The sequence below is a fragment of the Microtus oregoni genome, unplaced genomic scaffold (assembly GCF_018167655.1).
Source record: "Microtus oregoni isolate MIOR12 unplaced genomic scaffold, Mior012 000020F_ref0000438, whole genome shotgun sequence".
Taxonomy (NCBI): domain Eukaryota; kingdom Metazoa; phylum Chordata; class Mammalia; order Rodentia; family Cricetidae; genus Microtus; species Microtus oregoni.
Window position 1 is genome coordinate 35,750,767 of NW_024543079.1, and position 144,179 is coordinate 35,894,945.

The 144,179-nt window shown below is 47.2% G+C and overlaps 2 protein-coding genes and 1 non-coding gene across 4 annotated transcripts; 1 reads left to right on the forward strand and 2 right to left on the reverse strand.

Moving 5' to 3' along the window:
• Positions 1-24,573: 24,573 nt before the first annotated feature.
• Adra1d (adrenoceptor alpha 1D) lies at positions 24,574-46,082 on the forward strand. The gene is made up of 2 exons (XM_041670834.1): positions 24,574-26,428; positions 42,332-46,082. The coding sequence occupies exons 1-2, from the start codon at positions 25,336-25,338 to the stop codon at positions 42,925-42,927; spliced, it is 1,689 nt and encodes a 562-aa protein (XP_041526768.1). The 5' UTR covers positions 24,574-25,335; the 3' UTR covers positions 42,928-46,082.
• Positions 46,083-63,172: 17,090 nt separating this feature from the next.
• Positions 63,173-97,816, reverse strand: Smox (spermine oxidase). Of its 2 annotated transcripts, XM_041671035.1 has the most exons (8): positions 97,557-97,816; positions 77,134-77,367; positions 71,928-72,154; positions 68,081-68,254; positions 67,178-67,937; positions 66,136-66,296; positions 64,013-64,102; positions 63,173-63,607 (listed from the first exon to the last, which is right to left on the reverse strand). In XM_041671035.1, exons 2-8 carry the CDS (start codon positions 77,339-77,341, stop codon positions 63,470-63,472), a joined length of 1,758 nt encoding a protein of 585 aa, XP_041526969.1. In that variant the 5' UTR covers positions 77,342-77,367; positions 97,557-97,816; the 3' UTR covers positions 63,173-63,469. The 2 variants fall into 2 exon arrangements, with proteins under 2 accessions (XP_041526969.1, XP_041526968.1); XM_041671034.1 differs by lacking the exon at positions 64,013-64,102.
• On the reverse strand, positions 72,996-73,068 carry Trnak-cuu. The gene has a single exon. It is a non-coding gene; the product is annotated as a tRNA-Lys (tRNA).
• Positions 97,817-144,179: the final 46,363 nt, after the last annotated feature.

A 144,179-nucleotide genomic window follows, 5' to 3' on the forward strand; every position in this document is an offset into this window, starting at 1 on the left:
TGCATATGTGCTTGTGTGTGTCTTTGTGAAGGGTTTCTGTGTGCATTTACATGTTTATATAATATATATATACACACATGTGTGTTTGTGTCTGTGTGTTTGTGTGGGTGAGTTTCTGTATGTTTGTGTCTATGTATATGTCTGTCTGTGTGTGTGTATCTAGGTGTGTATTTGGGTATGTGCGGCCACAATGACTGACCACCACATACCCAAATACACGCCAGAGTGACCATTCAAGTGACCACTAGGACTGACCGTCACAGTATACACTAAACCTGACCATCACAGAGAACACTATAACTGACTTCCACAGAGACCTCTATGACTCACAATCATAGTGGACACTACAATTAGTACCACAATGACCACAACAGTGGATACAAAGGCTGACCATCACAGTGACCACCACAACTGACCACTACGATGACCATGACGGTGACCACTATAGCTGACCACACCAATTATCACCACAGTAACCACTATGACTGACTGTGAAAGTTACCACCACAATGACAATTATGTCTAACCATCTAAGGGGGCACAACAACTGACCACCACAGTGGCCACTTTAACTAACCACCATAGTAACCACTATGTGGTCACTAGTGGTCATAGTAACACTATGGGTGAGCATGAGCACATCAGTGATTACCACAATGAACAATATGACAGAAATTGTCATGGTCCACAGTAAATTACAAATGTTTGGCTGATGACTCAGGCTTATTAGCTAGCTCTTACTTTTAAATTAATCCATGTTTCTTACTTATATTTTGCCACATTCAGGGTTTCTCTGTAGCTTTAGAGCCTGTCCTGGAACTAGCTCTTGTAGCCCAGGCTGGCCTCAAACTCACAGAGATCCGCCTGCCTCTGCCTCCGGAGTGCTGGGATTAAAGGTGTGTGCCACCACTGCCTGGCTATTACCTCATTTTCTATATGTCTTGTTTCCTCAGTGTCTGATCTGACTTGCAGCTCCCAGACTCTTTCTTCTGTATCTCTGCTTGAATTTTTTGCCTAGCTCCGCCCTGCCTTGCCATAGGCCAAAGCAGCTTTATTTATCATACAATGAGAACAGCACACATTCACAGCCTATGAAAGACCAGCCCACAGCAATTGTTAGCTGTGGTTTCCGCTGTGATGGTCAGTCATAGAAGTCACTATTGTGGTCAGTTGTGTTTACTGTGATATCAGTAATAGTGGTCACTATGGTAGTAATTTATATGGTCAGCCATAGTGGTCATTCTAGTGGCCACTGTGGTGGTCAGCTATGGTATCCACTATGGTCAGTCATTGTAGTCACTTTTTAGTGTCCTCTGTGTGGTTACTGTGGTGGCCATTGATGTTGCAACCCATAGTAATCTCTGTCATATTTACCTAATGGTCATCAGTGATCAGTCAGTGATCACTGAGGTTAGCTTTAGTGTCTACTGTGTGATCAGTCATAGTGGTCACTATGATGGTCAGTGGCGGTGTTCACTGTGGTTAGCTATAGTGGTCACCGTCATGGGTCACTTTGAAGGTTACTTGTAATGTTCACTCTGGTGGTCACTTGTAGTGTCATGGTCAGTCATAATGGTCACTGTGGTGACCAGATGTAGTGTCTCCTCTGATATTCAGTCATAGTGGTCACTGCGGTGGTCACTGATGTGGTCAGTCATAGTGGTCACTTTCATGGTTATTGTGATGGTCAGTTGTAATATCTATCATGATGGCCAGTTATAGTGTCCACTGTGGTGGCCAGCCATAATAGTCATTGTTGTGGCTATTGATAAGCTCAGCTATAGAGGGCACTGTCATGGTCACTTTGGTGGCCAGTTGTAGTGTTCACTGTGAAGGTCAGCTCTATTGGCCACTATAGTGGTCACTGATATGGTCATCCATAATGGCCACTCTAGTGGTCACTCTAAAGGTCACTTAGTGTTCCCTCCCCTCAGATGGCTTTAGCTTGTGTCAAATTGACATAAAACTATCCAGCACAACTTGTGTTTGTGTTTGTGTGTGTGTGTGTGTGTGTGTTTCTGTGGTTTTCTTTATGTGTATATTTGTGTTTGTGTGTGTGCTCTTGTGTATTTGTGTGTTTTTGTGGAGTGTGTTTCTGGATGAGAACTCCAGGCTTGATCGGGATCAGTAGTAAGTCAATGCCCATCCCTGGGCCTTTCCACCATCTGTTAGAACAAATAGAACCACAGTGCCTTCACTGCCATGGGGCATGTTAGAATGAAGCAAGATAAATGTAGAAAAAGTCCTTTGGAATTTTAACGCTATGAAGGCTTGCTGTGATTATTATTATTCATGTCTGATTTTGCCGCCTCTGTGGAGCCCCAGCTCGAGTTTGTGCCTACGCGATGCCAAAACAACCAGTCAAATCCATCAAAAAGTCACTCAATTGAATGGGAAAAATGCAGAAAGCACTGTTTTATATTATCAGAAAATAAAGCCAAAGGCAAATCGCTGGCGTTTTTTGAGAACATGCAATGGGTTGTTTCAGGCACTGTTTTGACTTTTCCAAGGGCTTTCACCTCCTGTGAACCATAAAACGGTAACAATGGAAAAAGTCAAGGCCCTCGCTGTTTCCCAGGAGCAAGTGCCACCTCAAGACACCAGACTTAGGAGCAGGAATGCAAAACAGAAACGCTTACAGGATGGTCCATCTCTCCCACTTGATTCTCATTCACAGCTAGTTTAGGCGGGGGTGGGTGGGGCTGTCTTCTGATGGGAAGTCCATCTGTCCAGCAAAGAAGCAACCTTGGGAAGGCTCCGTGTGAGTTAGAGGGAAACTAAGTCAGCAAATGTTACAGGAGCCCCGCCCCCATCACTTGGGGCAGCATCCACAAGATGGGACCAACCTCATGGGGCAGCATTCACAAGGTGGAGCTAGCCACATGGGGAAGCATCCACAAGAAGGAACCAATCACCTGGGGCAGCATCCACAAGAAGGGGCCAACCACATGGGGAAGCATCCACAAGGTGGAGCCATGATTAGAGGGGCTGGCATGAGGGGAGAAAGATTCTGGCAGAACATGCCTGCTTGTAAAACCATACTGTCCCAAGAAGGTTGGTTTCAAGTTGCAGGATGAATCTGGCTCTGAAACGATACTTATGGAGACGTCTAAGAGAGGTAACCCAAGCCTCGGCCTGAATTTAATCCCTTCCCCAACATCTGTGTATTCCTAGTCTGTTACTGGAACAGGCAGCAGGTGGAGAAGGGGAGCAGGAAGGGAGAGGTTGAGGACAGCAACCCAACCATACTGCACCCAGAGAGGAGGGTGGGCTTGAGCTGTCCTTGTAGACAGCAAGATCTTGAGATAGTGTCTAGAAAAGAGATTGTGGAAGCATCTCTATCCCAACATTAATTTTGAAGGCATTTATTAAGGTGATTGTACTAAGCCTGGAAGGGTGAGCGTACAGGAATTACATCTACTTCTATGTACCCACAGGACCACCCTATCATCCTGCCAACATTCCCTTTCCCTGGGATCTCCCGACCAGGCTGCTGGAGCCTTCTATACATGAGTAGGAGTCAGACTAGCAAGGACAGGAAAGGAACACCCACCACAGCAATGCATCCTTATGATTGACAGCAGCGGTGTGTGGCTATCCCATCACCCTCACCCTATAAGAAGGAAACAGATGTGTGCTCTCTACCAAATCCCAAAGTTCCTCAGGGGACTTAACTGCAGTCTTCATAAGGCAAATGCCTCTGCTCCTCGTCTTCCTGTTCTTAAGCTGCGCAGGAACATGCAAATAAACCACTTGTGTTTAAACCTTGGTCTCAAGGTCTACTTTGTAGAGAATGCAAGTTAGGGTAATGCACATATTTTTATTAGCCCTCTGAGATTCATTTTTTATGGTTTGCTAAGAGGCTAAGTAGAAATTATTACCATTTTTCAAATGATGGAATCAAGACACCAAAGGTTGAGCGAGTGAAGATCAGATCACTATTAAGGGTCCACCTGGAGTTGTTGAGTCCTAGAGTGGTACTCTGCGTTGGCTCATTCCCTCTCTAGATAAATCCCACATCCTAATGTCGTGCTATGTTCATACTGGCAACATTCCTATAGGAATGTTCTAATTCCTAATTCTCTAAGATTCTGTGTGTCCAGGCTGTCACCTTTGCATTTGAACGACCTAGTGTTGGGTCATAGGTGCTGAGTGCTGCTTCTAATTCTCCAGTAGCTGGAGAGCTTGCCTATGAAAATGAATACAGACAACCTCTGTTATTAAAAGCGTAAGTAATGAAGTGTCTTAGTTGGGGCCACTATTGCTGTGATGAAACACCATGGCCAAAGCCAGTTAAAGAAGAGAGGATTTCGTTCACTCACAGTTCCATAAACCATTTCATCATCAAAAGCAGTGAGAACAGGAACCGGAGGCAGAGGCCACGGAGGAGTGCAGCTTACTGGATTGCTCCTATGGCTTGCTCAGCCTGATTTCTTTAGAACCCAGGACCACCAGCCTAGGGGTGGCACCACCCACAATGGACTGAACCCTTCCCCATCAACCACTAATTAGTAAACGCTCTACAAGTTGGCCTATGACTGGATCTTATGGGAGTCATTTTCTTTATTGAGGTTCCTTCCTCTCAGAGGACTTTAATTTGTGCCAAGTTGACATAAACTTGCCAGCACATGAAGACAAACTTTAAAAAAAAAACTAAAACTAAACTAGGGCTTTCTAGATCTCCAAACGAAGTCAGAGTCTACAATGTGCAGTGCTTCCACATTTGATCAGGAGCTCTGCTTTGGAGATTCTGATTTAGAGTCTGCCTTTTACATTCTCCCAAACCAATGGGGCGGGCTGGTCTGCTTAAAGACGCTGCAGCAGCATTGACCCTGCTTTCCCAATCAGGGAGTGAGCCAAGCCAACACCAACCCTTTTTATCTTTCAGACGTGATCTCACTGTGTACCCCAGACTGGTCTTGAAATTGAGATCCTCCTGTCTCAGCCTTCCAAGTACCAGGATCGTAAGCCAGCTTCTTTTCCTGTACCCAACGACGAAAGCTTCGTCGAGGTGCTGAGTTACGCACAGTGGTCACTGAAGCACTGCTGGTTATCTCCCATCTTAGGAAAGAATGATGCGCCTTCGGCTCTTGCTTCTGTCCCTTCCTTGTGATGAAGTGTCCTCTCTCCTCAGGAGTCCTTGCTCTCCACGGTAACCTGCCGCACAGCATCAAGGAAACGGCTCTATCTTTGCTTCTCTAGTAACAGTTTTTTCTGTGATTCATGTAAGTCCTTTATCGCTCCCAACGTGTACTTAACTCTGCTATTCTGTTTATGTTTGAATACATCATAATGTATATGCAAAATGAAAGTTTGAATACATCATAATGTATATGCAAAATGAAAGCTCAAGAGGGAAAAACTCAGACAAGGAAAATAATTCAAGCGGTTGTGTTTAGCAGCCCTGCCCCTGAGTCATTTCTCTCCACAGAACAAGACATTGTCACCTGTTTCTTGGACCCTTCCTAGAAGTTCAGGGTGCACAGTATCTATACTTACCAATCTCTCTCTCTCTCTCTCTCTCTCTCTCTCTCTCTCTCTCTCTCTCTCACACACACACACACACACATCCTTGTATCTATCCCTTTAGATGTATGTGTTGGCTAGTTTTATGTCACCTTGACACAAGCTAGAGTCACCTGAAATGAGGGAAACTCAACTGAGAAAGTGTCCCATGAGATCCCAGTGTAGGGCTATGTCCAGCACAGCTTGGTCCTGGACACCTGCTTGAGGTGACACTGAGACAAAGAAGCAAGAGATGCTGAAGAAGTGACAGACTCATGCACAGAAAAGCTGGGATCGGGTGGAGGGCACTAGGCGACCTGGAAACTCGGGGTTTATTGTGTCAGCACAAGCAGGTGACTTAGCTAGTCATGGAGTGGGGTCTCTGTGGCGGAGCAGGATCAGATTGTAGCCGCAGGGTGAGGTCTCCGTAACGAATCAGGCTCAGATTGTAGCTGTGGGGTGAGGTCTCCGTAACAAAGCAGGCTCAGATTGTAGCTGTGGGGTGAGGTCTCCGTAACGAAGCAGGCTCAGGTTGTAGCTGTGGGGTAAGGTCTCTGTAACGAAGCAGGCTCAGGTTGTAGCTGTGGGGTGAGGTCTCCGTAACGAAGCAGGCTCAGGTTGTAGCTGTGGGGTGAGGTCTCTGTAGCAGAGCGGGCTCAGCCTGTAGTCATCATGGAGGGCAAGCTGTCATTTATAGTTGTTGTTTTCCACATACTGTCAAAATCTACACATGGACAGGAAGGAAGCTTTGCCGGTGCCCTGAGCTTGACCCAGGAAAGGCTTTGCCATGGAATGTGAGTGTGAGGCACTGGGGTCCTTGACATAGCTGTGCCCTCGCCAACAATACACACTCCAGATTTATCCACTACCCACAGTGCAGCTGTCATGGGGGACCTCCTGATGCACAAGGCCATAGATCCAATCCATGGCACCATAAAAAAAAAGCAATTAAAACTAAAAATAACAGAAAGAGATGACGTTAGCAAAGCCACGGAGTACAGGCAGACCTCTGAAAATTCTCTCACATAAAAATAATGAGGAAATTGACCAAAGATGTGGCCACTTTTTCACGACTCTGAAATTTAGCCAGAGCTTGTGTATCATATAGCATTTGTTCCAAAGCAGGGGTGAATCTCATCAAGAACTCTGGGTTCTGTGGCATTATTTCCGCCCTCCTCTCATCTGTCCTCTTCAGCCCACAGCAGTCTTTGTGGCCACAGTCTAAGCAGTGGTTCTCAACCTGTGGGTCTCGACCCCTTCAGGGGTCAAGTGATCCTTTCCCAGGGATCACCTGAGACTATTGGAAAACATAGATATTTACATTATGATTCATTAACAGTAGCAAGATTACAGTTATGAAGGAGCAATGAAATAATTTTATGGTTGGGGGTCACCTCAACATGAGGACCTGTATTAAAGGGTCGCAGCACTAGGAAGGCTGAGAGCCGCTGCTCTAAAGGATCTTCAGCTCCTTCCCCCGACAAGGAAAGAAAAAGGCTGAGCACACCTAATCCTCAGGCCTAAGGAACTGCAGTTCTCAAACCTGACTGGTAACTCCAGAGACAATCCTTCAGTAGCTCAACACAGGAAACATTAAAAACAACTATACAGTCAACGTACTCTACCCCCACCCGACCCCTGCCCCTGCCACATTCTCTTTAGTCTCCTGCCTCAGTGGCATTTCTCTTCTCCCCTCTAGGTACTGCCCTAACCCAGACTAGCGTCCTCACTCCCCTCCTCGGGATTCCCACCTGAGTGCCAAAGTGCCCTGATGCCTCCTCCTGGACATCTCAGAGCATCTCAAGTGTGCTGCATCCCAGCTCTAACTCCTGACCCCACATCACTAAGCAGCACCCACTCCGACCCAGTCAGTTATGCAGCTCAGAAACATGTGCTCCATTCATAGCACCTGAATCCCCCTTCACACTGAACTAACTCATCAGGAGCCTCCTCCAGTTGCCTCCAAAACACCTTTCAACCTGCGCACTTGTCAAAGCCGCTACCCACTCCTGCCCAGAGATGTGCAAAGCTCTGCTTGGTCATCCCATCACATCTGGAATAAAGCCTGGACCCTTGACCATGTTTTTTGTCCCCCTCCAAAAGCTCCGGCATCGTTGTCTTTGCTTTGTTTAACTCCTTGTCCCACCCTCTAGCTATAAACCTTAAGAAGCTGCTTCCGCATTACCTTGACCTGTTGGGTTTTTCTTCTGACTCATTATTAGCTAAACCATCTTGCTTACTTATTTACTCGGCTGTCTATAAACACTGGAACCTTCTCAGCTGTGTTCACTCCCCCGTTGCCTTTAACAACGGAACGAGGGCTACATGGATCAGAATCTAGGGGCACCTGCTGGGATTCCCAGGTTCTCAAGTTCCATAACAAAGAACTGGACCAGGGATACATGGACAGTAGTAAAAATGAAGATAATATATTAGAGGCTCTCATTGGAGGACAGACATAGCAAGCGGGCTGCAGGTAGTGGCCCACTGTGGGTAACTTACATAGTGACCGTCTTCTTCCATGTTTGTAGGTGGGGCCTTTCTCCAACTGCTCTGCCACTTACCTATGGTCCCTAGTGGGGGCGGGATCCAGGGGGTTTTTTATTGGTTTCTTTCATATGTTAATCTTTGTGCCTCTCTCTTTTGGTCCTTCTCTGCTCCACATCTTTACACAGGTGAGAAGAGTGAGACCATAGATGCTTCACGGTGTCTTGTTTCATGACTAATAAACTACCTGTGGCCTTGCTGTTCTTAGTCTGACGCAAAGGAACAGGTTAAGACAAGGTATCAACGTGAGCAGCTGCTCCTCTGTGAATGCTGTTTCCTGATGCCTGGGAGACATAGACTGAACAAGCGTCATTTGTGGTTATCATCATCCTTATTATTCCGTGTGTTTCTATGGGTTCACGTGATACATGTGTATGTGCACAAGTGTGCACATGTGCTTGTGTGTAGAGGACAGAGGTCAACCTTGGCAATCTTCCTAGAGCTGTCCACCTTATTTTTCGAGATGAGGTCTGTCACTGGCCTACAAGTACCTAGACAGGCTATGCTGGCCAGCTGGCTTGCAAGCCCCAGAACTCCATCTGTCTCCATCTCCCCAATGCTGGGATTACAAGGATGCTGACTTTTTTACCTGGATTCTGGGGCTCAAACCCAGTGCACGGTGAGCACCTTACAGACTGAACTGTCTCCCTTGCCTTTAGAGGGATTGTTTTTACAAAGACAAAGGGAATTACCTTTTTAGAAAACAAAAATATTTAAAACATAAATACCTCATTTAAATCTCTACTAGCTTTGAACTTAAATATCATGATTGTATAATATTCTCACCAAAATTTCCCCCACGGTCTCTTGCTATATTTTGAATTCAACAGACACGCTTCTGCACGACTCTGACTCCTTCCCAGCTGCACCTCATGCTCAAGCTTGACCCTCATGCTCCCTGCCGTCAGCCTTTGCCTGCCTTCCTTTGCCACCAGGAATGTCCAGACGTTCCTATGCCCTTGTCTTCTGTCCAATGTATGCTTGTCGGCTCTTCATACACATTTTGTGACTCTCACTCAGTGGACATGCCCCTGTTGCAAGAAGGTATTCACTCATCGCTTCACCTAAACTGCCCAGTGGTCTCCACTGTGTTGCCATGGTGCCCGCATGTGCTCCTCATTGCATTAGGTTTATCACACTCTTGTTCCAGCCATCCATCTCCAAACAAGAAAACCCACAAAAATCAAGGCTGCTCCTTACTCAACATTTCATCCCCACTGACCACGATGGCAATCAAGACATGGTTTACACCTATTGTTAAGGTTTGTGGCATGTAAAAAGGAAGAAACAGAAGGCCATGCCAACTCTCAAAGAGTAAATCAATAATACAGCCATTCACTGATGCTTGGCTGGCCCAGATCTGCATCCGCCCAACTCACTCACCTAACTATGCATCTGGAGAAGTTGCTTCCACAGTGCATGAGTCCACTGTGATTATTTTTCTCTCCCATTCATCATGTCTCTTGGTTTCCAGAATTTTTTCATAAAAGAGGCAACTCCTCTGCTGTGTTCACTCCTCCTCTTAAACAGAGAGGATTGATGGGCAGTGACTAGAAATTATGGACTACGGTTGCTCCTGCAGTCGAGAAGGAAATACACTAAACAACACAATGACAGGAACAAAGACCTTGTCGTTATTGCCACCTTCTCACACCTCTGCCTACCTGGGAGGTCTGTGGCACTGCAACATGGTGTTTCTTAATACAAAGTCACGAGGCAGCTCTGGTGTCAGAGGAGGCAAAGCTCAAAGCCAGCGGCTTCCTGTGCAGGTGGGATGACACTCTTACTGCACAGCAAGGAGTCTACAGGGTGTAATTTTACACTGGATCCCAGTTATCAAAGCCATGCCACATCCTCCCTGTACCTTAGAATAGGCCCAAATGTGCTCCAACAAGGGACCAGGTAAAGCTAGAAGGAGATTCAGTACCAAGGGGGATTTGGTAAAATAGACTGTGATCTTAAATCAGAGCTGGTTGGAAGTGGGGTGGATTAAGCCAGTATCAATGGCTCAGCCCTGCATTGCAGCCCACACTCAGAAAGAGGTTTCTGGTCACCCTCCTTGCCCTGCTCTCACCACTCACCTGCCTGTGGCCCAACCTTTCATTTAAGTACAGCCTCAACCTCACTCAACCCATGGCCTGAACCCTCAATCTGGGTCACAAGCAGTCTTGTCCTTGTTTGTACTTCTCGTTTCCTTGTGTAGAGTAGGAACTTTCTAGAGTAGGACATCAATATCTCATCATGAGGCCAGCTAGAAAGATAAAGATTAGAGGACCTGGGAAAAGTGAAGAATCATTCACCCCTATCCTCTTGGAGAGGACTTATATTTCCTGCTGAATTCAGATTTCTGTCTTCCCCATTTTTATTAGCACTTTGTTTTGTTTTGTTTCTCTGTATAACATCCCTGACTGGCCTGGAACCAGCTCTGTAGACCAGGCTGGCCTCGAACTCACAGAGATCTTCCTGTCTCTGTCTTCCAAGTGCTGGGATTAAAGGTGTGCCCCACTACCACCCAGCCCATTATCAGCATTTTTTAATTGCACAAAATAGTGAGTTTCATGATGACATTTCATACATGTGCATGCATGTTATGGTAGTTTGAATGTAATTGACTCCGATAATCTCATAGGGACTGGCACTAATAGGAAGTGTGACTTTATTGGAGTAGGTGTGCCCTTGTTAAGGGAAGTGTGTCACTGTAGAGGTGGGCTTTGAGTTCTCATATTTGTGCAAGATTTACTCAGTGTGATACTCAAACTACTTCCTGATGCCTGCAAGATGTAGGACTCTCAGCACCATGTCTGCCTGCATGCCACCATGCCCCACCATGATGCTAATGGACTGAACCTCTGAACTATAAACTAGCCACCCCCACAGCACTAGGAGCCCTAACTAAGACACATGTCTATAGTATACTGATCATCTTTAATCCTCCATTTCTGTATCCTGCTCACTCTCCCTCTGTTCATCTTCTTCTCCCTCCAAGCCCTCATTCTACTTTCATGTACTATTACTTTACTCCCAGCACTTGGGAGGAAGAGGCAGGCAGATCTCTGTGAGTTCAAGGCCAGCCTGATCTACAGAGACAATTCCAGGACAGCCAGGGCTGCTGCACAGAAAAACCATTGTCTCGAAAAACAAACAAACAAACAAGCAAACAAACAAACAAATAAAACTTACGTTCTGGAATAAAAGCACTATTTTTTAAAGGAAAGATCTGAATTGGTACATGAATGGCAAATAAGCTCCCTAAAAGCAGCTCCTCATGAGAAAATACAATCTCGTACTTGAGTGCTGAATTTGCATCCTTTCCACCCTCCTAGTCCCCTCCTACTCCTCCCTTCCCCTTCCACTCCCTCTCAAATTTTTGGCCGCTTCTTTAATTATTGTTTACACATAGACATATATTCTGCCCAGTCTATTCAGTGCTGCTTGTGTGAGTATGTGTTTAGGACCCATCACTTGAGACTGAATAACCTATCAGGAGCTCTTCCCTGTAGAAGACTGAGTATCCCTCTCTCTGCAGACATGAATTGCCTATAGCTCTTGATCTAGTGATGGGGCCTTGAGATATTTTGCCCATTCATGTTGGTACATTAACCAGTGTTATTATGGGGTAGATCTTGTTTAGGTGGCCATATTGTGAGATTCCACAGGTGCAGCATCCCCATCATACATAGAAGACACAATTTGATGCAGAGAGTGGCTCTTACCATCTCTTTGCCCCCTCTTCCTTGATGTTGCCTGAGGTCTGAGGTATAGGATTCTGCTGTAGATGTCAGCTGTGGCTGAATACCACACAGTCAGTTTCTCGCTGTATTTCAACAAGTTATGATTTTCTGTAATGATCTCTATCTGGCTTTTTTTCATGCAGAATGAGAACTACCCTTATCTGTGGATATAAGGATAAGCATTTAGAATGCAGTAAGACATTATACTGGTCTAGGGAAGTGGAGTACTAGGCTAGCCTCAGGATCCATGACCTCACCAGCCAAGGATACTTGGGTAGTGTTACAGTACCAGTCATGAATTATGTTGAGCAGGTCTTAAGTCAAAATTTTAAATGATAAAAAACCACTGGAAGTCAGTATGACATATTCTTCAGATGTTAAGCAAGCACCACTTATGACCCAATCATTCTGGTCCTAGATATTTTATTTACCCAATGAAAAGATACACATGAGAGCATATGTTCATACTTATGTATAAATTCTTTGTAATGATAAAAGAATTACACATGTGTATGTATTGTAGTCTGTACACACACACACACAATACGCTCCACAACAAAAGACTAATTATCAATGCATGAAACAACCCTGATGCTGAATAGAGCTGTAAATTAAAGGAATACATACCACACAATCTCATTTGCACAAAATTTCTTTTAAAAATACAAATTTGTTCATAGTAACAAAAAGAAGATGGATAAAAGATTATAAAGGAGATGGGGGAGATTTGGAGAGTAATATATATGTTGGTTATTCTAAGTATGGTGATGACTTCATGAGTATATACATAAAAAATTGTGCTTGATAAATTGAAACTAATCAAACTGCTCAATTTAAATTAGTAACTTAATTGTGTAAGAATTATTTTTTCAATAAACTGGTTTTTGGGAAGATAAATCCATTTTACCACAAAGAGAATAGCTGAGCCATTCTGCTGGGGCAAAGCAGAGGTGACCTTCATGGCCTCGCCTACTTTCCTTAGATGGTATCTTGAGCCCCTCCAAAATGGGTCCAACCTTCTGCAACATGGTTTTCTCATCTGATAAGTTTACATTCAAGAACCATGTGACTGAGTTACAAAATAATCACACAAAAAATTAAGGTGATGATTGGTTACCTACTCTCGCAGCAGTAGGTGGAGCTTGTTAGGGGCACAGAATACTGACTGTTCAGCACGTATTCTCCTTTTCCTCTATTATTGCACAGAAAGGGTAGGCACAGACACCCACCCAGCTGTGCCTCTCTCCCACAGACTCCCCAGCTCCTTGATCTTCCCTACACCAGAAAGCCCCAGCCACACAACAGGCCAATCTTTACATCTCTTGAACCCCATATGAAAGCTTCTAGATCTTAGAACGCAATGTAATGTCCCCGGTTTCTCTTCTCAGATGACTGAGCAGTCATATTTGTTTGTCCTTGGGCACTCTTCCCCATCTCTTTCAACAGTTATTGCAAACTTCCATCAATATTTTCAAATATCCCCACCCCACCACCTCCTTCAAGCAGTGAAGATTTCCTTTACCCAGAATCCACAAACACCATCTTCCTTTCTGTTCCTTCACGTCTGACTTTTGGTGTTCTGTGCTACCCTCCCAGCAGAACGACCGCCATCTTCATAAAAACAGCTGTGTCTAGCCGGGCGGTGGTGGCGCACGCCTTTAATCCCAGCACTCGGGAGGCAGAGGCAGGCGGATCTCTGTGAGTTCGAGGCCAGCCTGGTCTACAAGAGCTAGTTCCAGGACAGGAACCAAAAGCTACGGAGAAACCCTGTCTCGAAAAATCAAAAAAAAAAAAAAAAAAAAAAAAAAACCAGCTGTGTCTGCTCACAGAGGAAAGATCATCACACTGCACTTGCTGACTGGTCATGTTCTTCAGAGGAGGAGGAGGCAGGAAGGGCATTAGTCCCTCAGCTGACTGTCTAACCACTCCCCTCCCAGCCAGCTGTATGCAGTTCTGCCCTGAAAGCACACGGTCTGGGGGTCTTGGGGAGGAGCTAGAGCATAAAGGCTGGAGAAGCCCAAATAAGGGGCCTCCATCTGCACAGTGGAGGGGAAATCCACCATCCGCACTGGGTCCAGACCTAGTGTGGCTGTTTTAGGATCACCCACATGTCTGTCAGTAATCCACCACCCACGATCGGTAAGTAAGCCTAATAAACTCATCAATGCCCCAAGGTAGACTTTGGTGGAATGGAATTTTGGTTTATCACTGGAACCTTATGAGAAGGGATAGACATTGCTTAGCCCTTTCCCAGGGAGAAAATTCTCACAACTTTGAATTCTTGTTTCTGCTACTTATTGAGAAACTGGCTCCATTTGCTGGCATGCTGCTCCTGAACTTCCAGATTAAATCTCCTGCCGCTCTCTTTCCTTGGACTTATAACACTCAACTGTTATGAAATAGAATATTTGTTTAACTATGTAAGATGTGTTGGATTTGTTTATGCTGCATTTGTTTAATTTGCTTGCCTGCCCAAGGCACCTTATTGGTCTAATAATAGCTGAATGGTCAATAACTAGGCAGAAGAGGGACAGGCGGGGCTGGCAGGCAGAGAAAAAAAGGAAGCTAGCCAGCCAGCCAGCTGGGACCCAGCCAGCCAGACATAGAGGAAGCAGAAAAGCAGGATGGATAATACATAGATGAGATAAATGAGGCTCTGGGTACCACACAGATTAATATAAATGGGTTAATTTAAGTTCTTAAAAAAGCTAGCTAGATCTGGGTGGTGGTGGCACACGCCTTTAATCCCAGCACTCCTGAAGCAGAGGCAGGCAGATCTCTGTAAGTTCGAGGCCAGCCTGGTCTACAAGAGCTAGTTCCAGAACAGGCTCCAAAGCCACAGAGAAACCCTGTCTCAAAAAAAAAAAAAAAAAAAAAACAACAACAACAACAAAAAGCTAGCTAAAGACAAGCCTAAGTTTAGACTGAGTATCCATAATAAATAAGGCTTTGTGTCATAATTTGGGAGCTAGTGGTCCAAGAAACATTGCTATGCTTAGTGCCCAATGCAGGACACATATTTCAACATAGGGCCTGAAAGAGCTGGGGGGAAAAAAGAAAGGAATAAAGGGGAAAAAACGACATGACATCTTTACTAAGAAGTAGCCTGGTGCTCCCAGCGTACAGAAGTGCAGCTCTCCCGTATGGCCAGCACTTGAGCAGCCAACTCATGTAAAGGAGAAACAATAAGCTAAGTTAAAATGCCTGCCACATTGTGGACAACAACTTCCTAGAGCTGGGGTGATTTAAACGCAGCCCCCAGTTAATCACAGCTCTCAACCAAGTCCACAGGGCATAAAGCTCGGCTCTCACAACCCAAGGGGGGGGGGCAGTTGCCAGCGAAAAGCCACGCAATGAGTTTAAGGTTTAACTCACACAGTTAGAAAGTAGGTACTATAGGTATAGTGCTATACTGTGCTATAGGTACACGGTAAAGCATGTTCAGACTGAAAAAAACTCTAAACAGGTTACAGTGTGTTTTAAAAATGTGGGTAAGTGCTTAAGAAAGAAAAGAAAATGGGTATAAATAGTCATAGGAAAAATAGTTTTAAAAAATAAAATCTTTAAAGAGAGAGTAAAATAATATAAAGGCAAAAAGTCACATAAAGATGAGAAATACACATGGATCCTGCATTGTGTTGTATTTTGAATTTTTTAATGCTGATGAATGGACAACAGCTGCTGAGAGACACTGGATTGTAAAAAGGACTGCTGAATTAAACCAGTCTAGATACTTTAAGGATGTCTTAACTTTAAAATGGAATTCAGAAAATGTATTGCATTGTGGGGAAGGTTATTCTTTTTGTTTCCACAGGAAACAGAAGACTGTAAATGCCTTCAAGTTAATAAAGATCAGGTTTGATCAGGGGAGACCTCCTGAAAATCTCGGCCATAGACATAAAGAGATAAACCAGGAAAAACTGCAAAACAGGTGATGTATATGCTGATCCCTCTGCATGGGAACAGCTCTGAGATTGAACAACAAATGTTATTAGTTTTCCCAGGACTTGACCATTCTCTCAATTTTCTCAGGATCTCCTGGAGATGTCATCATCCCCAGACAACAAGAAGCAATCTAGAGAACACAATACCCACAGTCCCAAAAGGTGGAATGGGTAGTTTTTGGTCATTCATTAGGTTATGGATGTTTGCCATCATATAGGAGGGATATAGGAATATAGGATAAAAAAGATGTATTAACCTCAAATATTTTACAATGGTATGGATTTTGATATATTGATACTGTCTGTGTGTATGTTTGCAGGCCAGAAGAGGGCACCAGACCTCATTACAGATGGTTCTGAGCCACCATGTGGTTGCTGGGAATTGAACTCAGGACCTTTGGAAGAGCAGGCAATGCTCTTAACCACTGAGCCATCTCTCCAGCCAATTTTAAATTAATTTTGTTATATTATATATATATGTTTTTACTCTGGTTTGGGGTATTGGGCTTATGCATTACAAATTTTAATGTACATTAAAAATGTAATGTATAATTTAAAAATGCAGGTTAGTAGTTAGTCATCAATAATAATTAAACTTATCATATTAGGCATTTTTTCAAGGTTAAACAGATATATTTTAGATAGATAGGTGATCTTCAAATGCTTCAGAAACCTACTAAATATAGCATTTAAGATGTTTAATAACCTAAGGCTTTTCATGACAGCAAGGCACATCTGCTCTTGGCAGCACTAATCTACTTCATAAGGGGATGATAGGCATCAATTAACATTCATATGGAGTTTGATTTCTATGTAGAAAAGCTAGTCATTTTGGACAGAAACTATTCTTGCCTCAACTGCTGACAATATACCATCCAAACTGGACAGGCAGAACACAAAGGAAGGAGACTGCTGAACTTTCCCAAGGAAAGGTGGGACAGTCCTTCAAAATTCCTGCTTCACAGATGAAGCTGTCTCCTCCTTCATAAGTAGGAATGGAGTTGGCCTGGCCTGCCTGGTCTCCCCAGTCACTTCCTCTAAGTGGATTAGCCGGTTTCACTTGTGTGGGGAAATCTCCATTAGCATCTGCTGCTCCTTTTAGGAGAACTTGTCAGGCTAGTGAAGCTCATCCCTGAACTTCCCCTCACCACAGAATTTATCGTGAGGTGAAGGATATGCTCCTCCGTTCTCCCAACCCCACCTCACAATGGGGAGAGAGATCAGAACCACCCTGTATGTCACATTTATTAGGACTTATGAAGAATCCATGATGTAATGAGGAACACTTTGAAGCATGGAACCAGCAGACCAAGATAATCAGGGTAGGGATTCCCACTGGCATGGGGTAGACCCCATAAGGAGGAATTTCTCCATGAAGATTAAAACAAGCGGAGCTGATCACTCAATGCCTTCTAAACCTCTAACACATTTACAAAGAGAAAGGGCAGAACTGTCACTGTCACCAGAGCATTCCCAAATGATATTTCCAATTCTAAATCTTTTTTTTTTTTTTTTTGCAAGCCATGCTGGCTATATGTGCATGAATCCTATTCCAAAAAGAATGGCTTCTTGTAATGTCACAAAAGCATCCCTTAGCCTAGGCAGAACGTACACTGGTGATCAAAGCCTTCAATATCACTACTTTTTTTCCACAATGTGACCCTCTGGCATTGCACAGCTAATGCCCAAATCTACTCTGCCTGCAGCTCCTGCATCATGGATGGGCTAGATTGTTACCAAATTCATTCTCTATTCCTGGGCACTAAGCTAAACCACTTTTCTTCCTCATATGTATGTGGCTACATGGAACTGAAGGGCTTAAACCAATGTGCTCGGCTCCAAAGACATTTATATCATTTTCCATACTCTGTCTTTGGACATCAGTGCAGACAATCTATAAGAGACCTCCAGGGTTCCAGAGAATTCTGTGTCTCTAGCAAATAATAGAGTCACATATAGAGCAAATAACAGAAGCAGTGGATCCTAAGGTCTCAATCAGGTAAGAGATTGGCCAAGCACTGCTCAGCTGGGCTCAGTCCCAGACTTTGACTACATGAGAGTCCTGTTGCACAAAGGCCCTGAAATTGAGGGGTTACCTATTCCAGATTGTTTCCCCTGTCCTTTCAGACTCAACTGAATCTTTCAACTTTCTCTCCTTAAGAAAGTAAAAGGAAATAAAAGAATGTCTCTTAAGAGCAGAGGAAAAAACACACACACCTGCAAAGCAGCCCCCAAGGGTCCCCAGAACAGTGGACTGCCTGCCAGGCTTTGAGCATCAAGCTACTACCTCCTCTACCGTTTCTACTGTAATGGAGATATAGCCACTTATTTCCAACTCCATTGAATTTAGTCCAATGTTATCATAAACAACAAAATTACAACTGGAGTCGAGTGTCCTCCAGCTCCTGTTGATGTAACTGGAAATGAAGAACGAACTCAGTATCTTCTTTCCTACAGAAACAATAGTTTTCTTCCAACCCACCATCTGAGGGGCAGCCAGCCCAAAGCACTACAGTCTGCTATCCTCAAGGGGGGGAGAAGGTGGCATTAAACCCTTACCTCTTCATCTAGGACCCCTACTTTCCAAAGTATGCATCTTGGGAAATATGGAGCAATTAAGAGGATCATAAAGGGTGTATCAGTCAAGGTTATGGGTCCGGCCAGGTTAGAATTAGGTCATGGTAGAACCAGGGATGGAGATCAATTTGCAGCTGAAAAATAGAATGGAGATCCATATTCTTCACAGAAGCCCAGTCTCCATAAGCGGCAGCTTTAGCAAGTACCCTAGTGACATGTATACAGTTGCATCCTTTCCGAATCCATGCTCAACTCCCCACGGCTATCCCAGGGTGGAGAGGTGGTGGGAAAAAGTCCACTGGAACTGAACCGTCTTTGAAGATTGCACTGAAAATTTTCGAGACTCAGCTATCAAACCCAGAGAAAACTTTTGTTCATAATAAAGGCAAAACTCCTCCTAAATCTCCTGGGGGCACTTTCCGTTATTAGCGTGCAAGCTCCAGGACAGCAGGGAATTGACTCTTGTCACGGGTTCTCTAAAGGAACAGGAGTGTGTGTGTGTGTGTGTGTGTGTGTGTGTGTGTCTGGTGTTTATTAGATTGACTTACAGGATGTGGTCCAGATAGTCCAACAATGGTTGTCTAGAGAAGCAAAAATCTAGCAAATATACTCTCCACAGGGCTGGACAGTCCCAGTCTGGTGCTCAAGGCCTAGAGGAGTCTAGAGAAGAGCTAGAATTCTGTCTTTGTGGAAGCAACGGCACAGCAACATGGTAGATGAATTTGCTGGTGAAGGGGAGAGCAAGCAGGCAAGAAGCAGAGTTTCCGTTTTCCATGTGCTTTTATCTGGGCTGTCACCAAGAAGGTACCACCCACATCCCAGATAGGTCTTTCCAATTCAAATAATCTAACAAGAAAATCCCTCACAGGGGTGAGTGTACAGGGGCTTATGTTTTAGTTGATTCCAGATGCAGTCGACAACCAAGATGAGCCATGACCAATGTGTTCATCTTTGTATCCCCTGTCCCAGAACAGATCTTAGCATGTTACTGCTGTTTAGTTAGATAACTTGTCTTGAACAAATGAATGAATGAATTAACGGTGCTCAGAGCTGGTAACACTTCAGTGAGGGTTGACCAGATGGTGCCAAAAAATGAGATAGATCTGCCTCAATGCCTTCTCTATGCACACTTGCCATCTGGCATCATTACTCTGGCACAGAACCAACCATCACCACAGTAGAGGCACGGGACCATAAATCCTCATACTCTGTGTAACTTCCTATAGAGCTCCTTCATGTCTGCTCACTGGGGGGCTAGAATCCAGAGCTTGTCATCCTAACTACAGGAGAGGAACTGGTCCATAATACCTCATCCTCCACATGACCTCTTTTAGAATTCCTTCAAGTCTTTTCACTGCGACTGGAGTCCAGAGCTTGTCACTCTAGACTGTAATGCCTCAGTGAATCAAGCCGTTCTCCTTTTGTTTTCTCTCATTCTAAAGGTATCTAGCCATGGAGGAAAGGATGACTATGGATTCAGACAAGCAGGCTGAGCCTACGCTGGGCTATGGTATGCTGCATGGAGTAACAGATCCAGTTCTGCCAAGTCTTGAACAAACAGGGCAACAGCCTTGACCTGAGTTACCCCATCTTGAGTCTACACGACTGGAAGTGACTCTAGGTCTTGTTTATACAAGGAAGCGAAAGCCACCTGCCAACATACTGGGAGGCACAAGCTGGCAATGTATTGAAGCTAATAAAAAATGGATGTGGGAGTGTCATATATCAATCTGTTGATTTCATTGGTTAAGCAATAAAGAAACTGCTTTGGCCTCATAGGTTAAAACATAGGTGGGTGGAGTAAACAGAACGGAAGGCTGGGAGAAAGAAGCTGAGTCAGAGAGTCGCCATGATTCTCCCACTCCAGGCAGATGCAGGTTAAGATCATTCCTGGTAAGCCAGCTCGTGGGCTACATAGATTATAAGAAATGGGCTAGTCCAGGTGCTAGAGTTAGCCGAGAAAAGGCTAGCTATAATGGGCCAAGCGGTATTTAAAAGAATACAGTTTCCGTGTAATTATTTCGGGTATAAAGCTAGCCGGGTGGCGGGAAGCAGCCCCGCCGCTCCTTATTACTACAAAAAATGATACCTGAAAATATTAAATCATATCAGAAACCCCAGACACACGAGCTTATTGATCACACCAGATGTAGCTCCCTCACCTGGGTCTATGAGAGAAGTCACACCCTAAGACAAATGAAGCAAGAACACTGACCAGTCACCCTGTCACTCAGCATAAGCCTCATGAAGAAAACTATACAGTGCAGGACTCTTGCCTTCAGCTTCAGCTCCAGGGAAATTTCTCCTGCCAGTGACATTCAAATGGCCCGCACTGGACCTGAATCGTGCACCTCTGGGTCTGCACTTGTAATGCTTCTTTTCTGAGTTCCTGCAGACTTTTCCTTACAACTATATTGACTCACTGCCTCCAACTTCAGAACAGTTTCTCTGAACTCGGAGATCTCTTTAACCCTTTCATAGATGTTCTGTGGCATGATTGTCTAAAATGTGATCTGAGAATTAATATTAGAAATTAAGACCGGACTAAAAGAACCAGTGACTGGGAGCTGGCGAAATAGTTCAGTGGGTAATCTGAGTTGGGACTCTAGTACGTTCATAAAATCAGGTGCAGTGAAACCGAGACACAGAGCAGCAGAGACAGGTGGATTTTGGAGCTTGCCAGCTAGTCTAGATAATCAGCAGGCTCCAGGTTCAGGGAGAAACCGTCTCAGAAGTGGAGGCTGGCGAAACGGACTGCAGTTAAGAGCTGCTCTGTTCAGAGGACCTGGTTCGAGTTCCAGCACCCACATTAACTCCAGTTCCGGGGATCCAGTGCCCTCTTCTGGCCTCTGTGGGTACTGAAGACATAGCAAAATATCCATATATGTAAAAATAAAATAAAATCAATAAAACAAATTTATAAAAGTAAATAAAATTGAGATGCTATTAATAAAGACACCCCAGCGCTAACCTCTGACTTCCTTATGCATATGCCCATATGTGCACATACACACATACACCAGAGAGAGACAGAGAGAGAGAACCATTGACGGCAATGGCTACTTGGCAAATCGCAATCAAGCTAACATATCTTGTGATTTTATTATTCAAGTCCTGACATATAGAAAGACATAAACATGTCTGTTTGTGTCTCTGGCATTACATGCACTTAGTCTTCCATCTTAAAAGTAGGCATCATTTTGCTTAATACAAAATTAAGAAACCTGTATGTTCTCCAGGGATCACAGAACCAGCATTTTGCCCACAGGGCTCCTGGAGATCATGAAGGTGCTTTGAGGACCAGTGGGGGGAAGTCTGTATATATATATATATATATATATAAATCACACTTTGCCTTCCAAGGGCTCAATTCTAACAGGTAGAGTTTAATGAATGGTTGGCAGGATGGGAGAAGAGTAAAGTTCACATCACACCACAATTGAGGCCATCATTGCTCCTGCCCACTCTCATTCCACCACCTGAAATAAGGAATAAACTAGGTGCTAAGGTCACACACATGGCACTTTCAGAAAATCTTCCAGCATTTCCGTGGCTTCACTTCCACAGGCCAAGTCAAAGGAAGGAAGAAATGAATGAATTTATTTTTAAGATTTGTGCCTGCATTAGTGTATGCCCACCAGCTATATGCCTCCAAAAGTTTATGTGTACCGTGTGTGTACAGTTGCCTGAGGAGTCCAGAGAAGTCATCAGATTCCCTGGAAGTGGCGTTATAGGTGATCAGGTGCCACTCGGCGTGGGTGCTGGGAACTGAACCTGGGTTCTCTGGAGGAGCAGAAATCAGAGCACTAGGGGTGACAGGAAAGTGGGACTACAGGAAATAGAAGCCACTCTTAGGTGGAGGATAAGGATGGCTTGAGTCATTGCTGGGAGGGGGGATAGAGAGCCTAAGGTGGTTTGAAAGAAAATGGCCCCACAAGAAGTGGCACTATTAGGAGGTGTAGCTTTGTTGGAGTAGGTGTGACCTTGTTGGAGTATTGTGTCACTGTAGGGGTGGTTTTGAGTGTCTTATCCTCAAGCTACTCCCAGTGTGGCACAGTTGCTCCTGCTGCTTGCAGGTCAAGATGCAGAACTCTCAGCTCCGTCTCCAGCACCTTGTCTGCCTGCATGCTGTCATGAAGATAACAGACTAAGCCTCTGGAACTGTAAGCCAGCCCCAATTAAATGTTTTCTTTTACAAGAGTTGCCATAGTCGTAGTCTCCTCGCAGCAATAGAAACGCTAACAGTCGCTGGCCTTTGTCTGGTAAGCAGTGAGCAGCTTCGCTCTTGGTCTGCAGGAAGAACTCCAGAGGTTCTAGGGCAGGAAGGAGGTCACAGCAGTCTTCACTTCGGGCCATGCCACTCACATCCACATCTCTGCTTGGATTACTCATGGGCATTTCAAATTAAGCGTTCCAAACTAAACTCACCATCGCCAACCCTAAAATCCTCAGCTTGCTGGGTCCCTTACGGATACAGAAATATCATCCATGCAGCTCCTATAACTAGAAACACAAATTCCTCCCCTAGCTTACTCCCTACTACAAATCCAGCTGGCTCTACAGATGGCTTTTTGTTTACTTGAGTTTGTCGATATACCCCTCCTCTACATAATTTTTACCTGAGATCAGGCCCTGATCATTCCTCTCTCCAGTTTCCACCATATTAATGCCTCCTGCAGGTCTAAAGTGGTAGCCGCTCTAAATATGATCTTTCTGCTTTGGGTTAAGTCCCTAGTACACTTGGTCCTGTGACACTGGGCTCTTATTCCTTCTTTTTGCAGGGGTGATGATAGTGGGACTCCAAGTATGTAGTTTGGGAGTATGATGAGGGGCTTGTTTTGGTTTGTTGTTGTTTGGGGTTTTTTAAAGATTTATTATGAATAGTGTTCTGCCTTCATGTATGCCTGCACAACAGAAGAGGGCATCAGAGCCCATTGTAGATGGTTCTGAGCCGCCACGTGGTTGCTGGGGAATTGAACTCAAGACCTCTGGAAAAGCAACCAGTGTTTTTAAAAAGGGGATGCTTCCCTGAGATTGGGCGACATGGGCGCTGAGGTTTACCTGGGTTATAAGCAAATGGCAGAGAGTTTTGTACCCAAAATAAATGTCACATAAAATTTGTGTTTGTCTTGCACATGAGTAGACACTCTCCAGAGGAACTTGCTCTCCCAAAACGGCGTTCCTTCCCCAAACCCCCTGGTTGAGGAAGTCAGACTGAGATGCGTACCACATAGATTTCTGATTGTCCCAATCTAATCATCTTTAGAGGCTTACGGCAGGGAGCATTAACATGCTTGGTGGAGGGGCTGCAGAGATGGCTCAGCAGTTAAGAGCACTGGCTGCTCTTCCAAAGGTCCGGAGTTCAATTCCCAGCAACCATATGGTGGCTCATAACTCATCTGTAATGAGATTTGGCGCCCTCTTCTGGCTTGCGGGCATACATGGAGGCAGAATGTTGTATACATAATAAATAAATCTTTTTTAAAAAAAAAAAATGCTTGGCGGAGGATGTAATTCGATGCTAACGTACTTGCCTAACATGTGCAAGGTCTTCAGTCCTCCAGAAACATGCGTGCATGAGTGCACGTGCGCGCCTGCACAGCTACCCGTCCCCACATTCCCACAAAATGTTCCTGTGTCTCTCCCTCCTGGCCGTTAGTCAATGGAAGTCTCCTCGTCCCCTCCCCTCTCCTTTCCCTGTGTCCCTGATTCCTAACAGCGCCACATCCCCTCTGCCCTCTGTTCTGCACGTTCAGATCTTGCTCTGCTATCCTCCACTCATCTGAGAAGTGCAAGCACCGTTTAAGCAGCCCTAACACAGGTTCCAGTAAGAGATTTTTTCTCTCATTTTACGCGTGAGGAAAGTGAAGAAAAGCGGCTCAAGGAGGTCCAATGGCCAACAAGGGCGGAGCCTGGAGAGTGGAGGCAGACTACTCTGCTCCCTCCCCTTGTCCACCCTAGGCAACCTTTCCCACCCTCCAGCACTTGACCTTCTCTGCCCGCAGGGACGTCTGAGTTCTTTGAGTAGCTACAGGGAGATTTGCTCCTACCTCTGTTGCAGAGTAAAATAACAGGGCCAAAGTTGGTATTATTCAGAGTGTGGGCAAGGTCCTGGAGCTAAAGCCATACCATCAGGTCCCACGCCAGTCACACCCAACTTCAGCCCAAGCGCAAGCTTTCTACGGGTGTCTCAACGCAACCATCGCACCACAGCGGCTGTTGAGACCCTGGGCTTGCCTGCCGCCCCAGAGAAAAAAGGAGGGGCATCAGACACATCCAGGCGGTGTGGCAGCAGTTAACCATCCAGCCCTGAACTCACTGATCCCAGGCTCTTGCTGCTCTCTGGCGGCAGGAACCGGGAGCCCGAGACTCGGGAATCGCACCTTGTTTGCTGCGCTAGGGCAAGGGCAAGCAGAGAGTGACCGCAAGTCTAGAGAGAGGAAGGGAAACAGCGAAGAAGCAGCTGGAGCAAAGAGGACTGGGGTCCGGGAGAGCCGAGGAAAGGAGGACAAGGGGACAGTTAGGGCAGAGGGCGGTAGTGGGCACCGGCGGGGACCCCAGGAGCCACTGGCCGCGCAGAGCCCCTTCTCCAGCCTGCAACCTTCGCGCGCACGGGCCACCCCCTCCTCCCTCCGGGCCGCCCCTCCTCCGTCCCGCCCCCGCGCAGAGTCCCAAGCGCTGCAGAGGCCGCCGCCTGCACTGCCGCTCCCGGAGCTGCTGCTCGCCTGGACACGCTTGGAGAAGGATTCAGGTCGACCGCCCCAGCCCTTCCCTCCCTGTGACTCCGCAACCACCGCTAGACCAGTTCACTCGCTTCACCGTTCTCGCTGGGACCTTCACGGCCCCGTGACCTCCCCTCCGCTCCCCTGAACCACCGCTCCCCTGCGGCCCCCTCCGCTGCGGAAACTTGGGCAGGACCGACGGGACCCGCGCGCGGGCTGACTCCGGCGCTGCGGCGATGCCCGCGGGCCCTTTCCCCGCCACTTGCTCGCCCAGTGCCGGGGTTCGGGCCCCGACGGCTGCGCCGTGAGATGACTTTCCGAGACCTCCTGAGCGTCACTTTCGAAGGACCCCGCTCGAACAGTAGCACTGGGGGCTCCGGCGCGGGCGGTGGAGCTGGCACGGCTGGACCCGAGGGCCCGGCGGTGGGCGGCGTGCCAGGGACCACTGGCGGCGGCGCTGTGGTGGGAACCGGCAGCGGCGAGGACAACCAAAGCTCCACGGGAGAACCGGGGGCTGCGGCCAGCGGTGAGGTGAATGGCTCAGCGGCCGTCGGGGGACTGGTGGTGAGTGCACAGGGCGTGGGAGTGGGAGTCTTCCTAGCAGCCTTCATCCTCACCGCTGTGGCGGGCAACCTGCTCGTCATCCTCTCGGTGGCCTGCAACCGCCACCTGCAGACGGTCACCAATTATTTCATCGTGAACCTAGCGGTGGCTGACCTACTGTTGAGTGCAGCTGTGCTGCCCTTCTCTGCCACTATGGAGGTTCTCGGCTTCTGGGCCTTCGGCCGGACCTTCTGCGACGTTTGGGCCGCGGTGGACGTGCTGTGCTGCACCGCTTCTATCCTTAGCCTCTGCACCATCTCTGTGGACCGGTACGTAGGCGTCCGCCACTCGCTCAAGTACCCAGCCATTATGACAGAGCGCAAGGCCGCTGCCATCCTGGCTCTGCTCTGGGCGGTGGCCCTGGTGGTGTCTGTGGGACCACTGCTGGGCTGGAAGGAGCCAGTGCCCCCAGATGAGCGTTTCTGCGGCATCACCGAGGAAGTGGGCTATGCTGTCTTCTCATCCGTGTGCTCCTTCTATCTGCCCATGGCGGTGATCGTGGTCATGTACTGCCGCGTGTACGTGGTCGCGCGCAGCACCACGCGCAGCCTCGAAGCAGGCATAAAGCGGGAGCCTGGCAAGGCCTCCGAGGTGGTACTGAGGATCCACTGTCGCGGTGCAACTGCTAGCACCAAAGGAGCCCCAGGGACGCAGAGTAGCAAGGGCCACACCTTGCGCAGCTCGCTCTCTGTAAGGTTGCTCAAGTTTTCCCGCGAGAAGAAGGCTGCCAAGACGCTGGCCATCGTCGTAGGTGTCTTCGTCCTGTGCTGGTTCCCCTTCTTCTTCGTCCTGCCACTGGGTGAGTGATTCCCCTCACATTAGACCTTTCTTCCCTTCTGGCAAGTCCCTTCCTGGAAGGCTTAGATGACCCACAACCTGACAATGGACGCTTAAGAACTTCCGGTCTCTTACTGTTATGGAGGGAGAGCAAGGGGCTCTTGGTTCTTCTGGGTTTCCTTTAACAGGTTGCTCATTTTTACCCTTTGTAGCCATTACAAACCCTGGCCTTGCTTTAGTTCCTTGGAAATCTGGGCAAACCTCTCCCTGTAACATGCGGTCAGCAGTTCATGTGACCCTCAGTTTATGTGATGGGTATGCGATATCCATCTCTGGAAACAGACATAGGGGGCGAGCCCCCATGCACTCACTCATTCACCGGCAGCAGACCCAGGCCAATCACCTTGTATATCTCAACAGACACCGGAGACCCTGCTTTCTCCAATAGGCATCCATCCAGTGGCCCCACTGTGGAAACCCTGTGGACTTTCCCTTCTGAAATCTCCTCTTGTGAGTGGGTTGGAGGAGGGGACCAGGGAAGGTGGAAAGGACAGGATGAGAAAACTGTCAAGAGGACAGTTACTATTGTTTATAATCATTTACAGGGTAAACTAGTTCCCCGTACAAGGGCCCTGCAGTCCTGAGGGAGGCACAACAGTTCTCAGGGGACTCCTCCCACCCCTTGAGCCTGAAAGCCCTGGAGCTGGCCCAGGGCCTGGACCAGCAGAGAGGAGAAAGGGGCAGCATTTTTACAGCTGCCACGGTGACTTTTATTTATCATAGTTGAGTGTGTCACTCTCCTACAAGTCCCTTGGTGTTTTCACACTACTTGGAAATACACCTGCCTTCCACAGCCTACAGAAGGTAGCCTTCAGATTTATTATTGTCTGAACCGAAACAGGTCGCTGTCAGTATTTACAGGAGGAGCCCAGGCATGAACTGCAGGATGCCAACAAATGCCCTTCCCATCTGAAAGGGGCTCTTCAGGGAAGGGTTTCCTGCCACTTAGTTAGTTCCTTGCCTGCACCAATTTCTGATCTTCTCACTTGATCTTCCCTCCGTCTGGATGGCCCCCAAACCTCTTAGCTAACTCCCAACCTGTGGGTTTCTACTTAAATGCCCCATTGGCTGAGTGTTTCCCTCTGTCACTGGCTCTCTAGCTTTTCCTTTCAACTGTATCATCACTGAATCCATAGCACCCAGAATGGTGCCTGGCATATGAGGAGCAATACTGTTCTCCATTGAGAACACAGGCGCTGGTGTCAGGCAGCTTGAGTTCAAATCCCAGCTCTGCCTCTAACTAGTTATGTGGCCTCAGGCCTCCGTTTCTTCATCTTTAAATGACAGTGGTGATGATGGTGATAATGCTGACTTTGACAAATTTTGGGAGAGCCAAGCCAATGAATTGCTGTATATGAATGTGATTGAGGTGTATGTGACACTCTCTCTCTCTCTCTCTCTCTCTCTCTCTCTCTCTCTCTCTCTTTCTGTGTGTGTGTGTGTGTGAGGGGGGGGGGAGGGAGAGATCAGGATAAGGAATAAAACCTCCACTTAAGGTCTGCTTTGCGGTTGGATTGAGGAATGTGAAAACAACAAAGTTAAAGAAGGGGACAGAGAGCCAGGATAAAGATAGTGTGCCCCCCCCCCCGACACACACACCACACACACACCCTCTCCAAGGCCCAGCCCCATGGCCCTGCTCTGGCCTCGCTTTATGGAACCTGTTCAAGGGCACCTCACTCTCCTATCTCTGTGTGTCTAGCTCACACCAGTCCCCACAGGGAATGCTCAGCCTGGGTAGGAAACGCCACCTCCATTTTTACATTTTCCTTTACTTTTAAACTATTTTGTTAGAGAATAATGCACAAATGAATAGAAACTAATGTAATATTATAATACTGTTGCATATTACACATAATTTAATACTCCAATAAACACTCATGGGCCTTTGATCACCCACACTGAGCATATGCTGAGTTTACCATATCTACATTATATATATCCTTCCTCTTGCTGCATGCACAGAATAGATCACAGTTGATTTCACTGCCCCGCTTCCTCCCTCGCCTCCCCAGAGGTAATGCCAGCATTTATTACTCCTATGTATTTATTGATACCCTTACCACAGACATCTGCATTCATTTCAAAGCACAACACTGTGTGTCTTCAGAGTTTATATCAATGGCATTCACTATGCATATCATTCTCCAGTCTGCGTTTTTTCCATCCCTCGCTATGTCCTTGAGATTCATGCAGTGTGGGACCATTATTAGTGCATTTGAGACTGCTGCATGGTGTGTGATCCACTCTTCTGCTGAATATTAGTTTTTTCTCGTTCTTTTTTATGGTTAAAATCAACACATCAGAACAGTAGAACTGCTTTTTGAGGTCCAGATCACACATCTTCCAGGAAATCATCTCCAGATCTCCATGACCCCTTCCCCTTGGCATCCACTGCTCTTTCTCTGTCCCTTTATCTTTGCTGCTCCTTCCACATGGTATAGGATCCCTAGAGATGTCTATATCTGGCCCCAAGAAGGGATTACATGGATGTATGAATATGCAAAGCTATCAAGTCGTGTGTTTTCGGATGTGCATGCCAGCTCGAACTCCTGGCAGTGCCTAATCCTGAGGAGCTGGCAATAATGAACAAACAGGACAGGTGCCAAGCAAAGAAACAGAATATTCCACTCTGCCCTGTATAGACTGGAGGGCACAGAGGAGGGCAGAGACTGCTGTAGAAGCAAGAGAGTGGCCTGGAGGTCGTTGAGGAGGGAAAGGGACCAGGAGGCCCTGACACTCCCCTTGTGAGGGCTTGTGAGGGACGAGGTGCCCTTGAGCAAACATTCTGAGCTGCAACACTTTGTGGGGAAATGTGGCCTTCAAGGGGCCAACATGTTTTAGCTGGAGGTGTTATGATAAAGTCTATAGGAGATTTGGCACAGAGGTTGAAGATGAAGGTGCTGGCGGGAGTGTGGGGGTATAGTCTCCCAGGAAGTAGCAGGAGAAGAGTGGAAGCCAGGGATTTACCTGTTTAGAAAGAACCAAACAGAAGTCAGGAAAGGCAGCTGGGAGAGGTGTGGTACAGCTGAGGACAACGGAGGGACAGCCGCGAGGGACAGCCAAGGAACAGTCGAGGTACAGCTGCGTAGGCGGGAAACCTTCAGGTCCACATGAGTGTACTGGGGAAGAGAGACGCATGTCCACAAAGTCCGTGGTTATAGAAATGAAAACAACTATCCGGCCACACTCTGGGCTAAACCGTCCACCGTGCCCTCATCCACACCTCTCATCTTCAGGAGACCCAGCTGCAATGGAGAGGTAGCTGGTGAGCAGAAACAACAGTCCTGGGGTAGCAAGGAACAGTCTGGAATCGCAGAGGAACGCTGGCACAGAGGGCCATTGACTGCTACCTTTCAGCCGCAACATGTAACCCAAGCGCTGGGGAGGCTGAAGCAGTCTGTTTAGTGAGACCCTGCCCCCCCCCCAGCCTAAAAAGAGGAATATGCTATTGGTCTAGCCAAATCTACTACCAAGGAGGACCGACAACAGATATACTAAATTGTGAGGCCCCCTGAGGACAGGTGCCAGGCACACGAAATCATAAAGGGCCCAGATACGCTAAAGATCATCTCATTTATGTCCGCCTCACTTTCCCAGGGCATATGTTTCCTAGAGGTTACTTAACAGAAACCTCAGACATTGCCGGTCTGGTACTACATACAACTCCAGGCAGCACAGGGAGCTGCTGATATCAGCAGGGCTGTTTGTGGACACTTGCAGCCCTTGCCCTGGTGCATGGTCACAGGCCTGTCCCTTCTTCCATGACAGCACACTTCCAGGACAGGCCAGGACAGTGCTTCCTGTTCAGTCTTGGAGACGTTCCAAGTCAGACTGGGAAGACTACATACATACCCTGTGGGGCCTATGGAGAAAAGAGCTCTTGACATTCCTCCCCAGGACAGACACATTTCCCCTGGTCTTAAACAAGTTGGCACAGGGCTAGATGCCATGAAAAAAGTGATAAGAAATTATATAAATATAGTTTCATATAGTCACAAGCAGCCCAAACTTCAGTGTGTATAGGCAAGGACAGCTGCTATAGAGATGAACACACTGCCTAGGACTTGTCTGAAAAACTTCAAGGTGGAAGATGGCCAGCAAAGGTACACTGCCGGAAGTGCATGTGATTGGAGCTTCTGCCCCGGGACAGGTGGTGCATGGGTCTGCTCACCCCAAGATCTAGGCTGAGTGTTTGGTAACCTTTCCTATATACCCTGCATGCCAAAGGGAGGCAGTGGACAGGGCTCCAGGCCCTCCTCAGTGTCTGCAAGGCTGTATTATCTTGCATTTGGCATTGATGTACATGGCAGGTGCCTCTCGGTGAGGCGCAGAAGTAGGGCTTGGAAGCTCATCTGCAGGACCCAGCCTCACCCCTTGCCACTCTGATGACACTGACAGACCCTAGCTGTTCATTTCCAGCTCTCTGGTTTTGTGGGGGGGGGGTGTTGTTTTTGTTTTGTTTTGTTTTGTTTTTTTGGTGTGTGTGTGTGTGTTTAAGCAGGTCACCAAATGTCACTGGCTTCTGCGGCTGTTTTATTTTTTGCAGTGATGAGGACTGATCCCAAGCCATAAAAATCCACCCATGAATTACACCCCAGTCCCCATCACTAGCCTCTGAATGTCACCACCCAGGGCAACTTCAGAGGCTCTGACTGAAGTCCACACAGTCTATCCAAACCCCACGACCCCATTCAAGCCATCTGGGAGCCATAACTGGGCCTCTCTTTCATAGTGTTAGCCTGTCTCAATGATACGGAGAACATTTCTGACCCTCAGATTTAGTCCATTGCCTTGTTCCATGCATTACGATGTCGACATTCAGTATGTATCACAGGGTAAGGGCAGAGAAAACCTACCACATAGGCACAGTAAAGTAGCCGTGTTGGTGGGGTACGCAGGCTTGGCAGACCTGGAATGGGGAGTTAGCGAGTAAACAGGCCAATGAATGAAGCCCATGCAGGAAAATGGAGAAATAAACCATTTGTTCATAGACTATACAGCAAGGAAAAACAACAAGTGAATTTTATGGCCTTCCTACTGGGTGGAGTAAGCCAGATTGGAAGCATAAAGTGTGTTTACCATTCAAAACTTGGCAAAAAATCTAGCTGATGATAAAAATTAAAATAGTGGTTGCCTTTGTGTGAGAGAGAGTGGGGACAACGAGTACCAACTGGAAGCAAGTGCTAGAACCTTTCGTGACGCTGGAAATGTTCCATCTCCTGCTTGCGAAGAGATGCGAGTATTGTCACCGTGTTATACACTTAAGGCATACACACTTACATTAGTGTGTGCAAACCCAAAAACCTGGTCCATGTCTGTAAGCAGAGCAGGTGCTCAGGGAACTTGTGCAGGCTGGGGGAGTGAAGAAACTCATACCTCTCCATTATTTGGCATGCCAGGGTCTGAGTGGCCCAGACCAGCCCTGTGTTTAACTTAACCTCACTTTATTTTATCAGAGTATTATGGCATTTGATAATAAAATCTTCAGTGTGCACACAACAGTGTTAACTTATAGGGACAATGTTGCACAGCTGGTCCATCTCACTTGATCATCCATTCTCTGGCATGGTTTCCAGACATCTGTGCTTTTGTGTGGTATCTTGCAGGGTTTGTGCTTGGCCACAGATCACCTTCAGAACCTTTGACAAGCCTTCAGGATCCGAGTGTGCTCTTGCTCTCCGGTCTTACTGGGAATTTCAGGTCCAGCTTGTATTCCCCAGCCCCAGGCCTGGCATTTGCTGTTTCTCTAATGACAATTAGGGTACCACAATGTGAGCTCTCAGCAGCTGACACTGCTGTCTTATCTGCCATCAGTTCTGGTTCAGGTTCAGGACGGAGCTAAGAAACACAATACTTTTAGAAAAACCCAAAAACACTTATGATGCCTTAGTGTTAGGGTCACAAGCTGTCGTCTCCATTTTCACCCCTAGTCACTGGTGTGGCTCCATTGTCCCAAGACTGGTCTATGACGGCACCTCACACTCCAGACTAGACTGACGTTCCCTCTCCTCTGTCCTTTTAGGGCCATGTTGAGCCCCTGTGCCCACCTGCATCCTCCCACATCATCCTCAGAGGATCTCTGTCTGAATCCATCTGCTCTGTCCTCCTTGGCTCCCATTATGTTGAGCTCAGCCTCAGTATGGCTCTCACCTCCCTGTCTCTTCTTTTGCCTCCCATTCCTGAGAGGCAGCCAGTCCCATGACTAAGCACTTCATTTGCTCCGAGCACTTTTAACTCCCTCCCCTCCAGAATCAGGCCCGCCATTCTCCCATGTGGTACACTGGTGCACTGATAAATACATTCTCCTTGGCTCTGGGATGGGATTGGTTTGTAGCATCTGCCCATTCCTGTGGTGTAAACGGTCTCAACGTGGTCAGTGTCAGGTCATGAAAAACACAACCACCCAGTCTGCAAAGTTCCTGAGAATGGAACAGCTCTCAACAGCCAGTACAAATCATTTAGCTGAGCATGCCAAAGAGGTACCAAACTCTACACAGTCGGTGCTCTGCCCAGGGACAGCCTCGGGGTGTCTTGGGAGCTCTTGTAGGTTCCATTAGCTCTAATTCTCCTAAGTTCTTTCCTTCCTAACAGGTCTGCTTCAACCACTTTCTTCCTTCCTTCCAGCTTTCTGTATCATCCGTCTGCCCTCCTATGCACAGCACATAGCCCTATCTAGAGCTGTCTTAAGATGCTCCCCGCTAGCATGATGGCCTCCTTTGCCCTCCTCCCTCCCATACCATCTCACTGGTGTCTTTCCTCACTTATGGCTACTTGTGAGACATCCTTGCCACTTCTTAAAGACTATATTCTGAGACCGGTCCTCCTCTTCCAGCCAGCAATGCCTCCGCCCACTCTTGCCATACCAGCCCCTCTTCCCCTTGGCCCTGTCACCAATAGCAACCCAATAGTCACCCTCCAGGGTGCTTTCAAGCCTCTCCTGCCCTGTCAGCTTCTCTCCTGGACTCTCACCATCCCTCAGGTCTTACCCTGCACACCGCTCTGGTGGTACCCTCAGCCTCCTTGGGGGGGGGGGGGGCTTCTTCCCCTCTGAGCCCCATTTAATTTTATCTCCACCTTCCAGACACTCATACCATATTAATTTCCTTTCTTAGCTTAACAAATGACCATTGATTTAATGGTTTCAAACAATGAATTATCTTCTGGGGAGGAAGGTCCTAAATCCTCAAATCAATGTCCTAGCAAGGCTGTCTTTCTAGAGGATCTAAGGGAAAGATATTCCCTGACATCCTGCAGCCCCCGAGACAGCCCTGGGCCCTCCTCTGTGCAGAAGTGTCCACCATCCCATCACCATCTGACTCTCTGCTGGGACCCTTGTGAGGCTATCTTGTGCCAATCTGACTTAACCGTATCCACCATGGAAGGTCTGGACAACCTCATTCCGTTGGCTGAACTGCCACCAGCTCCTCTTCCTGAGCTTGCCTGTCCACTCCCCTGAGCCTGCTACTTACCCTCTTCCCACGTGGAGAGTGGCATCTCCGTACTCTGGTGCCCACAGCCAGAGCATCAGCCTCCTCCACACCCCAACCAGTCATTCAGCCCATTGAGCATCTCTCTCTTCACGCGGTCTCATTTTCCCATTCCCTCTTGCCTAAGCAAATCAGCTCCCCTCACCTTCCTGGCAGGAGCTGACCTCTCCCAGCAGGGCCACGACATCAGTGCTATCAGCTGTTGTGTTGTACGTGAGAGAAAATTGACACAGGGAGGCTAAGTAACGTCGTCAAAGTTCCCTGCTCACTTGGTGTAAGGACTAACATTGGAACCCAGGCACTCGCCGCCCCCCCCCCCCCCCCGCATCCTTGTTATCGCTTGCCTGGATGAGAGACTGGGCTGAGCCAGGGTAAGATATCAGTCTGTGGCCACGTTTTCAGTCTTAAATACCACCCAGACCCTCGGCCCCTGCACAAATCCCCCAGGCTCTCTGCCAGATGTCCTTCTGTGCTGACTGCTTGCCATGAAGAAGACCTCAGCACGGTCACAGGACATGGCTTCTTCCTGAGTGGCCTGGGCTCTGAGAGACAAAAGCTAAAAGCCCATGGTCCCTGAGTTAAGCCCTGGGCAAGTGGAAGATTTGCCTTCCTCACTTTGCAGTGATGATGCAGAACAGATGTTGGCCCTGTGACTGGGTGGGCTCAGTGCTGGGACTCCCTCCCACGGTGCCCACTGCCAGGGGGACCTTCTGTTCTGGGCAGAGGCTTCTACCCTGCACAGACCCAGGAGCACAGTCAATGTAGTCCACAGGGGCTCCTGCTTGGAGTAAGTCCAGCGTGACTAAGCGCAGGAGTCCCTGGACAGCCGTGCAACCCCAGTCACCCAACTTGTCTGAGGCCACAGATCGGAGCAGGGGAGATCAGGAAGGAAGTAATACGGGGGGGGGGGGGGGGGGGAGGGGGGGGAGACTGGGAAAGTGAAAAACTAGAAAAGCAGATGAAAAGAGTTGGGAGTAGATGGGGGGACCCACTGCAGGCCTAGAGGAAGCCAGGGGATGTGAGCCTGGAGTTTATGTCCATAGGGAACTCAGAGAGCTGCCCTACCATCCCAGGTCCCTCAGCCTGTAATGAAGGCCAAGGTTCTCTGCCAACTTCAGGCAGCCCAACGGTCCTGAGGCAGGCAATGCTGGGGCCCAGAAGAACATCTGACCCATTCCTGATCTACCTCAAGCGAGGAGACTCTGCCAGTGACCCTTCACCATAGGAAACTGGCAGTGCCCTCAATGTGCCCTTCCATGTCCTCTTAATGTATATGGGGTCCAGATCTTACCCAGGTCACCTCTTCCTCACAGCCTGCCATGATTACTCCCAATTCAAAGTCGCCTTGTTTCATTCTCCCCTCACTCAGCCTCCTCTGCAGCCATCTGTCCAAACCCTAGGGGCTTCTTGCTGCTTCTGGACCTTTGCTCATGCTCCTGCCTCTACCCAGAATTTACTTCCCCCAAATGAATATCTAGCTCACACACATACACACACACACACACAGAGAGAGAGAGAGAGAGAGAGAGAGAGAGAGAGAGAGAGAGAGAGAGAGAGGAGAGAGAGAGTGAGAGAGAGAGAGGAGAGAGAGAGTTCTCCTTACAAGTCCTCATTTCAAGTTCTTTATCAGAGAGGTTTTCTGGCTCTGCAGGGGAGAGAGGTCCAGAGTCCCTTGGGGAGGGAGCCGCTGTGAGCACTGGTGTAATGGCCTCTAAGTGCCCAGCTGGAGAGCTGGGAGATAGGGGTTATCTGGGGCTTGCATTCCTTCTGTCCGGACCCTGAGGTGAGAGGAGGCATGAGCATCAGAAGATGGCGGTAACTCCTAGTAGCTCTCAGCCAGAGAAATAGCATGCATGTTCTTGACAGAGGTCACTAGTGGAGGAAGGGCAAAAAGCAAAGAGTGGGGGACAACAGTCTGATACTTCATGGCCAGCTACAACTTATGCTCGGGGCTGGCTGTGAATTCTGACAAGCTGCCAAGGACATGCTCCTTTCTGGGGATGCCAGGAGAGGCTCTTAATCACAAAGCCTGCCTCTCGGCCTTGGAGCTGCCTGGCCTCTCAGGGCTTGGCCTATTTGTTCATGTCCCTCTCTTGACTTCCCCCAAATCCCAGCAGCTCCTCCTCAGCCTACCCTTCTGCTCCTTGGGAAATAGCACTGCCCTGGGATAAACCAGGCTGCAAAGAGCCCCTGCCTCCTTTGCCACAGTATGTGCCCAGCTGATGCAGTCAACAACATTTACCTGCTGACCAGACAGGCCTTTTCTGATCAGCAGTGCCTGCACTGAAGGACGCTAAGCTAGACCTCTTGTACCACATGGGTGTTAGTCGGTATTGCAGTCTCTGTGACGAATCTGAGGTAGCTAAGTGAAAAGGAGAAAGCTTTCTTTTGGGTCACTGCTGGGAAGGCTGCAGTCTGATTGGTTGGCCCATTGTTTGGGGCATGTGGTGAGGCAGCATGTCATGGAAGCAGTGAGTGGCTGGGAACAGAAGAGGAGCCACACCCCCAGTGACCTGAAATCCTCTAGCCAGTCCCTGTTTAGACGTCACCACCTCCCAGTAGCTGCGTGGACTGGGGACTCACACCTTCAACACACGGGCCTTCCGGGGAGCTAACAACCCTCCTGTAAGCCCTTCAGGAAGGCAAGTGGGTACAGCCAAGCCAGATGGATGAAACTGAGCAGGGTGAGAGATGAGAGCTAGAGAGGCCCAAGTAGGAGGACCTGCTTGGGGTTAAATGTGAAATCAGAGGCGGACAAAGGTCATTCTATGTCTCCCTGTGATGTAGAAGTCTTAGCATATTCTTAATTCTGTGAGATGCCACTGGGAAAGGATAGAGGAAAAAAAGAGAAACCTTTTTTTTTTTTTGGTTTTTCGAGACAGGGTTTCTCTGTGGTTTTGGAGCCTGTCCTGGAACTAGCTCTTGTAGACCAGGCTGGTCTCGAACTCACAGAGATCCGCCTGCCTCTGCCTCCCGAGTGCTGGGATTAAAGGCGTGCGCCACCTCCACCCGGCAAGAGAAACCATTTTTAAGAAAAAGCATCCCTGCCATTGTGTTCAGACTGGAGAGGGGACAGGTGGACAGGTGGACAGGTGGACAGGTGGACAGGTGGACAGGTGGAGGCTGTCAGGATGCTGCAGTCATCTTGGCAAAATCGGACGAAAGAGGTACCAGACTCCAGGAGCCAGGCGGAGGGCCCGCCTGCTGGAGGAGGAGCTAGGCATAGACAGAGGGGTGAGACAGACTCCTTCAGCAGGGCCAAGCAAAGTAGACAGAGGTCCTGTCCTGGAGTCGCCTGCCCAGGGTGGATGGAGGACAGAGAAGAATAGTGACTCCAGCAGGACGGGAGAAGGTGGTCAGCACAGTAGCTCTAAGTGAGAAGTAAGCAGACTGGACGCATCCAGTTAGGTGGAGGGTCTGGGCAGCCTTACTATAGAGGAGATGGGAGAAAACACTGGGGGAAAGCTGCGGTCCAGGGTAGGTGAGAAGCAGCCAGGAAGATGGTGGCTGCAGCAGAGAGGGGAGGTATGTGGAATTGTGCACATATTACATCCCAGCCCCCACCCCGTTACCTTGAGGAAACAGAAGCTGCTGGAGGGGTTTGAGCAGGGAACAAACATGATCAGCTTAACTTTTTTTTTTTTTAATCATTTGAAGGGCGGAACTGCTCAGCAGGTAAAGGACTCGCCATGCAAGCACAGGGGCCGATTTGGATCCCCAGCACCTGTGGAAAGGGCTAGACACACAGGGGTGTGAGCAGGACGTCCCAGAGCTGGGAGGGAAGGAGGACCTTAGGACAGAGCTGGGGGAAAGAAAGAGCTTGTGCTGTGGGAACTCCTTCTGCTCCTCCAGCCAATAGTCTTACAGACCCAAGTGGGCTGGTATCTTAAAGGCTATTGGCTGTAGGAGAGGAAGGAGTTCCCACAGCAGGAACCTAGGACACAACCAAGGTCACAGACCTACAAGTATTCAGAACGGGATTCTGTGGCTCATGGGTGAGGTTCCGGCTGGGTCAGGAATGTGGATACAGGATGGTGGTGAAGGAAATGGCTGTGATGTTGGCAACGTGAGTGCCTACTAAGCAGAGAAGGAGGCAGCCGCCAGGGACAACCCAAGGCACTGGCAAATGGTCACCCTATAGCTAAGGAAAAAGAGAGGGAGGGGTGGGGCTGCCTTGAGCTGTGTGCTGCACCTGTAAGTAAAGAATAGAACAGCTCTGGACTGTGCTTGCCAAGGACCGCCCTCCCGCCCCTGCTGCTGTGTGGAGATACCCCTTTGGCAGGTCCTGCCCTTAGACAAGGGTGGTAGGCTGGGCTACAGCAGTCACAAGGAAACAGAGACAGACAGTTGATGACGGGTATAGTGCGGGGTGCAATAGAGAAGAGTCTACAGGCATCGGTACCCACCGCACTTCAAAGTGAGTATGATACATAGTGACGGGAGGGCTTTGTAAGTCACTCTGCTGGTCAGAAGCGGGTGGAAGGTCTCGCACAGGACGTTGTCACTGCCCAGTGTGTAGGAAAAGCATCCGGGACAGCCATGTATAACAGCCCAAAAGCAAGAGTGGGGATCCCATCACAAGCAGAGCACAGCCAGGGGGTAGAGTGACCACATAGCTCATGCAAGGACATACATTAGACAGAGAAAGTTAGAGCAGGGCTGTGGCACTGGGGACCTATGGAAAGGTAGAGGCTACAGCACACAGGGAGGTAGAGGGCAACACACAGTAGCCTCCTTGTTAAGAGAAAGAAAAAATAAAGAACTTCTAAAGTTTTCCCAGCTGGACTTTGTGTCTACAAGACACAGAGGACGATGTTCAGGATGGGAGAGTAAGCCCACTGGAGCCAAGGAGGAGGGTACCCTAGTGCTGAGAGTAGCCTGGCTCCAAGACTCCCACAGACCCTTTGAGTCTTTCATAGTTTTAGTGTGTGCTGCATTACTATAGCAAAACAACTGAGGTCAATGATCTTATAAAGAAATGAAGCGTATTTGCATCACAGTTCTGGTAGCTGGGAAACCCAAACAACATCAGCATCAGTATATGGGAAGGTCACACGGAAGCATCACAGCATGGAAGAGAAGCAAGAAGGGGAATGACTAGGTACAAGAGGAGCAGGTGTCTGAGGTGGTCTTGCCTTATACCTCGCTGTCGTGAGAGCTAGTCCAGCCTCACAAGACCTGGCCCACTCCTACAAGACAGCACTAATCCATCCGTGAGAGTGGAGCCACCACAACCCACCTGCCTCCCACAAGGCCCCACCTGTTACACATTGCCCCATCTCAATATGCACTGAGGATCAAGTTTCCAGGGCACCTGTGACAGAGCTGATGCTCTGAGGGATAAGAAGACAAAGCAGTTGGTGGGCCCAACAGCTGTCTCGGGCAGACTAGAGGAGGGTGGCAATGGCAAAGAAAGATTTGTCCACTGATGCCTCTGCAGCATCGTCCCTGACGAGTGTCCATTTTCAGGGGTCTCTAGACAGCTCTCCATCCCACACATAATGTGCAACAGGGAAGGGCGTGCCTACACCCCTTCAGACCCCAGAGATCTTTGCAAGGTGTATGAGCTGCAGAGAAAGTATGGAGAGGAGGGATATTGCAACAAGAGGGAGAAGTGGAGGTGGCGGCTGGAGCACCATTCCAGTAGGGAGAGGCGTGGTCCTCACTGGCCTCTGTGGTCCTCACCTAGGACCATAATAGGAAAAATCTCCCAAGACCTGCTGCCCCTGGAATCTGCAACCTGCAGCATAGGTACCCGAATTTTCTAAGCACACAGTGGTCAGAGAGTAAGAACCGGTTGTGGTGGAGGATGAGGGACCACCATCTCCCTAGGACTTTCAGTTTACCCACTCCTGAGTGCCTGCCTGCATCTCTTCCCCAGGGACTTCCATAGCTCATCCACCGATGTAGTCCATCCGTAAAGTAGCCAGAAAGTGGGGGAAATAAATAGCTGGAGAAAGCAGCTGGAGACTGATGGGAATGAGTGGTAGGTACCCACATCCCTCCCCATTAGTGGGGAGACCCCAAGAACCCCTTTGGAGTTAAGCCTCCATTCCCCACATTAGCAACTGACTTACTAGCATCCCCTCCCCCTGTGTTAGTACGTACCCAAGGTGTTTGCTCCCAGGCTAAAGACTTGCACTTGAACCCTGTCCCAGAGCTTGCCTCTGGAGGAACTCAAAGTCAGACCTCCAGGGAGGCAGAGGGCAACTGCCAGGGCTGGAAGGCTGCCTTTGAATCCTAGCCCCTTCGTGTGTGAGGAGTTCCCGTTCCAAAAAGACTCTGGAGAAGTCGGTTGTGCATAAATTAAAGCCCCAATGTTTGCAGTACAGACTGGGGCAGTACTAAAACATGTCATGTTGTCCACACATCTGAATAAAAGCCAGGCTGGCAACAACCGCTGGAAAGCATAGCCCACTGATGTATCATCCACAGCTAAATAGAGAAGACTGTAGTCTGAGTCAGAATGTTATTGCCAGCCTGACTTTGCAGCCGTTGAGGGATCCTGTTCTTGAGGGCCATCTTCCTGCAGGGTAAGGTCCTTCTGGCATTTTCTAGGGACTGCCTGACCCCTCTCCCAGGGGAAATCAACCTTACTAAGCCCCAGTACCCACAAACCCACAGTATTCAGTTACTGTTTCTGACTGCTCTCTAGATATAGTTGGTAGGTTCCGCTCCCCAGGCTGTGGGACCCGCTCTGAAAAGTCTGAGGAAAATACTGGAGGAATGAGCAGATACCAGGGGTGGGTGGGTGGGTGGGAGGGCTGGCCGGCTGATTTGCTTGCAGACATAGGGAATCGAACTCAGGGGCTCTCCAGTGTTACCTGAGTTCTCTAGCCTTACCTATATTCCCAGCCCAACACGTTTAAGTTAAAATTCTGCTAAGCACTGAGCCCTGAAATCTATGAATCGGCATGAGATCCCATCCAGGGGAGCATTATTGTCTCCAGTTCACAGAAAAAGAAAGGGAGACCTTCAGTGGCTGGTCAAGGAAGCTGCTGAGGACCACATGAGCAAGATGTGAGAGGCTGGGCTGTGTAATGGGTGCTGCCCTCCCTCCTTCCACTGTCTCTCAGTATCAGGAACTGTTTCTCCATGTGGTTAGTAGATGACCTGCAAGGCCGTTAGCGAGGGGGGCGGAGTGCCTCTACCCCTGGGGAGGGGACACGCTATCCTTATTTGGAGGAATCAAAGGCAGAGAAGAAAAAAAAACCGTAATTTGTCAAGGAACGCCACTCCTAACCTTCTGTGTCTGGAATGAAGCACCTGGCCCCAGCTGCTGCTGAAGAGGCTGGGGAGACAGTAGCCTCTGGACTGCACTTTAGGCTCGGTCCCCTTTCCCTTAGAGTGGCTTCCTTAGGATCCTAGGGGACACGGGGTCTTAGCACCCATCCTACCTGCCTGGTGTTCTGTTCCCTCACCCAAACCATGCGAGAAACATTTCCTCACCACTTGCCCCGCAACAGCCCCACAACCCCGCAATTTTACAGCCATGGGGAGTGCACACTTGAAGCTTAATTCTGGGCTCAGGCTATCCCTCTCTCTCTCTCTCTCTCTCTCTCTCTCTCTCTCTCTCTCTCTCTCTCTCTCAAAAATACCCATGGCTCCCGACTACCCACAGAGTGAAAGCTGAGCCTTCATCCAAGGCCCTCCATTTTGGAGCCCCGGTGAGGGGTCCTGAGTTCATTCTGCAGCCGCTGACTCCATGCTTGTCCCATCTTGGTTGAGTCTGTGATGGTTAGGGGTGGCCTCCCTGAGCCTGCACTCAGCCCTGTGCTTCAATCACATTGTCACCTAGAGCGAGCACCACGTTGCCTGACTCCTCCACAGTATCCAGCACTGGGCAAACTTCGCTCGCCCCTTAATTCTGGGCTTCTTTCTCTTTGTGCTTAGGCAGTAGGGAACACAGAGTGCCATAAAACACCAATGGCAAATGAACTCATTTTGTATATATATAAAAAAAAAGTCAAAATATTTTTACATAAAACTTGTAGCCGAATTATGCTTCCACATCAGCGCCTTAAAGAACAAGAGAGTGCCCTTTGCGGAGACGGGAGGAGGGGGGGGGGGAGTGTGAACAAGGAGGTCTCCACATAGATCCCAGTAACTGGGCTGGTTCCATAGGGAAGACTGCTGATTGATCAACTGCAGCCGCGCGTGGTTTGGTCTCACTCTGGTCAGGATTTGTTGCCTGTGCTCAAAACAGCTATCAGGTCGGACTCAGAAGACAGGAAAATGATTCTTTCTTCGCACCCTTTTTCGCAGAGAAAGACCCCCTTGAGAGCTCCTGCCGGTGACTCAGCTTCAGTGGTAGGCAGCTGTCAACCTCCCAGCTACAGACATCCGTTAACTACCCGGGTCTCTGTCCCCTGCAGGTTCTCTGTTCCCGCAGCTGAAACCATCAGAGGGCGTCTTCAAGGTCATCTTCTGGCTGGGCTACTTCAACAGCTGTGTGAACCCGCTCATCTACCCCTGCTCCAGTCGCGAGTTCAAGCGCGCCTTCCTCCGCCTCTTGCGCTGCCAGTGTCGCCGTCGCCGCCGCCGCCTCTGGCGCGTCTACGGCCACCACTGGCGAGCCTCGACAGGCGAACAGCGTCCCGACTATGTCCCCAGCCCGAGAGTCGCGCCCCCGGGAGCTCCCCTGGCCCTCACTGCACACCCAGGCCCTGGCTCCGCAGACACGTCCGAGGCGCAGGCTCCGGTCTCCGGGCGTCGAAAGCCAACCTCCGCCCTCCGGGAGTGGAAGCTGCTCGGGCCGCTGCAGAGACCCACGACCCAGCTGCGCGCGAAGGTGTCCAGCCTGTCCCACAAGATCCGCTCTGGAGGCACACGTCGCGCGGAGGTTCCGTGCGCCCTGCGCTCGGAGTTGGAGGCAGTGTCTCTAAGCGTTCCCCAAGATGGGGCAGAGGCTGTCATCTGTCCTGTCTATGAGCCAGTCGACTACAGCAATCTCCGGGAAACTGACATTTAAGGATCGAGACCCAGGCTGGGAGATGTGCTGGAGCCGGGGCGGGGGGGTGGGGGGGGTGGGGGGGGTGAGGTGCGTTGAGGGATTCTGCCTTTGGATCCAGGACCTGGGACCGGATCACTTCGTAGGTGGTGGGTTATGGCGCCCCCTACTGGACATAGGTGCCCAGAGAGCTACTGGAAGTGAGACTGCGGGATTCACTCTTCTCATCCAGATTGAAAAACTGCTTAGTCAGCTGCTCCTGAAGTCTAGGCAGAAGACTTTAGATGTGGCCACTCGCCTTGGGGAGGAAGAGGTACAGATTCATACTCTGCTGCTCCCAGGAAGATCAGTGGACACCGATCTGCCACCCGGAGGAAGTCAGTGGACCTACCGTGGGACTTGTCATACTGCGAGTTTTGGTGGCATATTGGATGCCCGCCATACAAATCTGTTGTTTGTCGCCCTAGGCCCAGGGCCTCCTCCTCACGTTCCTAACCTGTATGCACCCTTCACCTGGCTGAGCCCTCACTATTTCCCCCAGGGGCCTTACTGTTTACACTCTGTACATAATTCATTGTGCCTGTCTGTGCCGATCACTTCTCACTGGGATTCCAGGCTGCCGACAGGGGAGAGCCAGCCTTATTTATCATTTTGAAAACTATTTATTGGTAAGAGTACTTATATTTTGTTCAGACTGTGCAAACTGTCCATCTTTGGCCTGTGAGTCATATAGAGCCTCCCTCTTCTGAAACCCTTAGACAACTGCAGAATAGTCTATGCTCACCTTGCTAGTTTTATCATAGCTGCCTCTCGGATAGTTGCTGCCCTTTGGGGTTTTGGGGGAGGGTAGAGGTCAGAAACATATTTTGGGAGTTGGTTCTCTCCTTCACCCTCGAGGGTCACTATCCTTTGGTCATTGTCCTTTGGATCTTTTAGCAAGGCTAAAGGACTTTGGAGCTTTGTTGGCTTTTAAAAGTCACAGAAGAACAAACTTTCTTCTTGTCAGCCTCTGTGATGCTCCAAGGGCCTCGGGAGACATACTGGCTACCAGTGCAACTGGTAAGAGAATGAACGAAAGATGTACACCCAAGCAGACAGGTCTGTGGATGTGGAGAAAGCCCACACCTAGGAGTCATACTCCTTAGCTCTGAACAATCATAAGCAATTCAGTCTCTCAAAAGAAAATATCAACCACATTTATCCAGCCAGCGTGGGTGTGATAACTGTGACCAATGGGCCCTTAGAGGACAGCTATCTAAACAAAGCCCCAAACTGGAAGAGCCGGTTACTGCCTCCAACATGTACAGGAAGGTGGCTGTCCTCTGCTAAGGGGGCAGTCTGCCTGAAGCATCACGGCAGCGCTAAGCCTTCCGTGGTACTCTGACAAGGTTAGAAGGGCTTAGAAGGAAGTGGTTTACAAAGTGAGCTGGGGTCTGGGTTTTGAGAACCTGCCTCCCCTAAGCACCCAGATATACAGGAGCAGTTATAGCAGGTACTGGGAATACGCTACGTACTCAAAATAAAATGCCCCCTTTGTACCTACTGACCTCCTTGAATCTAGGGGACAGGCTTTGCTATCTTTTCACAGAGGTGGGATCCATGGGTCAAGTCAGAAAGAGTGAGTAGGCAGCCCCCAGTCTCAAGTACTTGAGCATCAACCTCTTGCGTAGGGGTGAGCCAGGTTTGCTTCAAAAACTAGCTTAGGTTTTGGGAGACCCAAAAACTAGCTTAGGTTTGGGAATGGGAATGATAGGACTGACAACCCACTCAGTGTTTGTGCCAAGCATGGTAACCAGATTATGACCAGACCCCTGGGCACACTGCTGCTCCCTACAGCAAGAACCGAGCGTGAATGGCTGTGGAAGGTTGCAGAGCCCAGAGACATCTCTTCATCAGAGGCCTCCAGGCATCTTGTTCTCAAAGCCAGTACAGCATGGCCACTGACCTCACTCCTGGGACAAGACAGGATCATAGCAGAGAGGGACGGAATAGTGATGGGCTGGGGAAGTGATGGGGGCAGATAGAAGTGATGTCAAGAAAACCTGGGAGAATGCACAATTCCTTGGGTCCTTGGGTGCTTCTGTCCCTCAGCCCATCCTACATATCTGACTATAAACGGTCTCTGAAGTGTATGCAAGACTTGAGGCACTTGTCCTCCCTTGACCTTAGAGGATAAGGCCTGAAGGCATCTAAGGTGGGGAAGGGATGATCCTATGAGAGGTGACAAAGACCAAAGCAAGCTTTAAAGAACACTGCTGTTTGTCCAGGTCCTCATGCCCATCCTTAGCCTCCTTCCTGCTTCCTACCCCGGGGTCCTCGCTGCCATCTAACCACTCACCTCTCCTTACTTCCTACACCCGTGCTCAGCCCCATGTTAACAGCATCTGCTCTGGAGCCCCGCTTCCCTGATGTGCAGTTTGCTGGAACTAACTCCTGTTCGTTCCTGCTTCCCGTCTCCTTTCTTCCTTCCTCCAGAGACTCCCCCTCCACCCTTAAACATTCCCCAGGGTTGTATTCCTCTTCTCAGCTCTCCACATAATCTTGTCCACTCCACATCTCAATGACCACTTACATAGAAATGGCCCCCAGGGACTGTCTTGAGCTCCAGATGTGTGGTCAACCTCCCAAGCACCACACAAGGCCATCTGCTTCCTGCAGATCCCCTGAGCATGCCACGCCGCATCCACTCTCCAACTTCTCGGCTTTGCATCTTTCCAAGGTCTCCTTCACAGATTCCCAGCTCTGAGCAAGCCCCAAGCCTCCTACAGCCTCCCAGGTCACTCACCTGCCCCCTGTCCAGTGCACTGAGAAGAGTCCTTATGTCCCCAAGAGCAGATTGCCCTGCACATCTATGGTGACACATGTTCCATCTGCTGTCCAGCTGACTAGTCCCTCCCCCTTCAGGACCCTATCATCAGCCGGTCCCTGGGTTCCTCCTGTCCAGTTGCTGACAGGTCATGGGGAAGTGTCTGAGACCTTCATCAGCCTTCCTTGTATCACAGTTTCAACTCCTCAAAGCCCTCCTGACCTTGATTCTATTCCCATCCTGTTATATCCCCAGGGGACTGACTACATGGCCACCGGCTGTCCACTAGGAAGGAATTTTTGTAGTGCCCCCCCACCCCGCTTCTTGTGGCTCCCGAGGAGCACAAATCCAGATGCTCAAAAAAGCTAAATCAGTTCTCCGCCTCGCTGCTTGGAATAGCTCACAGAGAGCCACAGGGGCGCAGGTGGCACTGGGAGGGGGTAGGAGGCGCTGGATGCTGTTCTCCAGTAGTCTGGGCTTCCTGTCTTCCCTTCCCCCATCCAGACCTGCACCCTAAGAACAAAGAAACTAAGAGAATGCTGACCAGAGCAGAGACCTCCATTCTAAAATGACTCTGAGCTGCAGGACCCACAGGAAAACTGCAGGGTGCATGTGAAATGCAATGAAATGGCTGCAGTGGCAGAATGCCTGCCTCTCCTGCACAAGGCCCTAGCTCCAATCCCCAACATCAGGGGGTAGCGTGTATCAATAGGGGAGTCCAGGAAGCGGAGCCAGGCAAACTGGGCTTTCAAAGAAAGGGCCGGAAGTAAACACACTGGAAGCACCGCCAGCTCTTGGGCTGCCCTTTGCTTGCTTTCGCCATGAAATGGCCCCACCGGGGTGCTTATATTCACTCCTTTCTACCCTGCCAGGATCCAGAGAAAGAGTCCTAGTTCCTTTCCAGTTCTTTTCATAGCATACCTCTACCAAATGAATTTCTGGGGGGGGGGGGGGTTGTGTATATATGTGTGGTGTGTATGTGTGTGGTATGTGTAGTGTGTGGTGTGTGTGTGTGTGTGTGTGGTATGTGTAGAGTGTGTGGTGTGTGTGTGTGATGTGTGTGGTATGTATAGAGTGTGTGGTATGTGTAGTGTGTGTGCATGTGGTGTGGTGTTTATATATGTGTGGTGTGTGTAGACTGTGTGTGGTGTGTGTATGTGTGGTATGTGTAGAGTATGTGTGTGTGTGATGTGTGTGTGTGGTGTATATATGTGTGTGATGTGTGTGGTGTGTATGTATGTGATGTGTATGTGTGATATGTGTGTGATGTGTGTGGTGTGTATATGTGTGAGATATGTGTGTGTGGTGTGTATATGTGTGAGGTGTGTGTGGTGTATATATGTGTGTGGTGTGTATATGTGTGAGATATGTGTGTGTGGTGTGTATATGTGTGATGTGTGGTGTGTGTGTGTGTGTGTGTGTGTGTGTGTGTGTGTTCAGAAGATAACTTTACGGAGTTAGTTCTCTCCTTCCATCTCTCACATGGGCTTCAGGAATCAAACTCAGGTCCCGAGGCTCATGCAACACATTTTCCCACGGAACCATTGTGATATCCATTAGTTCCTGCGAATGGATCAGATCCGTCCTCCTCATCTTTTGAGCCAAGCCAAAGAGATCATGGGTCACTGGTCAGCTCACAGATTGGCTAATTTGGGGTCAAATCTAACAGCAGGTGAGGCAGATGGGAGAAGAATAGTCACAGAGAACAAATACCATCTGTGCCCCAGCATGGGAGAAGGGCGGTGCTCAGAAAGTAGGAGGAGCGGGCGGATAATATTGGTAATATTGACATCTCTTAGCACACTGGAGATGGTAAGCATTTAAGACACTGGTCTCTACCTGAGTATTACAAGACATTATTTTTCTCACCTGACAAGTGTAGACGGATGTTTCCTGACCTGATCGCCCAGTCCCAGAGAGTAAATATGAATTATAAACGCTCAGCCGATGGCTCAGGCTTGTTACTAGCTAACTCTTACACTTAACTCATATTTCTATTTATGCTTTGCCGTGTGGCTCATGGCTTGCTACCTCATTTTTTACACATCTTGCTTGATCAGTGGCTGGCTGGCGTCTCCTCTGACTCTGCACTTCTTCCCATCATTCCAGTTTGGTTGTCCCTCTTATAATTTCTGCCTGGCTACAAGCCAATCGGTGTTTCAGTGAACCAATTGGAGTGACAAATCTTTACAGTGTACAGCAGATAGAGGGTAAATGGGTTGCTAGAACCCCCAAGCTTGTACTGTCTACTTTCACGGTCTTCACTGGGGGCTTGTCCTCTTCGCTGCCCCGTGACTGGCAGCATCTTGTTCAAGGTTGAGAACAAGAGCTCCTGCCTACAGTCTTCCAACATTAACTGGCCCAGAACCACACCTCCCCTGAGATCTCACACATGCCCTTAGTGACCAGACTCTGGCATGAAAAACTGCCAAAGTAGGTGGGATGAATTTAGGAAGGGAGCCCCAAAATTCTGCCAGCCAAATTCAGCCTTCCACCTTATTTAGTACTGCTATCTTAGTCGGGGTTTCTATTGCCAAGAATTCATGACCACAGCAACTCTTAGAAAGGAAAACATTTAACTGGGACTGGCTTTCAATTCAGAGGTTTAGTCCATTATCATCACGGCGAGAACCATGGTAGCACACAGGTAGACCTGGTGCTGGAGAGGTAGCTGAGAGTTCTACATCTGGCTAGAGCTTCTAAAACCTCAAGGCCCATTCCTAGTGACACACTTCCTCCAAAACGGCCACACTCCAACAAGGCCACACCTCCTAATAGTGCTACTCCCTATGAACCTATCGGGGTCACTTTCCACCACACACCCACAAACTAAAAATGGGGGAAGTCAAAATAATTTTTTATGGAAATGTGTGAACATTACCATCTAATATCTTCAATTTTGCCTCTTGATTCACAAAACCTAAATTTATTCCCTTGACCTTTACAGGAAAAGCCTACTGATTTAGCCTGAGGAGAGCATAAGGGAATCATTGATTGCTTCCTGGGAGAACGACCTGGACCAGAACAGGGTCTGGCAAGCAGGTCTGGTGACCTGGGCTGTCACCGTTCACCACGCTCACTGGAAAGTGACATTTGTAAGCTCCAATCTTTGGAGACTATCTCACAACCCAGTGTCCTAACAACTGTCAGTGAACCTGACAGGAAGCCTAAACATTGCCTGAAAGCAACTTAGTAAACCTAAAGGCGGAGACGAAGGTTCTGGACCCGGACCAGTGAGCTACCTCCTAGTATATCCTGCCTGTTTCCATGCTACATTCCTCTCCATCTTCCTTGATGCATCCCTATCTGTCTTCCATAATGCATCCTTCTCCATCCCTCTCCAGTCTGAAGATGTTAAGTCCTTTCTAAGACTGATCTGTGTTTTCTTCCCAACTCTTTCCTCTTTTTCTGTGTCTTTAAGCTCAATGTGTTGATGTCCATTTCAGAGTGGAATGCCCCAAAGACAAGACATTTTATTTCTAAGATCTCAAGGAACATCTCATGGTCACCCTGGTGGACAAGATTCTGGTTTTTGTGAATTCCACCCACACGGGGGGATCTAGGTGCCCCCTGACACCCTAACTGGCCAGCATTTTCTAACCAGCAGCAAACACCTAGGTAAGGTCACCGAATAATTCACGCATTTGATATTTACTGAGCGCCTACTATGTAGGTGAGAATAACACAGTTTACAAATGGCTGGAGAGTGGCTCAGCTCAGCAGTTAAGAGCACTGGCTGCTCTTCCAGAGGTCTTGAGTTCAATTCCCAGCCACCACATGGTGGCTCACAACCATCTACAATGGGATCTGCTGCCCTCTTCTGGCCTGTAGATACAGCACTCATCCATAAAATAAATCAAAAAAAAAATTTTTTTAAGGAATTTACAAGAAGAAAATAAAAGCAAAAACTTCAGCCTCCATGGAATTCTTGTTCTACAGCATATAGGGGATATGTAATGAACTAAACCAAACCTATGGTAGGTTGCATAGAAATAGGCAAAGAGAACATAACAGGAAGAGGTAGGGATGGGGCCTACGCCCTAGAACATGGGGAAGTTCTCAGCAGATGGCAATGTGCAGGAAAAGGCCTAGAGACATCCAGGAAGTGAACCAAGAGAGTCACCTAAAAGAGGCACCAGCAGGCAGAGGAGACAGATGGTGGCAAAAAGTCATAACTTGCTAGGATACATGGTATATCCAGAGATCACCAAGGATGCCATATCCTGTGGCATCTGTAACAGTCAAGAAATGAGGATGGCTCTGCCAGGCAGTTCAGGCACAAGGCATGAAGGGATGGCTCTGAGGGTGTTCCAGAGATGAGGCCCACTTTCCAGGGGCCACACATGCCCACAGCTACCTCCTCAGCCACCTCCCCAGCCCTGCCAGAAGCCCTTTAATCCCTTGGGGAAGTTTTTTGTTTGATTTAGTTTTCACCAAAGACAACATTTCCAACTTAAAGTAGCATCCTGTGAAGTGCTTTCTAAGACCCTTCCCTCTGAACTGGGCTGAACCTCTGAACTGTAGGTGAGTCACCCCAATTAAATAATGTCGTCCTTTATAAGAGTTGTTGTGGTCGTGGTTCTCTTCACAGCAATTGAAACCCTAACTAAGACAGGGATTGGGTATTGCTGTGATAGAATGAATGGACTATTTTTTTTTTTTGGAGGAATCTGGACTTTGGTACTTTGGGTTAGGAAAGCAGTAGGTGCTTTAAGCACTGCTTAATGGGCCATAGTAATAGGAGCATGGAAGACAGTGGAGCTGAGTGTGATTTGATGAACTGTGGGGGGCCCAGCTCAGTAAGTTTCAGAGGAGAAAAATGTTAGTATTGTCTAGAGGTCATTCTTGTGAGTTTTTGGTGAAGAATGTGGCTGTTTTTGCTCTTTTCTGAAGAGTCTATCTGAACTTAAAGTGAAGAGTTTTAGATTAATTCCATTGGCAGAGGAAATCTCAAAACAGCCTCGTATAGACTCTGCCCTGTGGTTATTAGAGGCCACTCTTACAAAGATTTACAATGAGAAGGAGCAAGCTGAGCAATGAAAAATACAAAATGTACAATTGAGGAGAAAAAGGGGCACCAGGAAGTGGAATGGGGCTAAGTCCTGTGTTAAGGAGATAAACAGATTAAGAAATGGAATAAAGGGAGTGGTGACTTCAGGGCAAGATCCCACCCAGCTAAGCTTCCAACTTGAAAAGGAATTTAAAAAAATTAAAAGCAGGGTGTGATGATGCACACCTTTAATCCCAGCACTGGGAAGGCAGAGGCAGGGGGATCCCTGAGTCTGAGGCCAGCCTGGTCTACAGATTCAATTTCAGGACAGCCAAGCTTAGGCAATGAAGGAAACCATCAAAAATAGAAAGTTGGTTAAGATGCAATTGAACAAGGGGCCATGTTCCAGTCCCAGTAAGCAGCAGAACTTGGTCACATAGTTCTGGAGTGAAGGATAGAAGTAAGGGGCTATGGAATTTGCTTCCATGACTAAGGAAAGCTGCTGAGGCCAGGCATGTGTCTGGGGTGTCCCTGAATGGAAGCCTAGAAGCTGTGAAGGTGAAGCCTGTATTGCTTTGGAGACCCCAAGGTGTTGGAGATGCCAGAGCCATGGATACCTGACAAGGGGAGTTGCTAACAGGGAGTAGAACCAGCCCAAGAGAAAGAAGTGTGCTGCAGTCAACAAAGCTGAAAGGAGTTGAAGATCTAAGAGCGTTTTGCCATTGGACATGGAAGTGCAAGTTTGGAGTTTGCCCAACCGGTTTTCAGTCTTGCTTCCAAAATGTATGAAGGGAGCATAGTGAATAAATACTGTACATGTGTATGTGACAGTATACGCTGGAGGCATGTGATAGGGTCTTTTATTTTAATTTTATAGGGGATTACAGTTAAGAGATTTCATGAATCTCAGAAGAGACTTTGAACTTAGGATTTTAAAGCATGGTTGAGACTGTAATAGGCTATGGGGACTTTGAAATTGGACTAGATGCATTTTGACTTATGATATTGTTATAAGCTTATGGGGGCCAAAGAGTGGAACGTGGTAGTCTGAATGCAACTGGCCCCCATAAGCTCAAAGGGAGTGACACTATTAGGAGGTTTGCCTTGTTGGAGTAGGTATGACCTTGTTGGAGGAAGTGTGTCACTGTGAGGGTGGTCTTAAATATGCTCAAGCCACACCCATTCTTTCAGACCACTTCCTGTTTCCCGAGGGTCAAGACAGAGGAACCCTCAGCTTCTTCTCCAGCACCATGTCTGCCTGCTGTCAAGTCCCATGATGATAACGGACTCTGAACTGTAAGTGAGCCATTTAAACATTTTCCTTTCTAAGACTTGCTGTGGTCATGACATCACCTAAGGAAAACGAGTGCATGCAAACGTGTATGGACGAGAGCTGGGGGAAAGGTGACTCGGGAGGTAAAGAGCACTGGCTACTCTTTCAAAGGACTGAGCTTCTGTCCCCAGCACCCATATGACAGCTCACAACCATCCGTACATTCCAGTTCCAGGGAATCTGACACTCTCTTCTGGTCTCTGCAGGTAGCAGACTTGGTGTACACACATACGTGCAGGCAAAACACCCACACACCTGAAACAATCTTTTCAGTATACAAACCACAGGCACACACATAGCTGACTATAATGCTCTCATAATTTACTTAAGAAGCCAAGCTCAAAAAAAAATACATACTGTTGTTCCAAATATGGAAATTTCAAGACCAGCAAAAAATAAAAACCATAGTCTGGTCCTTTGGGGAAGAGCGAGATGCTTGTGTTTGAGAAGTCAAGTGAGTGTTTACAACACTCGCAAGCTGGAGCCTCATGTCCTCAAAACTGAGGTACTGGGATGTTGTTGCTAAAACCCTTTCCCTGGGAAGATGTAAATAGCGTTCTCCATCTAAGGTCCCCAAGACAAACCAGTTCTACTCTGGGGAACCACTGAGTTCATTAGGTTTACAGAGCAATGGTAATGGTCTGGTGTGTGGGGGACCTGAAAACTGTCACCCCAAAGGGCTGCATCCAGACTGGATGATGGCTTCCTCATGACTGCATAGATCAAGTTCCCTCCTTCTCCATCTATTTCCATTTACTTCCTGAGAGCTCCCCCTGACCCCAGCCACAAGGCTGCGTGTGATTAGGGCAGAATTTCCTACCGTTGGTTGGGAGAAGCAGCGGGATGCTTAGGGTGGACAGTTTGGCTCAGCAGAGTCCTGTATATCAGAAGCAGAACCTAGTGGGCCAGGGTGTAGTAATTAGGGGCAGTGGGGCTGCATCCCCAGCACCCCGGCAGCCTGGCTAGCTTATGCTCCGAAATAACAACACACAAAATGTATTCATTTAAACACTGCTTGGCCCTTTAGCTCTAGCCCTTACTGGCTAATTCTGATATCCCGATCAACCCATTTCTAATAAACTGTAGCACCGGTCTTACCGGGAAGATTCTAGCCTATGTCCATCCTGGGTTGGAGCTTCGTCACGTGTGTCTGCCTGGGAGCTGGGCATGGCGTCTCTCTCAGGCGTCTGCTCCCGAGAGGAGAGCTGTGGAGTCTGAGCTCACTTCCTCTTCCTCCTAGCGTTCTGTTCTGTTTACTCCTCCCACCTATCTTCTAACCAATGAGGGCCAAGCAGTTTCTTTTTATTTAACCAATGACCTTCCTCCATCACCAGGGGATGGTTGTTGTAAAGCAAGGCCACCTCTCATGAGCTTCTTCTCTCACATGCCTGCCTCCCCTTCAAACTTCTACCATGAGCTGAAGTGGCACGAGGTGGCATCAGAGTCTGGAGTGACATGAAGTGGCACCAGAGCCTGAACAGATCCTGGCACCTGGTCTGTCTTTTCAGCCTTGAGAACTGTGCACCAAAACACATTCTTATCCTTATAAACAACCCAGTTTATGGGACTCTGTTATGGAAGTTCATGAAATGGGCTTTGGCAGTTGTCTAGGTAAAATTAACTGTCATCCCCTGGGGTGGGACAGGGGGAGTCTCATTGAATTGTCTAACAGATTGATCGTGGGGATGTCTGCAGAGGACTGTCCTGATAGACTTTAATTAACCGATTGATATAACTGATGCACCGTAGGCAGCACCATCCCTAGGCAGGCGGTCCTTGGCTATATAAGCAGATCCGCACAAGCCTGTGAGGAGGCCAGCGAGAGAGCCAGAAAGCAGCTTTCCTCCGTCCTTTCTGCTTTGGGTTCCCGCCCTGACTTCCTTTAATGAGGAACTGGGACCTAAGAGTGTGAGTCAAACGAACCTCCAGCAGCCCCGCCCCATGAAGCTGCGGTGCTGGAGCCACAGAGTGGAACTAGAGCTGTGCTGGGCCGGTTTTAGCTGGTTAACTGAATAGCGTGCAACACTGTGCACCCCCATGGCCTGTTCATTACATTTGTATTCTGAGTGATTTCTATAAAACATGTATACTTTGGACTGGCTCCTAACTTGGGTCCAGTGATGTCGAACACCCTACACAAAGTGGGTCTCCTACTTACAGACAGGCACCAAGGGACAAATAAAACTAAAAATCTTTTTTAATGGATTTTTTTTTAAATGAAATGAGCAAAATTAAAACTAAGATGCCATGTGTCTTGAGAATGGCAGCCCTTTGGTCTGATTAGGATATAAAATGGTCCCCCAAAGGCGCAAGACCTCTCTGCTCTGTCTCTCTGTCTCTGACTCTCTCTCTCTTTTCCTCCTTTCTCCCCTCCTCCCTCCCTTTCTTTTTCAGATACTTCCCGCCATAATGCTTCACCACAGGCCCCAATGTGTCCACGGGGCCCTGAGCGGAAGCATTCTAGGCTGGGACCCAAGAAAAACCTTTCCTGTTTATGAGCTGACCAGATTATTTTGTCACAGTAGTGGAGAGTTGACTAACACATCCTTGGGAGGGTTAATGACTGGGAGAGGCACAAAAAACACTTTTGTTTCTTGATGTTACACAATGAGGTTCAAATTTTTAAAACACAGCACTTGTGATCTGTGTATTGTAGTGCAATCTGTAGAGGTAGAATAAGGTAGAAAAGACCAGTGATTAGATTGGCTTATCTGGTCATTTACTTAGAGCACTGTTTGTATTGCCTAAGCCAAGACTGACTTCACTTGCTACTAGAACAGAGTGACCTGGAGGAATAGCTGAAACAATGGCTCATTGCCCTTAACAACCCGCTCACCGCCTCAAGTCTATAAAATCTTGCTTGCTTGCCAGCGCCACCTTGTGGCTTTAGAGTATAAAATGAGACTACAAACTAGATCAGGCATCAAAGCCCAGTGACATCTCCTCACTTCCACCCACTGCTGTCATAGTGCTTATTCCAGAAAGACTCCTGAAACAGTTACAATGAGAACGCCCCCTAAAGGCTCAGATGTTTGAACACTAGGTGGCGCTGTTTGGGGAGCTTTCAGATGTTGGCCTCATTGGAGGAGGTGTGTCACTGGAGGCAGCTCTGAGATACTCCAATGCCCTCTCCACTTTTTGCTGTGGTTGAGGATGTGAGCCTTCAGCTTCCTGCTCCAGCACCACGCCTGCCTGCCACCGTCCCTCCCCACCAAGATGGAACAGTAAGTCAAAGTGAACCCTGCCTTCTTTTTTTGGTTTTTCGAGACAGGGTTTCTCTGTGGTTTTGGAGCCTGTCCTGGAACTAGCTCTTGTAGACCAAGCTGGTCTCGAACTCACAGAGCTGGGATTAAAGGCGTGCGCCACCACCGCCCGGCGAACCCTGCCTTCTATAAGCTGCCTTTGGCCCAGTGTATTCTCACAGTCACAGAAAAAGAACTAATCACAACTGCATTTCAGTAAATAAGTTTACTTTTTAGTGAAACCTTATTTTGTCCCCATGGTGTAGCCAGATTTAATGGGACACATAAATATATACCTAATACTTATTCCTCACACCTGTGTCATTTGCACTAACACCTATCGGCATTGTGTGCACAACTCTGACAGCTAGCTTCACTGAAGCAGTTAGCTAAAGTCACATTGTTATTGATTTAGTAAATGCATATATTTTTTCTCCAGATGGGGTTTCTCTGTGTAGGTCTGGCTGTTCTGGAACTCGCTCTGTAACCGAGGCTGATCTCAAACTCAGGGAGATCCACCTTGATGTGGATCTTTGTCCAATAAACAGCAGGAAGCAGTTTGGAGAAAACTACGCCCATATTCCCAAATGTTGTTTATAAATGTTTGTTTACATATAAAGGGGGATATGATAAAGAGATTTGCTTTGGTATGGATCTTGGTCTATTGATGCAAATTTAGGGCCAATCTTGTTATATGTATATTTCTGCTCTTGATTAAGGTTTTGTGATTGTGTAGTTCATTTTAAAATGTAATGTATAATTAAGAAATATAGGTTAATAGTCATCTATAACAGTCAAGCTTGTAGTCATGTTAGTTAGATTTTCTAGGTATACAGAGATATATTTCAGTTAGATAGGTATTCTTCAAATCTTTCAGAGACCTTCAGAATATGGTCTGAATGTTAATTGTTTTAATGTTAATCTTAAATGTTTTAAGAACTTAGGACTTTTCATGACAATGAGACACATATGCTCCTGGCAGCACCAATCTACTTCAAGAGAAATATGAGCATCAAAGAGGCTCCTTATGGTGTTGGCTAGCCATTTGGGAAAGAAACTGCTCTTGCCTGGACTGCTTGATGAACTGGACATGCAGGACCCACAGAGAAATGACTGCTGAACTTGCCTGAAGGTGAGACCATCCTTTGGCGTTCCTGCTTCATGAAAGTCTGCGCGACATTCCGCAGGGCACAGAAGAAAGTGACTGACAAACTGCCAATATAGACGGGACTGTCTTTGAAATTTCCTGCTTCATGGGAAGTCTGCTGGATACTATGGGCCTGCAGGCTGAACATGGATGCCCCAACGATACAGAAGTTTGGGTGACTGACCAGGCAGCAAGATGTCTCTGTCAATTCTAGAGTTTTGGAAGTTGTTTACAATGTACTTCCTGTTTACTTAGGTAATATTATATCTTTCTGCAGTCTTTGATGGAGTTGAAGAACAGACAGAAATAATACAGTTTTCCTTAGTTATGATAAAAGATAACGTAGATATAAATATTGTAACTGTAATTATTGCTTAATACCTGTTTTGTTATATTCAATTTTACTATGTAAAAGATAAAGCCTTTTTTTATTTAAACAGAAAAGGGGAGTTGATGTGGATTCCCCTCTGTATGCTGTGAATTCCATTGGTGAATAAAGAAACTGCCTTGGCCTGTTGATAGGGCAGAACTTAGGTAGGTGGGGAAAACTAAACTGAATGCTGGGAGAAAGGAGGCAGAGTGAGAGAAGAAGCCATATAGCCCTGCCAGAGACAGACCTCGGAACTTTGCCAGTAAGCCACTGCCTTGTGGCGATACACTGATTAATAGTAATGAGTTAAATTAATATGTAAGAGTTAGTCAATAAGAAGCTAGAGCTAATGGTCCAAGCAGTGATTTAAATAATATAGTTTCTGTGTGATTATTTCGGGGCTGAGCAACCGGGAACACCACCACCTGCCTCTGCCTCCCGAGCACTGGGATTAAAGACGTGTGCCACCACCACCCAGTCGCAAATGCATTTCTTGAAGTATAATTAGAATTTCTCAGCTCAGAGTCTGGCATAATAAATGAAACAACTAAATTTCTTCTCAATGAACCAAAAAAAAAAAATGGTTGAACAAATGAACAAAAGAAAATCCCTCGTTAGGGACCGACGGTGCCTCTTTTCATTGTCAGTGGAAAGTCCATAGCAATGTAGGAAGAGCTACAACTACAATAAAATGTATTTGTTCAGTATTAATTAAGGGGAGGGGTATCCCGCGACGACTTGTTTGGGTCATTCTTTTGAATTCAGAAAGGCTCAAAGAATCCAAATACAAATTCTCTCAATGCAGCAAGGGCTGTGTTCCCATATGGCCAGAGGGTGGCACCAGAGGTCAGGACTTGGTCCATGGCTTGTCCTTTCTTCTGTGAGCAGGGGAGCCCCAACTGCTGGTGTGGGCACAGGGGGATGGAGGATGCTCCAGGGGAGAAACAGAAGGTGACGCTTACCTGTGGAGAGGAGAGGACAAGGACAGCAGGAGGACATCAGGAGACTGGGACGTCAGGATAACGGGGCCTGCATTAGGGCGTGGGGCACACAGGTGGAGGGTCACCATAGCAGAGGCGGGGCCACCACCCCTCTCATTCTGTCATGAGGGAATTCCCCAGGGAGGCTGGAGAGCTTGCAGTTTGGGTAAGGAAGTGACCTCTTGTCAGCTTTTACTGGTCCATTGCCCAAGACAACCAAGAGAACAGAGTTGTGGGAAAGAGAGGGGTCTCAGGAATCTAAGAAGGAAAACCTGATACAGGAGGCCCAAGAGGGCTGTCACCAGCACTGGGGGGGGGGGGGGTGTCTCCAGGTTGACATCATTTTTGCATGGTGTCCCCATTCCCTTACCAATCCTGCAAACTTTGTTACCCTGCACTGTTCCAGATGTTTCGGGCACTGTTTCAGATGCACTGGATACGCAGTGGTGAACATGGAACTACCGCAGTGAGGAGGAGCTGGACAGGCAACTACACAAATAAACTAACACCAAAAACCAAAAGGGGGAAAGAAAAGCTGTGAAGAAAAAGCCAAGGGAGGGGACAGAGTGGGTAACCAGGAAAAGGGATGCTCAGGGTAGCGTCCCCCAAAAGTGTCTGAGTAGAAATCTAGAAGCAGCAAGGCGGGGTATGGAATTCCAGGTAGAGAGCAGCCAGGACAAGGAGGACACAGCAGGTGGATCTTCAGACATCTCACTGGTGCCTGCAAGCATCACCCTGGCTCTGCCACCGGAAACCAGGGAAGCTGGACTGGCCACCCTGGCTATGTGGCCAATGGGCTAAAAGAGGAGGTTACAGAGGAACACCACTTAGCTGACTGCTGCCGCCATTCAAGACAGAAAATACTGGAAAGCGGGGAATTTGATGAGACTCGTCTGTGGTGATTCAGAGGCTGGGGAGTGGACAGTGACGTGGGTGTTCTCCTGAAGTCAAAGGACGGCAGTACCACTCACTCAAACAGAGAAGCATGAAGGCATGACAGGGGGAGTTCTGCTTGGGTCCAGCTATGTCCGTGGAGAGAGGGTGTAGACAGCACCGCATGTCTGTGGAGTTTGCTTCCTTGGCTTTATTCTGGTGAGTGAGCACAGCCCTTCTCCTCCTGCTGTATGGTGTGGTCCAGGACTGAATTATGCTGACTGGTTTTAGGAGAAGAGACCAAGGGAAGCAATAGGCAGAGGAAAAATCCCAACCCCAGAGCCATTTACAACTGGTCAGGACATACCACAAGAGAAATCCAACCCAAACTCGTAAGCAAAGGACAGCTACCTGCCCATGCAGCTAGACAAGACACTGAAGTCACTCACAAGCATGAAGACAGTGTGGTGACGTGGCCTTGACCTGGGTGTACAGACGGCTGTGTGATCCCATGTGGCACCACACCCTGGGACAGAGGTAGCAGTAGATACAAGGCAAAAAGTAGGGGTGAGATGAAGAGAGAACCTCGAATCCAACAGGCCCAAACCACACGTACACCGAACCTGTAAAATAAAGCGTCCAACACTTTGCTTTCCTTGAGAGCAGATGTGGGTGTTGCTTATATCAGCAACAACAAGCACTAGAATAAAGGGACGTAATATGGCTTTATCCACCTACCTCCACTCAGTTGTATGGGACAGGGCAGTGACCAACCTCTTTGTCTAGTATTAAATATACAGCATGAGGTTAAATGTCATGGTCACCTTAGCAGGACACTTCCTGCTTTTTCCCCTATACAACTGGGAAAGGGGCTCAATAAACAGGTGGACCCAGAGAAAATCCAGCCCCTGCCACTCTGCCATTAAGTTGGAAAAAAATGTTAATTAGACAGGGGAACTAGCAGCATTAGACAGGTGAACTAGCCAGGCGAACTAGCCAGCAGCCTGCCTTATACTACACCTAGAAGAGCCCCCTTTTTCCCATCCCAAGAAACCCAAGCAAAATGCAGTTATTACTACAGCTTGGATTTAGACCATCCTTTAAAGGCCAATGGGATAAGACTTGGTCTGGGCACTACTGAGACCTTTAAGAGACAGGGCCTTCTGGGAGGGATCCAGATCATTGTGGGTGTGCTCTGGAAGGGCCTATCAGGACCCTGGCCCCTTCATTTCCCAGCCACCATGAGATGGACAGTCCTCTACCTCGTGCTTTTACCATGACCTACTAGCTGGACGCAAGAGAGGCCAAAACCATGGGCCAAGATAAATGGTCCCTTGATTTAAGTTAATTATCTCAAGCAGTTTGTCTCAACAACAAAAGCTAACCCAGAGACTTCAATCCAAGATACTTCACTCCTCCCCTATGCTCTAGGCAGCTGCCATCAAATCAAAAGTAAACGTCATTCAGACGTGACATAAGAGCAATGACAGAGACAATGACTGCAGAGTACCCCAGTCCCCTGTGGAATGAGTGTGAGACTCCCACAAAGTGGCAGCTGAAAACCTTAACTCTGGGGTTCCCAGTGCCTATGACACAAGACACCATGCTACTAAGGGCACAGACTCCAGGATACAGACACAGACGGCAGGAAAGAACTCTCCGCAAGTGAACTTCCAGGCAATGGAAATCACACGGCAGCAACGGTGTGGGTGTTGACCGAAGTGTCGCACACTAGACAGAACCCGGATGCCACTTCCACTTTCAGAAACTTGGTCAACATGTGGGAAGTTCCCCCCGCTCCTGTTAGAGGTAGCTGTCTCCTTCTGAAGGGTTTTTCTGTTCCTTGTCCATAGCGGAGGAAACCCAGGTTCTCAGAAGGGCTTCTGCAGGGCTACCTTTCTGAGAATTTTGGTTTCCTCTGCTATGAACCCTTGCTTCCCTCATACAGCTGCAGATACAGAGGCTGAGGAGGTGACAAGCAACACACTGAATACAACAATAACCTATTTTATGAGCTCAGGGTCAGTCCTTTTTACCAAGCCACCTGTGGGCTGTGTGATAGATTGAATGAGAAATGTCCCCTACAGACTCAAGCATTTGGTTCCCAGGCTATTTGGGGATGTTTGGGAGGTATGGCCTTGCTAGGGAAGTCTGTCACTGGGATCCAGCTTTGCGGTTTCTTTTATTTTGTTTATGGGGTGTTTTGCCTGCATGTATGTCTATATACCATGTGCATGCAGTGCTTGCAGAAGCCAGAAGAGGGTGCTGGATCCCCCACAACTGCAGTTGTTACAGATGGTTGAGTCACCACGTAGGCACTAGAGATTGAACTGGAGTCCTCTGAGAGAGCAGCCAGTGCTCTTAGCCGGTGACCATCTCTCCAGCCACCCCAAACCTGGCTTCCAAGTTTCACAGCTATTTACCATTCTCCGTTCACTCTGGCTTTTTCACTCTGTTCACTCTTTGCTTCTGGCTTGCAGTTTAAGATGTGAGTCCTCGGTGTCTGCTCCGGCTGCCATGTCTGCTGACTCCTGCTGCCTCCACCACCAACCACTCTTTCCCTCCAGAACTCTAAGCCCATTAAACCCTTCCTTCTATAATCTGCTTTGATCATGGTATTTTAGCAGTGAATTCGGGGTGTGAGTCCTCCCTTTACCTGCCCTCAAGATGTTGTCAGTCCTCTCTGCTGCATGAAAGAAACAAGCTGGGCCAACACGCCCATGTTTGGGGTTAGGAGGGCAAGAAAGACACCTTCGAATACAGCTTGTTTTAAACTGAGGCACACCTAAAGTACAGAAATCTTCAGTGCACAGCGTGGTGCATTTAACCCACATATAAATGCTATCAGCTCTGGGCACCCATCCCCATCTCTCACTGCTGATACTGTAGATTCATTTTGCAAGTTCTTGAATTTGTAATAAAAACAAAGTACCTACTGCAGAACCTTGTGCCTACATCCTTGCATTCGGTGTTGTTGAGATTAATCCACTGTTTGGCAAGCAGCCCTTTGTTTTATTCTTCCACTGTGTAATAATCTGCTGTGTTCACATAGCATGCACCAGTTCACTCTCCTGTCGGGGTACACGCTGGCCATTTCCGGTCTCTAGCAATTATGAATTCATCGCTTCAGTGGGCATCCGTACTTTTATTTCTCTTGGGTAGAAACCAGGAGTGAAAGGCTGGCAGGCATTTGGCCAGTCGTAGCAGGATCTGCCTTACAGACTTCGGGTCCACAGCTTCAGATTATTTTGGTGTGGCAGCCTCATTTTCTCAAGTACAACCTGAAAGGTAGTCTGGGCTATGGTGTAGGCAGACTTCACTGCCCACCTGAGACAAGTACACTAGCTTTAAAGCTCTGCTTACCTGCAGAAATAAACCATCCTTTCCAACCAGGGCTGGCATCCACTGTACCAAGAAGCCGTGTGCTGGGCTGGAGAGATGGTTTAGAGGTTAAAAGCACCACTGCTCTCTTCCAGAGGGCTCAGGTTCAATTCCCAGCACCCACATGGTAGGTAGCTTGCAAACATATGGAACTCCAGTTCCAGGAGACCTGGCATCCTCTTCCAGACTGTGGGCACCAGGTGTGAACATACACTCATGTAGGCAGCATATACACACACATAAAAAGTTTAAAAAAATGCTAGGTGGGTGTGCCTAGCATTTATGATTGCTACCCTGCCAGTATGTGATTGGTGTTGATGCTGAATGTTCCCTGTCTCTCTATCTGTCTGTCTGTCTCTCTCTCTCTCTCTCTCTCTCTCTCTCTCTCTCTCTCTCACACACACACACACACACACACACACACACACACACACACACACACCTAAAGGTCCCCAACAGGCAGTCACCAAATAAACATTTGATCCTCCTTCCCCCATGAAGTTCTTTACAACTCTGACACCCGGTAATTAATTACTTCCCTCCTGCTTTAAGTCAAGTGGCTGCTTTTGTGTTTGTCACTGCAGCCGGTGGAGAAATCCAGGGACCATGGAAGTTAGCCAGAATTCCCCAACACAAGTTCATAGAACGTAAAGGTGGCTTCCGACAAAGGAACCTGGGCTACAGAGAAGGCAGCCGGCAGTGACCAAAGGAGGCCCCACGTTACATTGTTTGAGTTCTGTTACAAAAGACATCTGATACATATTGTTAGTTTAAAGCCTGACTTAGACTCACTGCCCTGCATGCAGCCAGCAGTGAACTCATCAGACCCCGGCATGGAGCCACAAGTGGGATATCCCTCCATAGAATTCACCTTCATTGAATACGGCCTGTTGTCCAACCAAGCTTCCAGAAGGTCTCAAGTGGTCAGAACCAGGCCCATCCTAAGGAAGTGGGCACTTGACAGGGAGAAGTGTGTATTCAGGAGGAGCTCAAGGAACAGAAGGTGTAAAGGGGCATCTCGTCAACAAACCTGAACACCGTCCCTTTTAGGAGCACAGCCATGATGCTTGCCCCAACAATCAGCAGAGACAAGATTAAACGAATGTGCACACAGAGGCTCTGAACCGAGGAGAGAGGCTGGGAACACAGGAAGGGTCACTTCTTTTATTATCCCAAAATGCAAAGTATTGAAGGCACTTGCAATAACATGGAGGGGGCGGGGAAAGGGAGGAGCAGGAAGCCAAATCCACCTGATTATTACCCAGCCTGGAGAAAAAGAAAAGCTACAGGGCCAGGTCTGAAGCCGGCCCACTGTCCTCTACAAAAGATAAAATTTCATTCTAGAGACAATTAGGCAATTACGAGTACATGAGCAAGGGAAAGGACTAGCAGTCACGAGTTAGTGGTTCTTTAAGGAACACATTTGGCAGTGAGGACACCCTCAGGGCCCCTGCTGGAAGAGGTCTCGGTACATCTCGATGAGACGAGCGGCCTCTCGCTGGCCAGAGAGCAGAGCACCATGGGTGGTGGAGTAGTACTTGCGGTGCGTGGCCTCACCGGAGAACAGCACCTGCATGGGCTAAGTGGGAGGAAGTGGAGGTGAGGGTGCAGAAGCAGCAGAGGCAGTAGGCTCCCTGGCTGCCCTGGAACCCCTATTCTTACAAGGCAGACACGAGTAAGCACGATGCAGGTATCCTCCACAGGATGAAGACTCACCCACCCACCTCGCCACCTTCCCAATCCTTCCCCATACACTCATGCCTCAGTTCCTTCTGTCCTAAGGCTGTGAGCAGTCCTAGCTGTACAGTCCCAAAGGCTCCATTTTCCTCTTAAGAATAGCCCTCCTAAGCCTTTATTTTCTTATCAGTCAAAACAGATTTATACCACCTACTTCTGAGGCCAGCTGTAAAGATTAAACTATGAGTGTAAGCACTTAGAATCTGGAAGAGTGTAAACAGCAAAGTCAGGTGGTGATTTAACAAACCTTCATGGATCCCCTACTAGGGTCCAGGGACTGTTCTGGGCACTTGGATGAGAAAAGGTGACCAGGCTGCTGCTTTGTGGAGCTTCCATGCTGGTGGGGAAGCCAGACACGAAACCCAGTTACTAAACAGTGTCGTATGTGATGATAGGTGTTTGGTGGGGTGATAAAAGCCCAGAAAAGAGGTTCAATGTCTGGGAGACCCCCACAAAGCCTCCTGGAGGACTGGACCTTGGCACTGCTTCTCAAAGGATGCTGGGTGAGTAAACAGGCGAAAGGGAAGTCAGCCAGAGGGAAAAGTCACCACACCGAAGACAGTGAGTTCTCTGGATTAGCCCAGGCTCAATCTCAAAAAAGCAGGTATCTCAGTGAGTCCAAAGATGGTTCAGCTTCTTGCACACCAAACTCGAATGTAAATTTCTCTAAGAATGCAGTGTTGAATCCTCCAAGTCTAGACCAAGAGCATGCACCCCTAACGAGCTCCCAGGTGAGCTGTTCCCACCAATAAGGAGCTCGGGGAGGCTGTTAAACGGAAAGACGGATGGGCTGTGACCAAGCACAAGCTGCCCACTACCATGCTCACCCACTTTCTCTTCTCTCCTTAGTTAAGCCCTGGTTCTTCTGGTTAATGTTTCTTTGCTTACCTGTTTGTTTGTTTTGCTCAAAACATATAGCCCGGTTGGCCTGAACTCCTACCTGCCTCTACCTCCTGGGTGCTGGGATTAAAGGCGTGCACCACCACTCCCAGCTCAAGTCCTAGTTCTTAACTGGTTCCAAAGTCATTCAAAACAAAAATGACGTGGCTCGGCCTCTGTCAGCAATGTGTAATCATGTAACTACATTCTAGTCAATAAGCTTCAGATGTACTGCTGTCTCAGCTCCAAGAAGTCCCCTTTCTGGTCCGTGGACTTTCCTTCCTGCTATCAGTCGAAGACATAAGAACCATTGTTCCTGCAGCCCTCTTAGACCAAGGTGACTGACCACGGCCGCCAGGTGTTCACGATGTTTGGTCCTCCCTCTAGCCTATAGATTGTCGTTCAAATTCTGCTTTGCTTTGTTTCTGTCACAGCCAGAGGTCTCCTTTGTAGGACAATGCCCTCTCTGAGAACAGCTAGGCAGACACACCTTAGCTGACAGAAATCGCCATGGGTGACTCCAAAGAACTGCTTTAAATATAACTGCGGCACTTTAACATTTAATGTATGTGCACACTTAGTGGACAGAGTTTACCACTGGGAGCGTATCTCAATGTTTAACAGTGCACGCACACCATCGGGCAGAATGGAAATCAGAACAACCTGCAAGAAACAATTCTCTCCTCCATCTTTTCCATGAGTCCTGGGACTGAACTCAAGTCAGTCACCAGGCTTGGCAGTGGACTCCCTTGCCCACCAAGCCATCTTTCTGGCCTCAGATTTATGATCTTCTTGGCGTAGAGTTGGCCCAATTTGGGGGAGGGCAGTATTCTTAATTTTTACTTTGCTTTAAGACAGGGTCTATGTTCTCTCAGACTCGCCTTGACCTATGTAGCCAAGGGTAGCTTCACATCTCTGATCCTCCCTCTCTACTTCTCCAGTGCTATAGAATTATGGGTATGCACCACGACACAGGGTTTCTGAGGTGCCGGGGATAGTACCTAGGGCTTCAGACACACCAGGCAAGTATTCTACCGGCTGAGCTACAGCCCCAATTTTGTCCTCTAAAACATAATAAGGAAATATTGCACTGCTGTCAACAGAGCATTTGTGCTACATAACCCAATGTGGGAACCATTACGCACATGAGGCTGTTGAATTTAAAATGTAAGTATTACAACCAAGGAACCAAAACTTTAATTTATTAATTTAAATTCTCCTTAATTAATTCAATCTAACTGTGGCTGAAGGCTTCTTGTCTAGCACAGCAAGCAACGATTTATGCTCAAAAAGTATTAATTTTCTATATGATTCTACTTTTTTCTTCCAGATGTTAAGTGTCTGATAACTCATTTTCTCTTTCACTATGGGAGTCACCCCCACCGCTCTTCACCATGGCACCCTCACACGACCCCAAGCCTTCTCCCTGGGACTAGACACATGCAAAATACCCCTTACAAGGCCTGTCCTCACCATTCACAGCCCACTCACCGCTGTCTTGGAGCTCTCTGTGTAGGGTAGGGGCTTGGCCAACTTCTCCACATCTGCCCCACTGGAGCCCACCTGTGTGTATGAATAGGAACCTCGGAAGTATGGGTTGCTGCCCCAGGATGAGCGCAGGATACGTCGAGGTTTTGGTATATTGGGGTTCCCTGTTGGGAAGTCAGAAAAGCCAAGACAAGGGAGAATAAGGAAGGTACTCCAAGACAGACAATCTACCTCCCTCCTGGGCTCCAGCCAGGAAGTAGGCATAAAAGATTGCGAAAAATGAGGGGGACCGGGCTCAAACTGTATTCCTAACTCATTACTTCCTGGTGACCCCCAGAAAACAAACATTACTTATCTCAAGGCCTTGGTTTTCCTACTTTAAAGTATTTGGGGGGTGGGGAGGTGCCTCAGTGGTATATCTCATGGTTAGCACTCATGAAGCCCTAGGATCGATTCCCAGCAGCATTTAAATCAATTTTAGATACTCATATTTTCCTTTCTTCCTAATATCATGGGCTCCTGGGAGGTTCTCCTGCAACAGCGGGCAGGAAATAACCAACTAAAGCAACCAAAGACGCTGGGCATGACAGCATTTGACCATGGTTCCAGCACTCAGGAGGCCAAGACAAGACGATCTTGAATTCAAAGCCTAGTCAGCTACAGCCCAATGACTACTTTGGGCTAGCCTGGGCTACACAATAGCCAGCCTGGGCATTACAAAAAGAAAAAAAGAAAAAGAAAAACCCTGTCTCAAAAAAAAAAATCACTCTATCAGAGAAAAACAAATCTATCTCTGAACAAGATGTTATGCAACAGGAAGTAGCCATCTCATGGTGACGGCAACACACATCCTTTTCACCATGAAGCCCTTAGTGAAAAGAGTCATCACTCTGAGTCATTCAAACTCCAAACTGGGAGTGACAGCAACTGAGGTGACAGCCTAAACATGGATCCCAATAGGACAGCCCCTTTAGTACCCCTGCTACAGACCTAGGGGTTGAGAAAGCAGCCAAGCCCCAGGGAGCAGCATGGATACAGGACCCACCTGTGAACTGTCGCAACATCTCTGTGCAGATCTCAGCCACAGCCTCATCATCGCACTTCTCCATGACGAGAGCCTCCTCCCCACAGATCCAGCCACTCAGCACGTGGCCATAGCGCTCTGGTGGGTACAGGACATCGAAGCCACAGATCTTGCGGTACCACAGCTCAGGTGGGTAAGTGAGAGTACAGCTTTCTGCCTCATCCTCCCACACAAACTGCAGGCTGTTGCACTCCGGGCCCCAGAAGGGCTCCTCGAATTCAAGGAAGATCTTGTCGGTGGTACCGATGCCCAGGCGGTGGATGGCAGCCACCTTCTCCGTGGGCAGACACGGCCTAAAGAAACTGGTGTACTGTCGCTTGAGCACGCCCAGTGAAACCGTCACAATCACGTGGTCCGCTGGGATCACCTCACAATCCTCGCACTCCACGACCACCGGCCACTGCTCATCCTCGTCCCACCTCCCCTGCTGGGGACTCTCTCCACTCTGGCCACCCTCCCCAGTGTCGTGATTGTGGTCACCCTCACCACAGGGCTGGATCTCAGGACCCCGGGGGCGAGCTGAAGCCTGGTCCCAGTGGATGCAGCGGACAGGTTTCCCCAGCTGGATGACATGTGGGGGGATTCCCTCAGCCAGCAGCTCCACAACTCGCATGAAGCCCGAGGGGATGATGTGATGGGCGCCAGGGATCTCCGTCCATTCTCCAAAGGCGCTCAGGGACACCTCATCTATGCTGTGGGAACTGCTCTCACAGCTTTCCACCTGCGGAAAGACCCAGAGAGAAGCCAGGTGATGGCAGGGCTGGGCCAGAGAGCGAGAGCTCTGAGCAGCACGGCCCTCTGGACCCAGGCTCCCCCAGAACTGGTCTTTATCACTCTGGCATCTAAACTCCGCAGCAAAGATACCTTCAGGTACTGCTGGATCATGGCGAGCTTCAGGCGCTTGGTGGCCTCTGTGTCGTCAGGGTCATCCCTGATGCGATTGCGCACCTTCTCCCGGGTGAACACCCCGACGCTGTTCTGACTCTCAGCATTGACTGGTTTACCATGCCGGAAGAACTCCTGGGTCAAGTTATAGACCTGCCAGAGAGAGTCCCGGAGACTGAGCACTCTGACCAACCTCCACAGCAAACAGGGCCCAACTAGAGAGCCACCTGCTCCCAGGTGTCCCTGGTGCAACTGTGGCTTCGGCATGAAACTGAGCAGCGCACCTGCCCCAGTCAGCCAGCTCCTCACCTCCAGGCCTGTAAGAGGTGCAATGGACCCATGGCTTTCCTAGGGACCCTTACTAGAACAAACTGCAAACATCTGGGACCTGTAGAACCTGGAAGAAGAAGCTGCCTCTTCGTGGGCTGTGTGCATGTCTGCAAGGGCCCCACATTCCCCTGGAGAATTTGGTCTGCACACGTTACCTTTTCCAAGAACCAAGTGTAGAAAACTCACCCCCTACAGATACGCCCCCTGCTCAGATCTGTAAGAATCCCTTCATTTCGTCTGACGTACACGAAGTTAGAGGGAAGAGAGTAGCACAGAAGGGAGCATCTCCGGAGGCTCCGGGATCCAAGAGACAGAAACCACCTGGCAGCCATTTCTCAGCCAAAACACCAACCCACTCCTTATCCACAGTGACCGTCAGTCCCTTGAAGCAGGGTCCTTCTGCCTCCCCTACAAGCCTGTCCCATAATCCCCCATCTCCCACAAACGCTGGACAAGTCTACTCCTACACAGGCCCCAGCATTCACTCAACCTGCATGTATGGGCTCCACACCCAGATGTATTAAGGAAAAGGAAGTCCTCAGCCCTGCCCATACCCCAGCTGAGGAGACACTCCAAGGGGATTTCTACATAGCACTGATAACAAGGAACCCAGGAGTGCTAAGGTCAACCCAGGCAACTCCGACTCATTAGGAGACACAGCACTGGCCATGAGAGGTGAGAACACTACAGGCACAGGGATCTGCACACTCAAAGACGGAGGTGAGGCCGTCAAGAAACCTGAAAAGGTTGTGGGGTGAAGAGGCAACAAGGAGAAGAGTGTAAGAAATAAATGGCCTTAGAAAGGGAGGCAGGCACCAAGGAGGAGGGCAGCAGGATCCCCACCCTCTGCTGTCATTTCTGGGGCTATAGCAAATGCGAGCTTCTCAGCTGTGACCCCTCGTGGCCAGGATGACTAGTGGTTAGCTCCCTCCTTAAAGAGCATCTGGATTTGGCCAGAATGCATTCATGGGAGAAAGGTCTGCTCTGCACTGCAGCCCCAACACAAGCTGTGGGGCCACAACAGGGTTCCTCCAACCAGCACTGTTCACGGGAGAAAGCCTCCACAAGAGACAGGCGCGTAAAGATGCCTCTGCAGCACAAATTACAGGGAAGAATATGGGTGAAACTGTCAACTTGTCCTGCCCACAATCACAAGACACTGGATGGCCAGCAGTAGGTGGAGTCTCAGCAAACTCCTCCTGCACGATTACTACCAAGAACTTGAGCTGGGGACGCTCCTCCTCCTCCTCCTCCCTCGGTTTTCCCCTAACAGATGAGCAACATGGTAACTAATATTCAGCTAATGGTCACCGGAGACCACAAAGTCCAGCTCAGAAGTAGCAAATGTCACCATCACTAACGAGGTATAGGTCTACCATGTGGGTACAGTATCCTCCCACACGTAAAAGGAGGGTACCGGACGGGGCAGGCTTTGGACCACTACACCAATACTTAAGTGCTTTTCATTGGGATTCCAATCCCTGTAACACTGGGTAGTAGGTACAGCCATGTACATTTTACAGATGAGAAAACTGGGGATCTGAGAGGCCCTATACCTTAAGGGCTCAATATTCTACGTGTAAGGCTGGAGATATAGCTCAGTGGGAAAGCACTTGCCTATCATAGGCAAGACCCTGGGCTCGATCCCCAGCACTGAGAAAGGAAAAAACAAAGACAGGGATGGCTCGGTGAGTAAAGAACTTCAGCATGAGGAGCCGAGTTCGAATCCCCAGCATGCGTCGATTCCTGAGAGGTCAGAGCCAGGCAGATCCTGGGGGTTCACCCGCCAGTTGTTCCAACTGAAACTGTGAGTTTCACGTTCACTGAGAGACTCTGTCTCAAAATGCAAGGTAGAGAGCAATAGAGGAAGACACCCAACAACACTGACTCTGACCTACGCGCACACACGTACACCATCTAAATGTACACACATGAATGGCCCTTCAGAGTCATTGTTGCTAGTAACGCCACCCTCAGGCACAGTTTCACACGCTTTGTTCAGAAAGGTCGCCACCACTAACTAAAAGCCACACAAGGAAATCCTGACCTCTCCCTCTTCCTTCAGTCCCTAAACAGCACGGCAGTTTAACAACCACTGTATCCATTTTATTTTCCACAGCTGCCACTCTTGGTGTTCAGAAGTGAAACTGACCAACAGGAAGCAGAACAAGTCAGGACCACTGAGAGTCATTGTCAGAAGGTATCCACATAGCCAGGCATGGTGGCACACATCTGTAACTCCAGCACTTGGTATCCACATAGTCAGGCAGGGCTGTACACATCTGTAACTCCAGCACTTGGTATCTATATAGCCAGGCATGGCTGTACACATCTGTAACTCCAGTACTTGGTATCCACATAGCCAGGCATGGTGGCACACATCTGTAACTCCAGCACTTGGTATCTATATAGCCAGGCATGGCTGTACGCATCTGTAACTCTAGTACCCAAAAGGTGGGGGAAAAAAAGAATCAGGACTCTTAAGGCCAGCCTTGGCTATATAGCAAGTTTAAGGCCAGGTTGAGCTGTATGGGATCTATTTTTTAAAATTTAAAAAATAAAAACATAAGTATTCATGCTTAAAGCACTTACAATAGCCAAGAACCAGTGTGTAGACCAGCGAAGGCCACTTAGAAGCATCCAGGTTACTATCTGATCATTGGTAGTCTACACTTTGTGAGTGGAAATGAACTACAGAGCTACACTCACGTCACTGTTGGTGCACACACACAAGACAGAGCGTGCACATCCTCCATGGGCCAAGGGCCTCATGTTCAATAAGTGCTCAGCAGCCATGTGATGACCTGGACTGGGCCATGACATGACAATAAGAAAGTCAGACCTGTACTTTACCTCATTTGTCCAGTGCAACTTATAGCACTACTGGGAGATACTAAGAATACTTTTCTAAAGCATGGATGCGTCGATGGGGTGCAGTACTGCTACTTCTAATAATGGACTGCGATACTAACCAATGTAATAAGAATAATAAATACTCTGAGGATGGATTCTCTATATAGAAACCACTAGAAATCGAGAATTTAATATCAGTTCCTGCATAGCCTCACTAGCCACATTTCAACTACTCGAGAGCCACAAGTATAGAAACTAGCACACTGGAAAGTGCAGGTCCACACATTTCCATCCGTGCAAAGAGTTCTCCTGAACAATGCTGGCTACACATAATTTCAAAAATATTATTAGAATACTAATTGACATACTAATAGATGTGTTATTTGAATTAAAATAATAACCATCAGGGAATTGAGATCAATGCACAAAAATTAATTTTATTGCTATATACGAGGAACAACTAAGATATGCTTTCAAAAAATGTTGAGTGTCCATAAAAAACCATAGTGTCAACTGTCACAACCAAACACCTAGTGAAGTCTAGCAGATGACATTTAAGGCCTTTTTGAGACAATCTATCAGCATCTTGCCTACCCCAGCACTTTTGTGTCATATCCCCAAACTGTCCTGGCGTTCCCTTTACCTCGTTGTATAAATCGCTGAATTCCTCAACCACGTCCTTGGGGATCCGGCGGCCACGGTTGGTAAGGTAGCAGGCCACGCCATTCTTGGAGTAGAGGCTGATGCGGCCCACGCTGCGCTCCCCATCTGTTGTCTCTTCCAAAAGGCCATTAGCTTCTGCTAGATGGTAGATAGGATTCCCATGGGACCCATGGATCCAGGTGGCTCCCAGTTCAAAGGTGGCGTGTCCTGGGTGACAATAACAGACCCTTAGAGGGGCAGAGGTTTCTCCAGAGAAGGACGTGAGGACTCCCACCCACCAATACTCAACAGACCAGGAAAGGACTTGGGAGCTTGCTCTGATGAACAGATAAAGCCTACATACAGAGGACCATCACCTGACGTCAGATGAGGTGACCAGCAGGGAGCGGCCCTGCCCATAGTGACTCCTGGATGTGTCCACTGTCACCTCATGCCATCAGTCAGACATTTTTCCTTCTAGTCACCTCCCCAAACAATACTACACCCCAGATCCCTGATTCCTGCGCATTCAAGAGAACTACTGTGGGTATCCACCAGTATTAGTCTAGCTCCTTAATACCCCATGGCTCTGAAGTCCGACCCCTTCTCTCAGACAGAAGATTCCCCCCCTTCTAAAACTTCAAGACAGAAAAGAGAGGACAACTGATGGAGGAAGGTCATTGGCTAATAAAGGCACTGCCCTGGCCCATTTTATTGGTTAGAGGATAGGTGGGAGGAGTAAACAGAACAGAACGCTGGGAGGAAGAGGAAGTGAGCTCAGAGACTCCACAGCTCTCTCGGGAGCAGACGCCTCAGAGAGAGACGCCATGCCCCGCTCCCGGGATGAAGCTCCAACCCAGGATGGACTAGGCTAGAATCTCCCTGGTAAGCGCACCTTGGGGTGCTACACACAGATGATTATAAATGGGCTAAATTAATATGTGAGAATTAGCCTAGAAGAGAATGGGCCAGGCAGTGTTTAAAAGAATACAGTTTCCGTGTAATTATTTCAGGTAAAGCTAGCTGGGTGGCGGGACACAGCCCACCGCTCCGTATTTCAACAGAGTGGCGCCCAACGTGGGGCTCGAACCCACGACCCTGAGATTAAGAGTCTCATGCTCTACCGACTGAGCTAGCCGGGCAGGCGGCTGGGGGTGCTGAGAACGCAGCCCTGCCGCCCTTATTACTTCATATGGCGCCCATATTCGAGAGCTCAGAGTCTCGACAGCTCTCCTCTCAGCAACAGACGCCTGAGAGAGACGCCACTCCCAGCTCCCAGGCAGACACACGCCATGAAGCTCGACCCAGGATGGACTAGGCTAGAATCTTCCCGGTAAGACCGGTGCTCACTGATTATTAGAGATGGGTTGATCGGGATATCAGAATTAGCCAGTAAGGGCTAGGGCAGAAGGGCCAAGCAGTGATTAAAAGAATACAGTTTGTGTGTTGTTATTTCGGAGCATAAGCTAGCCATGTGGGCGGCCGGGTGTGGGGGACGCAGCCCTGCCGCCCCATATTACTACAGACAACTCCAATTCAGAGCATTTTCCCCAGGGGTGAGGAATACAAACCAGATCTCCAGAGAATGTTAAGCCCTGAAATCCTTTCACATGGCGGAGACGTGGGGAAGGCAGACCCTGAGATTCTGTTGAGGAGGGCTGAGGAGCAATCTGGATCCAAGATGTAAGAGCCCTAGGAATCCATCCTCCCTCCTCACCCCCAGTCAAACCAGCAGGTCTGAGATAGCTGCCTCGGTCCTGAGCCTCAGTTTCTTCTTCAGATGTTACAAAGTTCTGAAGCAGTTTTCCCTGCCTAGCTTCCAGAGAGGTTAGCATGGTCCTAAGAGCACAGAGAAACAACTGGTGGTATTTGCTTTTGCAGGCCAGGCTCAAAAATACATATGGTCCATTTCCTGTCAACTTCACGGTAAGTTCTCCCACCCTTGTGTGCACACCCTGACAAAATGACTGTGCATGCCCCCAACCGCCGCCCCCCCCCCCCCCGCAGAGGCAGGGTCTGCAGCTTGAATTTGGGTTAAACTGCGACATGCTCTGATTAGCAGAATGTGGCTGTAAATAACCCTGCAGCTTCAGGGGCCTCAAGACCCCTTCCTTAGTTAGCCTTTCTATTGCTGTCATATAACACTATGACTAAGAGTAATGGGGGAGGTGGGGGGAGAAAGAATTTGCTTTAGCCTACAGCTCCACCTCTCAGCCCATCACTGAGGGAAGCCAGGACAGACACTCAAACTGGGCAGGAACCTGGAGGCAGGAGTTGATGCAGAGGCCATGGAAGATACTGTTTCCTGGCTTGTTCCTCATGCTTGCTCAGCCTGCTTTCTTATAGAACCCAGGACCACTGGCATCGCCTACAGTGAACTGGGCCCTTCCACATCAATCATCAACCAAGAAGATGCACCACAGGCCAATTTGGTGGGGGGGGGGGAGGGGTTAGTTTCAAAATTGAGGTTCCCTCTTCCAAAATGACTCCAGCTTGTGTCAAGTTGACACAAAAGTAGCCAGCACAGGGGCCTCGTGGCTTCTACCGTCAACTTCTAAAATGATAACTATGGAAAAAACCACAGGCTCACCTTGCTAGGAACATAAGCCTAGAGCAAAGCCTATGCTCCCTACCACACATGAGGATGAGGGCATCTTAGAGATCCTAACCAACTGACCCTGGACATAAAGGAATCAGGCAAAGCCCGAAAAAGACCCACCTACCTGAGTCCTGCCCCCACTTCACCCTACAGATTGTTTTAAGCTGTTTCATCTGAGGTGGCTCGTTCTGATGCAGTCTAAAGATGGCAGCACTGTCCCTCACCCCAAGAACTGGGCATGCGCTCCTTATCTGCATGCCTTCCCTTTCTTGGGATGTTTCTAATTAAACTATCAGTTACTAAAATTAGCCCTGTAACATGAATGTGCCTAAAACTAGAAAAAGCACAACCTCATGCTCCAGCTCACAAGATAAGGACAGTCTGTATCTCTGAAAGGAGCAGGCACGCACAGGCCCCCGGGTATAGGGTAAGCAGGCAGACTGAAGGCCACCAAAAGCTGAAAGTCTAGGACCTTGCAACAGAAGTGTCTGTTCTCGTTTGAGCTCCCAAAGGGAGCAGAGGAAGAAGAGGGAGATTATTGTTATCGCTATTATTAATAGTAAAGTTTGTTTTTAGACCATTCTGCACACGTACACAATGCAGTACCAACCACTCTCCCCTCCCCGACAAACTCCTCTCTAACATTCATGACTATTCATTTTGTTCTGTGACCCACCCGAACCAACCAAGACTCTCTTGTGTGACCATGGGTTCAGAGCTACTGTTGGAGCCTGGTGGGGTCTTAGTGGAAATGACTCAACACAGTAGGCTCCCTTTCCCAGAGAATTAACCGTCAGCAGTTCAGAGATAACAGGGGAAACACTGATCCCTCCCCCTGGCACAGTAGGAAGTTCCAAGCCACACAGAGACTGGGCAGGTCAGAAGCAAGGAGACACCTTTCCTGTCTTCTCTAGGTGGTCCTCAAATGTGAGCAGAGGTGGGGAGAGAATTCAGGCCAAGGTTTGACAGCAGCTGGGAGGACCAGAATAAGGGCTCTGCTGAGGATGTCTCTGTTACTTCATCTCTACCGCATCTGTACTTCCAAAGGGCACCAAGTGCCAGCCCATGCCCACTCACCTCATAGCATGTGGTGTCCTCAGAGTCTCTGGCTCTGGATCCCTGTTCTCACTGCTGACAGAGACATGGCCACTATGCCATGCTGAAGCATGTCAGTCTACACACTGGGCCCTGCGGCCTGCCTATCTGCATACAACACAGACACCCGGTGCAGCAAGCTCTCCCCTCTCTCCTTCACATTCCTCATTCCATACCACCTGTGCCCTCCTTCTTCTCTGCCCAAAAAGCCCTCCCATCAAGTATTCTGCCACCCCAAGCCTTCCCTGAACAGACTCGGTTGTCAGTTGCCCCAGGGACTGGGGCACCTATCTCCCCATCTTCTGTTTGGATATCAGACTCTGAATACGCCCTAAGAATCATAAGTGGGACTGCTCTTTCCTGAGGCTGCCAGCCAGCCAATCAACAGCGAGTAAAGCACTGGGGCTCGCTGGCTGCCCCAACTTTATGAGCACTTGGATGGCACTTTCAATCTTAGTGCCAAGAGACAACCTAGTTTGTGCATGAAAAGGAGAAACAAAACCTCCTATGTGCCTTCCAGGAATGGCTCTAGGGGAAGATACTTATGTCCTCACTAGCTCTACAGGAAGGGAAAAGGCCCGAGGGTGTCCTTGATATTCGTGGATTCTCAGCCTGACCACCTATCTAAGCAAGCAAGCACATAGGCTCTGTGCAGCAAATACAGAATTCTCTAGAGGTGCAACTGCGGTGGCTCACGCCTGCTACTTCAGTACTCCGGAGTCAGAGAACTGGAGGATGAAACCCTGTCTCAAAACAGAAGGCAAAGCTAGGGAGACAACCCAGTTGGTAAGGTGCTTGCCATAAAAACATGATGACCTCAGTTAGATCCCCCAAAATCCATGTCAAAAAAACCCAGGCAAGGTAGTGCACACCCATAATTGGCCGAAGCGGGAGGACCCGTAGGGCTTGCTGGTCAGTCAGCCAGTCTAGCGGAATAACTGAGTTCCAGGTTCAGTGAGAAACTACCCCTGCTCTCTAGAACCCTGGCAAAGTCTCCCTACCCCAGGGGCATGTCTCTTATCTGGCTGCTTTCTCCAGGGTCCTCACTATTTACAACCTGGACTGAGACAATCCCAAGACCATGCATCACTCACAAGAAAGCCTAAATCCCTCTTCCACTGCACCAACCTTAGTTCCTGTTGCCTGCAATTCAGTCATGATACACTAATTCATACTAAATAAAAACAGCATAAAAACTAATGATGTTTAATCAGAACTTACACAGCCTCCCCTCCTGTGACATTAGAAATGAGCCCCCACAGTCCTCAGATAGTTTGACTCTGAGTATGCCCTCTCCAACAAACACCGTCCACCCCAAGTGTTGCACCAAGACAGCATTCTCTAAAAATGGAATGTTGGTACAAGGGGCAAAAGAAGCTTCTGGAAAATACCCACATAGGTTGCATGATCAAACATTTATCCCAAGACCAAATTAGTAAGATTTCAGTCAGGACCAGGGTATTGGGGGACAAAAGATGGCCCAGAGAGGTGGCTAAACCCGAGTGACGCTTACCAAGTCTCACGCTCTGAACGCGGCCCCCAATGTGTCTGGAAGCCTCAAGCACAGTGACATCGGTGAAGCCCTGCTCGAGAAGTGCTCTAGCTGCGGCCAGGCCAGCCAGGCCAGCTCCGATCACCACCACACGAGGCTGTCCCCTTCTCCGCAGGCCGCGACTGAGAGGGTCATCCGCGCTGTCACCACTGGGTTCACAACTTTGCATACCGTCCGTGCTCACCTTCTAGGAGCCTGTGACAACAGGGAGCGGGTGGAAATCAGCTTACCCGACCCAAGGAACAGTCACAGCACACTGCCCCCCTCCAAGACCTGATCAGGAAGAGACACCTCCCAAAAATGCAAAAAGGGAGACAGGAAGGGGCAAAGAGAGAGGAGAGCCAGGCAGGGAGACATGGGTTAGGCCCTACCAACAGGCAAAAGGTAAATCCCATCAGCCCCACCCTCAAATCTCTTGAGCTCTGCCTGTCCCTATCCACATGTCCTAGAGTGGAGACTGAGAACAGAAGCTGAAAAAGGCAGGCCAAAGTCAGGAGACTGACCCTGATGTTAGTTCTGTTCAACTCAGCATGGCTGCTGTTGCGCCAACCTCAGGCTGCTCACACAGATAGCAGGATACTCACACATATGAAGGATACTTTCACAGTCCCCTAATGCTCACACCAGCCCAGGACACTTGTACACATGGCACTGGGCTCTGTCCCCTTCTCACCTGGCTTTTCCCTAGTATTCTCTACCCCCTTACGCCTTTCTCCTCCTGGCCTTTCTGCCGGCTTTCCGAGTCTTGGTGAGGTGGCATTGTGGTGGGAAAGACAAAAGCTTCACCGCCCCACTCCTCCAGAAATTGCTGGTGTCCAGCAAGCCTTGCTATTCTGGGACCTTTTCCCCATCCACCAGGTGCCACAGTCACCACAAAACAGCAATGAACCCAGGAAACAGTGAACTGTGATGAGCCACGGCACCAAAGACCAGACATCAAATTGACAGTTATGTTCTGCCAGCTTACTTAAAGATGCCAGCCTTTGAGCAGCGGGTACTGCAGGGAAAGGAGGTGGCCCAAGCTGGAATACACTGTTCCTCTAGTCCCAGAATGAGCAGGATGGTTTGGAGGTATCTGAGGACCACCATGTAGGAGACACTCGGCTCATATCCCCATCCCTTGCATTCCCTGACTCAAGCAACTTAAAGAGTCCAGCTGTCTTGGCTAAGGTTTGCGTCACAGATGCTACAGAATTTAATAGTACCAAGACCCAGCAAAGAAATGAATGCAAGTGGATGAAAGCTACGACCAAGAAGCAAATAAAAACCTGTCACCCACACCCATAAAGCAAGCATGACCTTCCCCAGACACAGCAATCCACCTCTAAGAACCCACCAGAGACGCAGGGCACATCCCATCACACAGACAACGTCAAAGAAATTTATAGCGTTATCCTGCTGACCAAATCCAGAAACAGCCCAAAGGTGTGAGCTATGCAGTGTGTCATCCCACGCAATACTCAGCAACTTCAGAACCAAGTTGCGGTGCCCTCGAAGGAAATGAGACTGAGCCAGACAGAGGTCAGACACTCAGCAGCACCTACTGTACAGCCCCATCTATACGGAGTTCAGGGAGAGGCAAACACAGGGATTAAGGGAGGGGAGGGGAATGAGAAGGGCAGAAGTGAGTTTCCTGCAGTGGAACAGAGGAACGGGAGGAATGGGGGTCCACAGCATGTCGAGACATGCTGACTTCTCTCTGAGCTTTCCATTTTCCTTGGGACAGTGTTCTCTAACACTTGGAGGTTTAGCAAAGTAAGTGTGGTTTTGGGTTTTTTTTTTCTGTTGTTCTTTTGCTCTGTTTTTCCTAAATATACTCAGGCTAAGAAGCTGTTTCTCCCCAACTCATTCATAAGATGCCTGGGCCTAGAAAGAAACTCCCTCCCCTGCTGCACCTCCTACCCGACTCCCAGACTCAAAGTGGCCAAGGCAGGGTAGAACAGGTTTCCTAGACTGCAGGCAGGTGGCGCTCGAGGCCCAGACTCCCTCCGAGGCAAGCCTAGCTTTGCCAGAGAAGGAGGCCACCAGTAGATGGGCACAGGCCTTTCCTGCCTCCTTCTCCCCTGCCCTCTTTCCCTACTCCTCGGTCACCACCCTCCAAGGAACACGCCACGCAGGGTTGGCTGGACTCTCTCCCTCCCTTCCCCTCTGCTCTCGCCCAGGTTCCTGCGCACTAAATATAGAGGTGAGGATGTGGCAGACTGCACGCGCTGGCAGGGTCAGCAGCGATGCCACCGGAAGTCTGCCAGCCACCGCCGACGCCGTGACAAGCTAGTAAATACACGAGCGCCACGGAGGGCCTGCGTCAGCTGTAATGACGCCAGGGTGCTCAGGCATCGAGTGAGACGTGACAGGGCTGCGTGCCCCAACCCAGTCTCTGGAACAAGAGTGGGGATTCCCCTTTCCAGCACCCCTGCCCCAGGGACACCCCAGCAGACTCATTTTTGCAATACAGGGTGTTTGTAAAGCTTACTGGTGGAGCCACATCTTGAAATGCTACTGGGCTGAGCAGGTGTAACAGGGATTAAACTGGAGTTCCCACTCTGACTGGGGCCACACACACCTGTAATTCCAGTACTGTGAAGGCTAAGGCAGGAAGATCATGAGGTTCAAGCTAGCCTGGGTTACATGGCAAGACATTATGTAAAAACAAAAAACAAACAAACAAAAAACCACGGGGTGTGTCCAGCTTATCACAGGATCCCAAGACACCTCTCTAAAAGCCAGAGAGGTCTAGCTGACCTTTCTTGCCCTAGGCTTGGCTGGCTGGTCCTCACTACTCTGCCATGACTGTCAAATAAGGCTATCACAGACTCAGCATCTAAGGACCTCACACATTAAGGATCAGGTGCTGTCGGTACCTAATGAAAGGATTCTGGAGTGGACCACAGGCCATCTTAAAGATAACTACAGAAATAACCCTCAGCCCCCCCAACACCAAATCTCAAGAGACCTTGAACATGGGTATCAGATGGAAGTCGCACAGGAAACCAGGGCCCATGTGGGTCCCCTGCACCACTGACCTTCACAGCTAACCCCCAAACCAGCTTCATCCGCCCTTGTTACCCACAAGAAGTGAGAGGCACCACACACACAGCCACAGAAGACAGAGGACCGTGCACCATGGCCCCTTATCACCCTGCATCCATCCACGAGGCTTTTCCTGTCAGTTTTTATCACTTTCCCCTCTGGGATTTTTTTTTTGAGGGGTGTTGTTTTGTTTTTGTTGGAAGAGAGGGAGGGAGAGAAAGGGAGGGAGGGAGGGGAGAGTGAGGAGAGAGAGAGAAGGAGAGGGAGAGGAAAAGAGAGAGAGAGAGAGAGAGAGAGAGAGAGAGTTCTTATTGAAGAAGAAGAATCGTTTAAATGGTCCTTGGTGCATGCCTGTCCCTTTCTCGCCTTGATCTGTATGCAGGAGAAACAGAACGCCCTGTACTTGCCCACAGATAAAGGAATGAAGAAAAAGTGCTGGTTCAGCCAAGTGGTGAGGAGGGAGGAGGGGCGCTGAGGGAGGCACAGAACAACAGACACTTGCCTTCTTGCTCTGGCTTCCATGGTAAATTGGGGTGGGGGTCTAGGGCTTCCTGCCCAGTATCCATGTCCCCAAGCAGACCGAGTCCCAAAGCTTCAAGAAACCGGGTCAGCCAGAGCATAAGTGCTCTACTTGAAAATCCCCCACTGCCTCCTGACACCACTTCCCTGGCCACAGGCCACAGCTGCCCACTGCTGCCCAGGGCCAGCACCACCTCTGCAGGATCCTGCTGAGCCTCTCCCAGAAATGCCCAGAACTCCTGTACTCATCCCATCAACAGCCCAGGGTCAAAACTGTAGGCGTCCTTGCAAGAAGATCCCCTTTCTCCACGGGGTTAAGCCACGATCATTCCTACAGTCCAAACACTATGGCCTCTACCTCAGTGTTCTCAGAGACCTTTCAGTTTCCTCCCTCTCTTGAACCTCACCTGCACCCAGTCCCAATCTCCACCCTCTAAAGCAGTGGCTCTCAACCTTCCTAACGCTGTGACCCTTTCACACAGTTCTTCACGTCGTGGTGACCCCCAACCATAAAACTATTTTTGTTGCTAATTCACAACTGTAATTTTGCTACTGTTATGAATTGTAATATAAATATCTGTATTTTCTGATAGTCTTAGGTGACCCCTGTAAAAGGGTCATTCAACAACCGTGGGGGTCACAACCCACAGGTTGGGAACCACTGGTTTAAAGGCTAACTGGCTAGGCCTCAGTAAGATGACCGGAGAATACAATCCAGCAATTCACCGAGTGTCTACTCCACACCAAACATGGGAAAGTCCTTCATCCTCTGGCCATGCTAGCCTCAGTTCTCCAAGATATTCCCCTCCACATACAACAGAATCCCTAACTACAAAGCCTTGGGCTTCCCCAGCCCATCGAAAGCCTCAAGGGAAACATTTTCCTTGCCAACATCAAAGAAGCTGCCTCTGGTTCTAACCCGCACAGTCCTCATTGGGACTTAGGAGCTGTGCCATCATTCCCCAGGGTGACTGTGGAGTGTAGGCTCCACATACTGGCTCTTAAGTACAGTAGCGACCAAACTGCCCCCAGAACACAAGTGTCTCTCTAGGGACCTCTTACCACCTAGTGTCTCAGGACTGTGGCTGCAGCCTCCCTGTTTCTGAGCAAGGCCAGCAAGTGAGCATGGCCACAGGCTGAGAAGCACTACTCTGCAGATCAGCAGCCCAGCCAGTGTAGACACCTTTCGTGTTCCTCGACGCTGGGGCCACCTTTGCCTCTCCCACTCACTCACAAGCCACTGCTCCCTAGCCGTGGTGACTGCTGAAAATACAAAGCCACGGCGACCACCTCCCACACCTTTCAAAGACACAAAAGATTCCATCCATCCTGGACCCCTGAACACAAGTTAATCCCCAGGGTGCCTGAGCTGCTGTTCTTTCCTCAAGTCACCTCAGCCTGGATTTCTGCATCTGCTGCCTGCAGAAGAATAAGGCTCCAAGGCGGTCAGCCCCCTCCTCACTTCATCTCCTTTAGAGTCTAGGACCACACCAGCTGAAACCCTCCAAACTAGGTCATGCTTTAACCAGCATCCTTCCCCTCCCTCAAGCCTGGTGTTTGCTCATGAGAGATCTACCCAGGACTCCCCAGGACTCAGGGTGCCTGTCCTCAGCGGCAGGAGACAGAATGCCTGCACCCTCCTCAACCAGCCCTGGGGACTTCCTGACTCTCTCCCAACAGGTAGGACTAGAGGTCTAGAGCAGTAGCCAGCTTCCCCTTCCCTACAGGGATGCTCTTTCCAAGCTTAAGCAGGAGGAAAGGGAGAAGGAAGCTGAGGCTGGTCCAGGGGAACATCTCTGGGCTGCCCAGCAGGTCTGCAGAGGAATTTGGAGTCTTGAGACCCCCTAAACAATGCAATTATTCTTCTAAGGTAAAAAAAGAAAGGGGGAAAAAAACCCTCCCAGAAATCCCACACCAGCTGCCTTGCTGGGCTGGCAAACAAAGGGGCTCTGTGTCTGGACAAGCCTCCTCCCACCCTCCAGTCTGGGGCAGGCTGCCCCAGCCTCCCAGCCAGACCCTTCCCAGCCTTCCTGCCCAGGCCACAATGAGTATACTGCGCAGCACCACAAAACCAGAAGGGCCAGGCCAGTGGAAAGGAATAGCAGGAGCAGAGGTGAGCACAGTGGGCAGAAGGGCAGTGCAACTACTTTCCTGCTAAGGTCTGCCTTGCTCTGGGCCCCATTTGACCAGCACTCCTGAACTCGCCCCAAGAATATCACATATGCTCATACCTCCTGGAGTCACGTGTCTCAGCCCCATCAGACACCTACAGGCTTCAAGTTTCTCTATATGTTAAGTGGGGGAGTCCTGCCTGCTTGTGGACTGCTGGGGGAATGAAACAGACACTGAAGTGTGGTCACCTCTAAGTGCTACCTCACAAAGAAAGGTCAAGGAAGGTCCCCAAAGGACTGTTATAAGAGATTGGAGTCACCCCTCCATGATCCCAAAGATCCACTGCATGTAAAGGAACCCAAAGTTTTGTCTTAGCTCAGAGCACAGCATCAGCCTTGGCCACAACCCAACAGGACCTTGACCTTGGTGTCAATCAAATACCCACAACTTGACTCCCAGTTCAAGCCCAACTGGGTCTGAGCCCCTCAACCCTGACCGCCCTTCCCAGATTCAACAGTCATTAGGCAACTCCAAGTTCACGACAGGGAAACAGCAGAGGGACCTTATTTCACAGGCCAGCAGCAGCGCTGATGAGAACCAAGGCCCCAGCTTCCTCCTGGTGCCTGGCTTCTCTCCCAGCACTGTGCCTTTGTTAAGCACCTCTCTTCCCTCAAAATGTAGTTCTAAAAAGAACAACTTCAAAAAGCTTCTTGTAACCCTCTTTCAAAAGAGAAGAGGGGAGCCAGGCACTCTTTGGCAGCCACTGACTGGCAGGATACACACACACACAGAAAGAACACACCTCCCTCATGGAAGGAGTGGGCAGAAGTGGGAGGGGTACAGACTCAATTTCCTGCCAGACTGCAAAGCATTAGATACTTTTAGCTCCCTGAATGGGCAGCCCCAGTAAGAAGCCTAGCTGGGGGATCACCAAGAGTGCTCAAGCGCGCGCGCTCACTTTCCCGCTCCCTTCCAACTCCCTCCCTCCCTCCCCCCCTCTCTCTCACACACAGACACACACACACACTTAAGATGACATATAGTCCTCTCCCTACAGAATAACTATAGCACCACGTTTTCATGTATGTTCTAAAATGTGATCACCAACTTTCCAATGTCAGTAATCTGAATTTCCACCATGTATTAGGTGGGTGACAGGTTAATTGGCTTTTGGTTTCAAACTAGAGTTATCTGTGAAGAGGAACCTCACCTAAGAAAATGCCTCCACCAGATTGCCTATAAGCAAGTCTGTAAGGCATTTTCTTAATTAATGATGTGGGGGAGGAGGGCCAAGGCCATTGTGGGTGGTCCTACCCTTAGACCAGTGGTCCTGGGTTCTATAAGAAAGTAGGCTGAGCAAGCATGAGGTGCAAGCCGGAAAGCGGCGTTCATCAATGGTCTCTGCTTCAGTTCTTTCCGAGTTCCTACCCTGGCTTTCTTCCACGGACTGTGACCAGGACATGTGAGCCAGATCAACCCTCTCTTCTTCAAGCTAATTTCTGGTCAGCTTTTATCGCAGCAATAGAAACCTAAGGCAGGTGACCTCATCAGTAAAATGGGTTGTGTGGGATTGCGTGCAGGGGCCTAGAGACGAGACATGGCGGCAGTGTTTCCTTGGTCTTCTGCAGTCCCCCACCTGCACACAGTGGGACTCACCAGAGAGAAGGCAGAACCAGGTGAGAAGATGTGTGTGGAGCCTGGAGGAAGCAAGCCCACCCAGGAAAGGCCGCAGGCCCTCCTCTCACAGAAGTAATTCCAAAGCAGGAGTGTGAAGCCTGACAGAGCTACCCACTCCATAGAGACATTCCCGTTGTGTGTGGTACGGAAGAGAACATGTGAGGAGAGAAGGGTCCACCCATACCCCACCTGCTGCTGGTGCTCGGACTTTCCAGGCCAGAGTGCATGAGTGCGGGCTTCCAAGAGCCCCCGTCTGGTATTCATGCCCTCTCCTCTTCAGCCGACCTTTATAGCTAAGGCAGAAATGATAGAATGTGGCGTCTAAAACTGGGTTATAAAGGACACAGTGGCCACACAGGCATGGCCCACCACGGAAACATCCTGCAGCCCCCCAGCCTTCAGCTGGCTGCAGCCTCCTGGGAGACCCTAAAGCAGAACCACCCAGCTCAACCGCATCCCCAGCCCTGACTCACAGATGAGCTACAGGTGATGATTCCACTGCTTTAGCACCTACTAGTGTGGAGGTGACTTACTGCCCAGAAATAGATCGTGAATAATCTTTCCTATCCAGAAAGCCTTGAGGAGGAGGGGATCCCCAGGTAACACCACCGTCACTCAGGAGCTCCATCCCCTCTGTTCTGAAAAGCAGACCTAGAAACCAGGCCCACTGACAGGAACATTACAAGGAACGTTACAATTCCCCGGGAGATGTCTACAAACACTTACACTCACACTACCTCACTTAAGTCAGAGCCCAAGCAAGGGTAACATCTTAGGGTCATCTGTAAAGCCGACTATTTCATACCAAGGCTCCAAATGCAGAGACTCCAGGAACTGGTGCTGTATCAGAGAAGGGAGCTGAAAAAGCAGAGGTCAGATCATGGCCAAGGTACCCCTTTATGTTGTCACTGCCTGGATTTCAAAGTCTGCTGCAGCCCATGCCTGGACACACTCAAGCCGTGAGTGTCCTTGCCATCACACTCATCCACATCTTCCCCTTTCTCTGCAGCCTCTGGAGATGCTCTTCCCTACAGGAGAGGCCCCAGGACACAAGGCTAGGGTCTAACTAGACAAGCTTGAAAAGCCTCTTCTCGTCTCTGAAGTGGCAACAGTCATCATACTTGCCCTAGTCTGGGTCCTATGTCAGAAATACCCAATGAAATCTATAGTTACAGTTTGTCTCCTACAAGATTCAGTCTTGCCTTATACTGTATTTGCTCCCTGTGGAGGACAGAACATCAAATCATATAGACAGGGCTTCCCTAAGGCTCACGGCTAGTTAACTCAAAGATACGAGAGGCAGCTGAGATCCAGCCTGGGGAACCTAATACAGTCGGCGAAGGAGTCAGCTCCAGTCCTGGATTGCGATGCTTAGAGGTGCTGCTGATGAGAATAACTCTCCACGTGAGATCAAGGTGCCCCTGTCCACCCTACCAAGGGTCTCCTGCTGAGCCCTGAAGCCCCAGGTCCCAGATGCATCTACCTGACCTTCCTTCCATGCCTGAAGAGTTGGAAAGAGAACATCTCAGCAGGTGATGTGGGATTCCCCTCTGTATGCTGTGAATATCACTGGTTAATAAAGAAGCTGCTTCGGCCTATGGCAGGACAGAATATAGCCAGGCTGGAAGAGATATAAGGAGAGAGTAGAAGAAGTCAGGAGACATCATGTAGCTGCCAAAGGAGAAAGTCGCCTCTGGAACCTTACCCATAAGCCACAGCCTCGTGGGGATACTGATTAATAGAAATGGGCTAATTTAAGATATAAGAGCTAGCTAGGAATACGCCTAAATCACTGGTCAAACAGTATTGTAATTATTACAGTTTCTGTGTGGTTATTTGAGTCTGGGTGGCCGGGAAGCAAACTTTCAAGCAGGAGTGGGGAGGATGCATCCCACCTTCTCCTCAGGGTCTTCAGCCACACCCACAAGCCTCACAGAAACAGCCACACAGACAAGCCCAGTGCTATTCCTAGGGAGAGACCAGGCCCACCCACTGGATGACAGAATGCCCATAAACAGCATTCTCCATCCCTACCCTCCACAGGGAAAGAGTCGTACCAACAGTATACAGGCACACAGTCTCTACATGCCATGTTCCAGTGGCTGTGGAATCCGGGTGAGCACAAGGCATGTGGGTGGGGTGGGGTGAGTTTCTTATTAAATCACAGGGGCACTCTAGGCCTGGGCTGGGCAGATCTGAAGAGACCGGACATCATACACAAAGTGGGGGAGAAACCCGTGTTGAACCAGAGCCAGATGGTAGGGACAAATCTTTTATTCACTGAGCAGGTTTTAATGAGTGCTACTGTGTGGGAATACAGAAAAGCTAAAACTGGCCCCTTAAGAACCTGACAGGTCAGAGCTTACGAGAGCCACAGAGAAAGAAGTTGGGGTAAGGGACAGGGAAGGCACTGGCTCGGAGGAAGTGAGAATGCTGTGTGGACCTCCCGGAACTTACAAAGAGGCAGGATGTGGAGCCAAGGCAAGGCAGGCCAGCGTGACTTCAGTGACTAGTCATGATGCTGCTAGGATAAACCCAGACCAGCTATTTCTCATCCAGCTGACCCTTTTACCCCTCGTGGTTAAGTCTAGGGTGTGGGAAAGATCAAAACCTACCCAAGACCAAATACCATGATGCAGTTCCAACAGGTTGAGTGGCCTGGGCTCTGTTCTCCTGCCAGGGTCATCACCAGAGATGACCAAGCTTCTGCAGTTCACAGCCCCTAGCACATACACCCCCAAACACAGCAGAACTGCACTGGGCATCACCTGCACTGACTAGGCACCACCTACGGCAGAGGCAAATGCGCCCAGCATCACCTGCAGACACAGGTCAATCCACCCCGGATGTGAGTCATCATACCCCGAGTCAGACGCAACAGAGATCTACATTGGTAGATACTGAAAGATGGGCACCTGGGAGGTGTAAGCTGGCAGATGAAGGAAGGGGTGGCTTTCTCATGGGCGTCTCTCCTCTCCCTTCCCACACACTGGCCACAGCACTGGGGCAAAGGAGAATAGCACAGTCAGCAGCTTCTGCTGACTCTTTCAAAACCACTTGCAAGAACTGAGGCTGTGAACACAGCTCAGCCACTCAGCTCCCCCTCATCCGTCAGGGGCCCGCGTGACTCCGCACAAAGCCCAACTGAGCCTGACAGTAGAAGGAGGGGTGGGGGTCTCCAGCAAGCCCATCTTCTCTCCTGACTCACAGAGCCTCCACTTCACCCAGCTTGAGACTTCGGTTCCTTGCATGCAAAGAAACCCTTCAGCTCACATCGGCAGAGCTGTCTGAGGGCTGCTGGATCTGGGGAGCAGTTGCGATGAGGGAGCCCTTGTCTTCAATAAACCCCTTTCTAGAAAAACTACCACTCCAAGGTACCCCCCTTTACAGCACAAATTACAAAGCTGAGGTACATGACCACGAAAAGATTCACACTAACAAAAGATACCCCCGATCCAACGGCAGATGAACACCTGAGCAGGCAGGCAGACTTGATTTTCATATTCTATACCAAGCTCCCATGCCCTGCGTCCTTCATGCTCACAAGCATCCTGCCGCCCGTTGTACAGATGAAGACACAGGCTAGGAGGACTGAAGAGAGCAGTGGAGGCCACAGCAGGGTGCTCCATCTTTACTCAGGGCAGCAATCCCAAGGGTTGCCCCGGGCTTGGCACTTCTCCTGTCCTACCCTCTCCATATACTGACACTGTACACATTACGCCAGGCACTTGGGGCCGGGAAGAGTCACTTCAAAGCCTGGCAGTTCACCTCAGTCAAACAGCCAAAACCTGGACTATCACTAGGAGGCTACCTGCTCTTGGCCTGGGTACTTGGCAGAGTAGGCTATAGAGCACTCTGGTCTCCCTGCCCCAGGGCTAGCTTAGGCTGGCCAGGCAAACGCTGTCAGATTCAACCCTTCTCCTTGGTTCCCCTGCATAAATAGGGCCCGGGATACGACAGTGTTGCTTTGCCGGGCCAAATGGGAACTCCAAGAGTGGCAATCCATGATCCCCACTAGTCCGTCACTAGCCCAAGACTTCCCCCTCCTGGTGACTTTAGGGTGCTAACCAGTGCAGGAGATCAGCCACTGAAGGGCTCTTCATACCATCTGTGCAGGAAGCACAACCCACACACAAGCCAGCAGTCTGCAAAGCCAACAGTGTTCCCAGCAAAGGCCACAGCTGAGTCCAGAGCCTGTGACTTATCCCATAAAACACCTGGGGAGCTAAGACACCGAGCTTATGCAACAGACATACCCTCCAAGTCTTTTTGTCAAGTTCAAAGAGACTCAGGAACTCCCTGCTTTTGAAGTGTAAGGGCCCTCAAAGCATTCTGCCATTGTTGTCGCTACTTTTTATGGAGTAAGCTGAAGGCACAGAGTGTAGCGCTAGACACCTTCCTGTGGAAGGTCCAGTTCTCACAGCAGCGCTTCCCTATTACAGAGGTGGGAGCCAAGGTCCAGAGATGTTGTAAAGTCACTCTGAGGCACAACACCTGGTGCTCACTCTTCCCTTTCGGTCAGGGTCACGTTTGAGGTCCTTCAAAGTTACTCTCCAAACACCAAACCCTTCGGGTCTAACTCACAAAGTTTTGCATTATGTATGGTTTTATGTTAATTTGCCAAAGTTAAGGAGATTGAGAGTCTTGTGTACTGAATAACGGAAACTCTTTTTACGCTTTCTTCAGAGTGTTTGCCTGCAGGCCACCCTAGGTGTCTCCAGCCAGCATTATCCTAAAGTCTGTTTGACCTGGAGTCTAGGATTTCAGTAGCCTTCCAGGGACAACACCCTTAGCCCCAAGATCAAGATGGCAAGCAGACAGGCAGAGTAGGGATGGGGCACAGTTGAAAGTTTGGGTGAGGGTTCTGAGGGGGGCTATTAGATGTGGAGAGAGCTTCAAGTTAGATGGAGCAGAACCTGGGTTTGACCAGTGTCCCCTTTCTGTGAAACAAGACAGTAGCCCATGGAGGTGGGGGTGAGGCAGGAACTAGCTCAGAGCTGGCAGGGTGGCTAGATTCTTTGATTTGTTTTCTAATAAATCCCAACTCACTTCCAAGAGAGGCTTCTCCTGATCTTAAATCATACTGGCCTTAACACCCTTCCCTAACCAGGCAGATGACCGAATGGCAGGGTACTGAACCCCACACCAGGCCATAGCTATGCACAAATGCAAACGCTTTTCTTCAATCTCTAACCTTGGTCCTCTACCCCTGGACTTACAGAGAGCCCAGGGTTTCAGCCTGTCTAACAGCAGTGACACACCGTACCATAGGACTGGGCTGAGGCTGATGGGAAGCCCCACGAAGCATCCTCTTCCCAGATTCTACAGTGGGCCCAAGGCTGCAGCGCCTGCTTGTCAGCACCTGTGACTGCAAAGTCTGGCCCCTCCTCTGGGACGGCTGGGATGCCACACCCTGTCTCCCCACCTGAGTGCTGAACAAAGAGTCTTCACGCTGCAGATGTGCAGAGGAAGTGGGGAGCCCAGACTGTCCCCCCAGTCACAGGGAAGTATGGGGCAGGCACCCCAGAACACTAACTCCTCCCTGTCCTGTGCTGACTACACCTACTCTGAGGGGGTCACATTAGCAACCCAACTACTTCCCCCACTCTGAGTCATGAAGAGGCACAGATACTGGGGGGTTCCTGTACCTCAGTGCATACACTACCATTGTTTCTCAATAAACCACTGTCCCAATTGATCACCTGGCCCCCCAGACCCTAAGTAATTAAGTCAGGCTCCTACTGGTCTCTTGCTTTTCATTGTCTGTGTTCTTACTATTTTTTGTTTGTTTGTTTTGGTTTAAGTGTTGAGATAGGGTCTCACTGTATAACCCAACCTGAAACCCTTGACCACTGCAGCTAACACCATGTCCTGCTTGGCCACTGTTCTCTCACAGGGATCCTCTGACCCCCAGGACCAAGCTTGTGCTGTCTTACCCCTCCCCCACTGGCCACTACTCCTGAAGCTGCTAGTCCCTGCTGCCCTAGTCCCCACTCTTCCTTTTCCTAAGCACTGCACTGGTCCAGCAGGTTTCCATCCCAGCCTCCTTTACCCAGGCCCTTCCCTGGGTCCTTCCTGGAGACATGGCTTCCATCCATTTGTTAATCTAGTGAAAACTTCAAGCTGGTGCTCCATGTCACACAGCCCTTCAAAGAAGGCAATACTGTCCCCATGACATAAATAAGAAACTGAGTCACAGAAGATTCAGCCTCTTGCCCAGAGATCATAACCCTGCTCAGGTAACCTGTGAAGGAGAGGGTGGAAGAGGAGTGCATGAAGGAAGTGGCAGGGCAGTGTGACACCGGCAGAAGGCCCTCCCAGAATCAGGAGGTCCGCGCCTGCCACCATCAGGTGCTGGGCATTGATTGGTCCTTCCGGGTCCCTTAATCATTCACCCAGTGAAGACAGCAGTGAGCACAAAAGCCCAAAACCAACTCTGGGCCTGGGATCCATCTAGCCTATCCCTCCCTCTGCAAAGTCCTCTTTGTCCACCGACTGTCTAAGTGTGGCTGTCCCACCAAGCCTACCTCTCTCAAGAAGCTAGTCTTCAGCCCCTCCTTGCCTCCCAACCACTTCTGAGCCACCCAGCATCCATGTTCGCGGTTTCCAGGAAGCAGCACCTTCCACATCAGCCATTCTCAAACGGTATTTCCCTGCTCAGCAGGTTTTGGGAAATCTTTAAAAATACATATTTCCTTAGTCAAGTCAGCTTTAGAAGCATGAGATCGTCTTTCTTTCCTATAAACTTGTCTGGACCTCCGATTTTTATGAACACAGCATGACCCTCCCCCAGCAGGACGGCAGAGTAGACCTGCCAATTTCTTCTCTTCTTTGTCTCCTAATCCCTAAGGAGGCTTACAGCAGTCCTTCAGAAATGGTACCCCTCACTCCTCAGGGAGGCCTGAAAAGGGGGCAAGACAGGCTTGACTGGGCCCTCCTCTAAGAGCTGGTAGAGATCAGCCTAAAAGCAGGCCAACCCCAGCCCTTCCAGCCCCTCTGGGCACGGGGTGGCATTCACCTTCAGTCACCATCTTTGGTGCCAGCATCCATTGGGACCTCAACTGACTCTAAGCTGCGCTGAGCTGGGAGAGCAAGGAGCCTTGGGAGAGCCCAAGGCAAGCCAGCCAGTTTTCCACACAAATTACTCCCTCTACTGCAGCACTGGCACACAGTTTTAACGGTAAACTAGAACTTAGGTGTATTGAACTCCTGCTCTGGAAATACACAAGCCCCACCCAACAAACCCTGTGACATCACTCCATGGGGGAACAGGACCTCTCTGTTTACAGACAAGGAAACTGAGGTGGCAAAAGGGAGCAGACACTTGCCTGTAGTGGTTCAGCCCAGGCCCTGACTCCCAAACACACTGGGGAAGTGACCAGGGCAGAGTAAGACCACAGCCGCAGCTCAAGTGACCAGCAGCAGCAGCAGCAGCAGCAGCAACAGGAACTCCCACAGGGCCAAGGGGAAGGAGATGGACAGCTTGTCAGGAGTGTCACAGCTGTGCTGGAGCTGAAGCCAGCTGCAGCCCCAATCTCTCGCTCCGCCCTGGCTAGAGGAAGGGTGCGCACCCCAGATTGGCTCCTCCACTAGAGTAGGCTGCAGGCAAAGATAAGGTGCCCTGCCTGCCGTCTACAGTCACCCTGTGTTAAGACCCAGTCACCCCAGACACCCCACTGTGGTCTTGGAATTCCAAGAAATCAGGCCTGTGCTGCCAGCATCTGAGACCCAAGTGCCCACAGGTCCCTCATCTAGCACTACTTCTAAGCAGGCCACCCACAAGCATCTCTACACCCGTCCTCACAGAGGCTGTTCCCTGAACTCTGCCAAAACAGTCCACAAGGGACTGAGGGAACCTCCTATAGGTCCCATAAACTGAGCCTGTCACACAGGACACAAGTCTAAATTCACTGTGCAGACAGGGGCCAATGGAGTAGCAATTCTGCACAGCCTATATGCTCTTAAAAATGCAGAGTCTCAACTAGGCACGGTGTACTCTGGAGGCAGAGGCAGGAGGGTCTCTGTGAGGTGGAGTTCCAGCACAGCTTCAGAGTGAGATATCGCCTCAAAAAAAAAAAAAAAAAAAAAAGGAAGGAAGGAGGGAAGGAGGGAGAGAAAGAGAAGAGAGAGAGGGAGGGAGGAGCGGAAGGAGAGTGGGAAGGAGGGAGGGAGGAAGGAAAAGAAAAGAGAGGGAGGGAGGAAAGGAAGAAAGAAAGGCTAGACAGAAAGGAAAGGGGGGAAATGCAGATCCCCAGGCCTCACTCTGGACCCACGCAATTGGACAGGGCTAGCCTGCGTTTCGGTACGCATATCTGTGCTCAAGCCTGAGGAGTGAGCTTTAAAACCACAGCTCTAACCATACTGTGACGGCCATGCCCTTAACCTCCAGTGGTTCCCCGGGCCTAGTAAAAGACCAGATTCTGCAGCTGGGTAATCAAGCTTTTCACAGCCTGGCTTCCACCCACTTCCCCAAGTTTGACCTCCTTCGCCACCCCGGGAAATGCCACCAGTCCTCTGACAGGCTCCGGGACACCGAAGCACCACGTCTTCCAGGAAGCTTCTCCCAAGCGCACCTGGCATGTCTGGCTCCCTTTCATTTCCTGAACAGTGAGAACCATGCCCTTTGTCCCTGTTGCCTCGGGACACCAGGCTAGGCACAAGAGATGCCAGGGGCCAATGACATCTAAGGAGACCCAGTGTCCAGCTCAGGCTATGCACGAGCCTCCAAGTCAATTCAGCAAACTAGGAAGCAGAGACAGGCCTCCTCCATGAACCTCCTGACAACTACAGCAATGTGCTTGGTGTGTACCTCAGTTTCCCCCCAAATGCAGAAGAGAAGGTCCAGTGATTCTACTTTCTCTTCTTGGGAGGAGATGGAGGGTCTGCCCAAGTGGAAGAACAGATCCCCTAAACTCTGGGACTCACAAATTTGTAATAAACGTCACCCCTGTGTGGCCAGCAGCCCCTCCCCAGCCAGGCAGGGGCTTAAAGGTGGTCATGGAGGTGTCCCTGGAAAAGGCTCACCAGAACAGCTGCCCAGGCCTGGGTCCCAGAACTGGCACCGCTTAGAAAGCCCCTCATAAGAACACAGTCCCCACAGAACTGCCAACCTCTACCGCCTCCAGGGGCCAAGAAAAAAGTCTGTCTCATCCCATTTTACAGAAAGGCAGAGAGAGGCCAAGCCACTTTCAATCCCTCGGCTCTGTCCTCACACCCTATCCTGGCCCACCTCAGACCCCAGCTGCGCTCTCAAGAGCTGGGCTGCAAGCACCACCCCGTTGTTCTTGGCAGGATCATGAAGAGGCAAGCTTGTCTGTGGACCCCACTGAGCTTTGGCCTCTCCAGGGAGGGGGATTCAAAGAAGCAGTGACAGGAACATGAAGTAAGAGGTGACATTCTAACTAGTGTTTAGACTAGAAGCACAAGTCACCCCCACCCCAGAACCCTGAGATCAGTGTGCATGAACCCCAATTACCTGACCTGGATCAGATTTCATCCCAGAAGCAGAAAATCTTGGCAGCCCACCCCAAGCAAGGGCTCCAGCTTTAAAGGGGATCAAGCCCCCCTGCAAGGCAGGAAATGCCCTTGTTTGTTAAGAAGACCTCCAATGGGCCAAATCTAAGAGGATTCCAGAGCCAGAATTCACTCTGCCACTATTAGCTGTGGTACTGTACCTCCAGTCTGCCCTCAACAAAATGGAAGAAAAGTCGCTAAGAGCATCAGTGTTGATCTGAAGAGTTCTTAAACAATACCTAGCGCCCACTAAGCACACTAGGATCTTGCCCTCCCCACTTGCCCTTGGCCAGATTTCCTCTACTCAGGATGCTCTCTTTGCCCCCACCAATGCCAGTTCCCGGCGTCTCCTGGATATGCCCGTCTCACCCCAAATATAAACTGTTAGCTCCTAACCCCAGCACTTGATTCACAGGGTGACTTTTAGGCCTATCCCGGGTTCCCTGTCAAGATCTCAGCTCCCCTTCCTGCCATATCAGGGGTCCCCTGGCTCTCCCCCTCTACTCTGAAGTATTGACTCCACGATGCAACACTCGATTGACTGTTCTCTACAAACTGGAAAGCCATGGACAGCAAGATGAGGGTTCATGAAAAGACACACTCCCAATCCCAGCTTCTTCTTCCTCTCAACTTTTTGGCCCCCTAGGTTTGAGCATGCAGAAGCCGCCCAAGGGAGTAGGCTGAACTAAATCCCAGGCTGTCCCCACGTCCTGAATTAGAGACCCTGCTTCCTACATTCCGCATATCCACTCTCTCAAACACACGTACACCTTGATTTCCAGCCAAGAAAGCAAGGAAATCATTTGGCTGCGAACAGTAGTGATCCCCCCCCCCACCCCATGCCTGGTCTCCCCATGAGAGACCGGAATGACCTCAAGGTACCCATATCTTCCCAGCTTCCCCTTTTCACATCCTACTGGCTGGCTCACATTCTTGCAGCCATTTGCACAACTGCTTTTGTGGAAACAAAACAAAACTCTTCAGATCACTTAAGACTATAGGAATTTCCTGTGCTAACTGCAATGCCCATGTCTTTCTGCTTAGCCCAACCTCACCTTTATGGGTCAAGATTTCCTGAGGGGTACCTACAGGACACCAAGCAAGATGCTTCAGATACAGCAACGGGATGATTTATCAACAGGCAGAGTTTTTAGGAGACCCGCAGTGAGCCAACCAGTCAAGATGCTAGCCCTTAAGAAGCCCAAAGTCAAGACAACTGTAACAAGGGGTTATCAACCCTTCAATAGAAAAGGAAGAAAGTAAAGCAAGTTCTAATATGAATCACGTGTAGAGGAGGGGTCTTCTGCCTAGGCTAGGCTGGTATCTGGGGAAGGGATACTTAAATTTAGAGCTAAAAACTATAAGCAAGGCATATCCAACAAAAAGCACTGGGAAATAACCTTCCAGTCAAGGAAGACATCCCAAGCAAAGTCTCTGGGTCAGGGAAGAGCTTAAGGGTGTTGAAGAGACAGAAGTGACTCAATTTGTCTGCCAGGGAGGCTGTAAAGATGGCAAGAGTCAAATCAGGCTGGGAAGTCATCAGTGGTCACATGACAGAGGGTCAGATAGAAGCCATGGGAAGGCTTTGTGACTTTACTCAAGAGTAACAAGCCATCAAGGAATCAAATGATCTGATCAAAATGTTCTGTCATTCTTGCTGCTCTGCTAAAAACAGATGCAAAGGAGATAAGTACGGGTACTGGGAGAGGGTGACTATGGTACTAAGGAAGAGTTAAACGCCCTTGGCAGGGGGCAGTGGCCTGAGGTGATTAATAGTAACAGAATCAGAGCAGGGAGCATGGGTCCTAGATAGACCCTGTGGAAAGAGTCAAAAGGCCTTGCTCTGGGACTGGCTGTGAAGGCAGAAAGGAGTCCAGGCTTCCTGTCCTAAAAGATGGGTACATTACCAGGCATTTTCAGATGGCAGGACCTGAGAGGCTCCGGGCCCCAGTGTTGTCAGGAGCCTGCTGTACCCACATTAGTTTTCTGTCAACCATGACACGATAAGCAATCAGAAAGAGTGGTGGGACCCAGCTGGAGTCAGAGACAAAATCTGCTATTCAAAGTCATGAGCATGAAACACTTAAGATCTTTGTGTTCGGGACTGGAGAGATGGCTCAGCGGTTAAGAGCACTGGCTGTTCTTCCAGAGGACCTGGGGTTCAGTTCCCAGAACCCACATGGCAGCTCACAACTGTCTGTCACTCCAGTTCAAGGGGATCAGACACCATCACACAGACATAGATGCAGGCAAAATACGAAAAGACGTAAAAAAGAGATTATTGTGTTCATAAATTGATAAAGTTTTTTTTAATCCTAAGAAAGAATGAAAACTGGGGTAGAAAGTGAACAGGGGATGCTGAGAAGGGAGTCAGGAAAGGCAGTGCTGAGAACAGGACGCTGGAGCCCTCCAACACTCAGGCGCTAAGTGAAGAGGTTGCAGGAAAGCAGGCTAAGACAGACAGGCAGGAGGGAGGAAGCAGAGAGCCCGGGAAGAATATAACTCTGGGACCGAGCTTTTAGGAGACCTGCAAGGTGGGCAATGCCTGCCAGAGTGACCAGTCACTGGAGAACCTGGGTGCCTCTTAGGGGCACTGCTAAGGACGGAACTTTGGAGGAATATGCATTGGAATTGGGTCCTGGGCTTCAAGGGGGTGAAGTTCAAGGCCCAAAGGAGAGACTGCGGAATGAGAGGGAGGACTTAAGCCTGTTCTCACAACCTGCTGGGTAGGAAACCCTGGGGACACATAAGAGGATGGTCACAGGGCCCAGAAGCCTACGAGGAAGCATGACCCTTCCGGCCCTGTAATAGTCCTTCCTCTGTAAGAGGTAACAGAACACAAATACGAGGGCCACTTACACACCTTCATGACCCTCCATTTACCCACAGCCCCGCGGACCTCCACTCAGCACCCGCTGTTTGGTCCCCTAAGCTCCACCAAGTGGACCCGTGGCGGGGCCATGCTGTGCCACTACCAGTAGGTTCCTCCATCAACCTGTGGGCACGGCTGGAAGAAGGGCCAGTCACTGTGCGGTGCTTGCTCCTGGTGCAAGATCCGAGAGGTCCGTGGATCGCTCACCTGCTCCCCAGCCGCGCCACCCCGAGGCCGACAGCCGGCCTCCGCACCCCTTCCCGGCGAAGCGACTGTTCCAACTCGCCCTACCCTTCGGGAGCCTGGCTCCCGCCGAGCCTGGGGCAGACTGTGAGTCCCCGGGAGGCCCTCGGAAGAGCTGCTCCCCATTCCTCCCGCTGTCCCCAAAAGACCCGCGGACGCCGGGCCCCGGACGCCGGTGCGAGCTGCGCTCCCTCCGCTCCCCAGCGCGCACCCTCCGGGCCGCTCGAGTGTCCAGCCGGCTTTGTCTGCGCCGTCGTACGGGGCGCCCCGGGGATGCGGCCCGGCCCCCGGGGTCGCGACCGCCCGGGACAGCCGCCTCTGCCCACCGCCCACCGCCCACCGCTGGCCTCCGTGGGGAGCCCCTCGCCAGCGAGGCGCCGTGGCTGCCTGCGCCCGGCCCGGGGAGGCCGCGCCGTACCTTTCCCTGCGGAGCCGGGGAGCGTCTTCGCGAGCGGCCTCGGCCTCTCCGCCTCCCCTCCTCCGCAGCCGCCGGGCTTCCTCCTGCAGCCGCCGCTGGGACCGTAGGGCCGAGCCAGCCGCCGCGGCCTTTGCGGGGGCCCCGCTCCGCCTCGCGTCCCCGGCCCACCCCGCCTGTGCGCTCCGCCCCGGGCCCGCCCACCGGGGGCGGGGAGCCCGAGGCCACCCGGCCTAGAGCCGCCGGCGACACCGCCACCTGCGCTCCCCTATCTTCGCACCCATCTGCGTAGGAACAGAGCCAACTCTGCGCTGCCCCGCCCTGCAAAGCCAACGAGGTCTTCCGGCACAGTCAGAGCGCGCCCGCCTCAGTTTACCCAGACTCAGGAGCCACCCTTTTGAAAGGAAAGACAGCCCCCTCTCCTCCTGGGCTGCCTCTCCTCACCCAGGTCTCGGTTGGGTGCCCACGTCAACCAGGAACCTAAGGTGAAAGGGAAAGAGCACCTGCATACCAACCCGTCCCCTCACTGCCAGGCCCATGGTCTGAAGTGGCTCTTCTTTAAAAAGTGTATTTCCCTATAAAACCCCCAAACTTTTAATAAAAGCTGAAGTTAATATTAAGTGACACTTTTTTCTTTAAAAAAAAATAATTGCTTAGAAATTATTTGTTAGCGGAGCAGTGGTGGCATATGCCTTTAATCCAGTTCTCAAGACTTCCTAATGTTGTGACCCTTTAATGCGTTTCCTCATGTTGTGCTAACCCCCCAATCATAAGATTATTTTGTTGCTACTTACTTAATAACTGTGATTTTGTTACTATTATGAAACATAATGTAACTATCTGATATGCAAGATATCTGATACATGATCCCGTTGGGGTCACAACTCACAGGTTGCGAACCACTGCTTAATCCCTGTACCCAGGAAGTAGAAGCAGGTGAATCTTTAAAATCCGCACCCAGACTGGACTACAGAGTGAGTTCCAGGACAGTCAGGGCTACACAGAGAAACCCTGTCTTGAAGCTACCCTCCCCCCACCCCCCCAAAGAAAGAAAATTATTTGTTTATCCATCTCTGCATCCCTATTCAGTTTTCCATGTTTTATTGGTAACACACCATGTCAGCACTGGATCCAAGGGAATACAAGCCTTTGCTGACATCAAAGCCCCTACTTTGGGCTGTGTCTGGGCAGGTACCCTCCCCTGATTTCAACCTGGAGCAGGCCAATGCTGAGCACAGGTCACTATAGGTTCAGCCAGGAGAGAAACTGGATGTGATGACAGACACTTGTGATCCCAGCCTCAGGAGGCCAAGTCAGAAGGGTTACAGAGTTCAAGGCTAGCCTTGGCCGCTTACCAACTTCAAGGCCAGGCTAAGCTACACAATGAAAGCCTGCCTCAAAGGAACAAGGAGTAGGGGTGTAGCTCATCAGAACAGCACTTTTTAACATATCCGAGACTCTGGGTCCAATTCCCAGGACTGAATTTTCAAAAGAGACCCAGAGAGCAGACGTGGCCCCGCAGAAATGGGCTCTGATGGTCCCTGCCAGAGGGAACCACCTAGGAATCAACCTCAATCGGCGGCAAGTCAATTTCACATGAAATTTCATCTCACTCAAGGTCAGTGAGTCTATAATTTGATATCCTAAAGAAGCTAAATAAGAAGGTGAACCCAAAGAAAAACATATAGCTATCCTCCTGGGTAGGGGAAGTAGACAAGATTGCCAGGCAAAAAATCGGGATCTTAAGGGTGGGGTGGGAGGGGGGTAAGGGGAGATGGGGAGAACTTGGGGCAACGGGATGATTGGGATAAAGGAAGGTTGGATAGGGGAGCAGGGAAGCACATATCTTAATTAAGGGAGCCATCTTAGGGTTGGGAAGAGACTTGGACCTAGAGGGGCTTCCAGGTGCCCAAGGCGAGGTCCCCAGTTAGTTCCTGGGACAGCTGAAGATAGGGAACCTGAAATGATCCTATCCTATAGCCATACTGATGAATATTTTGCATATCACCATAGAACCTTCATCTGGCGATGGATGGAGATAGAGACAGAGACCCACACTGGAGCACTGGACTGAACTCCCAAAGTCCCAATGAAGAACTGAAGGAGGGAGAAGATGAGCAAGGAAGTCAGGACCAAGAGGGGTGCACCCACCCACGGAGACAGTGGGGCTGATCTATTGGGAGCTCACCAAGGCCAGCTGGACTGTGACTGAAAAAGCAGGGGATAAAACCGGACTCTCTGAATATGGCGAACAATGAGGGCTGCTGAGAAGCCAAGGACAATGGCACTGGGTTTTGATCCTACTTCATGTTCTGGCTTTGTGGGAGCCTAGCCAGTTTGGATGTTCACCTTCCTAGACCAGGATGGAGGGGGGAGGACTTTGGACTTTCCACAGGGCAGGGAACCCTGACTGCTCTTCAGACTTGAGAGGGAGGGGGAGAGGAGTGGGGGAGGGGGAGAGGAGTGGGGGAGGGGGAGAGGAGTGGGGGGACGGGGAGAGGAGTGGGGGGAGGGGGGAAGAGTGGGAGGCTGGGAGGAGGTGGAAATTTTTTTTCTCAATAAAAAAAAAAAAAAGAAAGAAAAGAAAACCTTGTCATTGGCCAAGCTTGAAGTCCCTCTTTCTTCTCCTCTTTTAAGTACCAGGTCCTCCTGGGGTGGAGCTCAGACTTCCTAGTCTCCTCTGTGACTCCTCCCCCTCCACCAAAGAGCGGACCAATTAAGGATGACTTTAAGGGCTCAAGCCCTTGGGTGAATTCTGCCTCTGTGTAGCTACTTGGTCTTAGGCAAGTTACTTAGTGTCTTGTTTCTGTTCCCTCAACCATAAAATGGACGTAATAAATAGTGCTTGCTCCAAAGAGCTGTATTAAATAAAAGTATTAATCTGGTCTCCTTGGGTAGGAAACTACTTAAATGGCTGTTGGGCAAATAAACAGGGGGGTTTAGTTTCTTGTGTAGCAGAAAAGCCCAGTAGTGTAACAGAGTCAGGTATGCAAAGGCTCAAAATAAACAAATAAATTAATTAAATAAATAAAAATCCAGACTTGATCGTCCTATCACTACCTGAGATAGGAACAGAGAGAACAGGTTATCAGCAACTCAAAGAACACATCCTCCTTTTTTTTTTTTTCAGTAAAAATAGTTGGCTCTGACTGGTTCATATGTCATCCCAAGACAGTCACTGAGTGATGCCTGGAATCAGTCCATAAGACATATGGAGAGAGTGAAGAAGAATTATCACAGGGCCCTGTTTACTACCAGAAAGTGAACAGGCCCAGAGCTGTGTGTGCCAAGGAGGCAGTAAATTCCCCTCCAAAGTTATTAAAGATACACACGTTCCAAATGAGGCAGATAAGAAAGATCTCCCTATTCCTGGGGCATTAGACAGGTATTAAGAATTATTAAAACTTTAAAAATTGCTATTACTAGGCAGTGGTGGTGCATGCCTTTAATACCAGCACATGGGAGGCAAAGGCAGGCAGATCTCTGTGAGTTTGAGGCCAGCCTGGTCTACAGAGTGAGTTCCGGGATAGGCCCCAAAGCTACAGAGAAACCCGGTCTTGAGAAAAAAATGCTATTACTAACTGGGCATGGTGGCACATACCTTTAATCCCAGCACTCTGGAGGCAGAGGCAAACAGATGTCTGAGTTCAAGACTAGCCTGGTTTACAAAGCAAATTCCAAGGCAGCTAGGGATACACATAGAAAACCTGTCTTGAAAAAACACAATGTTATTAATGACAGGTTTTTAAGTTCTTATTGAATGCACTGCTGATCTTTATATTCTTGTCAGTAAGTGAAGATATTGGGGAATGGGGAGATTTTGCCCCCTAATTAGCAGCCATTGGATTCTGTCTCTATTGGATTCTGTCTGTCTCAATTTGAGCAAAAGACTGCCAGTCAAATATCCAACTGAACTACCCTTGGGCCAGTTGCAGCTGCTTGGAGTACTTGATGGGCACAAAGATTGCCCTGGTTTTTCTGGCTCCTGAAGGAACAAAGTCAGGCAAGACTGTTTCAGTTTGTAGCAGACTCTGCTATCTGAAGCAAATGAATTCAAATGATTCCCCACCACCATCTCCACCCAGGACAGAGGGAACACACTTCCCCTAGTGGCCTAGCAAAGGGACTGCCATGACCTATACTAGACTTGTAAACACAAATATCTGTTTGTGTGTAGATGGAAGTTTCTCTATCCCACACAGGTCCCACAGTAGTTTAGTCCCAACAAACACACAGAGACTTATATTAATGATAAACTGGTTAGCCTATTAGCTCAGGCTTATTATTACCTAGCTCTTACAATTTAAACTAACCCATAATTCTTGTCAATGTTTAGCCATATGACTTGGTACCTTTTATCAATAAGGCATTCTCATCTTGCTTCCTCTGCATCTGGCTGGTGACTGCAGACCAAGGCTTTCCTCTTCCCAGAATTCTCCTAGTCTGGTGACTCTGCCTATACTTACTGCTTGGATACTGGCCAATCAGCATTTTATTAAACTAATACAAGTGACAAATCTTTAGAGGGTACAAGAGCATTATCCCACAGCACTTCCCTTTTTTTTCTTCTCAAAACAAGAACTATGACTCTAATCTCCTTTCTTTGGCTTTTTTCCCCTGACTATCAACCGTAACAACTTGTAACCCACACTCTAAACAAAGCCAAACATCCATAATTCATTTTTGGAGGATGTGGGACTAGTTTTCTAGACCACTTCCTGCTGAGTGGGAGCACTGATAATCTCATGGGGACCCAAAGAAAATTTAGGATTACAGTCAAGTTGTGGCTGGAATATTCTTTGAGGCTGGATCATCTCAGCCAGCGGTCTTGAGGCTGTTCTGGATATAGAACTCAGAGGAAACTGTAACAGAGGTACTCTAAAACATTGGATCATTTGGTATATCTGCTCCTATCAGAGATTTTTCGGGGGTGGGGGTCTTCTTTGATCAAACCGGATTTTTCTTAACCCAGAATGAACTCACAGAAATGAGAATTTCCTGGGGAAACAAAAGCAAAACCTCTCCAAAGTAACATATCTTTTTATTTAAACTTTGAAATCAAGGCATTTTCAAAATATATAGTTTGGGTTAATACAGCAGCATTTATAATTAAACTTCTTTTTAGCAACTGTTGCTCCCTCCTAAGCAGTCAAGCAATTCAAAGACAACACAATAACATACAGTATCCAGATTTTTTTTGTGTGTATTTTCTATGTGGCTTTTTTTAACTCTATTTTTTATTTTTATATTTACTTTTAATTTTGGTTTTTTGAGGCAGGGTTTCTCTGTTTTCTTTGACTTTCCTGGATCTCTGTAGACCAGACTGGCCTTGAACTCACAGAGATCCACCTGCCTCTGCCTCCCAAGTGCTGGAATTAAAGGTGTGTGCCACCACACCTAACTACTCTATTTCTTTTTTTCTTTTTTTTCTTTTTAAGGATTTTCTCTTGTCTCCTTTTTTCTCTTCTCTCCCAAGCCTATGTATATTTTTAAACACATTGTAAACCATTTAGAGGGTTTTTTTTTTGTCTGAATGTATCTTTATTGTATATCTCTCTTTTTCTGGCCACATGACTCTTTAATTTGCTAAGTAATAAACTAGGATTAAGGTTGCAACTTTGATGGCTGAATCCTCCCCACTCCTCCGCTTCCTGAGAGTCTAGCTTCATGGAAGAGATATTGGCAGAAGCCACATTTTTCTAGTTCAGTAAGCAGAGCATGAGACTCTTAACCTCAGGTTTGTGGGTTCGAGTATAATGGTAGTCGCAACTCACTTAAAAATCAAGGCTGGCTTTGGAGTCGGAGAGTGGCTCTCTTTCTCTAAATCCAAACATGTCATTAAAAGAAAAATTCAGAGTTTCTGTCTCATATCAGGAGCCGCCTGGTGTGGGTCAGAAGGAAAATAAAAATCTAGGGACTGAGGCTATCAAACTCTGCTTTCAAAAATTCTAATTCTCCCCATACTTATTTTTGTCTCCATGGTACTTTTCTTTGAATGTATATGTCTATCAAAATTCAAACTTTCTATTTTAATATGAATAATGTTTAAGTTTTCCACAGTGAACAATAAATTTTCCCACAGTAACCTCTGAAGTCTCCAGGAAGAAGATGGGGCCCCTTAACAACAACTCCACCTGGTTCATATGATGCCATTCAGCTAACGGCACCACTTAAAAATTGAATTTAGACTATGAACTGCTCAGAACAATTTCAAGGTGGCTATCTGAGATGATCCAGCCTCACAGACTACTCTAGCCAGGACTTGAGACAAGTCCAGTACTTTCCCATAACACTTAGACTGATACAGCTACTTCTCCCAGGATTTAACAATTAGCTCAAATTTTTCTTCAGGATCCCCTAAAGACACTGTTGCCCCTGATAGCAGAAAGTAAATTTAAGAATATGACACCCACATTTCCAAGAGGTGGGATTGGTGGGTTTTGATCATTCAATGGATTATGGGTAATATAGATATGATAGGATAAAAGGGTAGATTATTGAATCTACTCTGAAAAGAAAAAAGGGAGGATATAGCTATGATAAGATAAAAAAGGTAGATTCTTGAGTATACTTTTAAAAGGCAACTATGAGTTTTAAAACTTTTACATTGGATTGAACTTTTGTATATTGTGTACAAATTTTATATATTAAGATTAATTTTGTTAGAACATACTATACATACATTCTTACTCTTGTTCAAGGTATTGTACCCATACAACTTATTTAACAATGTAATGCAAATTTCTAGTCCTTGAAAATTATTATTACCAGCTGCTTAGGATAATAAGGAAATGCAGGTTAATAATTAGTCACTTGTTATAATTGAACTTGTTGTCACATTAGGTATGCTTCCAAGGTCAAACAAAGATAAATTTTATATAGATAGGTCATTATCAAACAATTATATGGCATTTAAGATACTTTAATAACATAGGCTCTTTTTTATGACAATGAGACATGTCTGCTCCTGGCAGCACCAATCTACTTCAAAGAAGATACTGGGCATCGAAGAAACTCCACATGGAGTTTACTTTCTTTGTGGCAAAAGTAAGACACTGGGCAAAAAATCTCCCTGCCTCGACTGCTGACAGTATGCTGTCCTAATTAGATAAGCAGGATACAAAATATCCCGCTTCACAGAAAAGTCTGTCGGATATGCTAGGCCTGTAGGCCAAAGACAAATGTCTCAACATTGCAGACATTGGGTGACTGTCCTAGCAGCCAACTGTTTCTGCCATTACTCACAATTTTTGGAAGTTGCCTACTTGCACTTCCTGCTTACTCAGTTAATATTATTTCTTTCTTGGGTCTCTGAGATAGTTGAAGACTAGAGAGTTGTAGTCTCTCTTGTTTATGAGACTCAGAAAAGAAATTCACTAAAGAAATGTAAAGTATATAAGGTTGAGTGATATCAAAAGATATTTTTGGGTGGTAATGCAAGGTATGATAGAAAGTAAATTAGGTACAAAACTTTAGACTCACCAAGAGATAATGGAGTATTTTCTCTGAATTTGTCAAATGCAGATGGACTACACATTGTTGATATATTTATTGCCTGTGTATATTGTATATAGTTATTGTACTTATTGTATATAGTTTTTCATATATTAGTTATAGTCTTCTTTTTATTTTAGACAAAAAAAGGAAACGTAGTGACATTTCACTTGTATTTTAATAAATAAAACTTGCCTGAAGATCAGAGAGTAAAACAGCCACCCTAGTCAGTCTTACAGACCAGGCAGTGGTGACACACACCTTTAATCCCAGTAGTCACAATAGTTGCCATAGGAACTAGGTATTGCATGCCTTTAATTCCAGAACTAGAGACTAGAGAGGATTATATAATGGGAGGAGACAGTTCTCAGACACAGTCTCATTCTAAGATTCCTGGAGGCTGGATTGCCATTTTTGGACTGAGGTCAAGGTAAGAGCCAGTGTTTTGCTTTTCTGACCTTCAGGTTGAGCCCCAATTTCTGTCTCTGAGTTTTCATTAGTCATGTTTCATTATGTTAGGTGTGCTATCATCAGTGCAAACACAAATCATCATATGTACATGAGATATGGATATGCTGTGATTGGCCCAAATGCTTGTTTCCTAGCTCGACAGATTTGGTTCTTGATGCATCGGCTAAGAGACACCCTCCTGTGCTGCCTCCACTGATGCTGCAACATTAAACTCAATAAGAGCTTCTCTCAAGTGGTTTCGTCTACTTTTAATTGAGCCAAAAGAAGCAGTAGAGATGGCAGGAGACAATGATGGTGAAACTCTGGAGTAGCAGTGGTGGTGGCAGCAACAGCTCAGCAATCGTCAGGCCAACTTGCAGAGTGATAGAGCAGCTCTCTGCTTGACAGCTGAAGAAGAGGCACAGCGCAGGAACAAGGGGTATGATCGGAGTAAACAGAGTGGAAAACTGAAGCTGAAGCTAGAAGGCTGTAGGAGCAGGAGAAGAGAAACTGCAAGCTCTGGTCACCAAAGAATTCTAGAGGGCTGTCTGGTCTTAAGAGCCAATAGGTTTAAGATACCCAAGGCTCAGAAGCTGTAACACTGACTGCTGTCAAGGACTAGGAAATCCTGACTTCCTAGCCCTACCCAGTATACACACACACACACACACACACACACACACACACACACACACACGTATAATATATACATATGTGTATGTATATAGAGATAGATAGATGATAGATAGATAGATAGATAGATAGATAGAGATATATTTATATTAGTCAGATTTCTGTAGAGTAACAGAACTTAGGGGATGAATACTCTCTTTCTGCCTCTGTTTCTATCTCTCTCTCTCACACACACACACACACACAAACACAAATATACATATGCCATTTACTGGACTAATTTACAGGCTATAGTCCAGCTAATCCAACAATGGCTAGATTTGAACAGAAAGCCCAAGAAATCAATAGTTGCTCCATCCACAAGGCTGACTGTCTCAGCTGGTCTTCAGTATATGCTGGAATACAGATGAAGCAGGCTCCAGTGCCAGAGAAAGAATGGGCTTGCCAGAAAGAGGGAGAGCAAGCAGGCAGAGAGTAAAAGCTTCTGTCTTCTGTGTCCTTACTTAGACTTGCAGCAGAAGGTGTGGCCTAGATTAGATATAGGCTAAAGGTGTGTCTTCCCACCTCAAACATCCAGATTAGAAGTAGATATTTAAGTTTCACACTCACAACTGTGTCCTCCATTTTTGGGTTTTAGTTAATTCCAGATGCAGTCAAGTTGACAACCAAGAATAGACATCACAATACTTGAAAGGTGAAAGGTCCCAATGTCCTAGGCTGACAAGAACCATTTAGGATAGTTAAGAAACACAGGTTAGTAGTTAGTCATCTATAACAATCAAATTTATAGTCATGTCAGGTATGTTTTCAAGGTTAAACGGTCATATTTTAAGTAGATAGATGGTCTTCAAACACTTCAAAGACCTACAAAATATGACATTTAATTTTTTTTAATAATATAAAGTTTTTCACAACAGTCAGACATGTCTGCTCCTGATAACACCAATTTACTTCAAAAAAGGATGATGGACATTGAAGAACCTCCATATGAAGTTTGCTTTTATTGTGGCAAAGTTAGCCATTTGGGCAAGAAACTGCCCTTGCCTTGCCTGCTGACAGTATGCTGTCCAAGCAGGGCCAAAAAAGCAACTTTTTTTTGCCAAACTTTACCAAAATGAGGTAGGAAAGTCCTTCAAAATTCCTGCTTCACAGAAAAGTCTATCAGATATGCCTATAGGCCAAAGATGGATGCCTCAGTGTTGCAGAGGAACCTTGTGTGACTGTCCAGGCAGCCAGCTGTTTCCATCATTTCTATAATTTTGGAATTTGTTTGCTCTATACTTCCTGTTTACTCAGGTAATATTTTATCTTTCTCAGGTATTTGATGGGGTTAAAGACTAGATAGTTATAGTTTTATAGTTTTCCTTGTTACCAAATTAAAAAAAGAAACTTACATAGAAGATGTAAAGTTTATAATATTGAGAAACATAAAAGCTTAAGTTGTTCATCTAAGAAGATGTTTTAAGGTCTATAAAGATATTGTAAGAAGGCTACTTGGTCATGTCAGCTGCCCAGCAACTCAGACCCACAATAATCACACAGAAACTATATTATTTAAATCATTGCTTAGCCCATCAGATCTTCTTTTTTTTTTTTATTTTCAAGACAGGGTTTCTCCGTAGCTTTTGGTTCCTGTCCTGGCCTCAAACTCACAGAGATCTGCCTGCCTCTGCCTCCCAAGTGCTGGGATTAAAGGTGTGCGCCACCACCGCCCGGCTCAGACCTAGTTTCTTATTGGTTAACACTTATATCTTAATTTAACCTATTTCAATTAATCTGTATATCGCCACATGGCTAAGGCTTACTGGCTAAAGTTCTGGCATCTGTCTCCGGTGGGGCTACATGGCTTCTCTTCAACTCTGCCTTCTTCCTCCCAGAATTCAGTTTAGTTTTCCCCACCTAGCTAAATTCTTTCCTGCTATAGGTTCAAAGCAGTTTCTTTATTCATTAACGGTAATCACAGCATACAGAGGGAAATCCCACATCATCTCCCCTTTCTGTTTAAATAAAAAAGGAAGATTTTTAAATTACATATAACAAAACAGGTATCAAGCAAGAATTACAGTTACAATTTATATCTACTTTATCTTTTATCATAACTAAGGAAAACTATAAGTTCTTCAACTCCATCAAAGACTCCAGAAGAATATAATATTACCTAAGTAAACAGGAAGTGCATTTTAAGAAACTTCCAAAACTCTAGAATTGACAGAGACATCTCGCTGCCTGGATAGTCTTCCAAAGTTCTTCTGTATCATTGGTGCATCCATCTTCACCCAACAGGCCCATAGTATCCAGCAGACTTTTCCATGAAGCAAGAAATTTCAATGATAGTTCTGCCTATATTGGCAGTTTGTCAGTCACTTTTTTTCTATGACCTGCAGAATGTCTGGCAGACTTTTTCAGGAAGCAGGAACCCCAAAGGACCATCTCACCTTTAGGTAAGTTTAGCATTCATCTATCTATGAGTACCACATATCCAGCTCATCAAACAGTCCAGGCAAGAGCAGTTTCTTGCCCAAATGGCTAACAAACCCCATAAGGAGCCTCTTCATTGCCCATCTTCCTCTTGAAGTAGATTGGTGCTGCCAGGAGCAGCTGTGTCTCACTGTCATGAAAAGTTCTAAATTCTTAAAACACTTTAAGCACCATATTCTGTAGTCTTTGAAAAATTTGAAGAATCCCTATCCATTCAAAGTACATCTCTGTACATCTAGAAAATCTAACTAACATGACTACAAGCTTGACTATTATAGATGACTCTCTACTTACCTATATTTCTTAATTATACGTTACATTTTTTAAATGAGCTGTACAAACACAATACTTTAATTAAGAGCAGAAATATACACATAACAAAATTGACCTAAAATTTGTATCAGTAGATCAAGATCCATACCAATGCAAATTATTCATATCTATAGCACATCCTGTTTTAAATGTAAACAAACATTTACAAACAATATTTGGGAATATGGGTTTAGTTCTCTCCAAACTGCTTCCTGCTATTTATTGGGCAAAGTAATATTTGGGGGTGTTCACAGGAACCTTTCAGGAGGTCTTGGTCCATCAAGCTACATTAGCCTGGAATGATTCCACAGGTTGTTATCCTCTGTGGGAACAAAAGAAGAATCTCTTTTCCAAAGCAACATATCCTTAGACCCAAATTTTGAAGACAAAATACCTTTAAAGTATATATATATTGGTTACTTAGCTCCTTCATAGTCAAAAAATTCAAACACAATAATATACATAACCCAGATTCTGTGTATTCTCCATATTTTCGAGGCTTATTTGTTTTAAATCTATTACTTTTTAATATTTAGTCTATTATCTTTACTCCTTTAATCTATGACTGTCTGTACTGTCTCTTTAAAGACTACCTTTTAAAAAAAAAAACATTTACTTCTTTTTATAACTGTCTATTTTCTTTTTCTTTTATCTCCAAATCCTATATACATTTATCCAACACTGTGGCCCATTTAGAATCTGTCTTTATTGTATATCTGTAATTATCTTCTGACCAGAAGTGTTTCTTAAAATGCTAAGCCCTTCTTTTTTTTTTTAAATATTTATTTATTTAGTATACAAAATTCTTTCTGTATGTGTGCCTGAAGGCCAGTAGAGGGCACCAGACCTCATTACAGATGGTTGTGAGCCACCATGTGGTTGCTGGGAATTGAACTCAGGACCTTTGGAAGAGCAGGCAATGTTCTTAACCGCTGAGCCATCTCTCCAGCCCTGCTAAGCCCTTCTTATGAACTTAAGCAGCAGCGCCATTGCCAGGGGAAATAGGGCACTTCCTGTTTGCCCTGCCCAGTCCAACAAGGCGGAGCTGTTCACTGCCTCTGATAGCCATGTACATTGCCCCATTTTTAAGCACACAGTGGGTCTATGTCTCCATTAAGCAAGTTGTAGCACTCTGCTCACAAAACCCCATTTAAAGGCTCGGCCTCCTGAAGGAGTCGGAGTTCATGCTAGTAGCATGGCCCACAGCTGGGAAGCCACAGTTTCAAAACAGTGTGGCTTTTTTCCCCTGCTACCGCTAAATCAAGAAAACATCTCTTAAAGGAGCCATGCCTCTGCTTGCTTCTAGCAAACAGAGCCCACCCAAGAAAATGCTCCTACCAAACCATGCTTAACTCCGTTCTTTTGTGTCTAGGATTCCTTTTTAAGCTTTCTCAGGTTTTACGTGAATTTAGTTGGCCATGTTGGCACACCAATTTGTTGTAAGAAGGCCACTTGGTCATGTCAGCTGCCCCACAACTTAGACCCACAGTAATCACACAGAAACTATATTATTTAAATCACTGCTTGACCCATTAGCTCTAGCTTCTTATTGGCTAACACTTACATCTTAATTTAACCCATTTCAATTAATCTGTGCATCGCCACATGGCTGTGGCTTACCAGCTAAAGTTCTGGCATCTGTCTCCAGTGGGACTACATGGCTTCTCCTCGACTCTGCCTTCTTTCTCCCAGCATTCAGTTTAGTTTTCCCCACCTAGCTAAGTTCTGCCCTGCTATAGGTCCAAAGCAGTCTCTTTATTCATTAATGGTAATCACAGCATACAGAGAGAAATCCCACATCATAAAGATATTTTGGGATGGAAATACAAGTTATTATAGAAAATGGTTTAGATATAAAACTTTTTAGACTCATCAAGAGAGATAGATAATAGAGTGATTTCTTCAAATTTGAAATACAAATAGATTTGACGTTATGAATTTAATTCTTACTTGATAATTGTTATTATTATATATAATTTTACTGTATTAAAGTTAAAAACCTTTCCTTTTTATTTAGACAAAAAGAGTAAAAAGATGTGGGATATTTGTACACTGTGTGTAAATGTATTGCTATAATTGGTGTAATAAAAAGCTGAACAGCCAATAGATAGAGAGAAGTTAGGCAGGACTTTCAGGGAACAGAGAGGACTCTGAGGAGAAGAAGGGCAGAGATGCCAAGAGAGACGGAGAAGAAACAGAAAATGCAGGAAGAAGAGAGGCAATGCCGCATGATAGAATGTAGATTAATTTAAGTGGGTTAATTAAGTTATAAGATCTAGTTAAAAACAAGCCTAAGCTAAGGCCAAACTTTCATAATTAATAACTCTGTCATTTTTTGTGAGCTGGCAGCCCAATGAAAAAAATCAATCTACAAAGATGGTCAGACAACATAGGCCCTGCCAATGAGAGAAATCACTGAAAATTTGTATGTAAAAGGAAGTAATGTGGAGAGCCAGGAAACTCGGAATCTGTTCAGAAGAAGGATAGCAAGATGGGACTGAAGGCTTAGGGACAACAGTGGGAGAGGGATGTAGTGTCTGCCAGATAAATGAAAACACACCGTCAGGTGTCTATTATTACATAACTCCCCCAAACCTAGTAGCCTAACAAAAACTCTTATTTCTCACAAGTCTTCGAGTTAACTGGACAGTCTGTGGCCATATGCCATCGATTAGACACAGCAAATGGAAATCCGGCTGCAGCCACACAGGACATTCCCAACAGAACCGTCTAGACTTCCTTACAGAACGACAGCTGGTTTCTCAGAGGACGAAAACGGAAGCTGCTAAGCATCTTAAGACTCTGGTCCAGGTCTGGCAAGTAATCGTGTCTCCCACACTCTACACCAAAGTCAGAGAGCCAGCCAGGACTCCGAAGAAAGGTAATGGAGCAGGGAGATGGGAGGAATGATGTAATTGTATTATAATCTCAGAAATAAAAGAAAAAATAGGAAAAGAAAAAGTAAGCCCACGGTCCCACTTGTAGTAGAACTGAGCGTTCTCTAGGGTGCTCCTTTATGAAATAGCACAGATTAAATATACAACAAAACTCACTGTCTCAGAGTTATGGTAGGTAGAAGTCCACAATCAGGATGCCAGCAAGATTGGTGCCTCTAGGAGGGAGAATCCTCTCCACTCTACTCTCCCACCTTCAGCGAGGAGGCAGAATCTGCTTCTGAAAGGTGCAGACAATCTTTGCTGTTTCGTGACTTCCAGGTGTGTTACCTTCGTCTTGGCTGTCATCTATAAATGATCATAATAATTTCATTTTATTACACTTGATTACATCTGTAAAGAATAGGGCATAGTGGTGCATACCTTTAATCCCAGCACTCAGGAGAGTGGCAGAGGCAAGCGGATCTCTATGGGTTCAAGGCCAGGCTAGTCATCACAGAGAGTTCCAGAATAGCCAAGATTATGTAAAAAGACCCTGACTCAAAATAAATAATAATAATAACAACAACAACAAATTTCCAATTAACACTAAATAATGTCAGACTTGGAGGTACTGGGGAATAGGACTCCAACATGTTTTGGGGAAACACAAGCCACCATGCAAATATGCACAGAGAAGAAGCAGGAAAGCTTGGAAGTTGTCTTTGCAGGTAATAAACAAGACAGGAATATTACCAGGGGATACCTCTCTTTTCTCTTTGGGAACAGATTCCTGGAACAGGTAGATTCAAATTTAGGCCTGGAATTTTAACCAGTTCTTACAAGCAATTCCAGCGGCAGTGGTAACAGCCGGGCATATAGCGTTTCTTCTCGCCCACCATGGGAAGCAGGAGAGAGACACAGAATGAATTCTCCCTTCTAGAAGGAAGTCAGGACTGTTTGACATTTTCCCTTTATACTTGATGTGCAACCAGGCCAGAAGACCGGCTGCCTGGAAAGCTCTGGGTAACTGGAAATCCCAGACCTCCCTCGGATTGTCCCAAACCCCTCACCTAGACTATTCGTTTACATGAGTGTTGTTTGTTCCCTGGCTCTTTGTCTCACTGTCTTTGTGTATTCAGACCCTGGTACTCAGAGTTTAGGAATTTGATCTTAGGCAAGATTCATGCCTCCTTGTAAATGCCCACCCCCACCTAACCTCCCATGGGCATGCCCATTTTCTGCTCCCAACCCAGAAATTTCCATCCACTTACATCCTAGACAGCGACCATTACTCGGGATTTAGAGAAATTAAAAAGGAAAAAAAAAAGCTAAGGAGGATACCTCAACTAACATGCATTACAGAGAGACTAGTCAAGGGAGGCAGACAGAGGGAGGAGGTGGGAAAGATACACTCGTTCAGCAGGTTCTTTTACTTATCTGTACCTGACTATCTCCTGAGAAACAGACACTGGACTGAGGTACCTTTCAAGGTCCCCACACCATGCCCAGCCTGCTCACTGCTGAGATGCCCCCCACTTTCTGAAGAGCCGTGCAATGTGCACTCACTCCAAAGGTCTGTTCTGAGTCCTGAGCCATGCCCAGGATGCTGGGCCATTGACGTCAGCAATGCAGCTGACTGTCCCTGACATGGGTGCAGAGAGAACACTGAACCTCCTTGGCTCCAGTGGAACAAACAAATCTGGTCACAGTGTATGTCAGCATCCTGACCCTTCCCACACAGGGGGGACCTTGGTAGATAGGTTTGCTGACCACAACCTATGTGTCAGCAAGAAGTAAACAGGATGGACAGATGGTGGTCTCTATAGACAGATGCCACATGCCAACTAAACAGGAAAGGAAGGACTTAGCCCACACAAGGCCTGCTTTCAGTGCTTCATAATGTAGAAGAAAGAGGAGAGACAAGGACCGGGGGAAATGCAGGGAGGTGGGTGGGATGGGCAGTAGTAACACATGGAGAAGACAAAGACAATGAAAACAGAGACAATGAAGGAGACAGAGACTATGGGTGGGCTTCTAGAACCAAATTCTTGGGATGCTACGGCTGTCCTTGCCAAGTTCCTCTCTCTCTTTCTCTCTATCTCACTCAAGACCCTGCCACTGGATTGCCAAATCTGACTTCCTCCTATCCTTTCCCTGTTCCTTGTGACCTAGAGACCCCCATGTGTCCTCCTGCCATCCTTTACCAGGCCTTGTTCAAGCTGTAGGTGGTCCCAGAAATCTTCAGGGATTAGGTCACCCCAGGACCCCTCCCTTTGGTACCAGAAAGTAGCTCCAGTCAGGATGACTCCGGAGTCCTGGGTTTACCTTTTCTCCCCTTGGGATGGCTCCCCAATCTGCTAATATTCTAGGTTACACAATGTCTCTATTTCCATATAAGAGCACTGGACCCTTTGTCGGTCTGCCCAAGGCCACCAGCAAATCAGGAACAAATTTCACCTCCTAAACTTAAGCTTCAACCCTCCTCTGTTTTCTTAAACCCACATGTAGCTCATCCTTTTTGGCTCCTCTCCCTGGCTTTGGTGGTGATTTTGCCTTGACAGGAGCACCACAGAGCTTGTGACTCAGGTAGGAGGATAGGGCTGTCGACTTCCTGGGAGAAGCCCTTACCCATAAACAGACCGTCATGTGAGTCACCAGAAGGATGGGGAGACTCTGAGTCATCCTTGCAGCTGAGAAGGAAAGCACTCCCCTGGGATAACAGTCCCTGCCTTGCTTTTTTCCCCAACAGCACCGGAAGCTGGAACTGAACCATATGGAAAGGTAGGCCAGCCTCCTTGGGGCTGTCCTGGAAGGAGAAACCTGGGAAGCACAGTCCAGAGGTCTTTCAAAGCACAGCGGGCGAGGGCGAGGAGCAAGACAAAAAAACTCAACATTCAAATTCAGACTCGAGAGAATATAGATGGACACATTTGAAAAAAATGCCACTTGTCTGCAACATATATTTTTAAACGCTTCATTAGAAAGATTTGAGAGTTCTTTAAATGGTGCTCAATCCCCCATGTGGATCTGTGGGTCAGTAAGAAGGAAAACTCCACAGAGCTCCCAGCACTGGGAACCTCTGCCTAGGAGGATGACCGCCCTGCTTGCCTAGACTTGCTCACGCTATGCCCTTGGTTTCTTCCCACCCACCCCCCATTCAGTGCTTCTAGGCTTTCAGAAACACTGGCGGGCTTGTGAGAAACTGAGCAGACCAGACCAGGCCTACCCCCACAGTTTCTGGTTCAGCGGGTGGAGGCGGGGCCTGCGGTCTGCTTTCTGAGTTCCCAGGTTGCTGCTGATGCTGCCGGGCCATGAACTCCCTTTGAGAGCCACAAGTGTAGGTGGCTTCAGCCTGTGTTCTCTTCATATCCTCAAAGGACTAGGAAGGTTGCTGTATATTCAGGCCACAGGCTTCCCAGAGCACTGTCCTGCAAGGCCGCTGCCCTTGTCCTGGGAGTTGTCTTTCTCAGTTCCCACCGCGACTTCTTTTTTCTTTGAGTGTTCACAAGCCTCTTTCAACCCCAAGTCAGCCCTTCTGGTGACCCAGCTTCTACCTCACTGAAGAAACAGAAGTCGTTGTTAGTGATTCTATTGCAGTGCTAAATACCATGACCAGAAGCAACTTGGGGGAAAAGAGGGTCACAATCACTGAGGAAAGTCCAGAACTCAAAGCAGGAACCTAGAGCAGAAAGTGAAGCAGAGGCCATGGAGGAACACTGCTGACTGACTCGCTCCCGCATGGCATGCTCAACCTGCTTTCTTATACACGTCAGTGCCCATATGCCCAGGGGAGGCATGATCCCCAGTGAGCCAGACCCTCCCACAACAATCATTAATTAAGAAATCGTCCCTTAGGCTTGCCCAAAGCCCAGTCTGACAGAGGCATGTTCTCCTCTGAGGTTACATCTTCTCAGATGAGTCTGGGTTTGTGTCAAGTAGACAAAAATTAACCAGCACAACCATCATCTTCCCATCACCATATCTCCAACCTCACTCACATCAGGACCACAGGCTCTTCTGGAAGGTTCTGCTTCCACAAAGGTCCTTACAGCACTCATGTTCCTGCTTCAAGTCCTTTTACATGAGCAAAGCCAACTGAGCATGCACAGGGAATGCAAATCAATTTAAAAAACCCTAAGACCACCCTCAACTGCCTCCTCAACCTCTGGTGGCCATACCACTCCTCCATCCAGAGAAGGCCTTCTTCAAAGGGTTGGGAGGGGTTCCCATCGCCTCTTCCTGGCTTTCATCAGAAGCACTCTGCAGAAACACCATACCCTTTCACATGGTCACATCTGGTAGTTGTCACCTCTCTCGGTCTCCTGGAAAACTTCAGTACACTGACTTGTAGTGATGAGGCGAGCGGGCAGGCCTGCTTTTTGTCCTGCCCAGCTCCCGCAAGGCTAGCTTTACACCCGAAATAACAACACACAAATTGTATTCATTTAAACACTGCTTGGCCCATTATATCTAGCCTCTTCTTGGCTAACTCTAATATCTTGCTTTCACCCATATCTAGTCATCTGTGTAGCACCACGAGGTGGTGGCTTACAGGGAAGATTCTGGCCTACGTCCATCTTGGGCCGGAGCTTCATCACGTCTGCCTCACTGCCTTCTACCCAGCATCCTGTTCTGTTTACTCCACCTACCTAATTTTCTGTCCTATCAAAGGGCCAAGGCAGTTTCTTTGTTAACCAATGAAAGTAACACATAGACAGATGACCCTCCTCCATCACTGACTGTTGCCTCCCATGGGCAGGCTTTCTGCTTGACTCTATTCTCTCTTGTCTTTTCTTACCTTCCTGGACACAACTCCACTCTATGCCCATCACCACTACCGTTTCCCTACATTCTCTCTAGCCTCAAGGTTCCAATATGGCACTTGCTAAATCCTTATTGACACCTTAGGTCACTACCTGATCCAACTGCCTAAGCATCTTAATCTTAGCATGTCTCAAATCAAGCTTTATTCCCTTTCATATACATATTAAAATATTTATCATATTAGGATAGGGTGAGATGGATGTGCTGTGAAAACCTGAGGGCCTATGTTATAACCCCAGGACCCATGTAAAAGCGGAAGAAGAGAACCAAGTTTACAAAGTTGGCTGGCTGATAAACACATACCATGGTACTCATTAACACCCCTACAATTATAATTATTAATAAAGTAAAATGTATATATATATATACATACCACAATAAAGATATCATTTTAAGTGTATATTCAATAGCATTGGATATACTCATGGTTTGGATACTATTATCTCTACCCACACCCAGAACTTCCATTGCCCTAAACTAGAATCCTGTATCCATTAAAGACAAACCCCAGTCTTGCCTAACCCTCAGCCTCTGGAGATGACAATTCTGCTTTCTGTCTCATTAAACCTCACAACTGTGGGCCGCTCGTAAAACTGGAACCATGTGGGTTTTGTTTCTGTGTCAGCCTGCCTGACTTTTAACTACCTCAAGTTCCGCCATCCCCCAGCTGCCCAAAAACATTTCCCCAGACAAGAAAATTAGCTTCTCCAAGAAAGTTTCTGGGCTATTATTCAAATTTTTCATTAATTTCTATGTATTTCTTTTAAATCCTTAAAGAAAAAATAGAAGGCAAGGGAGATGTGCCAGCAGTTTAAAACCCTTGTAGAGAGACCATGGTTCTTATCCCAGCACGCACATCTGGCAGCACGCACATCTGGCGGCAAACAAGTGCCTGTAACTCCAGCTCTAGGGGATCTGATGCCTTCTCCTGGCCTCCATGAACATACCCACGTACAGATACAGAGACACAGACACAGACAGACAGACAGACAGACACAAGAATAACTAAATATTTTAATAAAAAAACAGAAAGAAAAGAATTCTCAAGAAAGGCATCACACCCACTTGTCAGATTTGACCATTGCTAAATTTTATATCATATGCCCTATGGACTTTTAAGAATTTTTTTTATGAGAATATAGAGGGGAGGGGTCAGAATCGACCAACAGAGTGGAGGCACTAGTGTCCATGAAGTTAACAGAGAAGACGAGAGAGAATAGGGTCAAATTAGCCACAAGCAGAAAGCCTGCCCTGTGGAAGGCAGTGGTCACTGTAGGAGGAACTGAAAGAGGTGACTGTTACATTTGGCCGTGTAAGAGGGTTTGATGTTTTACCAGAGTGCTTCCAATGGAAGCTCGGTTGTAGCAGGTTGGGAAGGAAGATCGGGTCATACAAAGCCCCTTGTTTATTTCGCTTGTGTGTGTGATTTGGGAGCAAACTGCAAATGCAAGCCGAGATCAGAATCAACGTGTGAGCGCTCTGGGGCTCAAACCAAGCCCTCGGGTATGATGGCAAGTGCATTTACCACCTTACTAGCCCTGCCCAGCCATTTTTTCAGCACAAGAAGCAAACCATTAGCAGTCAAATTATGATCTCTTTGGACTTTGGATCACTGCTGCTGCAGTTTGATATTTAATCTTAACAACTCGATTGGGTTAGAAAACTACCTAGAATATTAACGAAGCACACCTCTGGGTGTCAGGGCACTGACCTAATAATAAGTTAGTCCTTCTGTTGATTTAGAATTTAAATAGACTATTTGTAAGTAGTAGAGTTACCAAAAGTGGGCCGGGGTACAAAAAGAAGGCCACTAGGGCGAGTCCCTGGGGACCGCATTTTGCCCCGCCCTTCCTGTTACTACTCTACTCCTGTGTGCTATGCTGTGAGCTTCTCCACCATGCTCTCCTACCATAAAGAACTGAAACCACACACATGAGAAATCTTTCTTCCCTTACGTTGTCTATGCGATGTATCCTGTCACAGTGCTGCAAAGCCATACACAGACAATAACACATCAATACCGCATTCGCTCGGATTGTCTTAGGATTTAAATTTATATGAGTTTTATGATGCAAGACTTGCCGTTACTTTAAGGCCCGTTGAAATGAAATATAGAGGGCCAATGAGATGACTCAATGAGTAACATGTGAAACACACATACACACACATACATACAACACACATACATACACATACACATAATTTTTTAAATAAAAAATTTAAATATATAACAATAATATTTTAAATGCTGCCAATGAAATCACAATATCTCACTGAATTTATCTATTTATTTTGAGCATGTGAGTGTGCATGTTTGTATATGGTGTCATGGGACTTGCATGTAGACAAGAAGACAGACAGCTCAGGGGAATCAGTTCTCCCCCTCCCTCATGCGGGTTCTGGGGACAGAACTCAGGTTTGCAGGCTTGGCAGCAAGGGTCCTAAGCTGCTGAGCCATATCACAGCTCCAGGACATGATACTTACAAGTTTCGATTTCTATCTCATTGCAAAAACTTTTTTGTACCTATTTAATTAATGGTACTTCAAAAGGTACTGCATCAAATCTAAAATGCCTTCCGATGTAACATGCAGCCTTATTTTAGAGATTTTTTTAAATGAATAGATTCGTTTTGTTTTAGAAGTTTTAGGTTAAAATGAGTAGAGAGTAGAATTTTCATATATGTTCTCTGACATCCACCTCCTAATTCTCCCTATTTTTGAACGTGATGCATTTGTTAAAGCCGATGAGCCCAGACTGATGACTGAAGTCCAGTTTCTATTAGAGCTCACTTGTCATAGTTTATTTTATGGGTTTTGACAAACATGAGTGGCAGACATCCAGTGCGCTGATTAGCCTTATGTCCACTTGACACAAGCTAGAGTTATCGAAGGGGAGGGAACCTCAGTTGAGAAAATGCCTCCATAGGATCCAGCTGTAAGGCATTTTCTTAATTAGTGGTTGATGGGGGAGGATGCAGCCCATGGTAGGTGCTGCCATCCCTGGGCAGGTGGTCCTGGATTCTATAAGTAAGCAGACTGAGCAACCATGGGGAACAAGCCAGTAAGCAGCACCCCTTCATGGCCTCTGGATCAACTCCTGCCTCCCAGGTTCCTGCCCTGCTTGAGTTCCTGTCCTGACCTCTTTGATGACAAACAGCAATATGGAAATATAAGCAGAGTAAACCCTTTCCTCCTCAACTTTCTTTTTGGTCATGGTGTTTTATCACGGCAATGGTTCCTACAGAATAACAGTTTTGCTCTCCTGAAAATCTGCTGTGTTTCACACATTATGTCTGCCTCCTGTAGAACCCCTGGCAACCACAGATCATTTCATTGTCTCTATAGTTTTGTCCTTTTTCATAATGTCACAGTTTGAATCATGTTGCCTTGTCTGCCTGGCTTCTTGCATTAGCCTCAAACATAGTCCTTACATAGTCCTGAAATGCCCTGGTGTGCAGTGTCTGCTCATCTTACCAAGTCACAGTGCTTTGGGTAAACTTACTGTACTTTGTAATAGTATTTGTAAAAAGTTATTTTCCACACTGGACCACAAATTTCCTGAGCTACTCTGGATTATCTTGTTTCCTCGTATACGGGAGGAAGTTTGAGATGGGGGAGAGAAGAGCCAAATGTGTGCATCTGATCCAGTACTTAGCAAAGCAGGTGGAGAACTCATCAGCTACTGGGGAACAGTCCCGGGAATCCCACTCGACAGCCACAAACGTATCCGGTGTAGGGTGAAGGCGTTCAGGAGCAGGGAGGGGATCACAAAAGAAACCAAGCAAACGTGGAATTGACGTATTGTTGTCTGAGTGTGACTTGGCATCTCTCAACAGAATATATGTGCTTCTGTGTCAAAGACGGGGGCTGCATGAGACAGAAGACACCATCTTCTTGGGTTTTATCCCTCTTTTGTTAAGGTATCGTTTACATTGAATAACTCACCCTCTCAATACAGAGTTCCGCAGCCTTCAGCACGTCACACAGCTGTATTATCACCAATAGAAGCACTATACAAAAGTGTCATCACCCCAGAAGAGTCCCCTTTGTCCCTTTGTAAATACCCCGCACCCTGGAGACCACAGAAAATAAATGGTGCCACGTAGCAGGATGTCTTTGGAATCTGGTCTTTCTCACTTAGAAAAGTGTGTTTGAGATTCTCCCATGCTGATATGCCTGTTGGGAGTTCTTAGAGTTCACTATCACTGAGTTACGTCTCCAGCCTGTTGACAGCCCTTGAGCGTGAAGTAGCCTTCAGTTATCCAGATACACAGCAATTTACTCTCTCACAGCTGAGGAACATTTAAATTGTTTTCTTTTTCAGAAGATTCTGAATGACGTCACTAAATACTTGGATTATAGATTATGTGAGGATGGCAAGGAGTTTTTGTTATTGCTGTTGTTGCTGTTGTTACTATTTTTTGTTGTTTTGGGATTTGAGGATGGGGTTCCCATTTAACCCAGGCTGGTCTGGAACTTGCTAGGTAGCTGAGCCTGGTCTTGAATTCAAGATCCTCTGGCTTCCATAACTCCACAAAGTTTCCACAAATGCCAGGATTACAGCCGTGTGCATGCATGGTCAGTTTCCATTTCACTCGGATGAATCCTAAGAGTTGATCTCATAGTTGTTATATGAAAGTATAAATTATTTCTCAAACATTCACTAATACTCTGGAGAGCATTGAGTCCGCTTTGACGTAGGGAATTTCAAACTATTTTGGCAATGGCTCACGTCAAGAAATACATTTTATAACATAACCCAGTTCCACTTGCAATCACATATCAACTATAGTTGATATTCCATCAAATAGCATGTACGATAAATTCTAATGTTTTCACGTGTTACAGTTTTTTTTAATCCTAGACAATGTCACTGGATCTATTTAAAGATTCAAATCTCTACCTGTAAAACTCCAGCTGGACGTATCTTCTTATTAATTAAAACTGTGCTTTGACGGCCTCACACATGTGGATAGTGCTTTCTGCTCATCCTCTCCTCCCTGTCTTACCTCCTGCCCTGTCAGCCCCTTTCCCCCTCATTGTTTTCTCCATTTGTAATCCCAGCGTGGCAGGTGATGCTGAGCACCCGGACAGGTCCTGCCGTCTTTCTATATCTTCCCCAGTGAATTATCTATTGCAACTCTTATCGACTTTTTGTGTGGAATTAAGTCTTATCACTGAATTTTAATAATTCTTTTTCATATCTCAGAGCTTTTAAATGGAAGAGCCATGAAATGAATCCAACATTTAGTTCCTCTCGGCCACAAGTTTCTGACTTTGGTTCTATCACAGATTCCAGAACAGTCTTTCTGATAGCAACAAATGTTCTGGCCTTGAAAGCACTTTTATCTCAGAGTGTGTGGTTGTGGTGGCTGTATTTCATTCTGCAGAAACTCCCGAGAGTCGGTCAAGTAGCAAATCTATGGGGGGGGAGCAGGTGTATGTCTGGCACTAAGAGATAAACAAGGGACAGACACACCTGGAGCTCTCCGGCACACCACCTGGCACCTCAGCCCCGTTTGTCTTCACTTGACTTTCATTCTTCAGAGAAACATTTGTATGACTTTGCTTCATCTTTCTTCCAAGATGTCTCGTCAAGGAATAAAAGACTTCAGACTTTGCCCCAGACACAATGAAGACACCATTCTCACTTTCTTCATCCTTCCACTACTATCTAATCAAAATGCCTCTGTCTCCCCAGCACAAACTAGCTGTTCTTAAGAGCAGGTCAAATAGGACCAGCAAGACTGCTCAGCGGGTAAGGGCTCTTGCTGTGTGGCCTGAGGATCTGAGTTTGATCGCCAGGACTCACAAGGAAGGAGAGAACAGATTTCCCTAAGCTGTGACACATACATACACAAATAATTAATAAATGTAATTTAATGTTTTAAAGAACTGATGATATATGAAACAAAGTTGACAGCAAAAAAAACAAATTTATGATTTCTCTAGGAGTAAAATCTTGACAAATGATTTCACAACAAAGAGCATGTTTAAGGAAAATAGGGTATTTGAACAATTTAGTTAGTTTGCTTGAAAAGATGTAGAATTTTGCAGTCATGGGAAGAGAACACCATCATTCTTCTTGAACGCCTACATGGTATTTCTAAAACTAACCATATGACGACCACATAATTAAACACACTAATTGACTAGAGAGTAATTTGCACCCAATAGCAAGGAATGGGCACCAAAAATGTTCTCTTGGTAGAAAACAACTGAACTAGGGCTGGAGAGACAGCTCAGTACACTGGCTGCTCTTGCAGATGAACCAGGTTTCATTCCCAGCACCCACATGGCAGCTCACAAACATCTGTAACTCCAGTTCCAGGGGATCTGATGTCCTCTTCTGGCCTCCACTGGCACTGCACACATGTAGTGTACAAACATACATGCTGGCTTAACGCTCATACACGTAAAATATATTTTTATTTTTAAAAGAAATGATACAAAAATAATAACTTGTTTTAGGCTGCATGTGGAGGCAAATAACCTTAACTCGGCATTTAGCAGGCAAAAGCAAGTGGGTCTCTGTAAATTCCAGGCCGATCAGAATCATAAAAGGAGATCCTGTCTCCAAAATGCTTTAGAAAGAAGTAACCTTAAAAAATGTTTGTTCTAGCTGGGCAGTGGTGGCACATGCCTTTAATTCCAGCACTTGGGAGGCAGAAGCAAGAGGATCTCCAAATTTGAGGCCAGCCCAGTCTACAAAGTGAGTTCCAGGACAGCCAGTCCTATACAGAGACACACTGTCTCAAAAAAAAAAAAAAAAAAAACCACAAAACAAATTACTTTAATATGTTTTTAAATCAGTCATGGACTAAAGAAAAATCTATATAACCGTACATTAAGTATGAAGTTAACAAAACTACTATTGGTGATTGAGAGATAGTTTGGTGGTTAAGAGTGCTTACTGCTTTTGTAGAAGATGAGGTTTTATTCCCAGCATCCAACGCAGCAGCTCACAACCTACAAAAAAACAGAGAAGCAACCTGCAGTGGCTATTCTTGGTTGTCAACCTGACTACATCTAATCTGCATCTTTGAGATAGGAAACATGCCTTTAGTCCATATCATTTGATCTGGAGAAAGACTCACCTTTAATCTGGATATTGAAGACACACCTTAAACCCGGATCTTTAATCTAGGCATGCTTCCTGCCTGCTTGGCCCTGCCTTACTAGCAAGTCCATTCCTTCACTGGCATTAGAACCTACTTCTCTGGGATTCTGACATGTACTGAAGACCAACTGAAACATCCAGCCTAGCCTTGTGGACTCAGCAACTATTGGATTCTTGGATCTTCCATTCATAGCCAGCCATTGTTGGATTAGCTAGACCACAGCCTGGAAGTCATGCTAATAAATCCCATATGTGTATGTATGTGTCTATTATGTGTACATATGTAAATATATGTGTGTATTTACACATATATATGCATACTATAAAGAACTGTTACTATAAAGAACCCTGACTAACGCAAGGTCATTTCATTTGCACTTTGGGTGTGTTGGCAGCCACAGCACAGACACAGTCACAATGCAGCCAGGCCAACTCCTTTACTAGAGTTGCCATGGTCATGGTGTCTCTTCACAGCAACAGAAACCCTAAGCCAATCTGGAAGAGGGACACAGCCATGAGAATTACTGGGATGCCCAAAGCTGGATGGTGACATCTTGCCCAGGAGAAGAGACAGGTAGACCTTGCCTAGCCTTGGTTGGGAATCCAAATGCGCAATGAGTATCTCAGCCCGTGCTGTGCTGCTTTTGTCTCTTTCTTTTCTTCCTGTTGGCTATTCAAACAGCACAGGCACTGTTATCAGCCTCACTATGGACAAGGGTAAAAAGCTTTGAGGTCATGATGTATAGAGACGGGCATTTGTTTCATCTGCAAAACAGTTCCTCCTCTGGCACTTAGTCCTGGAACAGGAAGGGACACGGCTTCAGGTCTCTGGGGCTAACTTCACATTTGACTTTTATCCTATCAAGTTAGATCAGGTTAGCCTCTGTATTTGAGATGTATGCTTTCTGCCTACTTCCTGGCAGGGGGTGGAGATAGTGTCAGAAGCAGAGAGCGAGAGAAAAAGGGAAAGAGAGAGAGGAAGAGTGATGGGAGGTGGGCAGGGCCCTTTTAAAAGGGAACGTAGTAAATGTACACAGGAGGTGCTCTTAGTGCTTCTGCTGAGGACGGATCCTGCCAGGACCCCAAGGGCAGGCCAGTGCAGATGCCTGAAAACTAACATTCCACCCTCTTTATTTATTCTAAAAAGGTGAGGAGTTAGAAAGGGATAGCAGATGAGGCAGGGATGAGGACACCGTGTTCTCAAGACTACTTCTCGCTAGCCTGGGGGGCATTGTTCATCTTTGGGGGACCTGGGAAGGCTGAGGTGCTGGCCATGTCCTGGTGTATCTGGCTGTTTCATTTCTCTGTCCAGGCTCTGTGGAACTGTCAGGTGCCACCTGGACCTGGCAAAATGCTGTTCGAGGTGGATCCAAATGGACTCCCTAAGGAGTTAAAGCACCTGATCCTTTTCCATCCCCACAGCATCACCCAAACAAGCTTGCTTATCTTGTGCCTCCAACTCTATAGCTAACAGCTGGAAAGCCTGCAACAATAGCTGACTAAGATTGGTCAGTGGGTCCCCAAAAAACAAGCAAGGAGGTATAAACGATGACACAGTTCCCATGAGTGAGACAGAGAAGTATGACCCAAGGGGCTGCAATTCCTAGCGTCCCAGGAATTCAGAGAGGGTCGGTTTCGAGACAGGGACAGGCTGCTTAGGGATTCATCAAACAGAGCAGGAGCCAAGGGTTCTGGGCCCAGGAGAGACACAGTCACCTGGTACCAGGACTTTGAGAAAAGCCAAGAAGGTGAGGAGAGGACTGTGCTCCAGAAAGGAAGCCTCCCATGCAGGGGAATGGTCAGAGGCCGGTAGCTCTGCCAGATACCCAATTGCCGATATTGAATGGAAGGCGAAGCTACCAGTGAACAAGAAAGCAGATTTATTGCAGGCAGGTAGAAGAAAGCAAATCTGCTGAGGGTGGAGCAGGTGGGTAGTGCCCCAGAGTGAAGGGATTACCTTTTGGTGAGCTCCACCACCAAGCAAACATGCCATATGCAACCGAGTTACGTAAGCGGTTTATTGGGGGAGGGGGAAAGCAGAAGAGTGAGAGGGTGAAAGGGTGATTCCTCTTTAATCTATCAGGTCGCTGACACAATGTTGCAAAGGTCCCATAAAATACCAAGATATACAGTGTCAGGAAGCAGATTTTTGGTAGGCTTTTTCCCCATGAGTGAAACAGAACAAGATCCGATGGCTTTTTATCAAGCGAGGATCCAGCAAGAAAGGCACAAGTCACCACAGAGAGTCCTCATTCAAGGAACGGGAGCCCCAAGGGCAAAGTCTGAAGGGCTCAAGGGTCCAGAGAAACCACAAAGGCTCAAGTCGCTGAGTGAGTCGACATACAAAGGGTGGGGGCCCAGGGCTCTGCGCTTGAGAGAATCATGGTTGCCTGGTACCAGGGCTTAACGAGGCCAAAGGACAAGTCCTCACTGGTGAGAAATAGCCAGAGGTGGGGAAGAGTGAGGGGCCCTCCAATCATGCGGGTGTTAGATGAAGGGACCCAGTGATCTGGAGAAGCAAGGCTGTCCTATGTGGGTTCCAGGGTTCTGGCATGCCTCAAACTGCCAGCCGACAGGCTGAAGCACCAGGAGAGGCTTTTCTGGTCATGGAACCAATGCTGTAATTTTTAAAAGAGAGAAAGATGCCATGCAACAGAGTTCACATGGAGGAGTCTTTAAAGAGGGAAGGAGAGGGGGAAGACCGACCTCTGGGGACAGAAGCAGCATAAGAGAAAAGAGGTGGGGGAGAGGAAAGGAGAGACAGAAAGGCAGAGAAGTAGAGAAAGAGAAAGGAACAAGAGAGAGATGGGAGGTGGGCAGGGCCCTTTTAAAAGGGAGTGTAGTGGCTGTGCACAGGAAGTGCTCTTAGTGGCTACAGCTGAGGACTTTATCCTGTCCAAACCCCAAGGGCAGGCCAGTACATATGCATGAATACTAACACTCTCTATTATAGTTTCTTTCCTGTTGTGACAAAAGCATCTTAGGAAAGAAAAGGATTTATCTGGTTAGTAACAGTCTCAAACCAGAGATGGGAGGAACTGGAAGCTGAAACCACGGAGGAACACTACTGACTTATGCTTAGTTTCTTGTTTTTGTTTTTATATTGCAATTTATTTATTTATGGGGGGGGAGTACATTTGTGCCCCTGCACACATGCGAAGTCAGAAGACAGCTTGCAGAGAGCTGGTCCTCTCCTTCTTGTTCTTCACCTTGGTGACAAGCACTTTTACACACTGAGCTATTTGCCATCCCTTTAGCTATGTTTCCTGTATAGCCCAAGACATTCCCCCCCCCAAAAAAATGATGCCACCCACTATGATCTAGGTTATCCTACATAAATTGAAACAATCAAGACAGACCCTCACAGCGGCTGAAGAGATGGCTCAGCAGTTGAGAGGACTTGTTGTTGTTCTGGAGAGCCCAGGTTTGGTTCCCAGCACCTACATAATGGTTTCTAATCATCTGGAGCACCAGCTCCGAGGAATTCAAACCCTCTTCTGGCCTCTGAGGGTGCAAGGCATGCACATAGTGCCCATACATATACAAGCAGGCAGAATGCTCACACACATGAAATTGAAATAAATAAATCTTTTTTTTCAAAGAAAAGGATAATCCCTCCTAGACTGTCAACAGACCAACCTGATAAAGACAATAACTCAGTTGAGACATTTCCCCAGTGATTCCAGGCTGTGTTGAGGGAACAGATTCTGAATTGGCCATGCTTCCTCAATAACTACTTAGGAGATCATCACTGTTAAGCCGGCCTGGCTACCTCTCTGAGTTCTAGCTCAAAAGCACACCTTCTAGATACCATGCAAGAACCTAAGCATTTAAGGGGGGGAGAGGAAGGCTCTGTAGCTAAGTAGCGGAAATACTTAATTTTCTGATGCTATAGGCAAAGCTCTGAAATCTCTTTTCCAAAAGTAGGTCTAAGTTTATCTTAAAACAGGAAGAAACGGGCCACTCGTTGAGCATGTGGCTAGTGGATTTTAACAAGATACTGTTGCCATAAAAATATCAAGGGATTTCATAATCTAAGAAACCTGGAAAAGCAGCCATTAACTGCTCTAGCGACCCGTGCCTTGGGAAGACAGTACCAAAAAGTATTAAGGCTTACCTATCTATTCCTCCTCTGTATAACCATCCTCTGATGACCCAGAAGGAAAAACTAAGCCACTGGCTCTTCCTTAACATATTGCAAAAGGCAGACATAGTCTTTAAGGTATTATACAGCAAGCCTCTCTCAGTAAGGACTTCATCTTCAACGCAGACAGTTGGCCCTGATAAAACAAGTGACCTCACTTGCCTACTTTCAATAGACACTCGAAGATTTCTTGAGTCATGACTGTATTAGTCAGGGTTTGCCAGAGCACCAGAAGTTATAGAATGACTCTCTCTTATATACGGAAAGGGGGGTTATTAGAATGATAATTACAGGCTGTAGTCCAGCTAACCCAACAGTGACTGCCTATGAACAAATGTAATGGGCAAATTTTATGGCAGGCATCCATCTTGGTACCCACCAGCCATTTTTATCTGACTCTAGTCCCAGGAAGATAAGTTCCCAGGTACCCTGTCTCATTGGTCCTCCACCCCCACCCAGACATGATATGACTAACTGCTTGTTTGGCTTCTGGAACTTGCTTAGGCAGATATCCAAAGGTTATCTGGGGTCACTTAACCTGACAGAACACATCAGTTTTTACTTGTTTGCATTGATGCTGTAGGTCTTCTTATGGTTTTGCCCTTTAAAAGGCCTTCCCTTGCCCTGCCCCCCACTTCTCCCAGCAATCTCAAATTTGGCTCAGAGATTGTCCTGTCAATAAATCTTTTAATTATAATTAGACTGGCTCTATGGTCTTTTCCCAGGGGTCTCAAACTCCATAACACAAAGGTCTAAGAATCCCACATTTGTTTAGTCCGTGAGGCTGGATGTCTCAGCTAGTCTTCAGTATGTTCTGGAATCCTGAAGGAGAGGAGGCCCAAATGTCAGTGAAGGAATGGATTTGCTAGCAAGGTGAGAGCAAGCAGACAAAAAGAGGAAGCTTCCTTCTTCCACGTCCTTAAAAAGACTTCCAGCAGAAGGTGTGACCCGGATTAGAGGTGGGTCTTCCCACCTCAAAAAATCTGAATTAAAGGTGTATTTTCCCACCTCAAAGATATGAGCTAGAAGTGGGTCTTCCCACATCAAATGATTAAACAAAAATCCCTCACAAGTGAACCCAGCCATTTTGAGTCTCAGTAAATTCCAGATGTAGCCATCATAATGGCCACATGGGTTTTAGATGCCTCTACTTTATCCTCTGGACCTGATAATGAGACAATGGGTCCAAATATCCAGCCAGCCAACTGAGGATTGTCGTTTAGACTTGCCCTATGCTTTTGAACCCATCAAGGTGTTAAAATTCCTCTTCAAAGTCAATTGTGATGGCACATGCCTTTAATCCCAGCACTCAGGAAGCAGAGGTGGGCAGATCTCTGAGTTTGAAACCAGCCTGGTCTATAGGACAAGTTCCAGGACAGCCATGGTTACACAGAGAAACCCTGTCTTGAAAAACAAACAAAAAATTCCTCTTCAAAAAGTCAGATAGGAGCTGGGCATGGTGGTACATACCTCTGATCTTAGCAGTCTTTGGGAGGCAGAGGCAGATGGATCTCTGTAAATTTGAGGCCACCTTAGTCTACATAGTGAGTTCGAGACCGGCTAGGGCTACACTAAAACCCAGTCTAAAAAATTAAAGTTGCGAGGGGAGTGATGGTCCAGATAGGTGTTCAAACGCTAAACAGTAATCACAGAAAAGCCTCACCTCAGAGCTTGACCCCTTTTGCTTGTCCCTGCGATGGCTAGCATTATGCTGATACCTAACTTTATGTTTAAACGTTTAGAATCTCTGTGCTTAAGAGAACTATAAGGCAAAATTAGGCTTCCAAATGTAACAGGCTGTTAAAGGTTAACTTTTTACTGTGGCTTCTACTTCTGTAAACTGGCTTGTTTTACAGAAGAGGAACTTCTGCTGCAGGAGAACAGAATAATGCTGTGGTCTTGGCCTTTATAAACCCCTGACTGGAGGTGACTGGAGGCAGCATTTGCTGTCTGAGTCCTGTGTCAACCGGACGCCAGTATGTAAATAAGAGCCTCTCTTTTTGTGTGAGTTCGAGACCAGCCTGGTCTACAAGAGCTAGTTCCAGGACAGACTCCAAAGCCACAGAGAAACCCTGTCTTGAAAAACCAAAAAAAAAAAAAAAAAATTATTCATGGTCGGACTGGTGGATCTCTGAACGACCCCAGACCTATAACATCTGAGGGCTCATCCAGAATTTGGGCATTCAGCCAAGTCAATCTTTTGTTGTTGTTGTTGTTGTTGTTGTTGTTGTTGTTGTTGTTGTTATTGTTGTCTTTGGGACCCTGAAGGTTCCTGGCATACTGAAACCCAAGAAATTGGACAGGCCCAGGATCTGGAGGGAGCCACTGTCAGGTTCTCAATGCCTAGATTATGAGAAAAGTGGCATCAGAAAAACTTCTGGAGGTGTGGGTAAGTATCCTGTTTGTCTATAGACACATTTGTGGTCCTAGGGAAAAGCAGGATGCAACATGAATTCCAAAGTCAGAGGGATCACCAGGACTCTACTGGCTTTTGCTGAAAAAGCCGGGATGGAAATCAGCTGTTGGGTATATTAATGAAGGATAGCAACCAAATTTGCTTTTGTCTGGTCCCCCTTGACTGTATGAATGTTCTGTCTTTTTTTTTTTATTTATTAAAGATTTCTGTCTCTTCCCCGTCACCGCCTCCCATTTCCCTCCCCCTCCCCCAATCAAGTCCCCCTCCCTCATCAGCCCAAAGAGCAATCAGGGTTCCCTGCCCTGTGGGAAGTCCAAGGACCACCCACCTCCATCCAGGTCTAGTAAGGTGAGCATCCAAACTGCCTAGGTCTGTGTTTTCTGGTGTGTCCGTAAGTTTGTTGCCGATGTGGGAGCCAGGAGCCAGACTGAGCAAGTGAGGAAGAGAGTGAAGGAATAGGCTAGCTGCAGTGTGCACACATTTCTTGCTGGCTAGTGTGTCTCAGTTCCCTCCTGCAGTGTCCTCTGTCTATCTCTGGGTCTCAAATTTCTTATCTCTAAGGTTTCTTTGTTCTCAGCTTACTCTAGTCCCCCTCCCTGGTCACTGGATTCGATTTTACAGGGACTCAGGTTATCTTTCAGATATGGGTAAGATTAAAATGATGTTTTATGCTGTTCTACATCAATGAAAAGCTGGCTCTGGATTGGGTTATGGCTTCTGCTCTAGACCCAAGCATGCTTGTTTAAAAGTTTCCTGCAAAATCTCTGTCCTATGTCAAACAGGCATATGACTATAAGACAGAGAAAAAAGGGAAAACAAGACAAAAGGATAAACTAATTCCCAATGGTGATTATTACCACTTGTCCCATGCTCTTTTTAGTTTGGGTTTAACTCTAAAACTTTTGCTAAAGTATGAATCCTATCTCAAGATTTGTAAAACCTATTATGAAAACTTTCTATACCTCAAGATTTGTAAGTTTATTGGGTATGGTTAAAGATATGTAAAATCTGTAACAAACTGTGCTTTCAAGGAGGCTGTGTGCGCCTCTCAGGTCGCCATTTTGTACAAATGGTTGACCCAGCACGATGGCTGTTTCTAAATAATAAACGCTCCTTGTTTTTGCAATCTATTCGAGTCTGGGATCTTTTTCAGCATTTCTTAGACCTAGCATACCATGACAGATCAATTTGGTGAGCCAATGAGTTTTATTAGGATTACTTACAGGATTCTCTATGAGAGGTTACTAACAAGAGTACAAATGACTCAAAGACAGCTGCGTCACCAAAACCTGCCCCAGCATGGGCGACAGTTCACAAAGCTAGGAACCTGGAGCACCCTGCACAGCCTGCAGGTGCTCAACAGGTTGGAGAGTGTCTATTCCAGGTGCCTCAGCTGGTCTAAATGTCTTCTGCACAGCTGAATGGTTTTCTGCTTCTTCCAGGCAGCTGTCTGGTCTCAGAATCCTCTGCACAGCTCAACTTTTTCTTCTTCTGAGAGGGAAGAAATAGTTTTTATTGTTTACTCTGGCAGGGAGGGGATTAGGGAATCTGGTAAGTTTCAGGGACTTCCTGGAACTGCTTTGAGTTGTTTACCTTCCTGGTTAAGGAGCTTCCTCACCAGAAGGAATGTTTCAGTCTCATAGGAAACCATCACACAACAGAAGTTTTGCCTCTGTAGGGCCAATACCAACCTTAGGAATTAATGTTGGAATTCTCTACTTGGAAATTTTGACTTGTAGCTTATTTAGCTTGTGGGTTTTATAGTTGGTTTCTTCTGAGGAAAGAGTTTCTCCCTTGATTCATAACCTATTTTTAAATATGGGATAATAACTTCCTGGTCAACTCCTCACATTATAGTGACAGGCACATGTTCTGCCGGGAAAAAGCCTCTGGCCCAATAATTCAACTGATCCCTAAGCAAACCCAGCTCTTTCCTTTCCTAGGTGCACTGGTGGCTATCACTCTATTACTTCCTTTGTGTGTGTGATATTTTAGTTTCTTTTTCTACTACAGTCACAAAATGCCCTAACAAAAGTCATAAGGGAGAAGGGGTCTATTCTTGCTCACAGTTCCATGTTGTGGGCCATTATAACAGGGAAGCCACAGAAAGCAGCAGGAGGTTAAGCTATTTACTGATTACATCACATCCATTACATTGGAGAACAATGAAAGCATTCATGATAGGGTGCAACTTACTTTCACCACTCATGTACAGCCCAGGATCCTCCGCATAGAGCATAGTGCTACCCACAGTGAATGGGTCTTCCCCTCCTTAATTAAGATAATCTCCATAGACACACCCCCATGGACACGCCCACAGACCAACCTACTCTAGATAATCCTTTATTGAGTCTCCCTTCTAGGTTGACAGTTAAAACCACCATCCAAGTGATTCACATCATAGCTCACTTTATCTCTTCTACACTGGCACACCCTGCATCCTATCTGACCACTACTGATTAAAGTTAGATATCAATAACAATAGACACAACAGAAATCTTACAATCTCATTAGAAACTGAACAACTCACCAAGTGTAAAATGGGTCAAGACAAAAATTAAGAAGAAAATTAAAAGTACTTTAGAATTGACTGGAAAGGAATACACAACCTGCCCAAGCCTATGGGACATAATGAAGTTCCAAGATGCAAGTTCATAGCAATAAGTGCCTATAAAACAATTAGAAAGACTTCATATAGCCACTTAATGGCACACATAAAAGCACTAGCACAAAAAAAAAAAGAAATAACACCCCTAAAATAGTAGATAACAAGAAATAATCAAACTTAGGACTGAAATTAATAAAGCACACACAAAAAAAAATATGAAGAATCAATAAAACAAACAGTTGGATCTTTGAGAAAATTAGTAAGATTGGTGAACCTTTAGCCAAATTAAGAAGATGAGAGAGGAGAGCAACAGACACGGAGGAAATACGGAGAATCATAAGAATATTCTTTTAAAAAAAATATGCTCGCCAGCCTGGTCTACAAGAGCTAGTTCCAGGACAGGAACCAAAAGCTACGGAGAAACCCTGTCTCGAAAAATCAAAAAAAAAAAAATATATATATATATATATATATACTCTACCAAATTAGAACATTTAAAAGAAATGGATAGGTTTCTTGATATATAACATCTACCAAAGTTAAATTAAGATCATATAAGCAATTTAAAATAGATCCATACTAGATCCTAGTGAAATATAAGCAAGTTAAAAGTCTCTGTAACTGATTGAATAAAATGTTCCACATAGCCCTATAGGCAGTGGCTGTACTGAGACATATGGCCTTGTTTGAGAAAGTGTGTCACTGTGGAGGTGGGCTTTGAGATCTTATATACTCAACCTATGCCCAGTGTAGACACAGATTCCTTCTCCTGCCTGTGGATCAAGATATAGAACTCTCAGCTCATTTTCCAGCACCATGTCTGCCTGCATGTCACCATGTTTTCTACCATGATGATAATGGACTAAATTCTGAAACTATAGCTAGCCCCAATTAAATGTTTTCCTTTATAAAAATTGTGTAGTATTTCTTCACAGCAATAGAAACCCTATCTAAGACCATCTTCAAAACAAACAAATAAACAAATCCAAGGGCCAGATGCATTCAGTGCAGAATTCTACCAAATCTTCAAAAAATAATTAATACCAATATTCCTCAAATTATTCTGGGGGAAAAAAACAGAAATAACTTTGTTTGATTCTTTTAATAAAGCTATAGTTACCCTGATACCTAAAACACACAAACACCCAACAAAGAAAGAAAATCACAGGCCAATTTCCCTTATGAACATAAATGCAAAAGTTCTCAATAAAATGCTTGCAAACTGAATTCAAGAACATATCAGAAAGAGTATCCAACATGATCAAGTTAGGTTCATCCCAGAGAGGCAGGGACGGTTCAATACATACAAATTGTTAAATGTAATCCACCACATAAACAGTCTGAAAAACAAAAATCACATGATCATCTCATTAGATGCAGAAAATGGATTCGATAAAATATGACATCCCTTCATGATAAAAAGTCCTAGAGAGATTAGGGATACAAGAGACATATCTCAAAATAATACAGAAAATTTACATCAACCCTATAGCCAGCATCAACCTAAATAGAGAGAAATTCAAAGCATTTTCACTAAAATTAGGAACAAGACAAGGTAGTGCACTCTCTTCATACCTCTTCAATATTGTACTTGAAGTGTTAGCTAGAGCAATAAGATAACTGAAGGATATCAAGAGGATATAAATAGGAAGGTGTGGTGGCTTGAAAGAAAATAACCCCCAAAGGTAGTGACACTAATAGGAAGTGTGGCTTTGTTGGAGTAGGCATGACCTTGTTGGAGGAAGTGTATGACTGTGGAGGTGGGTTTTGAGGTATTCCACGCTCAATTCATTTCCTGTTGTCTGAGGATCAAGATGTAGAACTCTCAGCTCCTTTTCCAGCACCATGTCTGCCTGCATGCCACCATGTTATGCAATGGTGATAATGGTCTAAACCTCTGAAACTATAAGCCACATCAATTAAATGTTTTCCTTTATAAGAGTTGCTGTGGTCATGGTGTCTCTTCATAGCAAAAAAAAAAAAAACCAAAACCAAAAAACAACAACAACAACAACAACAAAAAAAAAAAACCTTAACTAAGACAGAAGTTGTTACCAAGGACTGCTGTATTGATGTGATAGGCCTGACCACGTTTTTATTTGGAGGAATTTGGACTTTGGTACTCAGGTTAGAAAAGCAGTGGAATGCTCTAAGCACTGCTTTACGGACTATTCTAGTAGGAGCATGGAAGATTTGAACTGTGAGATCTTACTCAAGAGGTTTCAGAGGAGAAGAATTTTTGTCTTTTGCCTAGAAATCATTCATGCAATATTTTGGTGAAAAATGTGGCCGCTTTTTGCCTTTGTCCAAAAAGTCTGCTTAAGGCTGAAGTGAAGAGATTTGGATTAATTTCATTGTCAGAGGGAATCTCAAAACAGCCTAGAATATAGACTCTGCCATGTCATTATTAGTGCTAACTCTAATGAAGATTTACAATGAAGAGGATCAAGCTGAGAAAGTAAAAATACAAAATGTACAATTTGAGGAAGAAAGCAGCACCAGGAAGTTGAATGGACCTAAGTTTTGGGTTCAGGGATATAAAATAAGAAATGGAATAAAGGGAGTGGTGACCTCAGGGCAAGATCCCACCCAAGTTTCCAACTTGTGAAAAGAAACTAAAAAAAAGCTTTGAGTCTAGTTTGGTGGTATACGCTTTTAATCCCAACTCTGAAAAAGGCAGAGGCCAAGGAATCTCTGAGTTTGAGGCCAGCCTAGTCTACAGAGCAAATTCAAGAACAGCCAAGCTTAGGCAGTGAAGAGATCATTGAAAACAGAAAGCTGGACTGGCAGGTCAGGATTGAGCCAGTGACCTGACTCAGAGTCAGCAATCTCCACCGGAAACCAGAGTGGTACTGAATTAGCTACCAAGGACAGAGAGTGAACAAGCTCCACTGGGAACCAACCCAGTCCGGGGACACTGGCAGATTAGGATTGAGCCAGCAACCAGATCCAGAGTCAGCGATCTTCACCAGAACAGGTACAGGGGAGTAACGGCTGAGCGAGTGAGCCAGAGTCAGAGACCACTGAGGGTCCGGATGTGAATCTGGGACCTTCAAGGGTGTAGACCTAAGCCAGGACCCCAGTGGTTCTGGGCATGAGTCTAGGACCTCCCAGGAACTAGGCCTGAGCCAGGACCTCTGCAAGTCTAGGCATGAGTGAACCTGGGACCTCCATGGGAATAGGCAGGAACCAGAGATCTCGGAGGGGCCAGGCATGAGTCTGGGTCCTCTGAGGAAGTAGGCCTGAGCCAGGACCTCTGTAGGTCTGGGAATTGGTCTGGGACATCAAAGAGGATAGGCAGGAACCCTGGAACCTCTACTGGTCTTAGCGTGAGTCTGGGGCCTCTGAGGGAGTAAGCAGGTCCTCTGTGGGTCTGGGTGCATCCAAGCCTGGGACCTCCAAGGCAGTAGATCAGAGCCAGAAACCTTTCCAGGTCCAACTCCAACCCAGGGACTTCTGCAGGAGGGGTTCCCGACCAGGATTTAGAGAAACAGGACAAAGCTGGCAACCTAGGACAAAGTAGGCCTGAGACAGCAAACTCCAAGGGAGCAGAGCAAAGTACAGGAGTGTTGAGCTGTCTCCAGGGACACAGATTAACCAATGGGGTAACTAGAACTGTGACACTGATTGTACCACAGGGAACAACCATCTGAACTTTGGATTCACTGGCACCTAGAAGATTATTCAACAGAATCTCAGACAATACCAACCACACCTATTAGAGGAAAAGATGAGTTGAAACGGTAAGACACACACAACATGGCAAAGAGCAACACAATACCAGTAAAACCTAACGACTCTACAACAGCAAGACCTGAACAACCAAATATGGATGAAGCAGAAGAAAATAACCTAAAAAATAACTTCAAGAGAATGCTTGAAACTCTAAAAGAGGAAATGAGAAATTCCCTTAAAGAAATGGAGGAAAAGACAAACAAAAAATTGGAAGACATCAGCAAATCACTTAAAGAAAACCAAGAAAAAGAAATGAAACATATGAAAGAAACTATTCAGGACTTGAAAACTGAAATAGAGGCAATAAAGAAAACACAAACCGAGAGAATTATAGAAACAGAAATCATGAGAAAACGATCAGTAATCACAAACGCAAGCATGAACAGCAGAATACAAGAGATGGAAGAGAGAATCTCAAGTGCTGAAGATACAAAAGAGGAAATAGACTCATCAGTTGAAGAAAACATTAAATATAACAAAAGCTTAACCCAAAATATCCAGGAAATTTGGGACACCATGAAAAGGCCAAATCTAAGAATAATAGGTATAGAAGAAGGAGAAGTTCAACTCAAAAGCACAGAAAATATATTTAACAAAATCATAGAAGAAAACTTTCCCTACCTAAAGAAAGATAAGCCTATGAAGATACAAGAAGGTTACAGAACACCAAATAGACTGGATCCAAATAAAAAGTCCTCTCACCACATATAATCAAAACGCTAAACATACAGAGTAAAGAGAGAATATTAAGAACTACCAAGGAAAAAGGCCAAGTAACATATAAAGGTAGACCTATCAGAATTACACCTGACTTCTCATTGGAGACAATGAGAGCCAGAAGGTCGTGGTCAAGCATTATGCAGACATTAAGAGGCCACAGATGCCAGCCCAGACTACTATACCCGGCAAAACTGTCAACCACCATAGAGGACAAAACAAGATTTTCCATGACAAATCTAGATTTCACCAATACCTAGCCACAAACTCAGCCCTACACAAAATACTAGAAGGAAAACTCCAACCCAAGGAAGTTGGCTACACCAACAAAAACACAGACAATTGATGATCTCATTACAGCAAATCCTGAAGAAGGGGAAACACACAAATTAACATCACCAACAATGAAAACTAAATTAACAGGAAATAGCAATCACTGGTCATTAATATCCCTTAATGTAAATGGACTCAACTCATTATAAAAAGGCACAGGCTAACAGGTTGGATATAAAAACAGAATCCATCCTTCTTCTGCATACAAGAAACACATCTCAACCTCAAAGACAGATAAAGTCTCAGAGTGAAGGGTTTGGAAAAAATATATAGCAATCAAATGGACCTAAGAAGCAAGCGGGTATAACAGAAAAAATAACATTTTGAATTTTGCAGGAAAATGGATGGAGTTAGAAAACATTATTTTGAGTGAGGTAACCCAGACACAGAAAGACAATTATCACATGTACTCACTCATAGGTGGTTTTTAAACATAAAGCAAAGAAAGCCAGCCTACAAACCACAATCCCAGAGAACTTCGACAACAATGAGGACACTAAGAGAGACTTACATAGATCTAATCTACACAGGAAGTAGAAAGTAGAAAAAGACAAGATCTCCTGAGTAAATTGGGAGCATGGGGACCTTGGGGGAGGATTGAAGTAGGGAGGGGAAAGGCAGGGAGGGGAGCAGAGAAAAATGTAGAGCTCAATAAAAATCAATAAAAAAGAAAAAGAAAACAGAAAGCTGGTAATGATGTACTTGAATGAGGGGCCATGCTCCAGCTCCAGTAGGCATCAGAATTTAGTAGCTTCAGCCATGTGGTTCTGGATTTGTAGTTAAGGCTAGAAGAAAAAGGTTATAGAATCTTCCTTCTCAACTAAGGAAAGCCACTGAGGCCAGGCATGTGTCAGGGCTGTCCCAGAGTGGAGGCATAATAGAGAGTATTCGGTCAAAAGTGAGGCCCCAGCCCTCTAACACCCCTATATCCAAAGAGACTGGAATATAATATTGAGTTGGAAATGTCACCCCAGCCCCTGGCCTGGGAATTGCCCTGGTTTGGACTCCAATTCCCAGGTTGCCAAGTGCTTGGACTCCAATTCCCAGCCTGCCAAGTAGTGATCCCTGCCCCAGTTAGGTCAGGACCACTCCCACAGGGTATTTTGACTCACACCGGAAAAAGGAACACATAATCTTCAGGGTTTGCATGGGCTCCTCTCCCTGCCATGCTGTCCCCGTCCACCCGGGAATGTGGCATTTATTAAACATGGGCATTTTTGATTCAGTCTACTCTGGCTGATTGGAGTTCTTTGCGCTGGTGGAGAGGCTCTTTTTAAGGATTATTTTTAACAGAGAGACTATTTAGGGAAGTTGTGAAGCTGAAGCCTGGATTGCCTTGGAGACCCCCAAGATGCTGGAGATGCCAGAGTCCTGGGATACATGCTGAGGAGACCTGCTAACAGGGAGTGGAACCAGTTCAAGAGAAAGAAATGTGTTGTAGTCAACAGAGAGGAAAGGGGTTAGAGATCTGAAGAGCGTTTTTTGACATCAGACATGGAGATGCAGAGTCTGGAGTTTGCCTGGCTGGTTTTTGGTCTTACTTTGGTCCAGTATTTCCTCACTATGCTCTCTTCCCTATGTTTTGGAATGGTAATATATATCCTGTTCCATTATATGTTGGAAATATGTGATCTGCTTTTTTAAATTTTGTTTTTTATTTGCTTGTTGGTTTTTTTGAGACAGGGTTTTGCTCTAGCCTGAACTGGAACTAACTCTTGTCGACCAGGCTGATCTTGAACTCACAGAGATCCACCTGTGTTGGAGGGGGCTGCTTGTTGGTTCCTGACCGCCTGGCTAGCTTAGACCCAAAATAACCACACAGAACCCATATTAATTAAATCACTGCTTGACCCATTAGCTCTAGCTTCTTATTGGCTAACTCTTTTTTTTTTTTTTTTTTTTTTTTTGGTTTTTCGAGACAGGGTTTCTCCGTAGCTTTTGGTTCCTGTCCTGGAACTAGCTCTTGTAGACCAGGCTGGCCTCGAACTCACAGAGATCCGCCTGCCTCTGCCTCCCGAGTGCTGGGATTAAAGGCGTGCGCCACCACCGCCCAGCTGGCTAACTCTTACATATTAATTTAACCCATTTCTTTTTTGTTTTCTGGTTTTTCGAGACTGTGTTTCTCTGTAGCTTTGGAGCCTGTCCTGGAACTAGCTCTTGTAGAGCAGGCTGGTCTCAAACTCACAGAGATGCACCTGCCTCTGCCTCCCGAGTGCTGGGATTAAAGGCGTGCGCCACCACCGCCCGGCTAACCCATTTCTTTTCATCTATTTATGTCTATGTGACTGTGGCTTACCAGGTAAAGTTCCCAGAGTCTATCTCCAGAAGAGGCTCCAAGGCTTCTCTCTAACTCCGCCCTTCTTTCTCCCAGCATACAGCCTAGCTTTCCCCGCCTAGTTCTGTTCTTCCCTGCCATAGGTTCAAAGCAGTTCTTTATTCACCAATAAAAGCAACACATAGACAGAAGGACCTCCTACATCACACCTGTCTCTTCCTCCTGAGTCCTGGATTAAAGCACCACTACCACCACCTGGCTTGCTTTGTCAATTTTGATATTATAGGGGATCACTATGTCAAAAGATTGTATGGATCTCAGAAGAGACTTTGAACTTTAGACCTTTAAATAAATTTGAGACTGTTATAGACTATAAGGACTTTTGAAGTTGGGCTGATTTTTTGCATTATGGTATGGCAACATGCCTATGGGGTCAGGGAGTAGAATGTGGTGGTTTGAAAGAAAATAGCTCCCAAAATGCCATTAGGCACTACTAGAAGGTGTGGCCTTGTTGGGGGAAGTGTGTCACTGTGGGGGTGGGCTTTGAGTGAAGAATTCAAAGTATCTTTATTTGTAGATGATATGATTGTATATGTAACTGACCCTAAAAATTCCACCACGAAAATTCTGAACCAAAGCAAGACTGAAAACCAGCCAGGCAACTCCAGATACTGTATCTCCATGTCTGATGTCAAAATGCTAAGTCCAGACAGGAAGTTATTAAAGAGCATTCTTAAAAACTGTGATAAAGATGCTGAAGTGTAGCTCCTCACAGTTGGTGGTTTCTGGGGATTGGGGGGGTGGGACTCAGTTCTCCTTAAGGAACTAGTCACTGGGGGTTTGATTATACTCCAATGAGTATATATACAATACAAATTGGACTTGTATGTTTGTTTGTTTTTGTTGAGAGGGAACAAGAGTGTAAGGTGTACCTAGGAAGAATGGGAAGTGAGTGTGATCAGAGTGCATTGTATGAAATTCCCAAACAATTAATAAAAATAATATGTTAGGCACACGCCTTTAATCCCAGCACTTGGGAGGCAGAGGCAAGTGGATCTATGTGAGTTCAAGGCCTGCCTGGTCTATAGAATCTATAGAGTGATTTTTAGGACAGCCAAGACTCTTACACAGAGAAACCCTGCCTTGAAAAAAAAACAGAAACAAATACATTATGTTGGGGTTAAAGAAAAAGAAATAAAAGGAAATAGAAGAGATAGTAGACTACATACTTTCCCGTTGCCATGACAAAAGCATCAGAAGGAAGCAAAGGGCTCTTCTGGTGTACCTCCATAGCACCAGCATGGAAATGGGAGCATGAAGTGGCTGCCCTCATTGCATATGCAGGCAGGACACACAAAGAGAAATAAATTTTGGTGCTTAGCTGGAGTCTTCCTTATTTATATTTTTGAGACATGTTCTCGGGTAGCTCGGGCAGGCAGGGGACTCATGTTAGCCCAGGATGACTTTGAACTTCTGATCCTTCTATCTCTTTATTACAGGAATGCACCACATCTGGTTTATGTCATTGTGGGCACGGATCCCAGGGCTCTCCGTGCATGCCAGGCGAGTACAGTACCAACTAAGCTATGTGCAGAGTCACTGTTTTCCTTCTTAATCGGTTCAGAGGAACCCCAGCCCCTGGGATGGTGCCACAGACATCCACAGACAAAGAATCTGATTCTTGAGGTAGTCAAGGGGAACTTGACCGTAGCTCTGGACCACTGACTGTGTGCCAGGAGCTCCTATTTGCCAAATGAGAAGTTTTCATTGGTTGTTTTTTTCTCCACCCCTGCACTGTATACAACCCCAGGTGTGGTGTGGATCAGACAATTTGCCTTTTATGTTATAGGTCATTGAACAGAGAGAGGTCTAACCAGGTCTTCCCTCCTCTCTTAAACCTCTCTAGAAACACCCTAACAGACACACCCAAGTATCTTTCCTCAGTGGGTTGTGTCCATGAAACTCTCGTAGTCAGGCTTGGGCAGCAAGCACTTTTACATACTGAGCCATCGCACCAGCCCTTCCTCGGTGACTCTAAAACCCAGTGAAGCATAATCCAATTTAAAAAAAAAAATGGAGTACACACCTAAACAGAGAACTCTCAACAGAGGAATCTAAAATGGCTGAAAGACACTTAAGGAAATGTTCAACATTCTTAGTCATCAGAGAAATGCAAATCAAAACAACTCTGAGATTCCATCTTACACTTGGAAGAAAGGCTAAGATCACAAACACTGATGACAACTTATGCTGGAGAGGTTGTGGGGAAAAGGGAACACTTCTTCATTGCTGGTGGGAATGCAAGCTGGTACAACCCCTTTGAATGTCAATATGGCGATTTCTCAGAAAATTAGGAAACAACCTTCCTCAAGATCCAGTAATACCACTTTTGGGTATATATCCAAAGGATGCTCAATCGTACCACAAGGACATGTGCTCAACTATATTCATAGCAGCTTTGTTTGTCATAGCCAGAACCTGGAAACAACCCAAATGCCCCTTGACTGAAGAATGGATAAGGAAAATGTGGTACATTTACACAATGGAGTACTACACAGCAGAAAAAAAATAACGACATCCTGAATTTTGCAGGAAAATGGATGGAGCTAGAAAACATTATTTTGAGTGAGGTAACCCAGACACAGAAAGACAATTATCACATGTACTCACCCATAGGTGGTTTTTACACATAAAGCAAAGAAAGCCAGTCTACAAACCACAATCCCAGAGAATTTATACAACAATGCAGACACTAAGAGAGACTTACATAGATATAATCTACAGGGGAAGTAGAAAGTAGAAAAAGACAAGATATCCTGAGTAAATTGGGAGCATGGGACTGAAAGGGGAGAGGGGAGGCAGGGAATGTAGCAGAGAAAAATGTAGAGCTCAATAAATATCAATAAAAATGTATAAAAAAATAAATAAAACCCAGTGAAGTTCACAGTGAAGATGAATCATCACAGATAGGGTATAACATCACAATCTTTCTAACAATCCATCATTCCAGACACCTAGGCATCTATAAAAAGTGGCTTCGAAAAGGGATCCTAAGAGATGTGTCTGGAACACCATGATCTTCTCAAGACCTTCAGGAGAGGTCTTGATTGTGACCTTGATGCAGTGGACACCTGAGTAGCAATGAAGGTTGGAGACGGCTGTTGCCTTTACATCCAAGCCAATTGTTTTGTTGTCCTCAATGGGATTATCTCTAAACTGTAAAAGAGAGGTTGTCAAGCTACAGAGGACGATGAGTAAAAGCTACAAGTCTTCAGATATTGTAACTGGCATAGTGGTACTCAACTTTAATCCCAACAATTGGGAGGCAAAGGCAGGTGGATCTCTGTGAATTCAGTCAGCCGGGCCTACACGGAGGTCTAAGACAGTCAAAGCTACAGAACCTGTTTATAAAAAGAACCTGTTTATAAAATAAATACATAAATAAATAAAAATTCACTGGGCATGTTAGCACACGCCATTAATCCCAGCACTTAGGCAGGAAGATCTCTGTGAGTTCGAGGATAGTCTACAAAGTGAGTTCCTGGACAGCTATGGCTGTTATATAGAGAAACCCTGTTTTGAAAAACTAAACAAAAAACAAAAACAAACAAACAAACAAAAAACAACCTACAAAAACCTCATATGTTTTTTAAAAGAAGAGATACTCTTTAGGTAAAGCTACTTAAATATCAAATTGTATATAAACAAATGCACCTGCAGAATTCTAAGGGGTGAAGGCGCAAAACCTCAAGGCCAGGCCGTGCCAGCTGTGAGAGGCGTACAGAACCCAGGAAATAATTAATGAGCAAAGCCAAGGTCAAAGAGGAAATGAGCAAGACCAAGTGGGCCAAGGAACACCCTCCTTTGTGACACAAAGAATCTCATTCATGGTGCATTGGGGGGACTTGATGGAAGCTGGGGAGCACTCACGGGCTATGTGCTCCCAGCGCCTAGTTGCCAAATGAGAAGTTTTCATTGGTTACTTTGTCTCCTTTCCTACATCGTGGACATCCCCAGGTGCAGTGTGGGTCAGATAACGTGCACAATACGTTACAGGTCATTGAACAAAGAGAGGTTTAACCAGCCTTGCCGGGCAGAGCCGCAGATCTCCCAGAAGACCTGGTCTTTGAATTGAACTCATTAATTGGGTAGGGCCTTAGAGTCATCTCCCTCGGGGAAGGATGGAGGATTTTTTGCATACAGCAGAACG

Coding starts and splice junctions, on each gene's coding strand:
- Adra1d (XM_041670834.1), top strand. CDS start 25,336: ATGACTTTCCGAGACCTCCTGAGCGTCACTTTCGAAGGACCCCGCTCG. Junction 26,429..42,331: donor CTTCTTCGTCCTGCCACTGG/GTGAGTGATTCC, acceptor TGTCCCCTGCAG/GTTCTCTGTTCCCGCAGCTG.
- Smox (XM_041671035.1), bottom strand. CDS start 77,341: ATGCAAAGTTGTGAACCCAGTGGTGACAGCGCGGATGACCCTCTCAGT. Junction 68,255..71,927: donor TCAGCGATTTATACAACGAG/GTAAAGGGAACG, acceptor TCTCTCTGGCAG/GTCTATAACTTGACCCAGGA. Junction 64,103..66,135: donor CAGAGAGCTCCAAGACAGCG/GTGAGTGGGCTG, acceptor CTTCCCCACCAG/CATGGAAGCTCCACAAAGCA.